At 44.9% G+C, this 144179-nt stretch overlaps 2 protein-coding genes and 1 long non-coding RNA gene across 3 annotated transcripts; 1 reads left to right on the top strand and 2 right to left on the bottom strand.

Annotated features, from left to right (window-relative positions):
• Nucleotides 1–51384: 51384 nt before the first annotated feature.
• On the bottom strand, nt 51385–57269 carry DPH3 (diphthamide biosynthesis 3). Its single transcript, XM_040425010.1, has 3 exons — nt 57094–57269; nt 55223–55297; nt 51385–51765 (listed from the first exon to the last, which is right to left on the bottom strand). Exons 1-3 carry the CDS (start codon nt 57199–57201, stop codon nt 51697–51699), a joined length of 252 nt encoding a protein of 83 aa, XP_040280944.1. The 5' UTR covers nt 57202–57269; the 3' UTR covers nt 51385–51696.
• Nucleotides 57270–70754: 13485 nt separating this feature from the next.
• Nucleotides 70755–91020, top strand: LOC120995659. The gene is made up of 3 exons (XR_005777643.1): nt 70755–70873; nt 73835–73838; nt 91011–91020. It is a non-coding gene; the product is annotated as an uncharacterized LOC120995659 (long non-coding RNA).
• On the bottom strand, nt 70871–129625 carry SEPTIN10 (septin 10). The gene is made up of 11 exons (XM_040425008.1): nt 129486–129625; nt 107418–107489; nt 107203–107317; nt 100853–101048; nt 99581–99767; nt 98039–98200; nt 97725–97821; nt 96372–96540; nt 76353–76485; nt 74232–74416; nt 70871–71356 (listed from the first exon to the last, which is right to left on the bottom strand). The coding sequence occupies exons 1-11, from the start codon at nt 129516–129518 to the stop codon at nt 71347–71349; spliced, it is 1359 nt and encodes a 452-aa protein (XP_040280942.1). The 5' UTR covers nt 129519–129625; the 3' UTR covers nt 70871–71346.
• Nucleotides 129626–144179: the final 14554 nt, after the last annotated feature.

Genomic DNA, 144179 nt, shown 5'->3' with positions numbered 1-144179 from the left:
TTTATTATTCAGTATGTGATTTGTTTGTGTTATCATATATTTAATCTTAGTAAATATATTTATTCACTTAGCATGAATAAGCTTATTCATTCTCAAATCTTTCGAATTCACGTTACAGCATGGTATATTGATTCAATACTATGCATTAACCCGTAGGATAAATGTGTCTAATATCCCAGCGGCGCAGAGCTGCGCCCGCCAGATCAGCAGCAGTGGTCCGGCAGTCACTGATAGCCGGACCCCTGCTGTATGCCCCAGCATCAGTGAAAACACCGATGCCGGTGCATTAACCCTTGATGTGCCGCGGTCAGTGCTGACCGCGGCACGTGCGATGTTCACGTGGGGATCGGGGTGTCCATCAGGTCCCCGCGCTGCTGTGACGGAGACCCGATGGCAGGAAAGGCAGCCATGGCTGCCATCCCTCTTAGCCTGTGAGACCCAGCCCCCTGAATCTCACAGGCAGGAAGCTGTAAGTGTATTACAGTGTGTAATACGCTTACAGCCAATGCATTCACAATACAGAAGTATTGTAATGCATTGTAAAGGGGATCAGACCCCCAAAAGTTGAATTCTCAGAGTGGGACAAAAAATTAAGTGAAAAAAAGTAAAAAAAATTAAGTTTTCAAAAATAAAAAAAGTAATGTTTCAAGTAAAAATAAAAAGTGTCCTTTTCCCAAAATAAATAAAAAAAAATAGTAAAGCAGTAGACATTCTAGGTATCGTCGCGTCTGTATCAACCGGCTTTATGAAAATATCACATGACGTAACCCCTAAGGTGAACACCGTAAAAAAAAAAAAGAAATGGGCTAAAGAAATCATTTTTTTGTCACTTTACATAACTAAAAGTGCAACACCAAGCGATCAAAAAGGCGCATGCCCCCCAAAATAGTACCAATCTAACCGTCACCTCATCCCTCAAAAAATGAGCCCCTACCTAAGGCAATCGCCCCAAAAATAAAAAAAGCTATAGCACTCAGACTATGCAGACACTAAAACATGATTTTTTTGTTTCAAAAATGATATTATTGTGTTAAGCGTAAAAAAAAATAACAATAAGTAGACATATTAGGTATCACCGCGTCCGTAACAACCTGTTCTATAAAAATACCACATGACCTAACCACTCAGGTGAACACTGTAAAAAAAAAGGTGTAAAAAAAGAAATTTTTGGTCACCTTATATCACAAAAAGTGTAATAGCAATCGATCAAAAAGTCATATGCACCCTAAAATAGTGCCAATCTAACGTCACCTCATTCCGCAAAAATGGTACCCTACCTAAGACAATCGCCCAAAAAGTGAAACAACTATACTCTCATACTATGGAGACACTAAAACATGATTTTAGTTTCAAAAATTATATTATTGATATTATTGTGTAAAACTTAAATAAATTAAAAAAAGGTGAAATATTAGGTATCGCCGCATCCGTAACAAACTGCTGTATAAAAATACTGCATGACCTAACCCCATAGGTGAACGCTTTTAAAAAAATAAAATAAAAATGTTGTCAAAAAAGCAATTTTTGTCACCTTACATCACAAAAAGTAATAGCAAGCGATCAAAAAGTCATATGCATCCTAAAATAGTGCCAATCATACCGTCCTCTCATCCCTCAAAAATGGAACCCTACCGAAGACAATCGCCCAAAAACTGAAAAAACTATGGCTCTCAGACTATGGAGACACTAAAACATGATTTTTTTCAAAAATGCTTCAATATGTAAAACTGAAACAAAAAACGAAAAAAGTTGTCATATTTGGTATTATCGCATCCGTAACAACCTGCTCTATAAAAATACCACATGATCTAACCTGTCAGATGAACATTGTAAATAAAAAAAAAATAAAACGGTGCCAAAACAGCTATTTTTTGTTACCTTGCCTTACAAAAAGTGTAATATAGAGCAACCAAAAATCATATGTACCCCAAAAATAGTACCAACAAAACTGCCACCCCATTCCATAGTTTCCAAAATGGGGTCTTTTTTTGGCGTTTCTACTCTAGGGTGCATCAGGGGGGCTTCAAATGAGACATGGTGTCAAAAAAACAGTCCAACAAAATCTGCCTTCAAAAAAACCATATGGTGTTTGTTTCCTTCTGTGCCCTGCCGTGTGCCCGAACAGCAGTTTATGACCACATATGGAGTGTTTCTGTAAACTACAGAATCAGGGCAATAAATATTGAGTATTTGTTAACCCTTGCTTTGTTACTGGAAAAAAATATTAAAATGGAAAATCTGCCAAAAAAGTGAAATTCTGAAACTTCATCTCCATTTTCCATTAATTCTTGTAGATCACCTAAAGGGTTAACAAAGTTTGTAAAATCAGTTTTGAATACCTCGAAGGGTGTAGATTCTAAAATAGGGCCATTTATGGGTGGTTTATATTATGTAAGCCTCACAAAGGGACTTCAGACCTGAACTGGTCCTTAAAAAGTGGGTTTTGGAAATTTTCAGAAAAATTTCAAGATTTGCTTCTAAACTTATAAGCCTTCTAATGTCCCAAAAAAAAAAATGTAATTTACAAAATGATCCAAACATGAAGTAGACATATGGGAAATGTAAAGTAATAACTATTTTAGGAGGTATCACTAACAGTTTTTTGTAAATTTGGTATTTTATTTATAAATAAAAATGAAATATTTTGACTCAAATTAACCACTGTCATGATGTACAATGTGTCACGAGAAAACAATCTCAGAATCGCCTGGATAAGTAAAAGTGTTCCAAAGTTATTACCACTTAAAGTGACATGTCAGATTTGCAAAAATCGGCCTGGGATTTAAGATCAAAAGTGGCCCGTTACTGAAAGGGTTAATTAAAAATGCATGGTTTACAATGTATTAAGTAAAACTGAACTTTTAACTTTTAAACTGCTCATAATACAATGCATTGAATAAAGCGTCATATTAATGTAGTACAATGCATTAACTAGGGTGGGCCATTTATATGGATACACCTTAATAAAATGGGAATGGTTGGTGATATTAACTTCCTGTTTGTGGCACATTAGTATATGTGAGGGGGGGAAACTTTTCAAGATGGGTGGTGACCATGGCGGCCATTTTGAAGTCGGACATTTTGAATCCAACTTTTGTTTTTTCAATAGGAAGTTGTTTCTTCATTAGAGACAGATTTCATGCGTCCACATTTTGGCAAATCCAACACTGAACCAGTTTCACGAAACTTAGCAAGCAGTTTGCTAACTGTAGCATGGGAGATGGGTGGTCTCGTAGGGTGTCTTGCATTGAAATCTGCTGCAATGACCCAGTTACTGCATTCACCAGACATCAACACAATTTCTATCCGCTCCTCACGTGTTAACCTCGGCGACATGTCAATGGCTGTAAACAAAGAGAAACTTGTAAATAACTCATGAAAGAATAAAGTTACGTTAAAACCAAGCACACCATTGTTTTTCTTGTGAAATTCCCAATAAGTTTGATGTGTCACATGACCCTCTTCCTATTGAAAAAACAAAAGTTGGATTCAAAATGGCCGACTTCAAAATGGCCACCATGGTCACCACCCCTCTTGAAAAGTTTCCCCCCTCACATGTACTAATGTGCCACAAACAGGAAGTTAATATCACCAACCATTCCTATTTTATTAAGGTGTATCCATATAAATGGCCCACCCTGTACAATACCATCACACCCATCCTTAGAAAAAAACTTTCATTGACCCATCCTCTTTGCCTAGCTATTGTCCCATATCACTACTTCTTATTGCCTCAAAACTACTTGAACAACATTTCCACTTTGAACTGTCTTCCCACCTCTCTTCCTACTCTCTCTTTGACCAACTGTAATCTGCTTTCTGACCCCACCACTCAAATCAAAGTCGCCAACCATCTGCTAACTGTCAAAGTCAAACAACATTACTCTGTACTCCTGAAGTGTGAATATGTCCTGTCCTCCTCCTTCACCTGTCTTCTGCTTTGACACAGTTGACCACTCCCTTCTGTTACAAACGTTCATCCCTTGGAATCACAGGCTAGGCCCTCTCCTGGATCACCTCATACTGTACCTCACAGACCAGACATTTAGTGTCTCCCACAAACACACCACCCCCTTGTCACACCCCCCTCTTTGTTGGTGTCCCTTAAGGCTCTGTTCTTGGCCCCCTGCTCTTCTCAATTTACACATGTGGGACTGCTCATAGAGTCCCATGGCTTTCAGTACAACTTCAATGCTGATGCAAATTTACCTCTCTGGCCCAGAAGCCACCTCCCTACTATCCAGAATCCCACAATGTCTATCTGTTATATCCTCTTTCTTCTCCTTTCACTTTCTAAAACTTAACATGGAGAAAACAGAATTTATTGTCTTCTCCCCATCTCACTTAGCCCCGCCAACAGACCTGTCTATAACAGTAAACGGCTTCATGCTCTCCCCAGTCTCACAAGTCTGCTGCCTTGAGTTAACCTTCGATTTTCCCCTGTCCTTCAAACCACACATTCAAGCCTTCTTCACCTCCTGCTGCCTCCAACTCAAAAATATCTCTCAGATCTGTGCATTCCTTGACCATTAATCCACAAAAATGCTTGCACATGCCCTCATCATCTTCCATCTACGGCAACATCTTCCACCGTGGGTCCAAAACAAAAGAGATCCAAAGCATGGCACTCACCATAAAAATCTTTCTTCATTTAATCCAGCGTGCACACACATCAAGGACGGAAGGGTAATGCAGGAGAGCAGTCAACCTCTCATCTAACTCTGTGGCCTCTCATCTAACACTCTAGTGCCTCTCCAGTCCATTCTCAACTCTGCTTTCCAGCTAATCCACTTCTCTCCCCATTACTTCTCTGCCTCCTCTCTCCCTTCCCTGGCTCCCTATTTCCCAGAGAATACAGTACAAAACATTAACTTAGAAATACAAGGCTGTCCACAACCTGTCCCCTCCATCCATCTGTGACTTGATCTTTTGGTGCCTACTGAATCTCTGATCTTCATAAGATCCCCTTCTCTACTCATCTCTTATCTTCTCCTCCCATAATCACCTGCAGGATTTCTCTTGTGCATCCCCCCATACTCTAGAACTCTCTACCCCAACATGTTTCACTGTCACCTGCCTTAGAAACCTTAAAGAAAACACCTGAAAACCCACCTTTTCAGACAAGCATACAACCTACAATAACTCTGCTGCTACTATACTGCCATGAGAGCAGCTTCTACCCTTACCTACTGTATCCTTCCACTATCCCTTGTAGACTGTAAGCCTCACGGTCATGTCCTCTCTCCTTCTGTACCAGTTTGTAACTCATACTGTTCATGCCTATTGTACTCGTTTTTGTATTATGTATGTACACCTTTTTCATATGTACAGTGTCCTGGAATAAATGAGGCTTTAATAATAATGAACTGTACAATTCTGTGTTATTAGCTTAGTTATATTCCATTTGTCTATTATCGTGAGATAACAATCAGACCACATTTTATTTGTATTCTATGCAGAAATCAAGGTATTCTAAAGGTTTTTTGCAACTGTAGACTGCTTACAATTATATAAATGGCAATGCTGTCATAGATTTTACATTGCAGGAATGTAAATTTTTTACAGTACTATACAAAGAGACTAGTAATCTAATCTTAGGTGATTATTTTCCATCAAGTCAATTAAAAGGGAAAATGTAATAATGCAAGAACACAAATAGCTCCTGGAAGCATATGTGGCTATGTGGCTCTATATCATACAAATAATAAATTACCTTAGGAATCTGGCAGTCTGTCAGCACAGGCTTCTGTTTGATGATACCTTCCAGAAGACTTTTATAGAGAAGATATTTATAAGCAGGTCATAAACATGCGGATTGTTAATATACTGTACTAAATAACGTTGTGGCAAAACTTCCCAGAAAATCTGGCTATAGACAGAGATGAGTGGAACAGCTAAGCTACTGTGAAATTTAGTATTTATCAGATTAATTTATTTTTTGGTAATTAAAGGGTTTTCCCGTCTAAATGATTATTGAACCATTTTCTAATAAATTGTTGTTTATTAAAACAATATCAGGGCCTGTTGTTCATCACAAACATTTAGAGATCAGCTTTCATTTATTAAAATTTTCTGAAAATATCCCCACCAAAAATTTATGAAACAACCTCCATATGTATAATCAAAAAAATTACATCTTTATTAGTTAAACAGCATAACAGCAAATACATAAAATAGCAGCAGAGAAACCCCAAGTGAGACTAAGAGGGAAGCTGCAGAGTCACACAGCCATCAAGGGTACCAGAAACCATAAATCAATGTAACCCAAAGAAAAAAATCAAAATGACAAAAGGCAAGAATTGCCATTAGAGATGGCCTTGCGGTTCGCCCGGTGGTCGTTTTGCGGCGAACTTTGCTCGTTCGCAGTTCGCCGAACGGGCGAACATATGGCGATGTCCACCGGCGCCATATTCTTTTACATTGTGAAGAATTTTGACCCATGACACATCCATCAGGTGGTACAGGACAGCCTATTGAGACATTTCAGCACATGGACATACCCCCTACCTTATAAATAAACCGGATCTGGCTGCCATTTTACATTCAGGCTTTTGCCAGTGTAGGGAGAGGTTGCTGTGTGGAGCAGGGACAGGCTGTTAGGGACTCCAAACGCTAGCTAATAGGGCCACAAAAGTCCTTTTAAGGACTGGTATAGGTGTGCTATCGATAGGTGTGACATACTGAGGGGTGTGATATACTTATAATATAATTTCTAACATAGAAAGTATATTATAGTGCATTTGTATTGTGCAGCAGTTGTGTGCAGTTCTGCTGCGTTACCTCAGTTACACAGAGTGACAAACACTATTGGAACAAATCATTTCTATTGGTGTGATTTACCTGTTGCCCCCCAAAAAAGTGATTGAAGCAGGGGTGTTATATACCAATTATATACTTTCTATATGGTGCATTTAGGTAGTGCAGCATTTGTTTGCGGTTTTGCGGTTAAGCTTCATTACCTCAGCTACAGATAGTGACAAACGCCATTGGAACAAAAAATTTCTACTGGTGTGATATACCAGTTGGCTCCCAAAAAACTGATTGAAGCAGCGGTGTTATATACCAATAATATACTTTCTATACAGTGCATTTGGGTAGTGCAGCATTTGTTTGCAGTTTAGCTGCATTACCTCAGCTACACAGAGTGACAAACGCCATTGGAACAAATTATTTCTACTGGTGAGATATACCAGTTGCCTTCCCCCCCAAAAAAAACCTGATTGAAGCAGGGGTGTTATATACCAATTATATACTTTCTATATAGTGCATTTAGGTAGTGCAGCATTAGTTTGCGGTTTTGCTGCGTTACCTCAGCTACAGATAGTGACAAACGACATTGGAACAATGTAATCCCGTGGTCTAAAATAAAAAAATTCTAAGCTCCAACAGGACACATTTCAGAGAATTTCCCTTCAAGACGCATAAAAATGGCCCCTGATTAAGATACATATTTTTTGTTGGAATTTTTGTCATTGATCCACCTCTGGTATGTTATTGTCCATGTTGTGGGACTATTTGTACACTTCTACTAAGTATTTGGTGGCTGCAAATATGAGCTGAAGGTTTTTCAAGTTCGCCTACCATTAAATTGAATGGGGCCCGAACATTTGATCGCGTTCGTGAACCGTCCCGGCCGATGTTCGTCCATCACTAATTGCAATTTAAAAAATAATAACAAAAAAGGAACAATGGGCACAAATAAAAAAAATTGCCATACCGATGATCGCACACTGACTCCGCAGCCTACCAAAGTCCACATGTTTTCCACCTCTTAATATGTATCCTAACATATATACATTTGTACAGTTGGTTTCATAGGAATTCCAAAAAATTGAGGATACTAAGAAACCAAATTTGACATGTGTACAGAGGAAAGCAATCTTTGAATTGAGAAATATGAGGGATATTGTATTTAAACCTGCCGATAAGGGTGGAAACGTGGTAGCTTAACCCCTTAAGGACCCTGCCATTTTTCGCCTTAAGAACCAGGCCATTTTTTTGCAATTCTGACATGTGTCACTTTATGTGGTGATAACTTTAAAACACTTTTAAAGTTAGTGAAATTTGAGTGAAAATATTTAATTTTTATTTATAAAAAAATACCAAATTTACCAAAAATAGTTAGTGATACCTCCTAAAATAGTTATTACTTTACATTTCCCATATGTCTCTTTCATGCTTGGATAATTTTGTAAATTACATTTTCTTTTTTTTTGGGATGTTAGAAGGCTTAGAAGTTTAGAAGCAAATCTTGAAGTTTTTCAAAAAATTTCCAAAACCCACTTTTTAAGGACCAGTTCAGGTCTGAAGTCACTTTGTAAAGGCTTACATAATAGAAACCACCCATAAATGGCCCCCTCAAGGTATTCAAAACTGATTTTTACAAACTTTCTCAACTCTTTAGGTGTTCCACAAGAATTCAAGGAAAATGTAGATGAAATTTCAGAATTTCCCTTTTTTGGCAGATTTTCAATTTTAATCCTTTTTTTCCAGTAACAAAGCAAGGGTTAACAGCCAAAAAAACCTCAATATTTATTGCCCTGATTCTGTAATTTACAGAAACACCCCATATGTGGTCGTAAACTGCTGTACGGGCATACGGCAGGGTGCAGAAGGAAAGGAACACCATATGGTTTTTGGAGGGCAGATTTCACTGGCATAATTTTAAGTTGCCATATCATATTTGAAGACCCCCTGATGCACTTTTTGTGATGTAAGGTGACCAAAAAATGGCTTTTTTGACACATTTTATATATTTTTTTTTTTACAGTGTTCACCTGAGGGTTTAGGTCATATGATATTTTTATAGAGCAGGTTCTTACAGACGTGGCAATACCAAATATGTATACTTTTTTTTGAAGTTTTACACAATAACAGCATTATTGAAACAAAAAAAATCCTGTTTTAGTGTCTCCATATTCTGAGAGCCATAGTTTTGATCGCTTGGTATTACACTTTTTGTGATGTAAGGTGAAAAAAAATGGCTTTTTTAACACCGTTTTTATTTTATTTTTTACAGTGTTCACCCGAGGGGTTAGTTCATGTGATATTTTTATACAGAAGGTTCTTACGGACGTGGCAATACCTAATATGTATACTTCTTTTATCTATTTAAGTTTTACACAATAACAGCATTTTTTAAAGAAAAAAAATCATGTTTTAGTGTCTCCATATTCTGAGAGCCATAGTTTTTTTAATTTTTTGGGCGATTGTCTTAGGTAGGATCTCATTTGTTACAGGATGAGATGACGGCTTGATTGGTATGATTTTGGGGTGCGTATGACTTTTTGATCGCTTAGTATTACACTTTATGTGAGGTGACAAAATAATTGCTTTTTTGACACCGTTTTTATTTTATTTTATTTACAGTGTTCACCTGAGGGGTTAGGTCATGTGATATTTTTATAGAGCAGGTCGTTACGGACGTGGAAATACCTAATATGTCTACTTTTTTTAAGTTTTGCACAATAATATTTTTGAAACAAACAAAAAAAAAATCATGTTTTAGTGTCTCCATACTCTGAGAGCCATAATTTTTTTTATTTTTTGGGCGATTGTCTTAGGTAGGGTATAATTTTTGCGGGATGAGATGACAGTTTGAGTGCCACTATTTTGGGGTGCTTATGAATTTTTGATCGCTTGGTATTACATTTTTTGTGATGTAAGATGCCAAAAATGGCTTTTTTGGCACAGTTTTTATTTTCATTTTTTTACGGGGTTAGGTCATGTGATATTTTTATAGAGCCGGTCGATAAGGATGAGTCAATACCTAATATGTCTATTTTTTTCCCCCCTATTTATTACAATTTTATTTTACTTTATTTTGGGAAAAGGATGCTTTTTTTTTTTCTACTTGAAACTTTTAATTTTTTTGTAAAACTTTTTTTTTTTTTTGCTAAAGGGATTTTTGGATTTTGCTAAAATGATTTTTTAAGAGCTTAAATTTTTTTTGCTGGCCACTTTTTTGTTTTTTCACTTAATTTTTTGTTCCACTATGGGGCTGAATCTCCTGGGCTTCCGTAGCTGGCAGTCCCGATGCCTGTTCAAGGCATAGGGGCTGCCATAGCAACCATCGGGTCCCCGTCACCGCAGCAGAGGGACCTGATGGGGATGTACAAGCTGCCGCAAACCCTCTGTATGCCGCGGTCAGCGTGACTGCGGCATACAGGGGGTTAATCCGCCGGCATCAGTATTTTCACCGATGCTGGCAGATACAGCAGGGGCCTGGCTAACCGTATTAGCTGGGCCCCTGCTGCTGATCGCGGCAGCGTGTACGGGGCAGCGGGTTAACCCGAGAATTCTTGTCCTAAGGCGTTAAGTACCGGCCAGTTAGGACGAGCATTCACGTCCAGGGTCGTTAAGGTGTTAAAAACAACACCCCTTAACGTATTAAAAACATTTAGAAAGTTTGTTAACCCTTAAATTTACGCCAGGAAGGGAGCTGCTGAAAATTTAAGTCTGTCGCACAGCCTGCTAGAGAAAGCGCCTGCATCTCTACATAACTTTGGCACTTCCTCCAGCAGCGCAGAGGGACTTAAGACCGACATGATAAACGCCAGTCTTAATAAATGTCCCCCTTAATTTTTAATTTCAGATTTTCTGTTTTAATCCGTTTTATAACAGACGTGCAAACAGCAGGTGCTAACAAAAAAACTAAACTCTATTTATTATCCCAATTCTGCAGCTGTTGTAAACATCCCATATGTTATTCTAGTGTGACTCAAATACTGGCCTCGATAATGAAGGCACACCTTGTGGATTTTGGGGCTTCATTTTTTAGGATGTTTTTCAGGCATGATCTCAGGTTTGTCAAAACCCCCAAAAAAGACACCTGGAAACGACACCTCTCAAAGAATTGATCTACGGTTGTACTGAGCATCTTGGTGTTTCAAGAATTTATTAGAATTGGGCTGTGAAAAAATTACGTTTCCACAAATATGTAGCATCAGCTCCAAATTTTTTATTTTCGCAAGGGTTAACAGGAGAAAAAACACTCCAGACAGTGCTACACAATTTTTCCCAAGTAAGGCAATATGCCATATGTGGTCATAAACAGCTGTTTGGGTCCCATTTGGTGTTTGAAGAACAGATTTTGCTGGAATTGTAGCAGTTCCGTGAAAACTCCCCATTTTGGAAACTACACCTCCCAAAGAATTCAGCTACGGATGTAGTGATAGTTTTAGCTCCACAGTTGTTTCATAGGCGTGATTAACATTGGACATGAAAATGAAAAATTATATTTATTCTAAAATGCAGTCCTGATCAAAAGTTTAAGACCACTTGAAAAATGGCAAAAAATCTTATTTTACATTGTTGGATCTTAACAAGGTTCCAAGTAGAGCTTCAACATGCAACAAGAAGAAATGGGAGTGAGACAAAACATTTTTTGAGCATTCAATTAATTGAAAATAACGATTAAACTGAAACAGGCTGTTTTTCAGCTGATCCAAATTTTAGGACCACATGTCTTTAAAAGGCCAAATTTGTGCAAAGATGTGGATTCATTGTCATTTTCTGTCAGGTAGTCACACGTTGTGATGGCAAAGGCAAAAAAACTTTTTTCCTTTTTTAACGTGGTCGGGTTGTTGAACTGCATAAGCAGGGTCTCTCACAGCTGCTGAGGTGGGACGCATCCTGAGGGTTATGGAACAAAAAAGTCAAGTGGAAGACCCAAAAGAATTTCACCAGCACTGAGACGGAGGATCCAATTGGCTGTCCGTCAAGACAGTGGACGATGCTCGACCCAAATTAAGGCCCTTACTGGTGCTGACTGCAGCCCCATAACCATCAGACGGCATCTGAGACTGAAGGGCTTCAAAAACAAAAAACGTCTCCTTGAACGCCACAGAACTGCTCGTTTGGACTTTGCAAGATAGCACCAAACATGGGACATTCAAAGGTGGAAGAAAGTTTTATTCTCTGATGAGAAAAAATTTAACCTTGATGGTCCTGATGGTTACTGGCATGACAAGCAGATCCCACCTGAGATGTTTTCTACGCGCCACAGTAGAGGGGGCGCCATAATGGTCTGGGGTGCTTTTTCCTTCAGTGGAACAATGGAGCTTCAGGAAGTGCAGGGGCGTCAAACGGCCGCTGGCTATGTCCAGATGTTGCAGAGAGCATTCCTCATGACAGGACAACGCTACAGTACACAATGCCCGCAGGACAAGGGACTTCTTCCAGGAGAATAACATCACTCTTTTGGCCCATCCTGCATGTTCCCCTGATCTAAATCCAATTGAGAACCTTTGGGGATGGATGGCAAGGAAAGTTTACAAAAATGGACAACAGTTCCAGACAGTAGATGGCCTTCGTGCGGCCGTCTTCACCACTTGGAGAAATGTTCCCACTCACCTTATGGAAACGCTTGCATCAAGCATGCCGAAACAAATTTTTGAAGTGATCAACAAGAACAGGGGAGCTACTCATTACTGAGTTCATGTTTGGAAGTTGGATTTCTGTTTTGGGGGGGTTTATTTTTTTTTGGAGGTGTGGTCCTAAACTTTTGATCAGCTGAAAAACAGCCTGTTTCAGTTTATTCGTTGTTTTCATTAAATTGAATGCTCAAAAAATGTTTTGTCTCGCTCCCATTTCTTCTTGTTGCATGTTGAAGCTCTACTTGGAACCTTGTTAAGATCCAGCCATGCTAAATATTATTTTTTGCCATTTTTCAAGTGGTCTTAAACTTTTGATCAGGACTGTAGCACGTTGCTTTAGCCACATTTTTTTTCATTTTCACAAGGGTTATGCAATTTCTCCTAGAATAATACCCCATTGGATTTTGGAACATGGATTTTGCTAAAATGATTTTTTAAGAGCTATAATTTTTTTTGCTGGCCACTTTTTTGTTATGGTTTTTACTTTTACCATTTTGGGGTACATATCTCTTTTCGATAATTTTTTTATATCATTTTTTGGGAGATGAGGTGGCCAGAAAATTGCAATTTTGTCAGTGTTTTTTTATATGGGGTTTACTGTATGGTATAAATAACATGATAACTTTATTCTGTGGGTTGATATGATAACAGTAATACCAAATATGTTTTCATATTTTTTTTTTACTTTTGCACCATAAAATCACCATATTGTAAGACCCATAGCATAGTATTTATTTTTCCATTGAGGCAACTGTATGAGGGCTTGTTTTTTGTAGGAAAAAACACCTATTCTGTCAATGTTTATTTTTATTATAATGGAGTTCACCATGCAGTATAAATAAAAAATTTATTCTGTGTGATACCAAACTTATACAGTTTTTTTTTTTGTTTTACTGTATTTAACATCCAGTAGAAGACTAGGAACTTAAAGTGTCTCTGGAAAAAAAAAAAGTGGCACAATGCTGTAGGCGGGTAAAAAATTGACAAAAGGCAGAACAAACACAAATAAACCCCAGCTGAACAAAATAGGCCCCAGCGGATCCAAATACCACAATGTAGCACAAAATACAGCAACACAAAATACAGTTCATTGAGAAAGTCTTCAGACTCTTTCACTTTTTGTTATTTGGCTGCGTTCTTCCAAAATAAATAAAATTTTGTTTTCCCCATCATTCTGCACTCAATACCCCATATTAAGAAAGTGAAAACAAAATGTTAGAAATCTTTGCTAATTTATTAAAAAAAACACTGCATTGACATAAAATATTCAGACCCTTTATTCTGTACTTAGTTGAAGCACCAATGGCAATGATCACAGCCTCCAATCTTCTTGGGTATGATGCCACAGGGTTTGCACGCCTGAATTTGGGGATATTCTGCCATTCTTCTCTGCAGATCCTTTCAAGTTCTGTCAGGTTGGATGGGGACCGTTGGTGGACAGCCATTTTCAGGTCTCTCCTGAAATGTTGGATTGAGTTCAAGTTGGAGCTCTGAATTGGCCACTCAAGAACATTCACAGAATTGTCCCTAAATCACTCCTGTGTTGTCCTGGCTGTATGCTTATGTTCATAATTGTCTTGTTGGAAGGTAAACCTTAGCCCAGTCTGAAGCCCAGACCACTCTGGATAAGGTTGTTGCTGTCTTCGTACACTTTCACACAGTGTGCAGTCTAATATACAGCATAAACCTTTCTGTCTTCCAAATAACTTGTTTATTGGTGAACAGGTTGTATATATGTGATTGGTAAAACTGCAGAAGAAGAAAAAAAGGTGAACCTTTGGATGGCGCTGTCAGCAGGAGTAAGGAGCCGGTATGTATTGGTAACACAATACTTTTTTTTATTTTTAGTCAACGCGTTTCAGGGGCGGAGAGCCCCCTTCATCAGGACAGTATACAACCTTTTATGTTGTATACTGTCCTGATGAAGGGGGCTCTCCGCCCCTGAAACGCGTTGACTAAAAATAAAAAAAAGTATTGTGTTACCAATACATACCGGCTCCTTACTCCTGCTGACAGCGCCATCCAAAGGTTCACCTTTTTTTCTTCTTCTGCAACGTACTTCTCCCCGACGAATGCTTCCAAGGCACGGGGCTGGAACCTAGGCAGCAGCGCAGGCACCCCGCACGCTGATCGGGAAAATCAGCACAAGCTTCATATAGATGTTGTGACTCTTCACAACATCTTGTGGTAAGAGTTTTCACTTTACCTTTTTGTACCTATCATTAGACTACACCACACATGAGGCGCTGCCTCCTATCTCTCTTTTATCTTGATTGGTAAAACTACAAGAATACAAATAGCATGTACAGTTACAAGAAAAAGTATGTGAACCCTATGGAATGATATGGATTTCTGCACAAAGGGTTCACATACTTTTTCCACCTGCACTGTGAATGTTTACATGGTGTGTTCAATAAAAACATGGTAACATTTAATTCCTTGTGTGTTATTAGTTTAAGCAGACTGTGATTGACTATTGTTGTGACTTAGATGAAGATCAGATCACATTTTATGACCAATTTGTGCAGAAATCCATATCATTACAAGGGTTCACATACTTTTTCTTGCAACTGTATATTAATCAGAAAAGGGGGAACAACCCCAGGGGTGCCAAAAGGGGAAGAGGAGGCCCGTGCTCACCCAATATACCCACAGTGACGCCCCAGAGAAATAACTCGACACAAGCTCCCGAGTACAATATCAGAACGGCAGAAAAAATTGAGCTAGGAGTGCCAGATAATCAAGTTATAAATATTTTATTGTGGCATAACAAAACATAAAAATTACATACAAAAGATGCAGTAAGGCAAGGAATAAAAAAGGGGCAGGGAGAGGGAAGAACGGCGCCACCCTGTATAGGGTCAGCGGGATGTGTGTATAGATGATGATAATAAACTACCCGCAGATCAACAGTGTATACATGATGAAAAGGTGAGTTACAAAATAACTGCAGAGCCCAACGCGGACATAGACATAAGCACCCGGCCATACAAGGAGGAAGCCTAGCAATGAGTAGACATCCGGATGGAGGGAAACCGGGGAGTGAACTAGCAGATAGGACTCACCAAACAACAGACCAGGAGTGGAGCAACCAGGATGGCGCTACCCCAACGCGCGTTTCGGCGTACCTTCGTCAACTGTATATTAATTATGGAATAGCATGTACTATAACATTTACATTAACATTGAAGGCATATGGTAAAATGGCTGCCTATACATAGGATTACATGCCTATCTAACAGTCACAACAACTCCCTGAGTAACAGTTACACACTGACTGAACAGCTCTGCATAACATCATGTCCCTGAAACAGAGGTAGATCTCTTACCAGATATTATTTTGCAAGGATAGTGGAGTTTGAGAAGGAGACATGCATAAGACAGCTCTGATGATGTGTCCTGGAGACTTCTCTTTCCCAGGATGCTTTGCACTAACCCACAACCCAGTAGTCCTTGTAACAAGAAAACAAATTGTAATGCAATTTAATACCGCTAGATGGTGCTATAACCACACTGAACACTCTGAAATACCATGAGTGTGCCAAGTAAACTGTAATGATTTTCTAACCCTGCTAGGCAGAACACTCCCCACCTGGCATCAACAGACGCCACTACTAGATCCTTCAGGTGAAAACAACAAAACAAGTTCCGCTATTGGCCTGAGGAATAGTTTGTACTCACCAAGATTCCACACTTTGACCTCGGCCTTGCGTAGATTCCCATCCTTGCTTGGGAATGTGTTGGTGATGATGCCCAGTGGCCACTCATTCCGGTGCGACTGGCTGCCTTTCATGACCACGACATTCCCAGGTCTAATGTTTTGCTTGTTAATTTGCCACTTCCTTCTTGATTGTAAGGTAGAGATATACTGCTTCCTCCACCTATCCCAGAAGGCATTAGAAAAACTTTAGAGGTCTTTGTCATTAAATTCTCCAAGAGGAACACTCGGAGTGCTAGTTTTCTGCGTGAGTAACATGGCAGGAGTGAGGATAGTCAAATATTCAGGGTCGCGGGGAAGGGTAGTGTCACGGACGTACCGAGACGTATGGACGTTCCCGCGACAGGTGGCAGGAGATCTGTGAGACTGGCAACACGTGGTTTGATCTGACATGTCTTCCTTTTGGCTGAAATGACATTTGTGTTGCTTCTGGTGCTTGCCACACCTTCTTTTCCCAGGTGTGGCTATTGTGGTCATTTTACCTTATCTATTGTTGTTTCTCCCACTATGTCGTTTATAGCTTCCACCAGGCCATTTTTTGCAAATCTGACTAGTGTCACTTTAAGTGGTGATAACTTTAAAACACTTTATCCAGGCCATTCTGAGATAGTTTTTTCGTCACATATTGTACTTCATGACACTGGTAAAATGGAGTCAAAAAAATTCATTTTTATTTATAAAAAATACCAAATTTGCCAAAAAATTTTAAAAAAATGAGCAAATTTCCAAGTTTCAATTTCTCTACTTCTATAATACCGTATTTTTGGCCCTATAAGACGCACCGGCCCATAAGACGCACCTAGGTTTTTGGGGAGGAAAATAAGGAAAAAAATATTTTTAACCAAAAGGTGTGCTTTTGGTGGGTTTGGAACTAAAGGTGGTCTGTGGATGGCACTATTACTGGGGATCTGTGGATGGCACTGTTATGGGGGATCTGTGAAGGACACTGTTATGAGAGATCTGGGGATGGCACTGATATGGGGGATCTGGGGATGACGCACTGTTATGGGGGGATCTGGGGATGACGCACTGTTATGGGGGATCTGTGGATGACGCACTGTTATGGGGGATCTGTGGATGACGCACTGTTATGGGGATCTGTGGATGACGCACTGTTATGGGGGATCTGTGGATGACGCACTGTTATGGGGGGATCTGTGACGGACACTGTTATGGGGGGGGATCTGTGGCTGACACTGTTACAGGGGGATCTGTGGCTGGCACTGTTACAGGGGGATCTGTGGATGGCACTGTTACAGGGGGATCTGTGGGTGGCACTGTTATGGGGGATCTGTGGGTGGCACTGTTATGGGGGATCTGTGGGTGGCACTGTTATATATGTGCCATCCACAGACCCCCCACCCCATAACAGTGCCATCCACAGACCCCCCCAGTCCATAACAGTGCCATCCACAGACCCCCCACCCCTTAACAGTGCCATCCACAGATGTTCCCCATAAAACTGTCATCCACAGATCCTCCCCCCACCGCTCCAGTGTTGCAGTATACAAATATAAAATGTCTCATTCAATTAAAAGTGATTACACATGCCCCCTCACTCCTAATATTACCGTACATCTTAACAGCTTCTGTACAACGCAGGCAGGCCGGGCGGCGCGTCACTCACTGATGTCACTTGCCTGCGCCATTCATAAAGTAGGCGGCGCAGACACGTGACATCAGGGAGTTACGCTGCCGCCCGCCCGGCCTGCCTGCATTCTACAGAAGCTGTTAGGATGTACGGTAATATTAGGAGTGGGGGGGCGTGTGTAATCACTTTTAATTGAATGAGACATTTGTATAGTGCAGCACTGGAGCTGCCGCAATTGCTGGCCCCCAGCTCCTCCTCCCAGTCCCTCCCCGCTCTCGCATACATCGCAGCCAGCGATGTAAAAATTTCAGCATTCGCCCCATAAGATGCAGGGGCATTTTCCCCCCATTTTGGGGGGGGGGGAGCGTCTTATGGGGCGAAAAATACGGTACATAGTAATACCTACAAAAATAGTTATTACTTTACATTCCCCATATGTCTACTTCATGTTTGGATCATTTTGGGATTGACATTTTATTTTTGGGGATGTTACAAGGCTTAGAAGTTTAGAAGCAAATCTTGAAATTTTTCTGAAATTTTCAAAAATCCACTTTTCAAGGACCAGTTCAGATCTGGAGTCACTTTGTGAAGCTTACATAATAGAAACCACCCAAAAATGACCCCATTCTACAAACTACACCCCTCAAGGTATTCAAAACTGATTTTACAAACTTTGTTAACCCTTTAGGTGTTCCACAAGAATTTATGGAAAATAGAGATACAATTTAAAAATTTCATTTTTTGGCAGATTTTCCATTTTTATATTTTTTTTGTAGTTACAAAGCAAGGGTTAACAGCCAAACCAAACTCAATATTTATGGCTCTGATTCTGTAATTTACAAAAACACCCCATATGTGGTTGTAAACCGCTGTACGGGCACACGGCGGGGCGCAGAAGGAAAGGAATGCCATACGGTTTTTGGAAGGCAGATTTTGCTGGACTGGTTTCTTGACACCATGTCCCCTGATGCACCCCTATAGTACAAACTCCAAAAAAGTGACCCCATTCTAGAAGCTACACCCCTCAAGGTATTCAAAACTGATTTTACAAACTGTGTTAACCCTTTAGGTGTTCCACAAGAATTAATAGAAAATAGAGGTACAATTTCCAAATTTCACTTTTTTGGCAGATTTTCCATTTTAATAATTTTTTTCCAGTTACAAAGCAAGGGTTAACAGCCAAACCAAACTCAATATTTATGGCTCTGATTCTGTAGTTTACAGAAACACCCCATATGTGGTCGTAAACCGCTGTACGGGCACACGGCAGGGCGCAGAAGGAAAGAAATGCCATACGGTTTTTGGAGGGCAGATTTTGCTGGACTGTTTCTTTGACACCATGTCCCATTTGAAGCCCCCCTGATGCACCTCTAGAGTAGAAACTCCAAAAAAGTGACCCAATTTTAGAAACTACGGGATAGGGTGGCAGTTTTGTTGGTACTATTTTAGGGTACATCTGATTTTTGGTTGCTCTAAATTACACTTTTTGTGAGGCAAGGTAACAAGAAATAGCTGTTTTGGCACCGTTTTAATTTTTTGTTATTTACAACATTAATCTGACAGGTTAGATCATTTGGTATTTTTATAGACCAGGTTGTCACGGGCGCGGCGATACCTAATATGTATACTTTTTATTTATTTATGTAAGCTTTACACAATGATTTCATTTTTGAAACAAAAAAAATCATGTTTTAGTGTTTTCATAGTCTAAGAGCCATAGTTTTTTCAGTTTTTGAGCGATTATCTTGGGTAGGGTATGATTTTTGCGGGATGAGATGACGGTTTGATTGGCACTATTTTGGGGTGCGTATGACTTTGATCGCTTGCTATTACACTTTTGTGATGTAAGGTGACAAAAAATTGCTTTTTTTGACACCGTTTTTTTAATTTTTATTTTTTTACGGTATTCACCTGAGGGGTTAGGTCATGTGATATTTTTATAGAGCAACTTATTACGGACGCGGCGATACCTAATATGTATACTTTTTTTAAGTTATGTAAGTTTTACACAATAATATCATTTTTGAAACAAAAAAAAATCATGTTTTTGTGTCTCCATATTCTGAGAGCCATAGTTTTTTTAGTTTTTAGGCGATTATCTTAGGTAGGGTCTCATTTTTTGCAGGATGAGATGATGGTTTGATTGGCACTATTTTGGGGTGCATATGACTTTTTGATCGCTTGCTATTACACTTTTTGTGATGTAAGGTGACAATAAATTATTTATTTAGCACAGTTTTTAATTTTTATTTTTTACGGTGTTCACCTTAAAGGGTCAGGTCATGTGATATTTTTATAGAGCCGGTCAATACGGACGTGGCGATACCTAATATGTATGCTTTTTTTTTTGTTATGTAAGTTTTACACAATAATATCATTTTTGAAACAAAAAAAAATCATGTTTTTGTGTCTCCATATTCTGAGAGCCATAGTGTTTTCAGTTTTTAGGCGATTATCTTAGGTGGGGTCTCACTTTTTGCGGGATGAGATGATGGTTTGATTGGCACTATTTTGGGGTGCATATGACTTTTTGATCGCTTGCTATTACACTTTTTGTGATGTAAGGTGACAAAAAATGGTTTATTTAGCACAGTTTTTATTTTTTACAGTGTTCATCTGAGGGGTTAGGTCATGTGATATTTTTATAGAGCCGGTCGATACGGACACGACGATACATAATATGTATACTTTTTTAAAATTTATGTAAGTTTTACACAATAACAGCTTTATTAAAACAAAAAAAAAACGATGTTTTAGTGTCTCCATATTCTGACCCATAGTTTTTTTTATTTTTTTGGGCGATTGTCTCAGGTAGCGGCTCATTTTTTGCGGGATGAGGTGACGGTTAGATTGGTACTATTTTGGTGGGCGTACGCCTTTTTGATTGCTTGCTGTTGTACTTTTTGTGATGTAAGGTGACCCCCCCCCCCCCCCCTGCGCATTTAGCCAAGGTGCCTGCTCAATGATTTGAGCAGGAACCTTGTTCCGATCACCGCCCGCCACGCGGCGGTGATCGGAAATACACAGGACATATCTGTAAGCCCTATGTCCGGAAGAGGTTAAGGTGAAAATGAGCCCGGTCCCTAAGGGGTTAATAAATCAATTCACTTGCGTGCGACGGTGCGAGTACTCCGAGTCCGAATAGTTCTTGCACTGCAGCGCCGCTGGGAGCCAGCCGCAGCCACGCTGTGTGCGTGTGTGCGGCCCCGGGGGCAGCTCACTCACAGAGCAGCACGTGAGTGAGCACGGCCGGTTACGGGGTCAGCGGATGTGACGAGTGGCACGGCGGCGGGCAGCAGCAGGGACTGGAGGGAGCTGGTGGTGACTCATGTTGTGAGTCTGTGAGTCACACACAGCCAGACTTCCAACTGGAGTGGTAGGTGAGCGCCAGTGGCAGTGCCATGGGGGGAATGATGTGCCATGGGGGGGATGATGTGACACAATAGGGGTCATGTGGGTGATGTAAAAAGGAGGGGGTTATGTGCCATAGAGGGGGAAAAATGGGACATGGGGGGGAGAAATGGGACATAGGGGGGGTGATTTGACATGAAGGGGGAGAAATGTGACATGGGGCTTATGGCTGACATGGGGGGCTTATGGCTGACATGGGGGGCTTATGGCTGACATGGGGGGCTGATGGCTGACATGGGGGGCTGATGGCTGACATGGGGGCATGATGGCTGACATGGGGGCATGATGGCTTACATGGGGGCATGATGGCTGTTATGGGGGCTGATGGATGGGGGGCTGATAGCTGACATAGGGGGCTGATCTGAGGCACTGGGGGTCTGATCTGAGGTCTGATTAACATTGGGGGTCTGATTGGGGCTATCAGCTGAGGTCTGATTAACATTGGGGTCTGATTGCTGGTCTGACCTGAGGTGTAATGGAAAATATTTTTTTCTTATTATCCTCCTCTAAAACCTAGGTGCATCTTAGTCCTCAAACCAGCGATTGTCTGAAGCAGAGAGAAGATACCAGGACCACACACAGGAGAAGCCAGCTGCTGCAGATGGGACCAGGGCCAGGTTAGCTGCAAGGGAAGGGGGCGCCAAAATGTAGCTTCACTTGTGTTGGCAATCCTTGCACAGGCCCTGCGTACAATGATGTTCCTCCAACACGTTGTGACACAATTCCGGTGGCACAAATAGAGGGGACACGAGTCCGGTACGTCTCCCTGAGCCTCTAACACCTGCACCTCAAGGTCAGGGTAGAGGGTGGATATCACCACCCCTTTAGACAGTATGGGACTCAGGTTTTCAAAATCACCACCTCCTAAATTTGGAATAATAGATCTCCGCCGAATGCTCTCCCTGACGCAGGCCGCATAATTTAGTCTCGGCCAGGGAGGTTCGGTCCGGGTCATCATAGATGAGACTTAAAGCTCCGAAAAATGCATCTACTGATCGGAGAGACTGTGATCCGATTGGCAGAGAAAGTACCATTTGCACGCTTCCCTGAACCGAATAAAATTATCACTCCCCGAGAATCTAGGTTCAGGACAGGTCAGGTAACCACTATTAGGATCAGCCAACAGTGGTCTCTAGATCTGTGAGACAGTTGTGCGGAGGTCATCCACCTCCAGAGACAGCCCCTGTAGCTGTCTGGTTTATAATGTCACGATTATAAAAAAAAAACTCCACACTAAACACAGGAGGGAAGGGGAACAGTAACTGGGCCTGGAAACTAAGGAAGAAACAGGTCACCTCCTAAACAACCCTAATCCGAGCCCTAACTACCTATCAATATGAATAGACCTTGAAGATAGGAATATTCATATGCTGTATACCTAGGCCCTTATATCCCTATAAGGCCCTGGAATGAGGTTAGGACCAGAGACAACCCATCCTCCCCAGATGGACGAATGGAAGTCTTTGTATCAGGCCCAGATACAAACAACAGGGAAAATAACAAACACAAAACAATAAGAACAGACAAGACTTTTCTGAAAGAAGAAAACTGGCAACTCTAGAAGCACCACAGAGTACAACCGACCAGCTAGTTATTTGTCAGGAAGAAAATCTATAAAGCACACCTCCAAGAGTGAGAAGCTGCTACTTATGGAAAAGGTAGTTTACCAACAAGCAACACCTGAAGCAAGGGGTGTGGCATTCACCAAAACACAGACACAATAGTATCCACAGTGAACTTGTCAATTTAACCCACGAGTTGCCAGTCTCCGATCTCCTGGTACCTGCCACGGGAACGTCCGTGACACCTTCTTTCCCCATGTGTGGCTATTGTGGTCATTTTACCTTCTCTATTGTTGTTTCTCCCACTGTGCTATGCCGTTTATAGCTTCTGTTGGACTTGTGGTTAGCTTGTGTTTGGTTTTTGGCTGAGTTCCTGGTACTACCAAAGCTTAATTGAAGATAAGTGTTTACTTTCCCTTTTGTATTTTGTTTATATATATGTGTGTGTGTGTTGCCTCTCCCTGTTGTTTGCCATTAGGCCAGAGGGAGACTACTGTTCGTCCTTCCCTTTGGAGGAATGGGTAGACTCGGTCCTGACATTAGTTCCAGGGTCCAACAGTGAGATAGAATTCTAGGTATACGGTGTATGAACGTGCCTACCTTTGGGGCCTGTTCATACTAGTAGTCTGTCAGGATTGGAGTTAGGGTTTTCTTTAGGAGGTGTCAATTTTTCTTTCCTAGTTTCCAGGCCTTATTCCGGTATCCCCTTTTCCCTCCTATGCTCGGTGTCCTGTTTTCCCCCCACACACGAGCGTGACAGGTAGTCAACGGTCTAGCATTCATGATAGCTGAAACTTCTGAAAAGAATGTGGTCAAACCTTCATGTGTGAGTCTTGTACTCCCCACTTGCAAGAATCCAATATTTTTGGCACTATCCCTATAATCCTTTCCCAGACGTCTACCATGTGAGAAGAATGCGGTGGATTAAAGGTGCAGGTGCATCCTTGCTCGTTTAAGTATCTTTCCACATTGGTAGTGTCTAAGTTGGAAGAAATTTGAAGTTCTTTCACTGTCCCAACAAAATTTGTGCCTCTGTCCGAACGAATATGCTTGACAGGCCCTCTAATGGCGATAAACCGTCGAAGTGCATTTATGAAACTTGAAGTGTCGATGGATTCGATCACTTCTATATGGACAGCTCTGTTGGACACACAAGTGAACATGACCGCCCAGCGCTTTGCACTGGCGTGAATACCTCTAGTGTGCCATGTACCCACTGACCAAGGACCAAATACATCCAGACCAATGTTGGTGAAAGGAGGATCTGTACTGAGTCTCTCAGCTGGGACACTGGCCATCTTCGGGTTCTAGAACATGCCATGAAGTTTGCAACAAGTAATGCAGTTGAAAATGAGCTTGCTCACACACCTCTTTGCTTCAACTATCTATAGTCCGGCAGCTCGTAGATTCCCTTTGGTAAACAATCGACCCTGGTGTTTCACATGAATGTGGTGATGTCGCACGAGCAGGGTAGTTACGTGATGATGTCTGGGAATTATTACAGGATGTTTCTTCACAAATTCCACCTTGGCTTCTTGAAGACGGCCTCCTACTCTTAGCAACCCATTTTGGTCAATGATTGGATCGAGCTTTTTCAAAACGCTATCCTTGGAGACTGTTTGGCCTTTGCTGAGGTAGTCTATTTCCTTAGCATAACATTCACATTGTGTAAAATATAAGAGTGAAACTGGATCGCACATCCTCAATACTATGCTTTTATCTAATAACTCCTTCTCAGCATAATTAACATCGCTTCTGAGGATGTGCGATCCAGTTTCACTCTTATATTTTACACGTTTTGTAGAATCTATGCTTTTTCCCCCTCTGGTATCAGCACTCTCCCCCATTCGGCCCAGGAGTCTGGATAAGGGTGTATAAATTTCTTAATTATGCTGAGAAGCAGTTATTAGATAAAACAAAGCTTAGTATTGAGGATGTGCGATCCAGTTTCACTCTTATATTTTAACATTCACGTTGTAAAGTGCGAATTATTATCTTCGTGGACTTTTCCAGATTAGGAGCGGTAAAAGCGTGTTTGCAGTGATGCCAACCTTTGCAGGGCTTCTGGCTCACAGGTAATGTTGACTTGTAAGACTGAGCTATATGAACTAGACAGGCTATAACACGAAAGAGCGACATCCAGGTGGACAACCTGTTGAAACAATGGGATTTGAATTGGTGGTCCGAAGTCACCGTACGTAGAACAGAAACTTCAGATCGGATTTCTTCATCGGCATCTGGGTCTACCAATTCAAACGAGTTAGATCCGATACTGCAAGACGTTGAACGGGACAGGAATGCAGGACCTGTAAACCATACGGTATCTTTATGGTGGCTCGCTGCAACAGATCTAGTCGCATGGTCCATAGGATTATGGTGTGTGGGAACATAGTGACACTGTTTAGGACAAGTGGATCTCCTGATCCTTAGCACCCGATTGATGACATAGAAGTAAAAGCGTCTGGTTTTGTTGCAAATATATCCTAGGACTACCTTGCTGTCTGTGTAAAACTCGACTTGTTAAATTTTCAGGTTTATTCCTGATTTTATAAGTTCAGCCAGCTCCACTGCAAGCACAGCAGTGCAGAGCTCAAGTCTGGGTATCATGTTTTTGGGGAGTGGCGCCAGTTTGGTCCTGCTCATGACAAACCCTATATGGCACTGTTCTTTGACGTCTATAGTCCTTAGGTATGCTACGGGTGCAATCGCCTAGACTGAAGCATCACAGAAGATATACAGTCTTTGCATTTTGACTTCAGTTGATGGCACAGAAGCATACGGTTGTGCCACATGAAGGCTGGACAAAGCTTTAAGAGACTTCCTCCAACCTGTCCACAGGTCTTTTTTCTCCATGGGAAGCGGATCATCCCAATCAGACTTCTCTGTGGTGGCCTCTTAACATCATTTTACCTTGGATCAGGGGTGTTGCTAGGGTCTCAAAAGATCGGGGCCCAAGCCCTAATGAATATTGCCCAATTCTTGAAGTCAACCAATCGCCCTCCCCAACCCCTCCCCCTGCAAACACTAGCCCTGAAGACATTTTACTGTACTTGCTATACAGCAGCACATACCTTTCACATCAAGTGTATCCCAGGTGACGTCTCCTCTGATGTAGATCTTCTCTGTCATCATCTTCTCCATTCGATCCTGACAACTTCTCTCAGCCACGCCTCGTCTCTGCAGAGCGTTAAACACAGACATCTTAGCTTCCTCACTTTTCTCTACCCCCAAATACTATCCTGAAGTGTCCCCAACAGTGATAGTGCTCCCCAAGAGGGCCTCCATTAGTAGAAGAGCCCTCCAGTATTAATAATGTCCTTACAGAGCCCCTAGTAGAAATAAGGCCCCCCTATTGTTATCCCAGTGGTAATAAAGCTCTCTACAGACCCCTCAGTAGTAATAAGGCCCCCCATAATGCTCTTAATAGAAATAATGTGGATCTATAAGTCCCTCCTATAGAGCCCCCAGTAGTAATAAGAACGCTTAATGTCCCCTGGATTTGAAATGTCCCCACAGTGCCCCCAGTATTTATAATACTCTCTACTGTTATAATGCCCACCCTGAAGTGCCCCAGAATTTATATCGCCCCCTACTGTTATAATGCCCACACAGTGCCCCCAGTATTTATATTGCCCCCTACTGTTGTAATGCTCGCATTGAAGCACCACCAGTATTTATAATGCCCCCTGCAGTGTCCCCTTTAGTTATATTCCTCAGTTTACTGTCATCAGAAATTATAATTCCTTAGCCCCTCCACCATACAGTCCCATGTAAATAATATTATTTCCCTCCTCCGCCATAGAGTCCCATGTAAATACCATCACACCATCTCTCCAGCCCCCTCCAAAATACAGTCCCATGTAAATAACATCACCCACTCCCCAGCCACCTTCAACATACAGTCCCATACAGTAAATAATATCACCCCTCATAATTCAGTCCCATGTAAATAACATCACTCCACCACACTGTCCCACGTAAATAACTTCAGCCCTAACATACAGTCCAAGTTAAATAACTACAACTCCCAACATTGCTCTGCCTCTCATACTGAGTAATCTACCCCTTCACTTACCTCTCCTCATGTAGCAGACCTCACCACAGGTTCTTCCCAGGACTTTTCTTCACTGCTGAGCCGTCCTCTCCTGCACTGGTCACATGATGGTGACATCATTGCAGGTCCTTTTCAGCTACAGCATTTACAACTGATCACATCGACTCTGATGTCATCATAGGTCCTTCAGCTCTTGCAAGGCATTAGATTCAATTGTATTGCCGTCCTGAGGATGGCAATACAGTTGGATCTATCTGGCAGGCAGTACATTCAGGGCCTGGGACAAAACATCAGGAGCCCAGGCCCGAATGTTTTAACCTAGCAACGCCCCTGCCTTGGATGGTAACAGGTGATACGAATCCTAGAGGATCATATAAGCTGTTTATAGTGGACAGGACTCCTCTGTGTGTGAAGGGCTTTTCTTCCTTGCTGACTTGGAAGGTGAATGTTAGTGATACTCATACACTAACACGTTAATATCACACAGAATGTTCATTATCCAAAAGAAAAAAAGTATCCCAAGCCACCATTTTTGTCCATTCAACTTCAGATCTATCTGGTCTTTTGTTTTCACTTAAACATTTCAGTTCCTGGATGATTATTATAAATTTCCTGAGACTGAATCTGAGGCCCCATGCGTGCTGCCATATCAGATTTTTGCTTGCAAAAACAGATCCTTGAAAAATAAATAGACCACGTTTGCATTACCTCTTTTTTACTTGCATTAATAGAAAGGGCTATTCTCATCCACAAAACTGCCAAGAAAAGGACATGCTGTAAGATTTTCGGATCAGAAACGCAGATCCGTGAAGAAAAAGCAAAATACATACAGTTCTGTAAATGCACTCTAATAGCAGTGTCATAAGTTTTAACATATTTGACATTGATTCATTTTTAGTAGAGGTGGGACGAATCCAAATTTTTTTCGAATCTGAATCCGAAAAGGTTCTCGAATATATCGAATCTTTCGAATCTCGAATCCTACGAATCCTGTACATAATTGTGTGAACGCACGGTGTAAGAAACAAAGTCAGACCGCGTCAGTTTGTCTGAACCTCCACCTCCCAGTCACGGTCGCACCCTATATGACCGCGATGACCCCTGCTCCTATCACTACAGAACATACAGGGTAATACAGCCACATACCTCTTACATCCAGTGACATCTCTTGTAGATGTTCTCTTTCCTCATCTTCTCCTTTCAGACCTTCAGACCAGACCACCAGTTTTCAGCCATTTTTCGTCTCTGCAGCTTGACAAAAAAGAAAAAATCTTAGTTTACTACTTTTCCATCATCCTCCCATCTTCTGGACAAATCATCCTAACACCCCCAATACTGTGCCGCTGTGCTCCCCAATACTATACTGCAGAAACAGATAATACCCCTGATAATACTAGTACCACACAGAGCCCCCCATATAAAATACCCCTTCTTTGTGGCCTCAGTAGATGCCCCCATAGTGCCCCCCAATAATGTGCCAATAAGAAGTGGCCCCACAGTGCCACCCAATAATGTGCTAGTAAGTGTCCCCATAGATGCCCCCCTAATCATGTGCCAGTATCAAGTGCGGAGTGCCTCTCTCCTCACCCCCCATGTGCCGGTATCATAGTGCCATCTCCCCCCCAATGTGCCCGTATCATAGTGCCACCTCCCCCCATAATGTGCCCGTATCATAGTGCCACCTCCCCCCATAATGTGCCCGTATCATAGTGCCATCTCCCCCCATAATGTGCCCATATCATAGTGCCATCTCCCCCCATAATGTGCCCGTATCATAGTGCCATCTCCCCCCATAATGTGCCCGTATCATAGTGCCATCTCCCCCCATAATGTGCCCGTATCATAGTGCCTCCCCCCAATGTGCCAGTAGTATCATAGTGCCACCTCCCCCATAATGTGACCGTATCATAGTGCCATCTCCCCCCATAATGTGCCCATATCATAGTGCCATCTCCCCCCATAATGTGCCCGTATCATAGTGCCATCTCCCCCCATAATGTGCCCGTATCATAGTGCCATCTCCCCCCATAATGTGCCTGTATCATAGTGCCTCCCCCAATGTGCCAGTAGTATCATAGTGCCTCTCACCTCTCCCCCTGGCATTCACAGATCCTCCCACCCCATAACAGTGCCATCCACAGACCCCCCCCACCCCATAACAGTGCCATCCACAGACCCCCCCACCCCATAACAGTGCCATCCACAGACCCCCCCATCCTATAACAGTGCCATCCACAGACCCCCCACCCCATAACAGTGCCATCCACAGACCCCCCCACCCCATAACAGTGCCATCCACAGACCCCCCCACCCCATAACAGTGCCATTCACAGACCCCCCCATCCTATAACAGTGCCATCCACAGACCCCCCCACCCCATAACAGTGTCATTCACAGACCCCCCCACCCCATAACAGTGCCATCCACAGACCCCCCCACCCCATAACAGTGCCATCCACAGACCCCCCCACCCCATAACAGTGCCATCCACAGACCCCCCCACCCCATAACAGTGCCATCCACAGACCCCCCCATCCTATAACAGTGCCATCCACAGACCCCCCCATCCTATAACAGTGCCATCCACAGACCCCCCCACCCTATAACAGTGCCATCCACAGACCCCCCCACCCATAACAGTGCCATCCACAGACCCCCCCCCCCCACCCTATAACAGTGCCATCCACAGACCCCCCCCACCCCATAACAGTGCCATCCACAGACCCCCCTACCCTATAACAGTGCCATCCACAGACCCCCCCACCCTATAACAGTGCCATCCTCTGACCCTCCCACCCTATAACAGTGCCATCCACAGACCCCCCCACCCCATAACAGTGCCATCCACAGACCCCCCCACCCTATAACAGTGCCATCCACAGACCCCCCCCATCCTATAACAGTGCCATCCACAGACCCCCCACCCCATAACAGTGCCATCCACAGACCCCCCCCCCCCACCCTATAACAGTGCCATCCACAGACCCCCCCCACCCTATAACAGTGTCATCCACAGACCCCCCACCCTATAACAGTGCCATCCACAGACCCACCCCCCACCCCTTAACAGTGCCATCCACAGACCCCCCCACCCTATAACAGTGCCATCCACAGACCCCCCCACCCCATAACAGTGCCATCCACAGACCCCCCCCCCACCCTATAACAGTGCCATCCACAGACCCCCCCCACCCCATAACAGTGCCATCCACAGACCCCCCCCCACCCTATAACAGTGCCATCCACAGACCCCCCCACCCTATAACAGTGCCTTCCACAGACCCACCCCCCACCCCTTAACAGTGTCATCCACAGACCCCCCCCCATTGCCGCTCCAGTAGTTATAAAATGTGTAATTGTGATTAATAATCATGCTGCCCCCTCTGTCTGTAGTATTACATGATTCAATAAATCTTACTTACAGGGCTACTGCTATCGTAACAGGCCGGCCGGGCAGACGAGCGGCAGCGTCACTGACTGACGTCACCTGCTTGGGCCGCCTGCTTTATGAATGAAGCAGGCGGCTCAGGCAGGTGACGTCAGTCAGTGACGCTGCCGCTCGTCTGCCCGGCCGGCCTGTTACGATAGCAGTAGCCCTGTAAGTAAGATTTATTGAATCATGTAATACTACAGACAGAGGGGGCAGCATGATTATTAATCACAATTACACATTTTATAACTACTGGAGCGGAGGGGCCGGAGCACAGTGAACGCACCGGCCCCCAGCTCCGCCTCCCAGTCCCTCCCACCGGATTCGTCGGATTTGTTTCAGGCAAATTACGTCGGGATTCGAGTCCACGAATCCAGCAAGATTCGAGGGATTCGACGAATCCCCCGTCCCATCTCAAATTTTTAGGATATACAGTGCTGCTTACAAATTTGTGAACCCCTCAGAACTTTCTGTATTTTTGCATACATTTGACCTAAAACTACATCAGATTTTCACAAAAGTCCTAAAAGTAGATAAAGATAACCAAATCAAACAAATGAGTCAAAAATATTACACTTGGTCACTTAATTATTGAGGAAAATTATCCAATATCACATATCAGTCAGTGGCAAAAGTATGTGAAATTTTGTTTTTAGTATCTGGTGTGACTCCATTGTGCAGCAATAACTGCAACTAATTGTTTCTGGTAATTGCTGATTAGTCCTGAACCAGTGGCGTAACTACCAGGGATTGGGAAGCAGGAGAAGCAGCTGCTTCGGGGCCCGGGCTGACAAGGGGCCCGGAGCAGTAGTAAACAGTCAGACTGGCCACACCCCCTCTACACTCACTTCACTGCTGCTTTAGAACGTCCTCGGAGCAGAGCAGGGAGCTAAGCCCCGCCCATCAGCACGGACCATTAATAGAGGAGCCTGGCTGCTTAATAGTGCAGCCAGTGCTCAGTACAGTGTGCTACAGGGAGATCCTGTCTCCCCTCCCTCTCCTAACTATTAGTACAGCCCAGCTTCTGCTACAGAGACTGCTCTGTAGTCGGCAGTAACAGGAGGGAGAGGGGAGACAGGAAGTGCTGCAGAAAGAAGATGCTCTGCCTGTCACTATCAGGAGCCCATACATTCCAGGCTTATCCTTGCCAAACCCTAGCTGTCCTGCATCTCATGTAGCCCCCCCCCCCCCCCCAGCTGCATTCATCTGCTGTCCTTTGCCCCCCCCCCCCCCAGCTGCATTCATCTGCTGTCCTTTGCCCCCCCCCCCCAGCTGCATTCATCTGCTGTCCTTTGCCCCCCCCCCCCAGCTGCATTCATCTGCTGTCCTTTGCCCCCCCCCAGCTGCATTCATCTGCTGTCCTTTGCCCCCCCCCAGCTGCATTCATCTGCTGTCCTTTGCCCCCCCAGCTGCATTCATCTGCTGTCCTTTGCCCCCCCCCCAGCTGCATTCATCTGCTGTCCTTTGCCCCCCCAGCTGCATTCATCTGCTGTCCTTTGCCCCCCCCCCAGCTGCATTCATCTGCTGTCCTTTGCCCCCCCCCCCCCAGCTGCATTCATCTGCTGTCCTTTGCCCCCCCAGCTGCATTCATCTGCTGTCCTTTGCCCCCCCCCCCAGCTGCATTCATCTGCTGTCCTTTGCCCCCCCAGCTGCATTCATCTGCTGTCCTTTCAGAAGCCCCCCCCTGTCCTGTGGGCACCCTACTTATCTGATGCCCTGCCCTCTAGGCCCCCTATCCATCTGATGCCACACTCCTCTGGGCGCCCATGTGCAGCTTGGGGACACCAGTATGAGGCCAGAATGGGGACTGGAAGATCACGGAGCGGCGGGGAGCAGGCGAGTATGGTTTTTTCAACAACTGTACAATGCACAGCTAGTTCACATCACATTTTTGTCCCACATTTAAGGCTGGGTTCACATCACGTTTTTCCCATCGGTTTAACGTATACAAAAAAAACGTATTCGGATGCCTCATACTGATGCCATGACAGGGACGTTCACCATAGGGTTTCATTGTAAAAAAAAAAAAAAAGTATCCATTTTTTTTACCGGATTGTGCAGGATACAAGAACGTGGAGTACTACATTTTTGTATCGTGTACATCATAGTCCAGTAAAAACACATGTATGTTAAAGAATCAGATGCCACTGTATGACGCCTGCCTGCCCGTTTAAAAATTAGCTGTGGGGCCCAGTCATTTCTAGCTGCTCCACTGGTTACCAGGGGCTCAGACCATGGGGACAGACTACAGTCGGTGTCAGCCCTGCAGCAATACATAGAATGGGCGCCTAATCCTACAGCAGGGGTCATCCTGTGCTGTACATACAGTGTAGTGTGATGTCATGTTCACCTCTCCGGGTATATTACCCAGGAAAGCACAATTCTGCAAAAAGGACATGTTCTATCTTTCGGTGGAACAGAAGTGCGGAATGGAACCCCACGGAAGCACTGCGTAGTGCTTACGTAGTGTTCCGTGATTCCGTTTCGCACCCTTCCGCATCTCCGGATTTGCAGACCCATTGAAGTGAATGGGTCCACATCCGTGATGCGGAATGCACACGGAAGGGTGCCCATTTATTGCTGATCCGCATATGCAGTCCGCAATACGGGAATGGCTGGCCCCTTTCACATGAACGATACGGGTTGGCTCCAGATGCGTTCAGGGTGCGTTCAGTGAAACTCGCACCATTTTTCAAGCAAGTTCAGTCAGTTTTGTCTACGATTGCGTTCAGTTTTTTCTGCGCGGGTGCAATGCGTTTTGATGTGTTTTTCATGCACGTGATAAAAAACTAAAAGTTTACAAACAACATCTCCTAGCAACCTGGTGGTGAGCGTGGTGACGTCGGCGCAGGTCCTGATGAATGAAGATAGAAGATTTCTATCTTCATTCAGCAGGACCTGCTCCGACATCACCACGCTCACCACGTTGTGAGCGCGGTGACGTCATCAAAGGTACTTTTCCTTCCAGGTCCTGAAAGAAGACGAGCCGGGCTGTGCGATCAAGTGGATGAGGTGAATAATTAAATTTTTTATTATTTTTTAACCCCTCAAGCCACATGTTACTTAGCATTCTGTATTAAGAATGCTATTATTTTCCCTTATAACCATGTTATAAGGGAAAATAATAAAGTTCGGGTCCCTATCATCTCCTAGCAACCATCCGTGAAAATCGCATTGCATCTGCAATGCTTGCGGATGCAATGCGATTTTCAAGCAGCCCCATTCACTTCTGTGGGGGGTGCGCTACGTGAAAAACGCTGAATATAGACCATGCTGCGATTTTTACGCAACGCACAAGTGATGCGTGAAAATCACTGATCATGTACACAGCCCCATTGAAGTGAATGTGTCCGGATTCAGTGCGGGTGCAATGTGTTCACATCACGCATTGCACCCCCGCGGAAAAGTCGCCCGTGTCAAAGGGGCCTAAGACTTTGACACGGCCCCCACAACAGTATGATAGAATGACACTACATGACAGATAGGGTGTGTGTGTATGTATATAATATATATAATAGGAAAAGGATGGCGTGGCAGCCTGGTCTGGTCTAGATCGTAACTAGCCAAAGGAGCGGGGTTTACACGTCCATCCACAAAACATTGTTCCAATAGCCTTCTGGCTTGTCCAGGCGATCTTTAGCAAACTGCAGATGGGCAGCAATGTTCTTCTTGGAGAGCAGCGGCTTTCTCCTTGCAATCCTGCCATGCAAACCATTGTTGTTCAGTGTCCTCCTGATGGTGATCTTATGAACATTAACATTTGTTAATGTGAGAAAGGTCTTTAGTTACTTAGAGATTACCTTGGGTTCCTTTGTGACCTTTTACACATCTTGCTCTTGGTGTGATTTTTATTTTATTTTGGTCGTCTACCCCTAGGGAGGGTAATAATGGTCTTGAATTTCCTTCCTTTGTACGCATTCTGTCTGACTGTGGATTAGTGAATTCAAAACTCTTTACAGATGGTTTTGTAACTTTATACAGCCTGATGAGCATCAACAACTCTTCTAAGGTCCTCAGAAATCTCTTTTGTTCATGCCATGATACACTTCCACAAACATGTTGTGAAGATCAGACTTTGATAGATCTCTGTACGTTAAATAAAATAGGTCACCCACTCACATCTGATTGCCATCCCATCGATTGTAAAAACACGACTCTAATTTCACCTTCCAATTACCTGCTTATCCTAAAGGTTCACATACATTTGCCACTCACAGACATGTGATATTGGATTATTTTCCTCAATAAATAAATGACCAAGTCTATTATATTTGACTAATTTTTTTGATTTGGTTATCTTTATCTTTAGGACTTGTGTGAAAATCTGATGTAGTTTTAGGGCAAATTTATGCAAAAATATAGAAAATAATAAAGGGTCCAAAAACCTTCAAGTACTGCTGTATATTAAAGATGAATAATTAAATTTAACATGCCATGTCAATCACTTGGCACCACTGCATCCTATAATATGTTCGATAATTTTATAGAATGGAAAAGAGGGAAATAGAAAACAAACAAAAAATGTCACTTTACTGCCACCTAGTGTTCAATTTATCTTCTGCAAGCATGAGATTTAGACACCAGCTCTCATCAACTGCAATGCATTGAATGCTATATTTTATCAAGTTCTTTGTATTAAATATACATTTCAGTACTGACAAGAACAGTAACAGATCAGGGTGGTGGGTGGCATCTGTCACCGTTTAACATTCTAAACAACAGACCACAAAAAAATATCACAGGTTCCTGTGACCCATTTAATATAACATTCATGTTGGTGGCCTTGAGTTTGTATATATTGTATGATGGTATGCCAGCAATTCCAGAACACACTGTGCTTCAGATACAACATACCACAGACTATGTATACAGCAGAGAACATCTAGCAATAGCAGCGACTGCATATAATATATACCATATTTCTATCACAGAAATATTACAATCATACATTAATCAGAATCGCTGTTTTCATGATACAGTAATTTAATAAGCAGCATAGAATGTATAATATATAATATGTTCCCCAACTAAATAAAAAAAAGAGGTAGGAAACTGTAGTACCAGAGTTGCGCTGGAATTTACAGCATCAAAGATCACTATGCTGCAGTGATTTATACAGCCATGGTTGGACTGGAAAATGAATACACTGTGCTACCAATAAAGAACACCAGCGTTTTGAATTTACCCTGCCTCTGTTCGGCACTGATTGAGAAGTCCTTCTTTTACACATCCCTAATTTATCAAGAGGGGTGCCTTATTAAACTAGACATGTCCCTCCAGCACACAGAAGATCTAGAATAGACAGTCTTAATAAACCTCCCCCTTAATGCTTTTTAACTCACAGTAACCCCTAACATACGTTAAAAAAAAGCATTCATCCATGTGAAAGGTGTTTATAGCCTTTCATAAGGATCTGCATCCAAATAGCATACTCAGCGTTTCCTAGGACCCATGCACACAAGCATATTACACCTCCGTAATATGCCTACACCTCTGATTTGTGTGGAGCAGTAATATGGCAACCATAGAAGACATTGTATTCTATGAGAATTCGAAATTCTCAATGCACACAATGCAAATTTTGACCTGCGATCCACAGCATGTCAATTTATTTTATTTTTCCTGGCTGGATTTCATGCAGATTTTCTCCATTCACTTCCATGGGGAGAGTAAAATCTGCATGATGCAGGCACACAATGCGGATTTTGATGCGGATCCATATCAAAAACCGCATGTATGACATAGGAAGGGGAAATGATGTCATAAGGGTAGGAGAAACTGCTACCATTTTCTCTCATCATAAAGGCAGCAACCGACCTAACAGCTCTGACAGGAGCAGTCACCCCAGTGGCTGAGAAAATTTGGTATGCAAAATGGATATGCCACATTGGTACCAAGGCGTGAGCCTCAATGTACCCAGGCTAATTGTACAGATTGAGTGTGTGCATGGATGTTTGCATGGCGTTTGCCTGTTTTTGTGCATGTATGTATGGCTGCTTACATGTTTGGGTGTAGGTATGTTGGCATGTTTGTGTGTACTTTGCATGTTGTGGTGCGTTTGCATGTTTGTGTGCACATATGATTTCCAGGTGTTTGCCTGTTATGTTGTGTGTGAATATTAGTTTTAAAAAAAATTATTATTTCTATTATCATTTTATCATGTCCAGGTGGAGTCTCAACCTGTGTTATGTAGTGCTACTGAAGGGGGTTATTGTGATAGGCACCAAACCAAAGATCAGTGGCGTGCCTAGAAATGACTGGGCCTCATAGCATATTTTTTAATGGGGCCCCCTCCCCCAGTAATTTTTTCGCAACCCCTTCCTTTCATGCCGCCCCCATTCCTGTGGCTGGTAAAGATCGCTCTCTCAGACCAGGCCCAGCAGCTGTTCCATCCGTTTTCTACACTGTCTATACTGTCACTGTATATCATTTCATTGTGTAATACTGTTGAGGGGGCCCTGACCAAATCTTTTAGTCCTCCTCCTCCTGGATGGGACCCCTTCTGGGTCAGAGCCCCAAAGCAGCCGCTTCCCCTGCTTCCCTTATAGCTACGCCCCTGCTTGGACCCATGTATGCAGAAATCTGTACTCTCAGTGGGATTCCCCCACAATCAATGAACAAGATGTCATCCGTAAGTACTATTCTATTTTCCACTTAAAATGTTATTCTATTTTAAAGTGTTAATTAAAAAAAAACATATTTCTGCACTCTAGTTAAGGATGTGAAAAGTCGGCAGACTGTCAGAGACCGTTTTAAGAAATGTCTTAAAAAGCATGAGCAGAGTGGGTCATCACCTAGCAATAAGAGCCCATACTATGACGAATTGCAGTTTCTGCTTACTAGTCATGAACTTAGAGCGTAAGTAAGATTTAGTTTTTTAACATGTTTGCACTGGCTAAAAATGTGCCCCTGGAGGAATCCTAATGTTTGAACCTTATTATAATATAGGTCTGAAGGAAACATTTTGCTTGCTAGGCAGACGTCTTCAGAGGAATGTGAAGGGACATTGGCGGATATGGACATCCAAGATTCTGTCTACTTGAAACTAGTGATGACCAGGCCGGTCCGTCCACATCTGACTCTGCAACACAGGCTGCATCACAATCTCAGGAAGGCAATACATCAACCACTCAGGTGGCAAAAGAATCTCTACTGAGTCATCGGTTGAGATTGAGGCTCTAACAATGATTCAGAGGGTGGAGAAGGAGGATTAATTTGACCACATTGGTGTTTCACTGGCAAACCGTATTCGCAGCTTACCAAAGCAAAGGCAACCATAATTTATGTCATGTATACCCTGTTAGATGCCTATGAGAACCCCTCTCCATTAGCTAGTGTGTCTGCAATTGTATCTGCGATTCAACAGTATTCTCGTCCTCCTCCACTTACTGAATACTCTTCTGTCCATCATTCAAATCCCGCTTCTCCTCCTAACCCACCCAGTCAACCATATGGTATAACTCAACATGCTCATGGGCATTCTACAACTTATACCTCAGCTCCTTGTCTACATACTTTTGAATAAAGTATTTGGGGGGCCTGTTGGATATTGAAATTTGCACTAATGTGTTTGTATTGAAACGTTCCAGTTTTAAATTTTTGTTTTCTAACTTTACGATGTAAAGTGAAAAAATGTTTTTATACTTTTTTAAGGATTTAGAAAATTTCTAAAAATATTTGCACTGTGTCTAGACATGAAATTTTTGTTCACATGTTATTGTGAAAGCACTTCTTTACAGCAATACTTTGGTTTTGTATTGGAAATTTTTGGCACACAAAGTTTAAGTGAAAAACTCCAAAAATGTGTCTTCAATTAAATTTTTAATAAATCATTGATGTAAATAATATTATAGCCTTCCTAGCAGAGTTCCGGAGGGCGTCTCTCAAGGCAGCTAATGCACATGCTGCCTTGAGAAAGGCTCTCAGAGAGTATGATGAACCTTGCTTTTGCATTTGAAAATAATCACAGAATCAATTGTGGCTGGGTCTAATTGAATGGCCGTGGTAAAGATCCTCCACTGACTGACCATGATTCCGAAGGTGCATTCCACGAGTCTTCGTGCCCGACTAAGCAGAAAATTAAAAATCCTCTTCCGGGCATTAAGTCCTCTTCATGGGTATGGGCACAGCAGGTTTGGCAATATAGGAAAAGCCTCATCCGATACCATCACAAATGGGACTGGATGCATGGTTCCCGGAAGTGGTTGAGGGGCTGGGAGCGAAACACATTCTCGAAGAATTTGCAGTCCAATCTGTGAAGTCCGCAGCACCTTAGAGTCCCCAGTGCTGCCGTTGGCGCCAACATCAATGCAACTAATTTATAGTGTGCATCTGCCACCGCCATCAACACCACAGAAAAATACCTATTGTAATTAAAGAAGCGTGATCCTGAGTGTGGTGGCTGCTGCACATGTAAGTGTTTACCATCAACTGCGCCTATGCAGTTGGGGAAGTTGGCAACAGCTTGAAAGCCTGCTGCGACCTGACGCCATGTCTCTTCGGTAGGTGGAGGCATCACTTTGGGCTGCAGTTTCTGCCAGACAGCATTGCATGTGCACCTCACAATTTGGGAAATGGTTGAGTGGCCAACCCAAAATTGGAGATGCAGGGATGCAAAGCTTTCTCCTGTGGCCAAATATCGGAAAGATAAAAGAAAAAACTAAATTAGTGTATTTACAGCATACACTTTGGTCAGCTTTGGTGCCAATAGATGCTTATAATCAATTCAAAGGAAGAGACCCCCGGCAATCTGGTGTTCTGCTTTTTACTACACAGTTCAAGGAGTTGCAAGACATTTTCTAAATGCACTGTGGAGTGGCCAAACAGCATTGCAGTAGCAGTCTTCTGCAACTACACAGGGCACAGAACCAAGATTTATAAAAATCTGAGGATGGTTCATCAGCATCACAATTGGCACAGAAGGTGGCCAAAGAAACCACACATAATAAAGGGTAGGCATACATTGCAATTTTGGCTGCATCTTTTGTCATGCATCCAAATATCACTGTGCTGTTTGGCAACTCCATCTCTCATTTGTGATTGGAGGTCACCATGCTATTTAATTCACTTACACAAGGGCCCCACCACTTGCTTGTTTGCCAAAAGATGCGGTGTGGCCCCAGCCTAAAATCAATTATTAACTTACCGCAAGGTGATGAGCAGCCTTTCCTCTGCAGAGATTGCCTTCCTCATAACAGTAACAGTATTTTGAAACGGCAATGCAGGTTTTACAATGGACAACAAGCGATCAAATCTGTCAATTGGTAAGCGACAAAATTAAATAAATTTCTCAGGGTATCTAAAAAAGATTTCCAAAACAAAAATAAAAAATAAGGGGTATATCATTACTATCATATCATTCAGGCCATGTTTAACTTTTGCCTCCTTGAAGAAAGTACGGAGTTCTTGCAAAGAGATTTGGTTATTGAGATGATAATATACATACCTTCATATATCTCTTTACAGCACACAGAAGTGTCCTTTCTCTTCATACTGAATAAGGAGTGGATGGAACCACATTCTTCGCCTCTGTCTGGCTTGATGCAGATGAAAGTTGAAGAAATGAATGACCACATTAATTTATCACATCCATACATTTCATTAATAATAGTTTTACTAACTTCTATCGGGCGACTTCGTCTCACAATAGCGATTATTGTCTGGATGAAGAGTTGCATATATGGTTTGCGTAGTCGAACAGTAGCATTTGTATCCATTTTTCACTCTGGCAATGTGACAAGTGGTAGGCAATTAAGAGTGCCGCATTTGTGTGAGGGGAGGCGGGGCGTTCACTATTTAAACCTGGCCCTCCTCCCCCCACTTGTCGGTTCGAACGATTTCGAATCGGCTTGTGGGTTGGTGCCAGAGAAGGGCATGCGTCACTGGAGGATCGGGGGATCGGCTGCGCCGAGCTCGTCGCTACGGTGATTAGGTAGGCAGGGTGGCTTGCACACCCGTCTCGCTATGTATAACATGTGGGGCTGCCGAGCGTGCCGCCGGTCCCCAGCTGCGCTGGAGACTGCCCGCACTCTCGATCGCTTCCGGCACCCCGAGACAGGCACCCCGATCCGCTCCAGGCCCTGCGCTAAGCACCCCCGCTCCCACATGCAGCGTCCCCCAGGCAGGCACCCCTCACCTGTGGCTCAGCAGCGACGGGTCACGACGTCCGCTCGCATACCCTGAGCATCGGTCACGCCGGCTCCACGACGCAGCGTTATATATCACTCACTCCCGTATCAGAACGTTCCGCCGTAGAGGAAAACGCCGTCCGCTCACACAGGGATCTATTCATTAGCTGCAATCAGTAAGCGGAGGTCCAGCTGCAGGATCAGGGGACGGAAGCCGAAACCTATAGGCGATTAATACGCCGCGGCTTTCCCTGTACAAATAGTCGATAGCGGTGGGCACGGGATGCAATGTTCCACATGGCGGAGCGCAAATCCCTCGCAGCCGATCCTGATGCACGTTCTCCTGGTAATTACAATTAGCGAGGCTGTGAAGGTGGACATGCTTATGTGACTTTCAGTCATGTCTAGGAATCCGCTGCAGAATAAACTCGTCTTCTTTACTGCGCCAAACTCAGGCAAGACGAGATAAGCAGATACTCAGACATGTGCACTGTATAACAAGTTATGATTTCAATGGTTAATTCTAACCTAGAAGGGAATCACTGGCTTGCTGCGCTCCAGCAGGTCCTGGCTTGAGAGAGGGCGGGGGATGGTCGACACCTACAGGCCCATACTGGTACTGCAGTCCAGGTGCAGGGCTCCTCTGCTCAGGCACAGTGGCTAGGTACTAAGGCAGGAGTATAAAAAAAAAAAATATATATATATTTAAATAAAATTTGGAATATGTTCAAGGATCAAATATAAAGAGGGCTTCAAGGAGGGGGGCTGGCCACGTCACTTTGCGCACGCAGCCGGGCCGCCCGTAAGCCCATACGGTCAGTCAGGGGGTTGGTTCGGGCGCAGTCACAATAATCCGGTGGTTAGCTAGGGAGCGGTGGCATGAGTGAAGTGTCGCCCAGCTGGCGTGCGCTCACTCACACGTCTGTTCTTGGTTGTTCAGGTCCACAGGTGGTGGGCTAACTTACGATACTGTGGGGTTCGTGGCTGTCATGGCCGCCAGGTGAGTCAGGGGTGGTGCATGCGGGGGCCAACCCCCTCTTTTCTCCTGCATAGGCTTGGGGGACGGGGGATGGTGGACTATTATGTCCAGGCCTCTGGCGCATCTCTTACAGGGTGGCGCCTACAGTCGTGGCCTTTGGTGGGGGGGAAAAGAAAAAAAAGAAAAAAAAATAATAATGGTATAGATAGGAATGTTGCTTTGCCAGGTCTGTCACGACTACAGACTCATTATAAAGCCCTGCCACGATTGCAGGCATCAGTCTGTCACGACTACAGACCCGCTCTAAAGCCCTGCCACGACTGCAGGCAACAGTCTGTCACGACTACAGACCCGTTATAAAGCCCTGCCACGACTGCAGGCATCAGTCTGTCACGACTACAGACTCGTTATAAAGTCCTGCCACGACTGCAGGCATCAGTCTGTCACGACTACAGACCCGTTATAAAGCCCTGCCACGACTGCAGGCATCAGTCTGTCACGACTACAGACTCGTTATAAAGTCCTGCACGACTGCAGGCATCAGTCTGTCATGACTACAGACCCGCTCTAAAGCCCTGCCACGACTGCAGGCACAAATCCGTTACGACTACAGACTCATTATTAAGACCGGCCACGACTGCAGGCATTAGTCTCATGTCAACAGACTCATGAGGTAATACTACCACGTCTACAGGCGATGGTCCGTTACCGCTACTCTCGATGTAGGGTCCCCTCACGACTACAGGGGCTAGTCGGTCACATCCACAGACTCGGTCGCACTCCCGTTAACTACAGGCACTGGGTGGGCATCTACGGGTAGTTGCGTCACGACTACGCACGTGGGTCAGCCACGGCCTGGGAGGTCAGCCTTCACGGTCACAGGTAGGTCCAGTTAGGCTTCAGTCTCCCAGCGGGTTCCAGTCACATCAACCAGCCCCTAGGTGAGGGGGGGCACTCCCGCACCGGCACACAATGCCAGGGAGCTGTGCGGCTCCTCACGCAGCACACGGTTCAAACCAGCGGGGGCCGGGGCCCACGGTAAAGGAAGGGCTCCCTCTGATCCGGTGCACATTGCCAGGGAGTGGCGCTGCTCCCCACGCGGTACGAGTGTCCAGCCGGCGGTGGGTCGGCCCTAGCTGAGGAGGGGGGCTCCCCCGCACTGGTGCATTCTGCCAGGGAGCAGCGTGAGCTCCCCACGCGGCTGGGGGGTAAGGCTCCTCATCTTCAATAAAGTCTGGCACGGGCCGCCGTGCCGTTAGGTAGGCAGGGATCAGGGGAAGGAGTACTAGGCTCGGTCAGGGGGAGCAGATCATAGGCGGTGGCTGGCTTCCTGCTGCCGGCCGTACATTAGGTTCCAAGGGGGTTATTTAGGCACAGGATGTTAGTTAGTCCGTGCAGGTGATCTGCGTTATACCATGCTCTTCATGCTCATACTCAGAGCTGTGCCCATACGAGAGCTGCTTAAGTGGTTGATAGTGAAAAAAAAAATTAATAAATAAATAAAAAAAAATACATTTTTGAGTCTCTCATGCATGGCTTCTCCGTTTTAGGTTTACACATATGACTCCGCCATCTGAGTCTCTCACGCATGGCTTCTCCGTGTTAGTTTTACACATACGGATCTGCCATTAGAGTCTCTCACGCATGGCTTCTCCGTTTTAGGTTTACACTTATGACTCCGCCATTAGAGTCTCTCACGCATGGCTTCTCCGTTTTAGGTTACACATATGACTCCGCCATTAGAGTCTCTCACGCATGGCTTCCCCGTTTTAGGTTACACATATGACTCCGCCATTAGAGTCTCTCACGCATGGCTTCTCCGTTTTAGGTTACACATATGACTCAGCCATTAGAGTCTCTCACGCATGGCTTCCCCGTTTTAGGTTACGCATATGACTCCGCCATTAGAGTCTCTCACGCATGGCTTCTCCATGTGAGTTTTACACATACGACTCCGCCATTAGTCTCTCACGCCTGGCTTCTCCGTTTTAGGTTGGCACATATGACTCCGCCATTAGAGTCTCTCACGCATGGCTTCTCCGTTTAGGTTCACACATATGACTCCGCCATCTGAGTCTCACGCATGGCTTCTCCGTTTTAGGTTTACACATATGACTCCGCCATTAGAGTCTCTCACGCATGGCTTCTCCGTTTTAGGTTACACATATGACTCCGCCATTAGAGTCTCTCACGCATGGCTTCTCAATGTGAGTTTTACACATACGAGTCCGCCATTAGTCTCTCACGCCTGGCTTCTCCGTTTTAGGTTACACATATGACTCCACCATTAGTCTCTCACGCCTGGCTTCTCCGTTTTAGGTTGGCACATGTGACTCCGTCATTAGAATCTCTCACGCATGGCTTCTCCGTTTTAGGTTTACACATATGACTCCGCCATTAGAGTCTCTCATGCATGGCTTCTCCGTTTTAGGTTACACAAATGACTCCGCCATCTGAGTCTCTCACGCATGGCTTCTCCGTTTTAGTTTTACACATATGACTCCGCCATTAGAGTCCCTCACGCAGAGCTTCTCCGTTTTAGTTTTACACATATGACTCCGCCATTAGAGTCCCTCACGCAGAGCTTCTCCATTTTAGTTTTACACATATGACTCCGCCATTAGTCTCTCACGCATGGCTCCGCCATTAGTCTCTCACGCATGGCTTCTCCGCTTTAGGTTTACACATAGGACTCCGCCATTAGAGTCTCTCACGCATGGAGATTAAAAAAAAAAAAAAGGGGGCCTATCACTCACCTATTGGGCTTTGTCAGGGTTTTTGCCACTCTCAATTAAACTTGTCCTATAGCATTGTTAACTATACATGGCAGGTATTCAGCACCATTGGTACAGGCTACATCCGGACCTACCGTCACTCTTCTCCGCCCACCCGATCAAAGCGGCGTTGAAGGGTTTGCGCAAGATGTCTGTTGTGAAACGACATGGGCGTCAGCCGTTTACCGGTAGCTTGTTCAGGCCGTGACAGGCAAACTGCAGGGGCAAACCGTTCGGGCCACAGGTTAGCGCTCTGGTAGAAACAGCCTTGTACCTGGCCTTCCATGGATTCCTCAGGTCAGGCGAGCTCATGGGCACCAATACGCTGGCTGGGTGCCTGCGGAAAGGTCAGCTCATCCGGCGCGGGTCCATCTATGTCCTCACCTTGGCCTCGTCCAAGACGTCACGGCCGGGGCAACCAGTGGCGGTCAGATACTTTCCCACGGACAGCAGATGGTGTTCCGGTGCAGGCCTTGGAGGCTTGGCTGCGTAGTATTTAGTCCAAGCGGCATGTTCTCCCGTACTCGAACTAGGCAATGCCCGGCTAACCACCGCGGCCTTTCTTACGTACATTCAGGTTAGTTGACAGGTTCAGGGGTCGGTCCTCGCTGGATCACAGGACATTCCTTCCGCATGGGCGCGGCAGCAACGGCGTCCATGCATTAGGTGCCAGTACATGTCATCAAACGGTTGGGTCGTCGCAGTTCCGCGTGTTCCATGCGTAATATCCCGGATCCTTATACGAAATATCATTGGCTTTCGAGTTTTGGTCTGTAGTTTCTGTTATCAAGTTTTCTAACTTCTATGCATGGTTCTTTTGGCCCCTTTAGGCTACCCTTCGATAAGCAGTACCGGCATAACTCTGCTGCTTCTAGGTTGGGGGGGTGGAGTATAGGCTTAGGTAGGGTACCCTCTCAGCATGAGCCGATCCGAGCACAAGTGGTAGGCAATTAAGAGTGCCGCATTTGTGTGAGGGGAGGCGGGGCGTTTACTATTTAAACCTGGCCCTCCTCCCCCCACTTGTCGGTTCGAACGATTTCAACCCACCCAGGAGCCCTCCCTTCTTTCAGGTCTCATCATTGGGGTAGCCCCCTTTAGGCTACCCTTCGATAAGCAGTACCGGCATAACTCTGCTGCTTCTAGGTTGGGGGGGGGGGTGGAGGATAGGCTTAGGTAGGGTACCCTCTCAGCATGAGCCGATCCGAGCACAATGTGCTTTTTAATGGTACTCAAAAGGGAGTATGGAGAAGAAGAAGGGTGGGACAAGATTATGTCACAGGAAATGATGTAAAAGAGGGTGTTTCTTGTATATAGACCTATGGTGGGGGGGGGGGAGAACAAAATAATCTGTATGCAAATCCACACCAATTGATGCGGATTGAGAGCATGGATTTGCCTGCGAACACCTGCGGACTTCAGTGCGGATTTTGGGCACATGAATCCTGAATGTGTACATGTACCCTAAATGGGGTTGTGAAAGAATGTTTGTTTTTGGCAAATATGGCCCCCCACATTCTGCAGGTCCTGCAAAGGGAAGATGACTTAACTGCACCGGCTCCCCACTCCTTCTTCTCCTGACCTGCGATGCTCCTCTGGGCTCTAGCAATGTCAACAACCGGTTTAGAATCTATGGCATATCACAGCCGCAGCCTGTGATTGGCTGCATTGATGTCAAACCGAATGTTTACATCAATGGAGCCCAGAGGAGCATCGCAGGTCAGGAGAAGAATAAAAAAAAAATAATTAACTCACCTCATCCACTTGTTTGCGCAGCCCGGCTTGTCTTATTTCTTCTTCTTTGAGGACCTGGGAGAAAAGGACCTTGGGTGACGTCACTGCGCTCATCACATGATCCATCATCATGGTGATGGATCATGTGATGGACCATGTGATGAGCGTGGAGCCATCACATGGCCCATCACCATTGTGATGGACAATGTGATGAGCACAGTGATGCCACCAAAGGTCCTTTTCCTCCCAGGTCCTCAAAGAAGAAGAATGAAGACGAGCCGGGCTTCGGAAACAAGTGCATGAGGTGAGTTTAATTTTTATTTTATTTTTAACCCCTCCATCCCTAATTTACTTTGCATTCTGTATTAAGAATGCTATTATTTTCCCTTATAACCATGTTATAAGGGAAAATAATAAAATTTACACAACACCGATCCCAAACCCGAACTTCTATGAAGAAGTCCTGGTTCGGGTCTGGGTACCAAACATGCCGATTTTTCTCACATTAAAACGCTTTGCACTCGCGGGGAAAAATCGCGCATTTTCCCACAATGCACCCACACGTAACCTGCAACTCTGTGTGAAAGAGGCATAAGGCCATCTGCACATGTTGCAGAAAACATGTGTGGATTCCTGTGCAGAAAAACCGCAGCGTGCCTCCTTAACCGTGCCTCCTTAAAATGAGACTTCCACAGCAGCCCACCCCCTTAACTTTGACCTTCACAGCAGCCTGCCCCTTTAACAGTGAGTTCCACAGTACCCCACCCCCTTGACAGTGACCTCCACAGGGGCCCGCCCTCTTAACAATGACCTCTACAACACCTGCCCCTTAACACTGACCATAGGTTACAGTCCCCTTAACTGTGACCTCCACCATTCCTGGCCCCCTCAACAGAGACCTCCACAGTGACTGCCCCTTTAACAGTGACTGCCACTGTACCCCGCTCCCTTAACAGTGACATCACAGTACCCCGCTGTCCCTTTAATAGTGGCCTCCACAGTACCCTCCTCTCTTAACAGTGACCACAGCGGCCTGCCCCCTTAACAGTAACTTCCACAGGGCCCTACCCTTTAACAGTGACCTCCACAGCGTCCGTCCCTTTATTAGTGACCTACACAGTACCCAGTCTCCTTAACAGTGATTTGCACAATAACTCGCCCCCTTAACAGGGACCTCCACAGCAGCTGCCCCTTTAATAGTGACTTTAACAGTCCCCTGCCCCCTTAACAGTAACCTCCATAGTGCCCGCCCCTTAACCAGTGACCTCCACAGCGTCCGGCCCTTTTTTTTGTGACCTCCACAGTACCCCGTCTCGTTAACAGTGATTTCCACAATAACCCGCCCCCTTAACAGTGACTTCTACAGCACCCCGCCCCTTAACACTGACCTCCATAGTGGACCATCCCCTTAACTATAACCTCCACTGTTCCCTGCCCCCTTAAAGTTAATGGGTCTGCAAAAAATGCGGATGCAACATGGATGGTATCTGTATTCTGCGGATCTGCGATTTACAGACTGCAAAACTGACACTGACTTGTGCATGGGGCCTAAAGAGACAAGGTCTCCAGATCATTTTCCATGGTATTGATGCATTTTAAATATATGACTCACAACAGAATAATGATGTTTTTATCTAATGTTAGCCAGGGGTGCTGGGGCTATTCCCATAATGCAGACTGATTCAAAGAACGTCAAAGGCGGGTCTCTCCTTGCAATGTCCCTCCAGCTGGATGCACAGCACACGGCCCTACCTAGAAATAAAGCATTGGCCAAGGAATTAGGACCATAAGAGTGGCTGCACACGGTGCAGATTTATGTGCAGAAAATCTGCATGAAATCCACAACAAAACTGTAAAAAAAAACCTCTCCACTATTTATCAAGTTATTGTGTTTTATGCCGTTTTTGGTGTGGATTTGATGCAGATCTCAACTTTCCATTAAAAATTGTGAAATCCACAACAATAATTCATATGCTGCAGATTTCTAAATCTCCACAGCAGGTCAATTTCCACACCTAATAATTGTCTGTATTCCGCTTTGGTTTTTCCGCACAGAAATCAGCGCGGACAAAACACGTGTAATGCGCACTGTATGCAGGCACTTGTTTTGCTGATAAGAGAAAGACTTCAGATTCGGATACTCTTTAAAGAGAGACTCTTAACTGAACTACAGCTACACTTCAAAGGAAAGTTTATAATAGGATAAAATATAAGTGTTATATATATATATATATATATATATATATATACACACTGCCTGTCCAAAAAAAAAGTCGCCACCAAATATATATATATATATACAGTATATACACTGCCTGTCCAAAAAAAAGTCACCACCAAAAAAAAAAAAAGGTCACACACTCTAATATTTAGCTTTGATTACGGCACACATTCGCTGTGGCATTGTTTCGATAAGCTTCTGCAATGTCACAAGATTTATTTCCATCCAGTGTTGCATTCATTTTTCACCAAGATCTTGCATTGATGATGGTAGAGTCTGACTGCTGCACAAAGCCTTCTCCAGCACATCCCAAAGATTCTCAATGGGGTTAAGGTCGAGACCCTGTGGTGGCCAATCCATGTGTGAAAATGATGTCTCATGCTCACTGAACCACTCTTTCACAATTTGAGCCCGATGAATCCTGGCATTGTAATCTTGGAATATGCCCATGCCATCAGGGAAGAAAAAATCCATTGATGGAATGTCCTGGTCATTCAGTATGTCCAGGTAGTCATCTGACCTCATTCTTGGAGCACATACTGTTGCTGAACCTAGACCTGACCAACTGCAGCAACCCCAGATCATAGCACTGCCCCCACAGGCTTGTACAGTAGGCACTAGGCATGATGGGTGCATCACTTCATCTGCCTCTCTTCTTACCCTGATGCGCCCATCACTCTAGAACAGGGTAAATCTGGACTCATCAGACCACATGACCTTCTTCCATTGCTCCAGAGTCCAATCTTTATGCTCCCTAGCAAATTAAAACCTTTTTTTTCTGGTTTGCCTCACTGATTAGTGGTTTTCTTACGGCTACACAGCTGTTCAGTCCCAATCCCTTGAGTTCCCTTCACATTGTGCATGTGGAAATGCTCTTACTTTCACTATTAAACATAGCCCTGAGTTCTACTGTTGTTTTTCTTCGATTTGATTTCACCAAACGTTTAAGTGATCGCCGATCATTCAGGATTTTTTCCCCGCCACATTTCTTCCTCGAATACGATGGGTCCCCACTATCCTTCCAGTTTTTAATAATGCGTTGGAGAGTTCTTAACCAAATTTTAGTAGTTTCTGCAATCTCCTTAGATGTTTTCTCTGCTTGATGCATGCCAATGATTTGACCCTTCTCAAACAGACTAACATCTTTTCCACGACCACGAGATGTGTCTTTCGACATGGTTGTTTAAGAAATGAGAAGCAACTCATTGCACCAGTTGGGGTTAAATAACTTATTGCCAGCTGAAAGATAATCGCCCATGGAGTAATTATCCAATAGGAGGCTCATAAGTACTTGCTTAGTTAAATCCAGGTGGCGACTTTTTTTTTGGACAGGCAGTGTGTATATATATATATATATATATATATATATATATATATATATAGTGTGATATAATGTCCTTCTTTTGCACTTATCTATATACAAAGGAAAAAGAACATAATACACAATTACATCAACTGGAGTTCTGACTACATTCAGAATGAAGGAACGTACATCACCGATGGAGTTATCATCTGACAGAGACATCAGCTGGGAAGCCCTTTCAGCGAAAGCAGTCAGATTCTCAATCGGGAAAACACTGATTAGGTCCCTACATATAGCATCTCCCCATAAGATCTTCTGACTTGATTAGGTTACAGCTTTAGGGCTCATGCACACGACTGTATTAATTTTGCGGTCCGCAAAACACACGCATGAAGTCTGTGTGCATTCCGTATTTTGCGGAACAGAACAGCTGGCCCCTAATAGAACAGTACTATCCTTGTCCGTAATGCGGACAAGAATAGGACATGTTTTATTTTTTTGAGGAAGGGAAATACGGAAACGGAATGCACACGGACGGCTGTCCGTTCTGGTTTTTTTTTGCGGACCCATTGAAATGAATGGTTCCGTTACAAAAAAAAAAAAAAACGGACATGGAAAGAAAATACATTCGTGTGCCCTTATACTGTTTAAACAAAAAGCTTCATTCACTAGTGTAATGTATCCAGGACATGTGCAGTATAAAGGGCCGTGCGCGTTGTTCATCTGCCATCACCCCAGACCTTGGAGTGGCCAATTCCCAGCTCTGCAGGGAGTCAAAATTCCCAAAACAGCCTTTAAAATATATTCACACGAAGTATAACTCTCTTCCACAAACTATTCCAAAACTAATCTTCAGTTCATTCACAGGCCACAATGGCTCTAACCGAAACAATATGGATAGATACAAAACTGAATCTTCACACTTTAGCACCCTAATGCATAATGCACACAGCAGTGTCCATATTTCAGTCCACAAACAAGGGATCCCCAAAATGTAGTTACCTTCAGTGTGCATTCTGTATTTTTCTCACTCCCATGAATAGAAAGGGCCATTATCATCCGCAGTAGCGACAAGAATAGAACATGTTCTATAATTTGCAGAATGGCCACTTGGTTCCCCCCCCCCCCCCCCAAAAAAAAAAAAAAAAAAACTATGAATGTGTGCATGACTCCATAAAAACGATTTGTTCAGTGTGCTAGCCAAAAAAAAAAAAAAAAACTCAAGAGACCAGATGCATGAAAAAAAACTGTCTAAAGGGCTCATTCAGATGGCGGTATGTTCTGTTTCGCATTTTTGTTGAACGGGGGCAGAACCATTAATTTCATTGGGGCCGCAAAAGATGCGGACAGCACACCGAGTGCTGTCCGCATCCGTTGTTCCATTCCGCCCGCCCCGCAAAAAATATAGAGCATGACCTATTCTTGTCCGCAATTGCAGACAAGAATAGGCATTTTCTATGTGAATGACAGCCATGTGCGGTGCGCAAATTGCGGAACGCACACGGGCAGATATCCAAATTTTGCGGATCCGCAAAAAACACAGCCGTCTGAACGAGCCCTTACTGGGATTTCACAGGACTTTCGATCCAGGTATGCTCAAGTATGACCACTGCCAGTATCGCTGTCCACACCTATGTTTGGTGGATGCACCGGAAAAACTCCTGCTGCATATTCTGAATGTAGGGCCCAGGCTTTTGGCATATTTTGGGGTGATACATATTGGTGTACCTTTTTTTCAACTATATTGCAAAGTGTATTCTGCTGCATTTTCCTATATGGAGGCGTCCACTAGAAAATAAATAACCTAGCAGGCATACGTTTCTTTCCCCACAATGGGAGCCTATTAACAGTGTAATGCTATCCTGCGTTATAGACTGCAGCCTGCCACCCGAGACAGGAAATACTCCTGGTGAATATCTGACAGACCGCAAAGACTTGTCACGGAAATTTCTGCAACTTAAGATCAGTTCCATGGATTTATACAAACCCCAATTAGATGGAACAGTTGCAGAAGTTTCTGGAACAAATCTGACATGTGTGAATTCACCCCGATTACTTGTGCGCTGTGCAAACAAAAACAAAAAACACAAATTAATTTAACTCCGATACCATAAAAATATATTTTTATTAAAATAAATATAAACAGGTTGCATTTAATATCAGTATATATGGAAATCCAAACCAAGCAGATGAAACCTCAGATAAGGTCCTCATGCAGTGTATCGGTCTTCAGGCATTGGCCCACCGGTATACAAGTCTTATGCCTCTGGGCATTTCAATAAGTCCAATGCACGTAAGCGACTTAAAGTTCAGGGTTTGTTAAAAAGAAAAAAAAAAAAAAAAAAGCACCCACGCCTTCAATAAAAGCTGGACCCCTTCTGAAGCGGTGGTCTGGCGTCCGGTAGAAACGGATAGGAGTCAGCACTTTAAGAGCTCGGTTGTGCGGGACGCAGGTTCAGGGACTACCTCTCCTTTCATAAACTCATCCTGTAATAAAAGAAAATAACAAACGTTCTATAAAATAAAAATAAAATAAAGATTTTCCCATTTTATGTCATTAAAGGGGTTGTCTCACAAGCACAGCCACTGCTGATGGATTGCAGGGTGGTCGTAACCATGGAAACGAGCAGTGTATAATGTGAAGGAAAAATACATCCAGCAAGTAAAGGAAGCAATATAGATGCTATGCTATTTGCTGAAGTGACACAACCCCTTTAAGGCCTGTCTGACATGTGCGTTTAAGCCGATCTGGCAGGCTGTTCCTGCCGGGTGCAACCGTGCTGCTAGAATTCTTTCCGGCCCCATTCACTATAATGGGGACAGGCAGATCCCCAACTGCTGCTCCCCAACATATTTGCCTGTTTGCGGCTAGATGTGAAGCAAGCCTTAGGAAACATGCCTGCTTTCTTCTAGGACAAAGCACCAGCCGTTCCCACACTGTTATAAATGTATGGCAGAAGCATCGGAGCAGTAAGCCATGTAGCACACATTTACAGCCGCAGGCGTCAGCTGGGATCTTAAAGAAGAGCACACACTAAAATGTTTTATTCTGTCGCCTGTTAAAAAGATATATAATAAAAGTTTTTTTTTTTATTATTTGTGCTTTATCCAATCCCTTGTGGTCCTGGTGACCGACACAGCGTCTTATGTGTGAACAGGAAGTCATTTTCTCTATTCATTCCTAAGGGTACTTTCACACTTGCGTATTTCTTTTCCGGCATAGAGTTCCGTCACAGGGGCTCAATACCGGAAAAGAACTGATCAGGCATATCCCCATGCATTCTGAATGGAGAGCAATCCGATCAGGATGTCTTCAGTTCAGTCATTTTGACTGATCAGGCAAAAGATAAAACCGTAGCATGCTCCGGTTTTATCTCCGGCGAAAAAAACTAAAGACTTGCCTGAATGCCCAATCCGGCATTTTTTCCCCATAGGAATGTATTAGTGCCATTTAAAATACCGTAATGCCGGATCTGGCCTTCCAGTCTGCGCATGCGCAGACCGGTAAAAATGTGAAAAAACATACAAGATGGATCCGTCTGTCCGCATGACAAGCAGAGAGACGGATCAGTTCTTGCAATGCATTTGTGAGACGGATCCGCATCCGGATTCATCTCACAAATGCTTTTTAGTCACATCTAGATCGGCAGATCTGGTAGGCGGTTCCGACGACTGAACTGCTTGCCGGATCACACTGCCACAAGTGTGAAAATAGCGTAAGACACTGACATCTATTCTCCCATAGGAATGAATGGAGGAACTGACTTCCTGTCCACACAAGACGCAGTGTCAGTCGGAGAGTCAGTGTTGGTCACATGACACAGAGGACGAAAACCACGGGTAACATTACCTTCAGTTTACAAAATGTACCTTTCTAACGGACCGGAGAATAAAAAAAATGCTGTGGGAGTGCTTGATAGTTTGGATCCTGGCTACCCCTTAGATGCTGCATCACCTAAGTGGAATGACCTAAGGGCTGTTTCACACGAGCGAGTCTATTGCGGGAATCACGCTCCGTGTGGGTGTGATATCCTCCGTTCTGGACTTGCAGGAGCGCACGGCATTATCATGATTTATAATGCTGTGTGTCTCTGCTAGACCTTATTTCTACAGAATCATACTGACAGCTTTATGTCACTATGATTGCAGAGACACACAGCATTATAAATCATGATAATGCCGTGCGCTCCTGCAAGTCCAGAGCGGAGGATCACACACACGGAGCGTGATTCCCGCAATGGACTCGCTCGTGTGAAACAGCCCTTAGTCTTTAAGAGTCTAGCTAAGATATGATGTGGAGTCACAGGGTGTAGAAGTGCCTGCCTCAGACATCGAACGCCATACTGCAAACTAATAGGAAATACAATGAAATCCCATTACAAGGGTTTTCCAGGAGTACAACATTAATGCTGTCCTCAGGATAGGTCACCAATATCTTATCAGAGGGTTCCAATATCTGACACCCCCCTGATCATCTGTTTTAAAGAGGCCACTGCGCTCCAGGATACCAGGCACAGTGCAGAACATCGTAAGGGTCCATTCACACGACCTACGGATCCACAAAACACGGATACCAGGACACGTCTCCGCACATTCTGCCCTACGTTAGAAATGCCTATCCTCGTTCTGCAAAAATAACATGTTCCATCTTTTTTGCGGAGCTGCGGAAAAGACATACAGATGCGTACAGCGCGCGGTGTGCTGTCTGTATGCAGATCGGATGCGGACCAAAAATACAGTCCTGTGAGGGGACCCTTATAGTGGTTGTGTTAGGCATCTTTTACTTGAATGCGATTCAGCTGCAAGGCAGACCATTGTGATGGGCGAAAGTGACATCACTGGCCTAAGATCACGTGACCTCCTCAAACAGCTGCTGATTGGTGGGAATCGGACTTCCACTGAGCAGATATTGATGACCTACCTGGAGGATCGGTCGTCATATTCTACTTCTGGAAAACCCCTTTAAACAGGGTTCTCTGCTAGTAGTATTGATCTGTATTGGTAGGATGTGAACAGTGCTTGGCCATCTGTTGGGACCCCCACCAACCACAAGGGCGAAGGTGCCACCACCAAGTTACAAGAATCCTCCATTGTGATACTGCAGCATTTCCATTGTCCCAGAACCTCTTTAATCCAGCAATAGAGAGTTGTTGATCAGGAATCCTATTAAAGGGAGTCTTTCACCTAAAATCACCATTATAGAACACTAACATCAGGATCTCCATTACATTCCCCATACTAGAATGCTACCTTCCATACCTTCCAGGTTCTTCTGATTACGTCCTCCTTTTAGTGAGAAATCCAGCGCCTGCGCACTTTATTCCCTATTATGGGCAGAAGAGCGTTAATGCGCATGTGCCGCCTGTACATCCCGATAGCCGGCCTCGTGCCTCTGCCCATATGGGGAATGAAGTGCGCAGGCGCTGGATTTCTCACTAAAAGGAGGACGTAATCAGAAGACCTAGGGGCGGGCCAGAGGGGGTTTCGTATGAAGAGCACCGAGGGGCCTGGGCAATTGCCGCATTAACACCCGCCCCTGGGCACCTTCAGAAGCTAATTAACATTGTATGAAAGTGTTTTTTCTGAGAAAATCGGCGATGGACGGCAATATGGAAGGTAGCATTCTAATATGGGGAATGTATTGGAGATCCTGATGTTAGTGTTCTATAATGGTGATTTAGGTGAAAAAAAAACCTTTAAGGGTGTTTTGACAAGGCCATGCCCATTTTTGCAGACCTCAAACCGCGTATCTACAAAATATGGACACTGGCCGCCGTGCACGCCTAATTGCAATGCAGACCCACTGACTTCCTATCTCTGCCTGCAACATGCGGGGTTGCAGACTCATTTAATTAAACAGATCTGCACTGCGAAGTGGAGCGCACATGGCTGGTGCACGTGATAAAAGGTAGACGCAATATGGCGACATGTCACCAATCCTCACCTTGTCATAGATTACTCTCACAAGTAATGAACAGCTCGGGCAAGTCGCAACTTCTTCTCCATTTTCCAGGTCTTCCTAAAACACATGATGCAATAGATACAAATGTCACCAATACTGTAACCTGCACAATGTAATGCAATAAAAGACAACTGGCAGGACTGCTCGTGACCGATAACAGGGGCTTCTCTGGTATACATGCAGGCAACGGACTTATCACACCCAGGGCACTGGCCCGAAAGCACCTTTGAGGAAACATCCCTCAGACATGTCAAAATCGCAAGGTAATGCGGGTGGTCCGTCGGCTTCTCCTTGCCCTTGGTGGTCACCATCATACTCTCCTGTAGCACAGTCTAGCTGCTGGTCGGTCCCCACCACCAGTGTGTCTGCTCTGGTCCCACACTGTCTCCTACCTGCTACATCCTGCTTCCCTAGGGTGTGCGGGCGGCTAAATTTGTTCCCAACCAATGGCTTTTTAAGAGTTCCCTGGTAGAGTGTCTGAGCAATAGGTCTAATGTGAGGGTGCGTTGTTTTCCCGTGGCTTGATCTCTGCCTGTTTACCAGATTCAACCCTGTGCTGCCTGACCTGACCACTGCCTGACTCCCGTACTGACCCTGTGCTGCCTGACCTCTGCCTGACTCCCGTACTGACCCTGTGCTGCCTGACCTCTGCCTGACTCCCGTACTGACCCTGTGCTGCCTGACCTGACCACTGCCTGACTCCCGTACTGACCCTGTGCTGCCTGACCTGACCACTGCCTGACTCCCGTACTGACCCTGTGCTGCCTGACCACTGCCTGACTCCCATACTGACCCTGTGCTGCCTGACCTCTGCCTGACTCCCGTACTGACCCTGTGCTGCCTGACCTGACCACTGCCTGACTCCCGTACTGACCCTGTGCTGGCTTACTGCTTGAATATCTAATTGAACAAACTCTGCCTGCCCTGACCATGGCTGGTCCGCTGGCTACACTCTAGCCTGTCCCCATGGTGCCACTGAACAGATACTACTTCAAGAGGTAGAGGTGTGGTGGTTTCCCCGCAGAAAAGTCCAGATCCTGGTATAGGGATTAAAGGGTGAAGAGCCCAGGGACATTTAGAGAACGCCCTTAGGCTAGTTTCACACAAGCCTATTCCAGGTGGCAATTGTATTTCCTGGACTGGACACTGCTACTATGAAGTGAACTCGCAGTACCACGATTCCGTCGCACATTATGCGACTACAGTTCAGCAGACCTGCCGTCAAGAAGGAGCATACAGCAGCATAAATCATTAAGATGCTGCAAGTTCACTTCAGAGGGCCAGTGCTCCGTCCAGGAAACACAGCTGCCACATGGAGCACGCTTCCCCAGACTGAATACACTTGTGTGAACTGGCCATAGTGACAACGTCACGGCGCGGTCACGTGCAACATCGTCGACAGTCACGGCGCGGTCACATGCGACATCGTCGCCATTCACGTGTGACCATGGTCACATCCACGGTGCGGTCACGTGTGACATGGTCCCATCCACGGTGCGGTCACGTGTGACATCGTCCCATCCACGGTGCGGTCACGTGTGACATCGTCCCATCCACGGTGCGGTCACGTGTGACATCGTCCCATCCACGGTGCGGTCACGTGTGACATCGTCCCATCCACGGCGCGGTCACGTGTGACATGGTCCCATCCACGGTGCGGTCACGTGTGACATGGTCCCATCCACGGCGCGGTCACGTGTGACATGCTGACATCACTGCACTGTGGTTAGCACACAAGATACCACCAACTAAACAAGTATTCCGATTGTGATCAGGAAAGCCCTGATCCATAAGACTCTTTCCGTGGGCTAACGATGGGCCGACCCTGAGTCACAGGGTAACCGCTGCTGTACCTTGGTGACGGCGAATCTATCTCCACACGGACAGGGGTAATAATACGTTTCCGTGTCCTCGTCGTACTCGAAGTCCTCGATCTCCACCTCGTCGTGGTACACCGCCATCCCGGCGCTGGCAAGAGAACACCCTGTCACACCCGGCACCGAGCGTGGTCTGCTCCGGATCTACACGTCCACCGCCCTGTCGCGAATTAATACGTCATTCCCAACAATACAGTCGGCCATTTTTAGTTCTGGCGGCCATGCGCTATACCCCTGGATTACAGCTAGGCGGCGCCTGTCCCCGCCATAGAATAGAGCTGTACTTTAGAGCCCAGTAACCAGACAAGCATTCAATGTCCTGTTCACAATATGGTCTTGGTTTTTAGGTCATATTTCCTTAAAGGGGAAGATAAGGAAAAATCTTTTGCCGCTTGGACAATTACCACACAACAAATACCACAAATATTTTTGTGAAAACACCCATTATGAGTAGACAAAGCCTTTAACCCTTTCACTACCAGAGGTTGTTTTTTCTTTCGTTTTTGCGTTTTCCTATTTCTTCCCTATACCCCTTGTGCATAACTTTGTAATATTTCCAGTCCACATAGCTGTACGAGGGCTTATTTTTTGCGGGACAAGCTGTTCTTTCTAATGCCCACCATTATTTATGGCATGTAATGCATTTTTTCTGTTATGCTGTTAACTGTATGGAATAAATATTTAAAAATTTTAATAGTACAGGCTTTTTGGGACATTGCAATGCTAATGATATTTATTTTTTATATTTTAATAGGGAGAAAGGAGGGTAATATTAATTTTTATATTAAAAAAATAAAAAATAAATTCACTTTTCTTTTATGTCCGTAGGGGACTTTAAGGCTCCATTCACACATCCGCAATTCGTTCCGCATTTTGCGAACGGAATCGCGGACCAATTCATTTCTATGGGGCCGCACGATGTGCGGCCCCGATCCGGAATTGCGGACCCTCACTTCCGGGTCCGCAATTCCGGTCCTGAAAAAAATAGAACATGTCCTATTCTTGTCCGCAATAGCGGACAAGAATAGGCATATTCTCTTAGTGCCGGCAATGTGCGGTCCACAACATGCGGAACGCACATTGCCGCTGTCCGTGTTTTGCTGATCCATGGATCCGCAAAACACACACGGATGTGTGAATGGACCCTAAAGAGGACCTTGCATGGGTCCAGACATTATAAACTAAGTATCAGGATATGTAGGGCATAGTACAGGGATCTAACAGCACTTATTATTTTTTCTGGGTGCCGCTCTGTTCGCCCGCTGTGGCCCCCGTTGTATTCTCCTGCCTGGGCGTCTCCTTCTCCCTGGCTGTAGCGCTGTCCAATCGCAGCAGAGAGCGTCACAGCCAAGGAGAAAAAAAGCTCACCTTCTCCCTGGCTATAAAAATTCACAGTCGTCGGCACTCAGACCCAGTAGACGCCAGCATGGGAAGGAGAAAATCCACCATATGTTGAAAGCATTCCCAGCGAGCGTTCGTATGCTTCAATAAAATGCTCGTTATTTATCTATACATCAGAACATATAACATATGGACGCGTTTCTGCCCGTCTAGCCTTTATCAGCTGATGAGCTGAAACGCGTCCATTGTTACATGTTCTGATGTATAGATAAAATAACGAGCATTTGATTGAAGCATACGAACGCTCGCTGGGAATGCTTTCAACTTCTCCCTGGCTGTGACGCTCTCTGCTGCGATTGGACAGCGCTACAGCCAGGGAGAAGGAGACGTCCACGAGAAAGACTCAGTCTCCTCCTCATTGGTCCAGTGCTAAAATTAGCATACTGGGAGAATACAACGGGGGCCACAGCAGGCGAACAGAGCGGCGCCCAGAAAAAATAGTAAGTGCAGTTAGATCCCTGCTCTATGCCCTACATATCCTGATACTTAGTTTATAATGTCTGGACCCATAAAAGGTCCTCTTTAACATGCAATCGTTAGAACACTTCTCCCATAGACTGCAATGATTTAACATTGCATCCTATGGGAAATTCACTGTGTTCCTAAGGCTACACACAGGCCTCAATAGGAACATTGCTGTGGCAGGCTTCAGAGCCATCAGAAGACTCGAGGCTGCCACAGCAACTGAATGTCTTCCTCAATAATGGCCCCAGGAGTGCAGTGTGCCTGGGATTTCACGGCTCAGATGCGCAGTTAGAAGTCTGTGATTGCCGTTATCGCTGATCACAGACAATGTCTTCGGGGGCCTGATGTGGGGGCAGTGATAGAGGAGTGTCTATGTAAGTCGCTGGGTGGGAGGAGCTATAAACTAGCTGGGTGTTTTTAGGGGCAGTGATAGAGGAGTGTCTATGTAAGTCGCTGGGGTGGGAGGAGCTATAAACTAGCTGGTGTTTTTAGGGGCAGTGATAGGGGAGTGTCTATGTAACTAGCTGGTGGGAGGAGCTATAAACTAGCTGGGTGTTGATAGGGAAGTGTCTATGTAAGTCACTGGGTGGGAGGAGCTATAAACTAGCTGGGTGTTAGGGGCAGTGATAGGGGAGTGTCTATGTGTGACGGACTGAACCGTCACTGGGGCTGCTGGAGAAGCCTGAGGGCCAGCCTCCTTCCTACAGACTATGGACCGAAAACTATGGAGACCCCTAAGACCTTTTGGGGTTACAAGGAACTATGAACCCTGATTTATTTGTGTAATTTATATGCCACATATTTCCTATTGCCCATTAAAAAGGCATGGTGTGGAGTCAGCAACACAAAAAGGGTTAACTCTGCACTGAGACTCCCACTGATTGGGTTAGTGATGGGATTAAGATAGTTGATTATAATAGCAGCCGACTCTAGATGAGAGATCCACCCTATGATACACTCAGGAGATAATCCCATCACATGTGTCTCCTCTCTTTCTATTCATTCATTATGGAGGGGGTAAAGATGTCTGTTTGCATGTTGTTCATTGTTGATTGCTCACAGACAATGCCATTGTGTTTGTTGAATAGGGTTAGTTTTTGTGTTATAAACTGTAAAGGATTGGCTGCTATGTCATGTCCTCAGTTGCCAACCAGGTCAACGGGGGTGGTACCCTTGTTGAAAAATGTGTATATACGTCAATGCTTGTGTGTTCAATAAGGAGTTCCTGTTTTACCGTTCATCATGTTGTGCGCTGGTGTTTGGGTAACTGATCGACACTAGGGATTGCTATACGCTGAAGATTTGCTATACTCCCCTGGCTATAACTACTAGCTCTTGTAAGAGCTGTCCTGCTCTCTGGATTTAGGAGAGGTTCACCCACTGGAGCCTTGTCGTAGGTCCAGGGTGGGTAGAAGACCGGCGAGTACCTCAACCAAGCTTCGGCGGTTCGTGGGGTCTGCAGTGCTTACGGTGTAGAGCGGAGTGCTTGGAGTCCTCGGGAAGCGCATAGGAGCATCCATCGACGGAGGTTACCCGGTCGGGGTGCCAGGAGATCGTTACAACTATGTAACTAGCTGGTGGGAGGAGCTTTAAACTAGCGGGTGTTGTTAGGGACAGTGATAGGGAGTGTCTATGTAACTAGCTGGTGGGAGGAGCTATAAAACTAGCTGGGTGTTGTTAGGGACAGTGATAGGGGCGTGTCTATGTAACTAGCTGGTGGGAGGAGCTATAAACTAGCTGGGTGTTGTTAGGGACAGTGATAGGGGAGTGTCTATGTAACTAGCTGGTGGGAGGAGCTATAAACTAGCTGGGTGTTGTTAGGGACAGTGATAGGGGAGTGTCTATGTAACTAGCTGGTGGGAGGAGCTATAAACTAGCTGGGTGTTGTTAGGGACAGTGATAGGGGAGTGTCTATGTAACTAGCTGGTGGGAGGAGCTATAAACTAGCTGGGTGTTGTTAGGGACAGTGATAGGGGAGTGTCTATGTAACTAGCTGGGTGGAGGAGCATAAACTAGCTGGGTGTTTTAGGGACAGTGATAGGGAGTGTCTATGTAACTAGCTGTGGGAGGAGCTATAAACTAGCTGGTGTTGTTAGGACAGTGATAAGTGTCTATTAACTACTGGTGAGCTAGTTGGTAGGGACAGTGAAGGTGTCTAGTAACTAGCTGGTGGAGAGCTATAAACTAGCTGGTGTTTTAGGGACAGTGAATAGGGGAGTGTCTATGTAACTAGCTGGTGGGAGGGGGCAAAGATAGGGGAGTTACAAAAGAACAGCAGCTCTCCCCAAACACTCCCAAAAGATAAGGTGCTCACTCCAAGGATCCACCCAATCCAGAAAGAGAAGTGCAAAATATAAACAATAGGAGGGCACATCAATTATCTGTGACCACCATATGAGGTGACAATAACCACATTAATGTATATCTAATATAAAACTAGCATAAAACTATACATCCATAGAATAGTACGAATGTGCCCATTGGGCATAAAAGCCTGAATGAGCGCAACAGTGTGATGACCGGCAAGTGCAAAGTATGGACTTGATCCCAGGTGGGCAATCCGAGTCCAAGTGTATACCCTAAGGAATATGAAATGATGTTGTCATATGAGCTGGACCGCACTCAGTTACCATGCAAAACGTTGTAATGGTATGTAGGGAGTATAGCCCCGTGGGGCAGAGTAACGTTACCCCTCTTCTCGTGCTGGATAGTTAGAGAAATGCCCTTACTTCGCCGCTCGGGACTCACATCGGCGTCCCGCGTGGTCTCTAGGTCTGGTACGCGTCGTCCCACGTGACCCGGCGGCACACCACTGATCCACATGGCACGTTTGGAGAAAAAATCAGCTGATGGTGTGTTGGGTCCTAAAGACCCGGACCGTGCAGTGTCAATAATCCACAACTCCAATCAGCGAGGGTCCAGGGGGCTGCCTTAGGGTGTCGGCACCTCAGGGACTTGAGCGGATACTTTGGCTGTCTTAAACTGGACGCGTTTCAGGGAGCATAGTCAGCGGCTACAGCAGGTATGTACTGAGGTTCTCCAAGTGCCTTTCTGCTCAAAGGACACACCGGGATTTATTATTAGGGATAGCTATATAAACTTGGAAAATGAGGATGCAGCACACTGAAGGATGCGGGTGCAAATCAAGCCAATGTGAATCGGCACCTGGGTCCAATCCAATATATAAGATGAAAGAGGCAGCAGCACACCACGGAATTCAGCAGAATAACGTGAAGTTTATTCACCTAGTGTCAGCAGAGACGTTTCAACAGCTTGTTGCTGTCTTTCTCAAGATGGCTAGATAGATAAAAGGATATACAATAGAGATAGATATAATTTAAATAGATGGATAGATAATAGATAGACATAGATGCACTTTATTACAGTCGCCCATCTGGTACTAATAGCTGGTCTCTTTTCACATTGCATCCACAGGTTTCAATGGGTAGAAGTCGTCAGTCCAGGGCAATTAAAAGGTTGTCCACAGTAAAACAGCAGTTTGGCAGCTGCATATGAAATTAGCACATGACATCCCAGCATGCAATGATCACAATGATGGCCCTTGCATAAGAACACTAGACACTAATGGAGCTGCTCATTCCTTGCAGAAGGGCGACCAGATGTTAGAGGCTACAGAAGTATACAAGATTCTCCAGATTCCTCTATTCACAGGACACACTGGGGACATTCATTATTGAGGAGAGATAAACAATAGAGCTAAATATAAAATAAACAGCTAGATAGGAGATAGAAAGATTGAGATAGATATGTAATAGATAAATATGAAATGCACTGTACTGCCAGTTTATTACAGATGCCCATGTAGTACTGATAGATGAACTTGGCTGTTTTAACATTACGTCTAGGGATGAGCGAATCGACGTCGGATGAAACATCCGAAGCCATCCACATAAAACTTTGTTTCAATACTGTACGGAGCGAGCACTCTGTACAGTATTAGAATGTATTGGCTCTAATTATGCTGATTTTTACTTCGCATAACTTCATAAATTGATTTCTTCTGTAAAAAAACATTCGCGAACTCGGGTTCCGGTTTAAGATGATTTACTCATCCCTAATTTACGTCCACGAGGATCTAATAGATGGGGAAGCTTTCATCTGGGAGGCAATTGAGAGGGTTTTCCACAGTGTAAGGGGCTCATACACATGACCGTATGCATTTTGGCGGTCCGCAAAAACGGATCCGCGAAAAATACAGATGTACGTCCATGTGCATTCTGTATTTTGCCAGAACGAACAGCTGGCCCCTAATAGAACAGTACTTTCCTTGTCCGTAATACGGACAATAACAGGACATATTCTATTGTTTTGCGGAACGGACATACCAAAACGGAATGCACACGGAGTAACTTCCGTTTTATTTGCAGACCCATTGAATGATTGTTCCACATATGGTCCGCAAAAAAAACCGAACGGACACAGAAAGAAAATACGTTTCGTATCCATGAGCCCTAAGAGGCATCAGATTAGCAGTTGCATGTGCAGATGAGCATATGACATCACAGGAGTCCATGACATCACAATAATGGCCCAAATGCTCATTCCATCGGGTGAAAGCATCGCTGATGAGGTCACTTAAGTGATTGCTTTTGGGCAGCAGATTGTCCCTATCTAAAACGCGATCTGCTGTCCAGAAACAAGTATTGTCTGTAGGGACGAGCCATTGCAGTAGCAATCCCTTGTCCCCATACAGCGGAGATGATTGCTGCATGTAAATGCAGGCAATTATTGGAAACAAATAGATTGTTCCAAATACGTGTCTGATGTGTCACCCTGTGTACTGAATGATCTTCTATTTTTCTGCGTCTCTAAAATACTGCTTTAGTTTATGTGTATTTTAACCAAATAAAAAGTGTAAGAAAACTTGCTACCGTATTTTGCACTTTTGAATGTTCTATTATATTGGATTACCATAATTCTATACACTGTATCTGGACAGTCCAAGTGCAAAAACTGTTTTCAGAGGAGTCTATATACCTGTGCTTTCATTGTAATCTTAACCTGCATGTTTATACACTGCTCAAAAAAAATAAAGGGAACACAAAAATAACACATCCTAGATCTGAGTTAATTAAATATTCTTCTGAAATACTTTGTTCTTTACATAGTTGAATGTGCTGACAACAAAATCACACAAAAAATTAAAAAAATGGAAATCAAATTTTTTCAACCCATGGAGGTCTGGATTTGGAGTCACACTCAAAATTAAGTGAAAAAACACACTACAGGCTGATCCACTTTGATGTAATGTCCTTAAAACAAGTCAAAATGAGGCTCAGTAGTGTGTGTGGCCTCCACGTGCCTGTATGACCTCCCTACAACGCCTGTGCAGCTCCTGATGAGTGGCGGACGGTCTCCTGAGGGATCTCCTCCCAGACCTGGACTAAAGCATCTGCCAACACCTGGACAGTCTGTGGTGCAACGTGACGTTGGTGGATAATAGCGAGACATGATGTCCCAGTAGTGCTCAATTGGATTCCAGGTCTGGGGATACGGGCGGGCCAGTCCATAGCATCTATGCCTTGTCTTGCAGGAAACTGCCTAGCATACACTCCAGCCACTTGAGGTCTAGCAGTGTCTTGCATTAGGAGGAACCCTGGGCCATCCGCACCTGCATATGACTCTCAAGGGATCTGAGGATCTCATCTCGGTACCCAATGGCAAGTCAGGGCTACCTCCGGCGAGCTCCTGGAGGGCTGTGCGGCCCTCCAAAGAAATTGCCACCCCACACCATTACTGACCCAATGCCAAAACCGGTCATGCTGGAGGATGTTGCAGGCAGCAGAACGTTCTCCACGGCGTCTCCAGACTCTGTCACATGTACTCAGTGTGAACCTGCTTTCATCGTGAAGAGCACAGGCGCCAGTGGCGAATTTGCCAATCTTGTGTTCTCTGCAAATACCAAACGTCCTGCACGGTGTTGGGCTGTAAGCACAAACCCCACCTGTGGACGTCGGCCCTCATATCACCCTCATGGAGTCTGTTTCTGACCGTTTGAGCAGACACATGCACATTTGTGGCCTGCTGGAGGTCATTTTGCAGGCTCTGGCAGTGCTCCTCCTGTTCCTCCTTGCACATAGGCGGAGGTAGAGTCCTGGCTGCTGGGTTGTTGCCCTCCTACGGCCTCCTCCACGTCTCCTGATGTCTGGCCTGTCTCCTGGTAGCGCCTCCATGCTCTAGACACTACGCTGACAGACACAGCAAACCTTCTTGCCACAGCTCGCATTGATGTGCCATCCTGGATAAGCTGCACTACCTGAGCCACTTTTGTGGGGTAGACTCCGTCTCATGCTACCACTAGAGTGAAAGCACCGCCAGCATTCAAAAGTGACCAAAACATCAGCCAGGAAGCATAGGAACTGAGACGTGCGGGTTACCACCTGCAGAACCACTCCTTTATTTGGGTGTCTTGCTAATTGCCTATAATTTCCACCTGTTGTCTATCCCATTTGCACAACAGCATGTGAAATTGATTGTCACTCAGTGTTGCTTCCTAAGTGGACAGTTTGATTTCACAGAAGTGTGATTGACTTGGAGTTACATTGTGTTGTTTAAGTGTCCCCTTTATTTTTTTGAGCAGTGTATAAGGCAAGGCACTGCCACAGTTGAGTATGTAGACAGAGAACTGGCATTTTTTATATAGTAATACATTTTGGCTGTTACTGCCACTGTCTGTACCTGTGTTTTAAAGATCACTAAATCACTTAATTTATATGCCACCTGAAAAAAAGCTGTAAAGTCATGGTCTCACTTCCACCTAATTTGCACTCCACTGCATGTAGACAGCAAGATCCGTCCCTAGTAACAGATACACAGAAGAAAGGAAGTGGGGGTGTGGTGTCAGAGCTAGCTGAGATCCCAGCCTGATAAAAGAACTGCTGTATTCTACAGGATGTCACAGCAGTATAGTGCTGGCAGATTCCACAAAGGGAGACACCCCCTCCTTGTGACAGAAATGCATCTAGTTCTGCAGCTGAAGAGGGAATAATTAGCTGAGGAAGACATTAGGAAAGGCCAAAAATACCTTTTCCTTCACAGTTATACTTCAAAGTACTAACAAATACATACAAGGCCGTCCATAACCTGTCCCCCTCCCGTACATCTCTGAGCTACTTTCCAGATACATCCCCACATCGCACTCTTCGATCCTCACAAGACCTCCTTCTCCTCCTCTCCTCTTATGGCCTCTTCCCACAATCGACTCCAAGATTTCTATCTCCCGTGCATCCCCCATACACTGGAACTTCGCTACCCCAACATATCAGTACTCTCACCTACATTGGAATCCTTCAAAAGAAACCTGAAAACCCACCTCTTCAGACAAGCCTACAACCAGTGACCCCGCTGCCTCTATACCGCCATGACCAACTTAACCCGCACCTACTGTGTCCTTCTCCCATACCATGTAGATTGTAAGCCCTCACGGGCAGGGCCCTCTCTCCTTCTGTACCAGTTTGTAACTTGTCTTGTTTATGATTAGTGCAATTGTCTGTATTATGTATGTGCACCGCTCATCATATGTACAGCGCTATGGAATGAATGGCGCTTTAATAATAAATAATAATAATAATAATAATACAAAGAAGCACAGCCATTATGCAAACTTTTTTTTTAAACTCAGGTACTCATTAAGTATTATTTCAGCCACATCATTTCTCGCATTTTTTATCAATGTATTGTAAATGGATGTTTAATAAAGGATTAATTGATTATAATTACTTGTGTGGTAGCTTTCTGAGCGTTATAGGTGATATATCATTTCTCGTAGGGATCGACCGATATTGATTTTTTTAACGGCCGATAACGATAATTTGTGAACTTTCAGGCCGATAGCCGATAATTATACCGATATTCTGGAATTTTCTTTTTTTTTTTAAATAAAAATTTCCTACACAAATCTAATGAAAATTAATGTTTATTGTTAACGTGCTTTTTATTTTTTAAATCTTTCTTTCATTTATACTTAATATTTTTTTTTTTATTTTTTTTATTTTTCTTACTAACTTTTAGCCCCCTTAGGGACTAGAACCCTTGTCCTATTCACCCTGATAGAGCTCTATCAGGGTAATAGGAGCTCACAACTGTCCCTGCTGTTCTTTGTGCACACTGCAGCATGGAGCTTACCATGGGCAGCCAGGGCCTTCAATAGCGTCCTGGCTGCCATGGTAACCGATCGGAGCCCCAGGATTACACTGCTGGGGCTCCGATCGGAGGAGCAGGGGAGAGGGGACCCTGTGTCCACTGCCACCAATATTAATACTGTGGGGGGGCGCACTGCGCCACCAATGTTTATAATAATGGATGGGGGGGGGGGGCGCACTGCGCCACCAATGATTAATGCTTGGGGGGGGGGCGCACTGCGCCACCAATGATTAATACTGGGGGGCTTGGGGGGGGCGCACTGCGCCACCAATGAAGAGAAATCTCTCATTAATTCATATACAGAGTGGGAACTGGCTGCAGAATCACATACCGGCTCCCGACCTCTATGAGCGTACTGGCATCCGCGGCACCTGAGGGTTAACTACCGCAGATCGCAGCTACTGGTCATAGAGGTCGGAGCCGCTATGTGATTCTGCAGCCAGCTCCGCCTCCTGTATATGAATTAATGATAGATTTCTCTCATTGGTGGAGCAGTGGCCACAGCCCCGCCCCTTCTCTTTTCCGCTCTCCTCTCATTGGGGGCAGCGGCAGCTACAGGGGGGAGGGAGACACTGCTTCCTTCTCCTCCTGTGCTGCTGAGCGAACGCAGAGAGCGCTGTCAGCAGCGCAATCCTTGTTCCCCATGCGTTATCGAAGTTTCGGCAAAATAGATGCCGATACCGATAACAATGTCAAAATGTCAAAATCTTGATATCGGTCCGGATAATATCGGTAAAAAACCGATAATCGTCGATTCCCCCAATTGTCTCGCACCACATTTATTAATGCATCTTTTTGAAAATACCCGGATAAGTGGTGGGCATGCTTAATCTGTTCATAAAATGGTCGATTATGAAGGCATTGCTCTATTAAGTTTGGTGCAAAGTAATGGTGTAAATCAGCTATCCAAGAAGTGGCATAAAGAAACAGAAAAGGGACTATTTGGGGGCAGAGTCTAGCCTTTGCCGGGAATTATATGTTTTAGTGATATTGCTTCAAGTGACTTACAACATACAAACCCGCACTAATTCAGTTTCCTGACATCCATCCAGACAAATTACTTCCGTCCGTGGTTCCGCAAAAAATAGAACATGTCCTATTCTTGTCTGCACCACGTACAAGAAAAGGCATTTCTATTATAGTGCATGCCATTTGCGGTCCGCAAAATGCGGAACGCACATGGCTGGAGTCCGTGTTTTGCGGATCCGCAATTTGCGGACCGCAATACAGTTGTGTGAGTGGACCCTTATTGGTATCTAGAGGACATGTTGTAACAGGTCGCAGTCCACATGGGAGCCCGACATAAAGTTCCCTGCTCCTGCACTCTTTGTGGCCACATACCCATCAGGCTTCAGGACAGCTACATGTGCCGGTTCATCTACATGTGCCACACAGTGATAAATCTGGCACATCTTCTGCCTGCCTTCTACATTTACACAGTCTACAATTACGACAATATTCTTACAATGTCTTACCTGATAATATGTATAGTATCTCTTTTCACTCCCATGTTACCAAGCAGCACTGAATGCACACCATGAGCCACAGAGGAGGCAGTAGGGGCAGCGGGCGTCCTGCATACAAAAGGTGTCAGTGTTGCCAATAGCAACCAACCAGATCCTTCCTAACTTAATTATGCTTTGGAAAAGTGAAATCTGATTGCTAGAGGTAAGACAGACACTTTTTATAACTGTGAAAAGGATGATAGCTCCAGAACTGTAAACAGAAAATTAAAGGGGTTGTCCTGATTCTAGATAATGATGACCTATCATGAGGGATAGGTTATCAATATCAGATTGTAGGGGCCAAACAACCCCCTCCGATTAACTGTTCTCAGCAGCCGCCAGCACCAGAAATAAACCTGCTGCTGGAAACTGATAAGATATATTCAAAAAATGTCATGTATGTAGATGTACTCCTAATCCAAGCCCAAATATATACATACACCTTTAAGATTATAGTTTGGAATGCACACAAAAGTATTAGGGCTAGTGTCACATAACATTTTAGCTCCCTCCACTGGGATATCTATGAGGCGTAGTACATTGAATACCCAAAAGTGGTATTCAAACGCTGCTCTTGATCGAGTCAGATTGAGTCCAATGGATGCTATATCATTTCATTGATAGAACTAGCACAGTCTACCACTTTTTTCTGTCTGGCAGTAAAGCCAGAAATAAACGGAAAGCATGTAAAACGAGTCCAAAAATGAACCTTTTCTGCTTTGTCTTCCTCATTCAGTGAATGTACCCATTGCGGTATACGTTTGAATACTGCTTTCGGGTGTTCAAATGTATACCCCAACGGAAAGCCCAGCAGGGGGCTAAACATGATGTGAAACTAGCCTTATTTTTCAGCATCAAAAAGATAGTACTGAACAGAATGACAATCCGTGACTTAGCTACGTTCACACTTGCGGCAGGGAGATCCCAGCAAGCAGTTCCGTCGCCGGAACTGCCTCCGGATCAGGCAAAACGTATGCTAACTGATGGCATTAGTAAGACTGATCAGGATCCTGATCAGTCTTAAAAATGCCTGATCATTCGAAAAAATGCATTGAAATGCCGATCCGTCTTTTCCGGTGTCATCCGGCAAAAATGGATCCGCATTTATTTTTTCAACCTTTTTTTCAGTCTGCGCATGCGCATACCGGAAGGACGGATCCGGCATTCCGGTATTCTGATGCCGGATCCGCACTAATACATTCCTATGGGAAAAAATGCCGATCCGGCATTCTGGCAAGTCTTCAGTTTTTTAGCCGGAGATAAAACCGTAGCATGCCGGCGTTTTCTCTTTTGCCTGATCAGTCAAAACGACTGAACTGAAGACATCCTGATGCAAACTGAACGATTACTCTCCATTCAGAATGCATGGGGATAAAACTAATCAGTTCTTTTCCGTATAGAGCCCCTGTGACGGAACTCTATGCCGGAAAAGAAAAACGCAAGTGTGAAAGTACCCTATAGGCTACTTTCACACTAGCGTTTTTACTGGATCTGTCAGGGTTCAGCAAAAACGCTTCTGTTACTGATAATACAACTGTCTGCATCCGTTATGAACATTGCCAAGAAAGATCAGTCATAAACTCCATTGAAAGTCAATGGGGGACGGATCCGTTTTCTGCGGTTTGCTCTCCGGTATGAGAACGGGACGGAATGCATTTTGGAGCACTCCGTTCTGTTCAGTTACGTTTTGTCCCCATTGACAATGAATAAGGACAAAACTGAAGCGTTTTTTTTTCCGTATTGAGACCCTATGACGGATCTCAATACCGGAAAATATTAGCCTTAGTTCTTAAAAATGACACAGCGGGAAACTATACAAGAAATTACAAATTACCAAATATTATCACTTTATGTTGTTCAACGTAACAGCAATTCTTAAAAAAAAAAAAAAAAAAAAAAAGCAATAAACATGTGAACACAAAATAAATGCACTAATGTAATTGTAGGAAGGGTTACCAAGAGGATAGGAAATTGTTTTATACATGTGCACATAATAAACCTCTCACTGATATGAACAGTTAGGGCCATTTACATTTCTTAATGGGAATTATAAAATCAAACAAACAGATCCAAATAGGACAGAAATAAGGGGCTCTAGGCTTGTGTGATTGCAGTTTGGGGCACTAGATCCGGCTATCTCCTCAGAGTGGCTTTTAACTTGAGTTCAACATAAAACATCTACTCTCTGAACAGAACATCCCGTAGGCTTCCCAGACTGCACAGTCCCTCTAATAACATGCAACTGATCCATTAGAACACAAATGAGCTAACAACAGTCTTGTAAGGGTGGTACCATACAGGGTTTTTTTGTGACATTTTTTGAACCAAAGCCAGAAGTGGATCCAGAAGGAAGGAGAAGCCTAAGTTCTCATTCCCTTCCAACCCACTTCTAGCTTTGGGCTCAAAAAACTGCATCAAAAACTGCTACAAAAAGCTACACTGAGAAAGTTGCCATCAAACTCTCTTGTATTTTCCTTTGTATGAATGATCTCCAGAATTGTAAAGAGCCCAGTGGTCTGCTGGCAGGGTTACCACGCATTTGGGTTAGTGATTGTCCATTTCTTGCTGCAGTGCTTGTTGTTTCTTGTACTTTGCTTTAAGTAGTCTGGATTTCAGGAACACATTTTGTGTTGTAAAAAAAATTATGAAAAGACGCAGATCTAATTGTGTAGTATCATAGACCAGTGTCATCCAATCACATGAAACTGCAAAGGAAAGAACCAAAAAATGGAATGTAAAAAGAGACAAAGCATTATCATATACATTGTGTCATCATTTACATTCTATGCTGTCATTTTCATTGCTGCGGACATAAACGGGGTCTGTAACCAGAAAATTCAGTGTTAAACCATGGACAGTGCCTTGTAGAGCCCACTCAGCTGAATGTAATAATACCTTATCAGAGGGATCAGGAGGAGTAAGGGTGCACAGAGTGGCTTGCAGATTATAATTGGGGCGTTTGGGGGGCCCAACGCCGACCCAAACGCCCACAAACTACGGCGGGGCACGGGAGCGCATAGTTCCCTGTCCCGCCACCGTCCGCCGATCACCGCCATAGGCTTCAAGCCTATGCAGTAGTAAAATTCTGGCGTAGGCGGGCGTGAGGACATCATCGCGCCTGTGCCCAGACGCCTGCACCATCGACGAGTGAGCGCCGACTGGGACATAGGTAAGGATTAGCTTTTATTTTTATTTATTTTTTGTGTGCCAACTTTGGGGGATATTACTGGGGGGGCACAGGAAAATATCACTGAAGGGACAGTGGGGGGCAAACTACTACAATTAATTGAAGGGACAATTAATACTGTGGGGGCAAATTACTACCATGGGGGGAATTAATACTATGGGGGCAGTGTGGAGAAATTACTTAATGGATGGCAGTGTAAGGGCAAATTATCTAATGGGGACAGTGTGTGGGGTTATTACTTGATGGGGGCAGTGTGGGGGGCAAATTACTTTGTGGGGGGAATTACTACATGGAAGCCAGTGTGGAAGAAATTACTGTATGGGGGCAGTGCGGGGGAAATTACTATATGGGGCAGTGTGGGGGAAATTACTATATGGGGACAGTGTGGTGGAAATTACTATATGGGGCAATGTGGGGGAAATTACTATATGGGGCAATGTGGGGGAAATTACTATATGGGGCAGCGTGGGGGAAATTACTATAGGGGCAGCGTGGGGGGAAATTACTATATGGGGCAGTGTGGGGGAAATTACTATATGTGGCAGTGTGGGGGAAATCTCTATAGGGGCAGCGTGGGGGAAATTACTATAGGGGCAGTGTGGGGGAAATCTCTATAGGGGCAGCGTGGGGGAAATTACTATAGGGGCAGTGTGGGGGAAATTACTATATGTGGCAGCGTGGGGGAAATTACTATAGGGGCAGCGTGTGGGAAATTACTATATGGGGCAGCGTGGGGGAAATTACTATATGGGGCAGTGTGGGGGAAATTACTATATGGGGCAGTGTGGGGGAAATTACTATATGGGGCAGTGTGGGGGAAATTACTATGTGGGGGCAGTGTGGGGAAAATTACTATGTTGGGACAGAGTGGGGGAAATTACTATGTGGGGACAGAGTGGGGGAAATTACTATGTGGGGACAGAGTGGGGGAAATTACTATGTGGGGACAGAGTGGGGGAAATTACTATGTGGGGACAGAGTGGGGGAAATTACTATGTGGGGACAGAGTGGGGGAAATTACTATGTGGGGACAGAGTGGGGGAAATTACTATGTGGGGACAGAGTGGGGGAAATTCCTATATGGGGCAGTGTGGAAGAAATTCCTATATGGGGCAGTGTGGGGGGAAATTACTATATGGGGCAGTGTGGGGGAAATTACTATATGGGGCAGTGTGGGGGAAATTACTATATGGGGCAGTGTGGGGGAAATTACTGTATGGGGGCAGTGTGGGGGAAATTACTATATGGGGCAGTGTGGGGGAAATTACTATATGTGGCAGTGTGGGGGAAATGACTATATGGGGGCAGTGTGGGGGAAATGACTATATGGGGGCAGTGTGGGGGAAATTACTATATGGGGGCAGTGTGGGGGCGTTTCTTTTAGGGGACATTATTTTTGGGGACACTATACAGGCATTATTACCTGGAGCTCAATATAGGGTGTTATTATTACTGGGGGAACTCTAGGGGACATTATAATTGCTGCAGACACTATAGGGACCTTTGGGGTAATTTATCAAACTGGTGTAAAGTAGAACTGGGTTAGTTACCCATTGCAACAGATTCCACCTTTCATTTTTGACAGCACCTTTGGAAAATGAAAGGTGAAGTCTGATTGGTTGCTATGGGCACCAAAGCCAGTTGTACTTTACACCAGTTTGACAAATGACCCCAATTATGAGAAATCTAACATGTCTGTGTAACAATCTCTGTAGAGACGAGATGCGGCTAAAAGAATTTGTCATGGTGGTCTGAGTCAAACGGAGGAGAAGAGGAAAGAGAAGATCTACATGAACTTCCTGGTGACAGATACCCTTTAAATAAGTTAATACAAGATTTAAACATTCCTTAACCACAGGATAGGGTTTGATTTGTTGGGGTCTAACCACTAGGACCCCAGCTCATCACAAGAATGGGGGTCCTGTGTCTCCTTTATGAATCGAGCTGTCCCACTGCTGCTCCACTCAATTTTATGGGACTGCCGGAGATAGCCCAGTGCTGTACCATAGAGACCAATAGAGCATCAGCGCACATGCTTGACCACTGCCCAATTCATATGGGGGACACAGAACCCCTGTTCAGTGGTCTGACCTCTACCGATCAGACACTTATGTCCTATCCTGTGGATAGAGGATAAGTTTAAATCTTGGGACAACCCCTTTACATTCATAATCCACTTTTGACTTGCATTGGCTACGTGTCAGCAGACACAAAATATTTGTTATTGGTTATTTATTTAGTAATTATTTTCCTATGAGGATTAGAAGCTTTAATGTCCTTGATGAGGATCTACCATTCACCAGTAGAAACAGTTTTACCCTTTAAATTTTCAGATACAGGTTTTCCTTTAGTAGTGGGCACAGACAGGTAATATTCTGGAAGAATGAACTTACGTTTTGCGGTCCTTTTTTAAGCTGGTGTTGGCAACACTTCCAAATGCTTGTCCTTGTAGGAGCTCTGCTGCTGCTTTACGTTTATGAAATGCATTGATTTCCTCCTGTAACTCTTTCCGTTTGTCTTCTAGATTTGTCCTTTCATCATGATGAAGCCTCTTCAGCTGCTCAAATCTATTCTGAAGCTGTATAAATCACATGTGTTATTAATGAGGGCGCAACATTCAATAAAGTATACCTTTGTAAAAAAAAAAAAAAAAAAAAAATTATCTCATAGAGGCTATGAACACTGTTCTAAATGGTCTTCACTAAAAACATCCTACCATTTTTTATCTAGATGGCTTCCCTGCTGAATCTGACATAGCTCCAATAACACACTGCTCCTGTTTCTGACTGCTCTCCCCCTCCCTTCTCTCAGAGTTAGCAGCAAGAAGAGCTAGTAGTAGTAAATGGCAGATCAGAGTGCAGAGAGGAGGAAAAGACTCCAAGGAGAGAAGCTCACACTGCCTATAGATAAGGAGGACAGAACACACAAGGCGGTCTAAAGACAGAGGGGTAGAATCACATATGCTCTGTATGATTATAGACAGAGGAGAGAACCCACCACAGACTCTGCAGAAAGAGGGAATCACACACTCATCAGCATCCGTGTCAGTCAGAACAGGGGAGAAGAGATCCTTCCTGAACTACAGAAGAGGAAATCAGTCTAGGAATTAAGCTGTGCTGATATACAGTATGACACCTATTGAAGGCAGCAGCATCCTGCACTCACATGACTCACATAACCATTACCCCATTCCCCACCCAATGTAATTATGAATTACTGAATACAAGGAAAGGTCCTTTTTCATGTTGAAGTATATTTGCACTGGCAATTTAGGGTCCTTCTGTAGTTCTCAGTACAAAGATATAAAACTCCTATATATATATATATATATATATATATATAGTTAATCCATTGTCAGTTTACTGCTGCTGTGAGGTGAAGATGGTGTCTGTTAGTATAATAATAGTAGGTGTAGAATTGGGACAACAGTAAGACCTCTCTATTGTCTTCTTGATAGTCTAGATCAGAGATGGCCAACCTGCGGCCCTCCAGCTGTTGTAAAACTACAATTCCCACCATGCCCTGCAGTAAGCTGATAGGTGTAGGCAGTCTGGGCATGCTGGGAGTTGTAGTTTTGCAACAGCTGGAGAGCCACAGGTTGGCCATCCCTGGTCTAGATTAAGATGTCCACAGAAGATGACTACATTAATTAGAGTAATGTGTGATGTTCTACTTGAGTCACTACATGGGAGGAGGGCTCTCTCTGGTTGGAGTGATGGTCTGACTGAGAAAGTCAGTTGCTTATGTACACGGGAAGCTGATTCTGTTTCGTTTCAAACTATTTGCCTTTATGTGTTTATTCACACATGGCTGATCTGTTGTAGAAATCTCTGAATGGGACTTGCACCTGAAATCCATGCACCTGATGCAGAAACAATTCCATTCTCATGTGTGAAATGGATTTTCTAGTTGCAGAAATTTCTGTTGTGTGTCAATTTACTCTAAATACCCTCCTGGATGCTCAGCTCTCTCTGCAATAGATGCACCCTCTGCACTTTGATTGGCAGCAGTTGCAGAGCAGAGCCTCTAGGAGTAACGGAAATGCCCCCATTGCTCCTAAAGGCTAATTTGCATATAATAAAACAAATTTTTTTTCAAACTTTTTTAAACTGATGATCTATCCTCTGGATAGATCATCAGCATCTGATTAGCGGAGGTCCGACACCCGGGACCCCTGCTGATCAGCTGTTTGAGAAGGCAGCGGCGCTGCCAGTAGCGGTCTTCTCGCTGTTTACCGCAGGACCAGTGATGTCCCGACTAGTATCACTGGCCTGGGCGGGGCTAAGCTCCATTCAAGTGAACAGAGCTTAGCCCCGCCCAGGCCATTGATACTGGTCGTGATGTCACTGGGCCTGCGCTAAACAGTGAGAAGGCCGCTACTGCCAGTGCTGCTCAAATAGTGGCCACATTTTTCTGTGCTAATCCTGCAGGTATAAGTGACCATCACACTTGTTTTCTTTTGGGTCTAGCACTATTATGTGAAGGATAGAAAGGGACAGAAATGGATGTAATACCTCTCTTTCAGCTTCTTTCAACACGGTCTCCTTTTCTCTTACTCTCTGCACAAAGGTCTGTCTCATCTCTTCCTCCTTCCTCTGCAAATCCTCGAAGAACTCTTGTCGCTTTGCTTCATACGTTTCTTGCACACTGAAGTACAAACAAACCATAGTGTGATTCTTTTGAGCCAAAAAATTATATACGGTAGTCCCCAGTACTGTAGTTCGTATTATTCCTTCAACATTTTGGGAGTGAAGTACCATATTGAGTATAGACTATACGTAGGTCAGAACACCTCGGTAATATGACATGCAATGTAATATACTACTGTTTTGTTTCTCATGGATTGTGTATGAATTGAAGGCACACAGCTGTACAGTATAAGACCATAGCAGCCCATGGGTACTGTATTACAGATTCAATACAGGTCTGTACAAGCCCTAGACTAAAGTTATGATCTATGATTGTACAATTCAAAACTACATTTCCTTCAACAGTTACTAGGACCACTCACATGCAATCAGTGGATTTCACAATACATACAGTTAGGTCCATATATATTTAGACAGAGAAAACATTTTTCTAATTTTTGTTCTGTACATTACCACAATGGACTTTGAACAAAACAATTCAGATGCAGTTGAAGTTCAGACTTTAAGCTTTAATTCAGTGGGTTGAACAAAATGATTGCATAAAAATGTGAGGAACTAAAGCATTTTTGAAACTTAATTTCAGGGGCTCAAAGGTAATTGTACAAATGAAATGATTGTAAATAAAATGTTCATTTCTAATACTTGGTTGAAAACCCTTTGTTGGCAATGACTGCCTGAAGTCTTGAACTCATGGTCATCACCAGACGCTGTGTTTCCTCCATGTTAATGCTCTGCCAGGCTTTACTGCAGCAGTTTTCAGTTGTTACTTGTTTGTGGGCCTTTCTGTCTGAAGTTCAGTCTATTGGGTTCAGATCAGGTGACTAACTCGGCCATTTAAGAATATTCTATTTCTTTGCTTTAATAAACTCTTGGGTTGCTTTTGGTTTTATGTTTTGGGTCATTCTCCATCTGTATTATGAAACACCGACCAATCAGTTTGGCTACTTTTGGCTGGATTTGAGCACACAGTATGTCTATGAAAACCCCAGAATTCATCTGGCTGCTTCTGTCTTGTGTCACATCATCAATAAACACTAGGGACCCAGTGTCCCTGGCAGCAATGTATGCACAAGCCATCACACTGCCTCCGCCATGTTTTACAGATGATGTGGTATGCTTTGGATCATGAGCTATACCATGCCTTCGCCATACTTTATTTCCATCATTCTGGTAGAGGTTGATCTTGGTTTCATCTGTCCAAAGAATGTTCTTCCACAATTGTGCTGGTTTTTTAAGATGTTTTTTTTAGCAAAGTCCAATCTAGCCTTCTTATTCTTGAGGCCTATGAGTGGCTTGCACCGTGCAGTGAACCCTCTGTATTTACTTTCATGCAGTCTTCTCTTTATGGTAGATTTGGATATGATATGCCTATATTCTGGAGCGTGTTGTTCACTTGGTTGGCTGTTGTGAAGGGGTTTCTCTTCACCATGGTAATTATTCTGCGATCATCCACCACAGTTGTCTTCCGTGGGCGTCCAGGTCTTTTGCATTGTTGAGGTCACTAGTGCTTTCTTTCTTTCTCAGGATGTACCAAACTGTAGATTTTGCCACTCCTAATAGTGTAGCAATTTCTCAAAATAGTTTTTTTCTGTTTTCGCAGATGAAGGATGGATTGTTTCACCTGATTGACAGCTCTTTTGACTGCATGTTTACTTCTCAGCAAAATCTTCAAAATGCAAGCACCACACCTCAAATCAACTCCAGGCCTTTTATGTGCTTAATTGAGAATGAAATAATGAAGTAATTGCCCACACCTGCCCATGAAACAGCCTTTGAGTCAATTCTCTAATTACTTTTAGTCCCTTTAAAAACAGGGTGCCACATGAAAAGGAGCTGAAACTCCTAAACCCTTCATCAAATTTTAATGTTGCTACCCTCAAATGAAAGCTAAAAGTCTGGACTTTATGTCCATGTCCATTATATAACTATAACTTGAATATATTTTAGTAAACAGGTAATAAAAACAAAAGTTGTGTCAGTGTCCAAATATTCATGGACCTAACTGTATATTTCGCATTGTATAGTGGCTGTACTTGGTATCGCTCGGGCTGAGAACGATACCAAGCATAGCCACTATACAATGTACGGCGCTGTGCTTACAGGAGCGCTAATGCCTTCTAAAAAACAGCTGATCGGCGGGGGTCCCGGGTGTCAGACCCCCAACCATCAGATACTGAAGACCTACTATGAGGATAGGTCATCAGTAATAAACTCCCAGAAAAGCCCTTTAAGTATTGAACCTCCAGGGGCTCAGATTACGGCAAACTAATATAAAAAGGTACAGTATACTGATCCTGGACAAGAGCTTCTCACTGTTTGCAGATGATTTACTTCTGATCTTATCCAACCCTGCCGTTTCTCTCACCAACTTACATCACACTCCCAATCACTACAGTCACTTGTCAGGATTACAATGTAAATTATGCCAGAACGGAAGCACTGCCAATTATTTTGTGCCCACCAGCGGTCAGTGCTTTGCAGCACACTTTCCGCTCTATGCTTTGCAGGAGAAATCTTTAAGGTACTTTATAGGTACCTATTATCTCTTCCTATTCTGGCCTTTTCCAGGCAAATTTTCCACCTTTACTTAAAGATATGCGTTCTCTGCATATCGCTTCTAGGACATATTGCAGTGATTAAGATATCCATTCTAACTAGATTTCTTTAACTCTTCAAAATCTTGCCAGTACGTATAGCAACTTCTATGCTGCACACAGCGGTTTTACTATGCAGTAAAGCCTCACTGCAGAGCCGTTCTGGGTTTGACAAGACCCAGCAGCTCATGCAGACACACATCCCCCAGTGACTGCACTAGGACCGAAGCAGGAAGCCGCTGCATTGCTGCCTCGTGATCTGTATTGAACGCTGGTCATAAAGTGATGGAGAAGGCCAAAATGATTTAAAAAAGTCCCTTCCTTCTCTATGGGGAGCATGGCTGTAACTGACAGCACGCTCCCCGCTCCCACAGCTGCATGATTAGAATGCAGCTGCAATCTCGCCAAGGTCATTCAGGAATATTTTTGCAGAGATAAGCACGGACCGCCCAGGCGTATATAGTTAACAGGCAGTCTGAAATCGGTCAATCTTCTCCAGAAATACAGAGCAGCAAAAGATGACATACATCTTCTTGAACACTAGATGGCAGCAAAAATACAGTAGCAGAATTACAGTTTCCTAAAAGTGGCCACTAGAGATGAGCGAATTTCATGTTATGAAATTTTTTCACACTTCGTTTGGTGGTAAAAGCAGAATTGCATTATGGATTCCGTTACCACGGACAATAAAGCAATTCTATGACGGAATGCCTTTAGAGGCAATTCCGTTATTCATTCCGTCATAATAGAAGTCTATGGCCTGCATAACGGATCCGTCTCATTTCGGTCATGCAGGAGAGGACTCCCCTGCATAACGAAAAAGGGACGGATCCGTTTTGCAACCCATAGACTTGTATTATGATGGAATAAATAACGGAATGCCTCTAAAGGCATTCCGTTATAGAATTGCGTTATGGTCCGTGGTAACGGAATCCATAGCGCAATTCTGCTTTTACCACCAAACGAAGCGTGAACGAATTTCAAAATATGAAATTCGCTCATCTCTAGTGGCCACGTGTATTAAGCTGGCCATACACAGTAGATAGATGTGGTTGAAGGTTGAACAAACAAACATCTGGTCTATCATCGATCAGCTCGGTTACATTTCAACCAATGAATGTTCATTTTGGTTGAAATCGTCTGTTTTGGTCAACTTTAGACCAATATGCATGGCCAATTTTTCACCAAAGGATTGTGAATGATCATTACACAATGCAGCCATACTTATTTTAGACCACACTGGCCATTGTAGTCATCTAAACTGGCCTTACATGATTAATAACACTGGGTACATGATGAGACAATGATGTCATCAGTCAGACAGGATTGCTCTTTGTCAAGTTTTACCCATTGAACAACTGTTTTGCTTAAAATGATCAATTTTAATCAACTTTAGTAAAATTTGTATGGTCTCTTTTACATTAGGTTACTTTCACACTAGCGTAATTCTTTTCCGGTATTGAGTTCCGTCCTAGGGGCTCAATACCGGATGAAAAATGCTTCAGTTTTACCCTAATGCATTCTGAATGGGGAGCAATCCGTTCAGTATGCATCAGGACGTCTTTAGTTCAGTCACTCTTACAGTATTTGCTGCGGTACTTTCTCCGGCCAAAATTCTGGAACACTTGCCGGCATTATTTTCCATTAAAATGCATTAAACAGGCACCAAGTGTTACGGCAAAACGGATCCGGTTTCCCGGTCTGCGCATGCGCAGACCTTTAAAAGTGTGAAAATTTTTTATATTGGATCCGTTTTTCCTGATGACACCAGAGAGACTGGTCTGGTATTGCAATGCATTTGTGAGACGGATCCGCATCCGTCTACAAATGCTATCCGTTTGCGCATGGATTTCCGGATCCGGCAGGCAGTTCCGGCAACGGAACTGCCTGCCGGATCCTCACAACGCAAGTGTAAAAGTACCCTTTACTCTGCTACTGCTATCTCCCTTTTGAATATATGCAATGCCAGCAAGTGTTATCACTACTAACTCCAATATGATATGCAGTGTTTCATATTTTTACATAATGGACAACAGATAAGGGCAATAATAGGCGAAAGTATAGTCCTATGCAATTCTCAACTGCAATCCAAGCAGTTTCCTACTGAAAATATGCCAGTAACTAAGAGTATTGTGCTGCTATTCATGCAACTACAAAAGCATTACTGAATGCGTGATTTTCAGGGAAAACCAATAGCCGGAGGCTGCATCCAATGTTAACCCGTCACCCTATTAACCAGCGTACATTGTACATTTAGCCCCTTGTGCTGGACAGCATAAATACGTATTCTATATGCTGAAACCGCTGCTAAGTAACATATATAGAGTTCTGTAAATTACCAGAGATCATATAGGCATGGCTAGAATATTCCCTCTAATCATCTCCAATATTCAACTTCTCTAAGTACATCGAGTGTCGCCTGCATAACCCTCCAAAAACTGTAATTGGTAATACACCAAGTTTGGTTTGTCATAATTTGTAGATAACTCTTCACTTCCATATACTGTCAATACAGCTGTGGTTTTCAATCTGTGATCAGAGCTACCACAGAAGACTGCAGAAAGAGTCACTTTTAGGCCTCCTGCACACGAACCTATCCATTTTTGCGGTCCACAAAACATGGATACCGGCCGTGTGTGTTCCGCATTTTGCGGATCGGCGTGTCCTGCCCTCTGTTAGAAATGCCTATTCTTGTCCGCAAAATAGACAAGAATAGGACATGTTCTATTTTTTTTTTTTTTTTGCCGGGCCGCAGAACGGACATATGGATGCGGACAGCACAAAAAATGCGGATCATATGCAGACCACATTTACGGTCGTGTGCATGAGGCCTAATAGATGGGATTTCAGCCGGCATTGGGCAGGCAATGTCTTCATCCTAATCTCTGCTGGAATATAGTATGCTTTTTCTGGTCTACAAGACCCTGTGAGGTAAAAATGCGAGTAGGGGGGTATGCAGGAATATAAACCTTTTTCAGGGGTTCCCCATGGTATTGGAGTTTGGAATCACTAATGTAGAGTAGAGACTCATCTGAACAAGCTCATCTCAGTTCCCTTTAGTCTAACTCTTCCTGGGATCCAATAGACAGAGCTAAGATTCCCTAATCCCTACCCTAATACACAAAGGTCACTGTCCTAGCTGCTGTTAATATTGGTAATGTCAGCGCTGGTCACCGATACAGCTGGAGGCAGGGGATATGACAGGGCTTCAGTTGTCCTGCTTCTAAAAAGCTCTTCAGTGTCACATTACACCATGTATTACTGGCACAAAAGCTGCATACATTTCTGTCTTATTTGCATTACCTAATCTGTACTACTAAATAAGGAACACAATATTTACCACTCTTATTATACATCATATATGATACAATTAGGAGGTAATATTTCTCAAACTGAGAAATGCAAGAGAAATGAAAATGTTACATCAAAAACATTTTCCTTTTTGTTTTTGGTTGCTAGTAGACAATGGCAATGAGAACAAGCAATGCGGCATGTAGTGCTGCCGTAGCTCTTCTCCAGGCCTATCAGCCGATGCTGTCTGAAAGAGATCTGGTGAAGAAGAGAGGGCACCAAATGCGTAACTAGAGACATCAAGAGTTTAAAAGTACAGTTAAGAGGATTCCAATCCATGGGAATTGGGATATGTGAAGGTACCGGGTAGGCTCTGAATCTGTATAGTGGCATCATTATCATCATTGTGCTCCACTAGCCCCCTTCTTACCCCGGACTAGGGATCGACCGATATTGATTTTTTAGGGCCGATAATTTGTGAACTTTCAGGCCGATAGCCCATAATTTATACCGATATTCTGTGAAATGTCATTTTAAAAAAAAATAAATTCCTACACAAATCTGCTGAAAATGAATGTTTTTATTGTTAATGTGTAGTTTTTTTTTCTTTTGTAAATCTTTCTTTTTTATTTATACTTAATATTTTAGTGGTTTTTTTTACTAACTTTTAGCCCCCTTAGGGACTAGAACCCTTGTCCTATTCACCCTGATAGATCTCTATCAGGGTGAATAGGAGCTCACACTGTCCCTGCTGCCCTGTGCTCTGTGCACACAGCAGCATGGAGCTTACCATGGCAGCCAGGGCTTCAATAGCGTCCTGGCAGCCATGGTAACCGATCGGAGCCCCAGGCTTACACTGCTGGGGCTCCGATCGGAGGGGAGAGGGGACCCTGTGGTCACTGCCACCAATGATTAAAACTAGGGGGGCGCACTGTGCCACCAATGTTTTTAATACGGGGGTGGGGGGGCGCACTGCGCCACCAACGATTAATACTGGGGGGCTTGGGGGGGTGCACTGCGCCACCAATGAAGATAAATCCCTCATTTATTCATATACAGGAGGCGGGAGCTGGCTGCAGAATCACATAGCCGGCTCCCGACCTCTATGAGCGGTAGCTGCGATCCGCGGCACCTGAGGGGTTAACTACCGCGGATCGCAGCTACCGCTCATAGAGGCCGGGAGCCGGCTATGTGATTCTGCAGCCAGCTCCCGCCTCCTGTTCAATTTGAATGAATGAGTAAATTAATATCATTGGTGGCGCAGTGGCCACAGCAACCTCTCCTCCTCTTCTCATCTGTCTCTTCATTGGCGGCAGTGGCAGCAGCAGCACAGGGGGGAGGAGACACTGCTTCCTTCTCCCCTGTGCTGCTGAGGGAACACAGAGAGAGCTGAGAGCAGCGCGATCTGTGTTCCCAATACGTTATCGGAATATAGGCAAAATAGATGCCGATATCGATAACTGTCAAAATCCTGAATATCGGCCGATAATATCGGTAAAACCGATAATCGGTCGATTCCTACCCCGGACCACCAGGAACATAACATATTGAACCTTCTAGTGCTGCTGTTTGTAGAAATGTTTGTGGTGTTCTATGTAGTAACTGGTGTGAACACTTGTTATTTCTCTTTTCCTATTATTATACAGACACATGCATCTCTCAGTCAGGAAAAAACAACAAAACACAAATTTAATACAGGACAAAAATGTACCACTAGATGCATCTCTAAGATGCAGAAATGATGCAGACTTCCTGACGGTTCACATTTGATCACAGCGCAGGTCCAGATCCATCGTATGGCGGTATCGCTTCCGGATATATTTACAAACTTCCAGTAATCATATTTGAAAAAGAACAGTCTCTCGCCTAAATTACAGTTAGGGCTCATGCACACAAACATATTCTTTTTCCGTTTTTTGTGGCCCGTATGTGGAACCATTCACTTTGGGGTCCATTCACATGTCCGTAGTGTATTGCGGATCCGCAATACACCCGGCCGGCACCCCCATAGAACTGCCTAGTCTTGTCTGCAATTGCGTACTATGTGCTCTCCGCATCAATTCCTGCCTCATTGAGAATGAATGGGTCCGCACCTGTTCCAGGTATTGCAGAACGGATGCGGATCCATTCCACGGACGTGTGAATGAACCCTTAATGGGGCTGCAAAAAAACCACAAAAGACCTTGTGTGCATTCCGTGTTCATATGTCGTTCCACCAAAAAAGAGAACATGTCCTACTATTGTCCGCATTACGGAAAAGGATAGTATCCCTGTTTTGTGGATCCACAATTTGCGGACCGCAAAACATCCAATGATCATGTGCATGAGCCCTTAATATGTTGATGTCAACGATGGCACCTGATTTTTTGGCAACCTTCTGACGAAGCTAAGGCGAAATGCTCGTCGAAGTGTGTTTTGGATCCTCTCCCCTTTCAAACACTTCCACAGGTTGGTTATTTTCCTGACCGTTATGTTTTTTGTTACATTTACTGGGGTCTCCTCCTCCTTGCCTTTTCTGGTCCTACAGGGACTTAGGAGTGAGGTAACTTTTTATGTGGGGATCTTACTTCATCCCCTCCACAGAGTTAGGCTACATGCACACGACCGTGCTGTTTTTTGCGGTCCGCAAACTGCGGATCAGCAAAAAAACGGAAGCCGCCCATGTGCCTTCCGCAATTTGCGAAACGGAACGGGCGGCCCATTGTAGACATGCCTATTCTTGTCCGCAAAACGGACAAGAATAGGACATGTTATATTTTATTTGCTGGGCCACGGAACGGTGCAACGGATGCGGACAGCACACGGAGTGCTGTCCGCATCTTTTGCGGCCCTATTGAAGTGAATGAGTCCGTATCCAAGCCGCAAAAACGGCGGCTCGGATGCGGACCCAAACAACGGCCGTGTGCATGAGGCCTTAGGGTTATTATGCTGATTTTTGACCCCAGCCCCCAGCTTTTGGGATTATTATATGGATTGGTATAGGTTTGTTAACCCTTGTGTTATCTACATATATTTGAATCTCTTGTGGGAGCGGTGAGGAGGAGTGGAGCGTTTGTGGAGTTTGTTCCATAATCTGATGCTCTATCCTCATTTTCTATGATTAGTTTATATACATGAATTTACTGTATGTTGCAATAAAAAGATATACCGTACAAAATTTTTATATATGGTTGATTGTACTGCTTCTTATTTTTCCTGTTATGGGGTTTATATATAGGTTTTGTTTTTTTGCCAATAAGCCTGCTCACTTTTTAGAGTGGCAAACAAACAAAAATCTCAAAAATTGCAACTTTTTCACACCAGAAAACTAGCACAAATGGATAAATTCTCACCCCATTTGCACCATTTTTGTGATTGGCACGTGTATTAATATGTCTTCACTACAAAGCTATTGATGAACTTAGTATGAACTTATGTTTAATAGTGTTTTTAATCTTCTAAATGCTATGAACACTTTCTATACTAGGATGCTTTTCTTTACTTGCTCTGTGTTATGGGTATATTGGGATGATCTCCCCTATGTCATCTAATGACCTGAATAGATAAAATGTGTTTTCAGTTGTCAGAACCTATCCCATCCAGTGCTACTATGGTACAAGATGCTTTGTAGGGTACGCGTGACAGAGGCTGCAAATGAAAAATGGCTAAACCTCTGTTCGTGTGGATACAATCAGTGGTTTACCCACCCTGTGAGATACCTTGATAAGCAACATATAAGGAGCATGCTACACTACATTTGATAAAGGACACCGGTGGTTTCTTTCTGAGCTGGCTGGTTGGACAGCCATAGTCAATACAAAATATGAAATAATATGGCCGATGTGTCTATAAGACCTGGACATCTGGGGATGGATTCATTCATGGATATTCACACAGGCAATTATGGCTGCAGTCATTTCCAGGACAGTAATGTTAATAAACAGCCGTGTAGAGTGATCTGTTGCTGGACAGCTATGTCAGGAATGCTGCAAGAGTCTGGTGGGTGCAGAGGTCACAGCCATAAATCACTGGAAACCTTAGCAGGTCTAATGCAGATATTAGACATATCAGAGAAGAAAACTCCAGCTCCCCTGGTCCAAGGAAATTAGTCGAGCTCGGACAGGTCTGATCCAACTGGGAACGAAGAAGTCCAGCACTGATTTGTAAAATCCACGGATCCTTTATTGAATTCACAATGACACAAAATACAATGGGGACGTACCCTCCGATGCTCCCGTTAACGCGTTTTGGACATTAGATGTCCTTAGTCAAAATAACTAAGGACATCTAACGTACAAGACGTGTTAACAGGAGCACCGGGGGGGGGGGGGTCACGTCCCCATTGTATTTTGTGTCATTGGGATTTCAATAAAGGCTCGGTGGATTTTACAAATCAGTGCTGGACTTTTTAACAATGTACGTGTTGTTTTATGCTTAATTTCAGCTGATTTAAAATGACCTCGTTCCATTAATGGCTCAGTTCGTGACAAGTAAAATATCAGACCCATTTATTAGACTCAGCCTCCTGTCATTACTGCTGTCTAGTCAAGTGATTTATGCCTAGGACAGAAAGGTACTTCATGAATGATGGATGGAAGGTTTATGAATATTACAAAGTAGCCCGAGGATCGAACCTTCATATAATACATTTTGCAGTTGTCGTAAAAGATGTTAAAATGTAAGTGGAGGAAACCATCTGAGAGATACACATCAAAGAACAATAAACAACCCCAAGCATGAAGCAAATGAAGTAGAAAAAAAAACCAGAAGAAAAGGAGGTAGCTAGTGCTGAGAGTGTGTACCACGGGACCATGTCCGGCTGGTGGACAAAAGGCTGCACTGTACGAGGCTGCAGTGTGAAATCGGGCTGGCGCAGAATAAACAGGATGTACGACCCATACACACATCCTGAGAACTTTACTTCACTGCCCTGTGAAAATGCTTGGGAAGCAGATTGCTTGCAAAATAACCCAAAACCTACTTCCTAAAGCAATGCACTGCAGTTTAAATCATTTCCTGGAGAAAAAAAAAAAAGTTGGCATCATTTTCTTTTCTGAAGTAAGGGTCTTTTTCCACAATAACTGCCCGTGACTGACTACAGCGATATGTCGACTAGTGCTCTTTTAGTACATTTAAATGGAGCTCAGGCAAACAATTCTTAGTACAATCATCTGTCCCCATACCGTGTTCATACTGTTCACAACACATCCTGTTTACACGTGATGTGGGGTCCACAATCATATTTACATCCACTGAAATGACAAATCAGCATTTGCTCTTTTGTTGGCTAATTGCCGGGACTTTGATCAGGAGAGAGCCAGCACACATCCCAATCTTCACCACCCGATGGCTGGAAACCGTTTTAAGGCACCTTTCCCTGTAGGAAGGGACCTGAGAAAAAAGGTCCCTAGCTTGCTAGTACCTTGTAAAGGTGTTGTTACTGTTGTCTGCCTGTTGTCTGCCTGACCAGACCTGTGTCTGATTTACTGGACTGACCTCGATAACTGATAACTGCTTGCCCTGACCTCGTTTCTACTGCATGTATTCACAACCTGATCTCAACCTGTTACTAACTACCAGTTTTGACTGTCCCTTCAGTGCTAAGTACCGGTGTTTCTTGACTCCTGTGGGTCAGCAGCCAACCATACAGAGACTAATCCAACAGGTAGCTGCCTGCTGTGTTCCCTGCAACAAGATCCAGATCCGTCTATATGGGTTAAAGCGGTTATCCCATGATTATTGTAAAAAATGAAAATGAGACATCATATAGTACATGACATGCTCTTTCTAACAAAGCTAGAACCAGCCCTGTACCTCACATGGAACCAGAGATCTCCCCATTCATTGCTCTGCTAGATTTATATCAATCTGACAGCTCTAGGGGAGGGTCTGTTCTGCTGCAGCTAAAGAGGACCTTTCATCTGTTTTACTTATAGGAGCTAAATACCTGTACTTGCAGCTGATGCTGCCACCCGTTTTTTTTTTAACATCGGTCCTCTTTAAGGGTTGTGTCAATGCTCTCCCTATCACAGCTCAGGGGGCAGTTGAAGGATAACACAGAGCATGTGCGGCTTTCTCAGTGAGCAGGTCAAAGAAATAAGAAAAGAAACAAACAGCAGGTGGCGCTATACAGATACATTTCATTTGATTTGATTTGTGGCTATACTAAATTTTTAATTACATGCAATTACAAAAGTATTCAGATCCAAGTGCTGGTTTGAAAACCGTAGACTAATTCTCATGGGACAACCCTTTTAAAGGGTGAATACCAGGGAATTGCCAGGATAATGCCCTTAGGTTTAACCCTGAGTCAAATCAATTGGTTGGCAATGTCTTTCCACGCCGATGGCCATAACGGTCTGTATTAAAAGGGCCTCAACACATACTGAAGGAAAAAAGTATTATTTTAGAAACAAATATACAATATATTAAAATATAGTTAATATGGTTGAAAAAAGACATAAGTTCATGAAGTTGAAATAGATGACTTAACTGATGACTAAACTGATGACTAAACTAATATTCCTGTTTCTCCTAAAACCAAATTCTACTTACATCCTATGATAAAAGGGTATTTGTCTGGTTTCCTCAAGAAAAGCCATCTATATCAGATTGTCGGTGCTCCAGCACTGGGCACTTCCATGTATCCGCTCTTTATTGTTTATATTGGGTCAACTACCGACACAATGTCTACTTAGTAGTGGTGCAGGAGATTGCTACTTCACTGCAATGTGTTTATACTGTGTGCAGGTAACTGGCCCCATGTAAACAATGAAGAGGCCCACAAGAACCGTGGCCCCTTCCCACAGCTGGGTGGAGATAATCATATCCACCAACTACCTCATTTCAGTTCAGACAATTTCAAGGAGTTATACCAAGATTTAAGCATCTTCCCTATTCTCAATCATGAGAGTGTGGGTTGTGTGTGTCCCTATATGATGGAGTGGCGGTTGATCATGTGCACTGCTGCTGCATTCATTTCCAAAAGGAAACATGCCCAACTACTGCTCCATTCATACAGGTGGATAAGGGACACCCATTCTTGTGCTTATACACCTTATTACTTATCCTGGACAGGGTGTAAGATTAAATATTGGGACAACCCCTTTAAAAGGTTTAGTTCATAGTGCATCTGTCACCAGAGACCAACATTTTAAACAGACATCTAAGAGAGTTCAAACAGTACTGAGAGCTGCACACTCACTAATCCAGGTACTAGGGAATCTAACACCAAAACAGTAAAGCAGTGAGGTCCCTATCGACAAATGTGACTGCTGGCTTTCAGAGAGCAGGGTGAAGGACGAGTATACCCACATACTGCACTACCTAGTCAAACAACCCCCCCCCCCCCCCCCCCCATGGTGGCACTCTGTGCCCACCACTGTCCCACTATCCAGGGTGGCACAGATGCAGCATCACTAACCAAGTTTCTGTCCAGCCGCCAGATTTCTATGTCCCAGGCTGCAAGGACTATTCCTGTGCCTATTAGAGAGACTTTTCCCTGCAGCACTGTAAGGGTTAATTCCCTTTGTGATCCTGTGCTCCGCTACTTCACTGATGAGCTATTCATCTCTCCTATATAGCTGTGCTGCTGATCTCACTTGCTTGCCTGCAAAATTGGTCTCTACAGATCTCACTAGGTTTTCTTAGGTTGCTGGAGCCTGTGAAAGAGCTATGATCTGTTTGTCTGTCCTATTCTTGATTCCTGACCTGGGCTTGTTCACCATACTGATCCTGTGCTGCGTGCCCTGACCTTCGGATTGTTTCATGGATTTCCACAAACTCTGCCAGGCCTGACTTCTGCCTGTTTCCTATGTGTATTGCCTGATCCCTCAGAGCCACTTACCAGAGCCGGTGTCTCCCACACCCGGACTATACTAAGAGGTAGCCGCCTGGTAGCTCCACTGCAGGGAAGGTTAGATCCCTATATAGAAGATAAAGGGTTAATACCAGGGGACCGCCAGAATCCCTAGTCATCACTAGCCCAAAATGAAACAGGTTGGTTGGCACAGTGTCCAGCATGTATGTAGGGGAGACATGCCATTGCCAGACATTGGTTAGTGATTTACAAAGCCAGGACCGAGGCCTACATGGAAAGATTTGCATAGGTTCTCTGCTTTTGACCTGCTCCTGGTTTTGGATAATAATCACTCATGCAAAACATTGAGGTGTGAATAAGACATAAGGATCAGTCATGCCCACCCCCATGATCCCCAGCATCTGCCATCATGGTACATAACGATACACTGATAGAATAATCAGCACAGAATGCTGGACCTGACATGATAATGAAGGATGGATGGCACCAGTGAGGTAGGCTTGTATGCACCAAATCAACACATTGGAAGGAAACACGACAAAAGACCACACAAGTGCAGCATTGCTATGATGGCGAGAGAATGGTAAATGTGTATAGAGTTCTATTTATACTAGTAAAAATGACTAGTATAAATAAACTCATACAAAGGCAATTTGTGCCAAGCAGGCAATGCATGCGACATAAGACGATAAGAAAGATAGATTCTACTAATCTACCATGTAAAAACATGATCGACGCGTTTATGGCCCGAATCTGGCTGCAGCGGGATTTATTGTCTCTCCCAGAATAGGAGTGATGAGTAATGTTCTCAGAGTATTCGGCATGATGCATGTTTCTTAGATTCTTGCTTCCCAAGCGCCGAGATTCAATTCATCAAACCATTCTATTAGAAGCCGCCGGGTTTGGAGATAAGATGAGAGACTTGGTTTACTATGCTAGAAAACATTTCACGACCGAGATGATTTGTAATGTTTCAGTGAAATAGTTCATCGTTACTGGCACAATCCATAAAGGAGTTCTCTGTGCCAAACACAAGCTGCCTTATACAGAAGAGGTATCATTTATGTACAGGGAGGGAACACATACATCTTCAGAATACAAAGCATTTACAGACTCAATCATAATAACAATGCTACTATACACACCTAGCCAAAACACAGGGACAGGAAGTTGTGGCCATATTGAAAATTAAAGGGAATCTGTCACCCCGATTTTGGACTATACTGTAGTAATACATGAGTAGTACTGCACATAAGGAGTCCGGATCGACATTTTTCATTTTCCTACTGCTCCGCAGTTCTCCTGCTGTCAGCACTCGAAGCTGTGCTGAAATACACAGGACTACTGTGCCGTGCAAACATAATGGAGAGGACTCCTGTGCGCATGCACAGCAATCTTGATCATGTATATCAGTGCAGCTTTAAACACCAACAGCAAGGGAACAGGGGGCAGTGGGAAAATAAAAAATCGGTATCTGGACTACTTATCTGCAGACTGCAGTATTACTCATGTCCAATTTCGTGGTGATAGATGCCCTTTAAGAAATGTTTTATTGTGACTGTCATGTATTCTCAGTGTTACTCTATGGGGAAAACAGCTGTACAACAAGCGCAATAAATCTGACTGCAAATTTTGCCACCACCGACAGTAATGCTACATGCACACGACCATGTTGTTTTTTGCGGTCTGCAAACCGCGGATCCGCAAAAAACGGAAGCCGCTCGTGTGCCTTCTGCAATTTGCGGAACGGAAAGGACGGCCCATTGTAGACATACCTATTCTTGTCCGCAAAACAGACAAGAATAGGACATGTTATATTTTTTTTGCGGGTCCACGGAACGGTGCAACGGATGCAGACAGCACACGGAGTGCTGTCTGCATCTTTTGCGGCCCCATTGAAGTGAATGGGTCCGCATCCGAGCCGCCAAAACTGCGGCTCGGATGCGGACCCAAACAACAGTCCTGTGCATGAGGCCTAACCCTGATTTTAACATGACAATCACCCAAAGAAAAGTTGCAGTGGAGTTCTAGCCTAAGGGTGCTTTTACACAAGCAGGATTCTGCCCGCTATCGAGCAGCAGCTGACACTCGGCTTAAAAGATTGTCTGCTGATTAGTGAGCCTTATACACAAACCAATTATTAGAACCGCACACTCCTTTGGGTCGTGTAAAAGAAGGCTCTTTATTGTGAAAAAAAACATAATAAAAACAAAACTGAATAGGACACGCTACACAGCATATATGAAAAATTGTGAACACGGGTTTCTGATTGGGGAACCCCCTCTATAAGCCAGAAAGGATAGCCTGAACAGAAATGTCAGAATAAATTGATAACTGGGTGGTACCATTCCTCTTGTCAATATGAAGTGTCCCCACACAGTCTGATAGATGCTAATTGGACAATACCAGATTAGGCAGGGACATGCCTTACTGACAAGAAAATGGTAGCACCATGTTGTCAATTTATACTTTTCAGGAGGAATAACAGAGGAACTGCAAAATGCAGAGTTCTAAATAAAAGATACTCCAGAATTGTTATTTTCTGGGGAATACAAGTATGAAAGTGTAAAACACATGTCAGAAGAACTAGGCCCTCTTTCAGGCTCCTCTAAAGCCAAGCCACTGATCCTCTACCTCTTCTGGAATAAGCATCACTTTTTAAAAAAAAAATCCAAACAACTTTATTTGCTTATTGAAATTTATACATGTTTCCGTTTTTTGTGGATCCGCAAAAAACGGATGACATACGGATGACATACAGAAACATTTTCAGGAACAACGGATCCGCAAAAAACGGACCGAAATTCGGGATATAGAAAAATACTGACGTGTGAATGTAGCCTAAGGTTGTGGGATAAGGTAAGGCAGTCAATCACCTTACTGCCCACTTTCCTGCAGAGTAATGAACTCCAGTTCAGGTCCACCACAACCCACAGTCTGACTACCTGAATCCTACAGGATCTGCTGTGACAGCTGGAAGTAAGTCCGCATTGGATCCGCATTTTTTGCAGATCCGATGCGGACCTGTTCACTTCAAAGGGGCCGCAAAAAGATGCGTACAGCACATCTGTGAGCTGTCCCCATCCGTATGTCTGTTTCGGGGCCCCACCAAAAAATAGAACATGTCCTATTCTTGTCCATTTTACGGACAAGGCTGTACTGTTAGGGAGCTGGCCATTCCGCAGAATGCACGCGCCAGTATCCGTGGATCGCAACGGCCATGTGCAGGAGGGACTGATTTCAGATGCTGTAGGACTTGGCTAGTCAGACTGTGGGTCACATGATGTAACGGTGGATCCGAACCGGAGCTCCTTATTCTTCAGTAAAGTAACTGACAAGAATACCCTATCCCTCGTGTAGTTTACAAACAGGGGCACCATAAAGAAAAACTGGAGAACTCCTAAAAAAGCTCAATGTCATATCTTCAGATAAATGAGGAAATAAAACAAGGAAAGGCCACCAAAGTGCATTTAATAGGCATCTAACACCTGAGACCAGTCTGCAAAACGAAGGCTATGGCACCCCAGTAAGTGCCAGTCTCTTCACTGGTTACCCAGGCACAGTGCTGTGTGTACATGCAGATTTAGCTCCTACCAGAGTCAAGTTACGGCTACCGGAGGGGCTCTCCAGTGTACATATACCAGAATAGTCTTTTTTTTGTCCTTTTAATCTTAGTATGTGTATCATGGATTATCTCATTTGTGCATCTTTTTTCTTTATTTATTTTAATATCTGCTTCCTTTTTTCTTTTCTTTCCTCATTGATTCAAGCTAAGTGCCAGGGTAATTTGTCCTTTAATCTGTTTGCATTTGTCCCTCTCTTTAGTTAGAGACATCAGCAGATTTTTTGCATTCCTCCATTCCTGCCAGGGCTGATACAACTGAACACTGTAAGAAACAGCTGTGCGGGCAACAGGTGCAGGGCGAGGGCTCGAAATATAGCTCCAATAGGAAACGCTAACAGATTGGATGTGGCCTTCAGATTTTCCATAACATGGTATTTGGCCCTCAAATAAACTTCAGTCTGGAGGGGCTTTCCTACCAAAAGCACAGGTAGTATTCTAATTATCTATGAAATCAATATCTGATTAGTGGTGTCTGATCACAAGAATGAGAAAGCCTTTATGAAAAGATGTCACTCTCCATCCACTGCTGTCTTGTGAATGTTGTTGGGTTGCAGTTTGCACACAATGCTGGGTTGAGAGTTACGATGTTTCAGACTATCTGCAATACTTGCAGACTACAGACTGCTGTAAATCTCAGAATTCAGCTTGCCTTAAGCTGACCATACACATTAAACGGTCCGACCATCTTATGAGTATGCGGGGGTCTCCTGTCTATTTTCTGATGGCAGATATGGGAAGAGATGAGGATGGGACTGTTGGATTTCAGCATGCTTGATCTTTTTCATCAGAGTAGTCTGGCGGCAGCTTATTCCTCCTCTTCCTGTTCAGAACACATGCACGCTCGGTAGGTGAGATAGCTGTCGACTGAAAGAGCGTTCGGCCGACAGGTATCTTATGTGGCCATACACATTTAATAATCAGCTATTTCTCCCTAGTTTCTACCATACACATACACGTCCAGCTCTGTTGAACGTGTAGTCTATGAAGAGAGCAGACTAAGACGCTGCCAGTCACTTCTGGGGGAAGCTTATCTCCCAGGAGAACAAAAGGATGGGGTGAAAACAATCATTTGGCCCCATCCTTTTCTCCCTGTAGAGGCAGAGTTGGGACCTTTCCACACACATTAGAGTGTTGGCCAAACCCACCATTCTCGGTGAGTTCGGCTGATGTGTATATGTATATGGGGGCCTTTACTCAGCCCACAGATGCCAAGCTGTATTCTTGGATCACCCCAGCAATTTCCTAATAGTATTAGTATTTTATGTAAAATACAACCAACCCAAAGGTATACAATGCCAGTCCAGATAAGATTAGAGGAAGGTATATAGCCAACCATGGACATGTCAATGTGTCGGCTTAACAAGGGGTTAAGTTACATTTACATGATCCAATAATCGTCCAGATTATCCAGACAATCTGCCCGTGTAAATGTGCCGTCGATCACCCGATGAAAGAACAAAACGCTTGTTTATCGGGTGACCCTGTCGTTCATGCAGGCACCACCGATCATAGTTTCTGGGCAGCAGATCATGTGGTCTAAACAGTGATCTGCTCAGAAACCATGATTCTGTATGAGGACAAGGGATCGCAATAGCAATCCCTCATCCTCATACTGTGGAGGAGATCGCCTCCTTCACTGATCGAGCAGCCGACTGTCAGGAAGGAACACTTCCTTCCCGACGATCGTCTGCAGAATAGTCCCGTCAAAATCCACCATTAGCCACTGTGCAGAATGTGGAGATGTAATTATTAACGTGCTGACTGCCCCCTCAGGCTCCACAAAAGCAATCCAAGAACACTGAAGATAACTCCGCAGATAACTAGGCAGACTGCCATTAGGCATTTAGTGCATTTATTTCTGACATGCTCAATCATGAACTGCATAAACTGAATTTTATTACCTTTTTTACCTGTATTACAAGGTTTGGGAGTGTTCTTGTCATACATAGTACACCTTCTTAATAAAAGGTCCGTGTCACAGTAATCCTTGCGAGTGATGTTTCAAGTATAAAAGTGGAACACTTTGGCTCTTTTTATTTTTGATGATTTGTTAAAAACAGGATGAATGCTGGCTTTATATCACATATTACCAAACCAGAAAACAAAGCAATAGAACTACTAAAGTTAAGCTTATATTAGACCTGCAGATAATACTGAAGATCATCGCTAACGAGTGTTCACTGGAACGCTCGTTAGCGATGATCTGGCAGTGTAACACTGCCGCCAATTTCCCAATGAACAAGCAAACTCTCGTTCATCAGGTAATTGTAATCTTTTAGGAAGTTTAAAATTATTGTTTGCCGGTGACAGAAGGTGCTGTGCAATCACATCTTCTGCCGGCAAACAGTGATTCAGTATGGGGATGAACGATGGCATTAGTGATCGCTCCTCCTCATACTGAAAAGGAGATCGCTGCATGTAATAGCAGTGGTCTCCTCCTCTAACAAGCAGGTGACTGTCGGGAAGGAACGCTTCCCTCCCGACAGTCACCTACAAAATCTGCAGGTGTAATATAAGCTTAAGAGGCATGACCACAACAGAATTTCATAGTAAAACATTTTAAATCAAACACCTACCTTACTGGCTTATCTCCGGGACCCATGTCTTGAAATCCCATTTCCTCCAACTTGCAGCGGCGATACAGTTCATAATGCTTGCTGTGAGTCTGTTCCCTCAAGTCCTCCATATTAGTGCAAATCAACATTTCACGCAACTTTACAAAATCACAGTGGTTCTCGTTTTCCACTAGCGAGAAAATTACAGACAAAATTATCAGCCAGATGAATTCACTACACTTTTTTGCAGAAAGCCATGCACATGCTGCAGAAACATCTCCATTCAGTAAGATCAATGAAACTGATTTTCACAAATCTGCCCTGTGTGAATATAGCCCCCAGAGAATGTATACTGTATATGTTGCATTTCAGTGGCAGATTATGGCCACACTATATTAAAAGCAGAAGGCATTCCTCATCTGTTAAATATCAATGAAGGCAAGACTTACTGCACTTGATATCAGTGGTAAATGTGTTGCTAGGCTGTTTACCTTGCATAACCTTCCTAAGGACATCGGGGCACATTTATTAAGACCAGCGTTTTAGACGCTGGTCTTAATAAAGCCCCACAGCTGAAGGAGGATGCACTAAAGTTATGAAGAGGTGCAGGCCTCTCCATAACTTCGGCGAGTCAAGCGCCAGTTCTAAATGTAAGACAACTAGGAAGCTGTCTTACATTTAGACCTTTTTCTACGCCTAAAACAGGTGTGAGCGGGGCAAAGTGGCAGATAGCGGCGCCATCTGTGCCTGAAATACGCCTAATTTAGGCATATTTCAGTATAAGAAATGACCCCCATTGTGTTGCTAGGAAAGTCATTTGTTTGCTGCAGACATTTAATTATACAAGATATTTAATGGGTTTTAGGGAGGTATTACGCTGCTTGATCTTCGGGCATGTGTGAGCGCCTATGTAAAATAACACATCCGTCGGCACTCATTTGCATCGGCCTGATTACACAGGCTAATAAATACTGAATGTGGGAGGAACGCTTGCTACCATAGCCATTCCTCCCTTATTCTGTTCTATTCATTATGAGCAGCACCACATCCCTGATTACACAACGAGATGATCAGCCGACAAAATACTGCTTGCTCATTCATTGGCAGCTCAATTATACAAGCCAATTATCGGAAACAAGCATTCGTATTCCCAATAATTGGCCTGAAATTGTGGTTTACTCTGCAAACTGAAACCAGTTACACTCAATCTATGGAACATTTTGCCCTAGGTAAAAGCATGCTCATTATAACAGCAGCAAAGCAGGGTGCACTGGTATCCCCAACTATACAATGTAATTCAGTGTCATCCAAACTGATACAAAACCCAACCTTTATTTTATATCTATGAAACATAAAGAAGGTGGATTTCTTTACCTTGCACAATACCCCACGGATACTGCCGAGCCTTTACCATTTTGTTTCCAATCTTAACTTCCTCCATGCTCCCCACCACTGCAAAAGGAAGCTGTGTCTGGAGTAAGCAGAAATACATAATCGGCAAATGAACATACATGTGAAGCCATCTCAAGTTCTCATGCATCCAGTCTCTGCATCTTACAGAACAATAGCAGAGAAAAGTTCTGCTTGTTCAGGTATGCTAAAGGATGAGATCCTGAGACTTGTTCTTACACATACCATACAGCCAAAGACTGGAGAAAAAGTCAAAACGACATGACAGAGGGTCTTACATTCATTGAGGCATTCAGCTTGCTGATGGTCTCATCATCAGTTGGAAACTGGTAAATCTGCACACCATTGCTGACCAACTCGCTCATCAGCTTGGCTTTGAATTTCTGTAGTTCCGACTTTGAGATCACGTCTGCTTTAGCAATAACAGGTATGATGTTCACCTGAGAAAGAGCACATTCCACATGTGAGATAAAAGACGCTCACGTAGACACCTGGACGGAGATTCAGTGTAAAGAATGCAACACCTCCCTGCTTTGCTCCATAGGAAGATGGACTCTCTGTTTTCACTGACAGATGTGTGACCACAAAGTTCTAGAAGCTGCACTGCATGACAGGTGAAACTCGAAAAATTTGAATATCGTGCAAAGTTCATTTATTTCAGTAATGCAACTTAAAAGAAGAAACTAATATATGAGATAGACTCATTACATGCAAAGCGAGATATTTCAAGCCTTTATTTGTTATAATTTGGATGGTTACGGCTTACAGCTTATGAAACCCCAAAGTCACAATTTTGAGGTACCCTTTGCTCAGGGGGTATGGATTAATTAGCTGACTAGAGTGTGACACTTTCAGCCTAGAATATTGAACCTTTTCGCAATATTCAAATTTTAAGTTGCATTACTGAAATAAATGAATTTTTGCACGATATTGAAATTTTTCGAGTTTCAACTGTATGTAAAGGGAAGCTGTCATCAGGTGTATGCTGTCCTCTCTGAGGCCCTGATTATAGCTGTGTGTCACTTACTGTAGTTTTCATATAATCACTGTTTTTCCTAAGCCATAGCCCAGTAGTGATCTGTAGTTCTTGAGATTCATGAGCTGACGGCACCCCCTTGCTGCTGATAGGCAGCTTTCTTCCTATGCACAGTATAGGGAGAAAGCTGTTCATCAGCAGAGGGTGGGCAGAGTGAGACATCAGCGCATGAATATTGAGGGTTAACATGACCGATTCTTCAGTGGAATCAGACAGGGAACTGGCAAGATCCTCTGGCACCACATATCTCTGAATCTATCAAATTGCTTCAAATGAAAAATTCTATCCTGTCAGATCCTCAAACCCCAATGGCAGCCCTTGGCTAAGGGTTTACGAGGTCCAGTTGGAGGTGCCTGTCTAAATCAGTGGGATTCTCCAACAAAATGCCTGGCTTCCCACTTTTATTACAAATATATTTATCGGTCAATGAAGTATTAGATCAGACTCAGACGAGCGAGTTCAATGGAAGAAACACTTCTGACCTCTGCTTCTTTGACAGGATCGCACGGCATTACAATGCTTTATAATGCTGTGTGTTCCTGCCAAGCCTCAAATCTATTGAATTGTTCTGACATAATGCTGTCAGTGTAATTCAGCAGATATAGCTCTGACAGGTACACACAGCATTATAAATTATTATAATGCCATATGATCCCGTCAGAGAAGCAGAGGTCAGAATGGGAAATCATGCTTACACACGCAGCGTGTTTCTTCCATTGAACTCGTTCGTCTGTGTCTGGCCTAAGCCTCAATATTCCAGGTGATAAACATCAAGTAATAGTACCTTGCTGTCCAGCTTCCTCATGGTTATAAGATCCAGAGATTTGAGGGAATGGCCAGTGGGAGAGATGAAGTAAAGGCACACATGAATTCGGCTGTCATGGTATCTGTATAATAGTCTCTTTATCTTTAACTCTTCTTGTAAATAGGCTTCAAACTGTGTGTCAATATAGTCGACGATGGGCATGTAGCTGGAAAAAAATAAAAAAAATTATACAATACAATGCAGTAGAAAAGGCTACCTCAAAAGATGACTAAAGAGGCCCCAGTCTGCCCAATGGGTGCTGCTATCTGCATCTATTCACCATACAACTGACTGTAGAATAGAGAAGGATGTGCAGGTTCATTTGGGGGCATAATAAGCCTTTCCCGACCAAAACATCTGTCAGACCCCCACCGATCAGATATTGATGGCCTATCCTACCTGAAAACCTCCTTAAAGGGGTTTTCCAGGTTCTTAATATTGATGACCTATCCTCAGGATAGGTCATCAATATCAGATCGGCGGGCGTCTGACACCCGACACCTCCGCCAATCAGATGTATGAAGAGAAGGCACGCGCCATGCACGTGTGCCGTCTCCTGTCTCTCTTCTTGCTTGCCGCTTCTATGTCAACAGCGAGCAGGAAGCGAGAAGGGAGACGGCAAGTGCGCAGAGCGCATGCCTTCTCTTAATAAAGGCTGATCGGCAGGGGTTCCAGGTGTCAGACCCCCGCCGATCTGATATTGATGACCTATCCTGAGGATCAGAAAGTTAAAAACATTATACAATGATAAGACCAAAAAACTATTCAAAAAGGACCTGTCTGCTCTTCTATAATTCCGCTCAACTGTGTTTTAGTAAATGTTATCTTCACCATGAAAAAACAATGCTGGTGCATCTTTTTTTAGAACTCTACCTTGTGTTTTTCCTCTAAATTGATGACTGCGTGTAACACAATGAAGTGTGTTCTAGGAGTACGGTCCTACGCTGCTGAAAGTTGTGCAACTGACAATCTGTCCCATAAATCTGAATGAGGTTGTTTCAGCAGCAAGCACATGGATTTTTGGGATCCCCATTCAGACAAATAGGACAGTCAGAGAAATGTCTGTAACCGATCTGCCGTGTGTGACTATACCAGTGTAGTGACATGCCCCATGGTTACATGCAGGAATGGCATAATGAAAAACAGAGATGATGCTCCAACATTGCTATTTCATAGGCATGCATGTATTCAGATCTGAGTTCATGCCATTTTCCCACTATGAGTATACAAGGCAAGTAATGCTCCACAAACCTGTCTTCTTTATTTATCTGGTCCCCGAAGCCCACTGTATTCACAATCGTCAGCTTCAAGCGCACATTGCTCTCTAGAAGGTCATACGTTTGTGCTTTTAATTTTACGGAAGGCTCATAATGACTGAATTCATTTTCTTCAAAATTAGTATTGAACAGGGTGTTTATCAGTGTGGATTTGCCTATTCCAGTCTCCCCTAAAATAAAACACAGCAGATCAATAGTACAGTGAGTATGTAATAATCCTAAATATCAAGACTGGATCTCCGTGGGACTAGGGATCTGATCATTTATATATTTACTGAAATGCAGGCTTTTAATGGGAACCTCTCATCAGGTTCATGTTGCCTGAGTCAGCGACAGCATTTGTTCCAGGATTTTGATACTGACAGACTATCCTCAGAATACGCCATCAGTAGCAGATCAGTGGCAAACATCTTGCACCGCCATCAATCAGATGTTTAGTTGTAGCGCTGCGCCAAAAGATGGTGCTAGAAGTACACAGCTCTGTCCATTGTGTACAGGACCGATCTGGTAGCTTCCATTCACTTCAATGAGAGCAGCCCTGCAGTTCCCACTACACAATGGACATAGCTATATAGTTCCAGCACCGACGTCTGCTGAGTGGAAGGAATGTGAAATGTCAGACCCCCCCTCCACCGATCTGATATTAATGGATTATCCTGAGGACAGGCCATCAATATCAAAATCCGAGAACGCCCCTTTAAATATCCCATAGAGTGCTATCTGAAATGCTGCGGCCTTTGTAAACCAGGGACGGGGAAAAGAGTTCAGGCACATCTTGGCTTCACTGATAAGTCTCTACCTGTTTGCGTATAAGGAGAATCCTGCACTGAAAACTGGACTGGTGCTCCCTTGTGTACAGCAGGCAGTTTTTACACGTGATTTAAGGCTGAATTCACACGTCCGTGAGATACCGGACTGGCATCCTGCTTAGTGCAGGAGCGCACAGCGTCATTGGTTGCTATGACGCCGTGCTCTTTGTGCCGCCCCTGCAGTACAGTAATACACTCGTATGATCTATACCAGTGACGCACTAAGCAGGATGCCAGTCCGGTATCTCACGGACCGTGTTTCACGGACGTGTGAATTCAGCCTAAGGGCTCATGCACACGACTGTTGTTGTTTTGCGGTCCGTTTTTCACTGATTCCGTATCTGAGGTTTTTTCTCTCTGATTTAAGTCCTCTTTCGTTCTGTTATTGCACAAAACATACCCGTATGGTTTCCATATTTGATCCGTTTTTTGCGCATCGTATACAGAAACAGTAACTTATTAATCACCAAACACATGAGCAATATGGGCTGGGCATAGCATTTCTACAGTATGGATCTGCAAAATACGGATGACATACGGATGTGTTCCGTGTGCGTTCCGGATTTTTTGCGGACCCATTGACTTGAATGGGGCCTCGGACTGCGATTTGCGGACAATAATAGGACATGCACTACTTTTTTGCGGAACGGGCATGCGGACAAACGGAAACGGAATGCACACGGAGTAACTTCTGTATTTTCTACAGCCCCATTGAAGTGAATGGTTCCACATACGGTCTGCAAAAAAAACCGGAACGGAAGCGGAAATAAAATACGTTTGTGTGCATGAGCCCTAATGCTATGGTTTTTCCCCGTCAAAATCAATGACCAACTGCAACGATTACAGCATGCTGCAGCTAAAAGTAAGAAACATAGTAAACCCTATAAAAGCCTGCTATGTTTAACGTAAACTGTGAATTGTATTTTCAAAAATAAAGTCATTTACATGGGGCATCTAGAAATTACTTTTTTTTTCCCTAGTGTGTGAACAAGGCCTTGTGGGGAACAATAGAAAATATTTTAGTGTTCTTTTTGTAGATTCTATTGTAGTAAAATATCTTTTGTTATTGCTGGATCCCAGCATAAAGTGCTAAAATAAACCTAGCTTAATGGGCATATTTAAAGAGGTTTTCTGAAACAGCCTGCACTTTATGGTTGCTGTGTAGCCTATATGTCAGCATGGGATCATCCGGGGAGTATATTCTTCAGCAGTGATATTTTGTGGTAGTCAAGTACTTCTAGAAATGTACTTCTTTTCTGAATGTTAGGTTACTTTCACACTTGCGTTGTGAGGAACTGCCTGCCGGATCCGGAAATCCGTATGCAAACGGATATCATTTGTAGACGGATCCGGATCCGTCTGACAAATGCATTGAAAAACTGGATCCGTCTCTCCGGTGTCATCGGGGAAAAACGGATCCAGTATTTATTATTTTCACATTTTTAAAGGTCTGCGCATGCGCAGACTGGAAGACCGGATCCGTCAATACGGCAATTTTAATGCCGGATCCGGCACTAATACATTTCAATGGAAATTAATGCCGGATCTGGCATTACGGAAAGTGTTCCGGAGTTTTGGATGGAGAAAATACCGCAGCATGCTGATGCATACTGAACGGATTGCTCTCCATTCAGAATGCATTAGGATAAAACTGATCAGTTTATTTCTGGTATTGAGCCCCTAGGACGGAACTTAATACCGGAAAAGAATAACGCTAGTGTGAAAGGACCCTTAGGCCCCTTTCACACGGGCGAGTATTCCGCGCGGGTGCAATGCGTGAGTTGAACGCATTGCACCCGCACTGAATCCCGACCCATTCATTTCTATGGGGCTGTGCACACAAGCGATGATTTTCTCGCATCACTTGTGCGTTGCGTGAAAATAGCAGCATGCTCTATATTCTGCGTTTTTCACGCAACGCAGGCCCCATAGAAGTGAATGGGGCCGCGTGAAAATCGCAAGCATCCGCAAGCAAGTGCGGATGCGGTGCGATTTTCACGCATCGTTGCTAGGTGACGAACGGGCTGGGGACCCGATCTGTATTATTTTCCCTTATAACATGGTTATAAGGGAAAATAATAGCATTCTTAATACAGAATGCAAAGTAAAAAAGTGATGTAGGGGTTAAAAAAAAAATATAATTAACTCAACAAGTCCACTTGATCGCGTAGTTGCGGATCTCTGTCTTCTTCTGTAATGTTGAGCTGCCGGCTAAGGACCTGTGGTGACGTCACATCACATGATCCAATCACATGGTCCCTCACCATGGTGATGAACCATGTGATGAGCACAGTGACGTCATCAAAGGTCCTATTCCTGTGCACAGCAAAGAAGAAGACAGAAGAGAAGCCGGGCTGCGCGATCAAGTGGATTAAGATGAGCTACATTTTATTTTTTTAACCCCTCCAGCCTTATTGTACTATGCATTCTGTATTCAGAATGCTATTATTTTCCCTTATAACCATGTTATAAGGGAAAATAATACAATCTACAGAACACCTAACCCAAACCCGAACTTCTGTGAAGAAGTTCGGGTTTGGGTACCAAACATGCCGATTTTTCTCACGAGCGTGCAAAACGCATTACAAGGTTTTGCACTCGCGCGGAAAAATCACGCATTTTCCCGCAACGCACCCGCACCTTATCTGGGCAAAAAACATGACGCTCGTGTGAATGAGGCCTTAGAGTCACAAAAAAGGCAAGATGGGAATTGGGGTCAGGCTGACAAGATGGAACATCTTGTGTTTTGTGCTGTCAGTGTTTCAACATTTACATGTGAAAAGAAACTTGGCCAAAAAAACATCTCACTTCACAGGTGTTGGTGACTTCTTCCTGTACACAATTCACTGCAAAAAAAATGCACCAAAATGATACGCAACTGACAATACTAGCTCATTCCTCAGGCCGATGTTAAAAGCTGAGAACTTTGCCAATATACTCCAGTCAGGAACATATCGGAGCCCATATCGGAATTGCTCCCCCGGTTATAGACGCGCTACAGTGTCCGGGTTTGGAGCATTTCTACCCGTTTAGGCCACTTTTTTCAGTGAGTTTTTGTCCTTTATTGTAGGTTGCGTATCATTTTGGTGCATTTTTTGCAGTGATTTTTGTATTTATATATTTTCTCATCTGCACAATGTATCATTTTGTGTAAGATGTTCTTGTGGTGCATGCGGTCCGCCCCGGCATCCTCCAATGTACGCATTTTTTGCTGGGGATTGCCGTTATCTGCGGACCGCATGCGGAGGAATTGCTTCCCCGGTTATAGACACGCTACAGTGTCTGGGTTTGGAGCATTTTCCCCCGTTTAGGCCACTTTTTTCAGTGAGTTTTTGACTTCTTCCTGTTTACAAGGCGGCAATGGCTTTATAGAATGTCTCCATAACCCCTACTATATACTGGCTGGAGAAGGGTTCAGCTAATTTTTTTTCACAGAACATTAAATATTGTTTCACTTAGTTGCTTTTCCTTCTTGATGTCCTTATCTTGACTTGAAGTAAGACAAATGATGTTAATATTGGTGCCAAGCAATGTAGATGCCTTCATTAGGTAAATGTTTTCCTTTTCTATTGGTTGGTTCCACTACACAGGCACTGTATGGGTCTGGGGGGGTTGCCCTCATTAATACTCAGGTATATTGGCATATATCCCTGTGGAAGCTAGCTTGACCACCAATGGTATGGTGTGGGTCCCTGGCCTACAGACCATTCATTCCATGGATTTAGTATCGGAATAGTTCTTAGATGTACTGGATGTCACATTCAGTTTTTTACCCTTTATTCCAATTTTTGGTATATAATATACATTAGATATCTATGACATGCTATGTGATGTTTTATGTATTATTACATCTTTAGTGGGAAAAAATTTATTATTTGCTATGATCTAGGCCATATGTATTAATGAAGGGAATCCCTGCACTAGTTAATGGTGGTTATTTTGAACTTCACCACAGTGTTTCTGTATGCAAAATTTTGAAGGGATTCTGCAAGACCTCAAACCCGTTTTCATATGTGTAGACACAGTGCAAGGGTTAAAGGGGTTGTCCGGGTTTTTTTCTATTCATATCAGATCGTTGGGGGTCCAACACCCGTAAGCATGACTGCTGCAACCACTGACCCCTTGACGCATGACTGCTGCAACCGCTGACTTATTGGCCTGCGGCGGTGATGTATGTGTAGACAGCACACACTTCCTGTCTAGTGTGAACCAGAAATGAAGGAGAAGGGAGCTTGGCAGTGGAATCAAAGCTCAAGCGATAGGGGAGTCTATTTTTTTTTTACCCCTGCACCCTGCCTGCCCATATGTAAAGGGGTTTCCGATCTCAGAGAACCCTGTTAATTTTTCTTTTTTTTTGCAACAATAAAAATGTACAGTTTTTACAATTCTGGAAGTGTGACTGCTTATATAGTTATCTTTTTGTCTTTTTGGTGTTTAATTGGGTAAATAGAGCAGAGTTAATGTGTCCATATAACTTCAGTAGCTGTCAACCAACATGCCTCGGTCAAGCGTGTATGTGTTCTCAATGGGGGGAGAGAATTAAGATGCTGCCAGGCACTTCTGCACAGAAGCTTACCTACTTTGAAAATAAAGGACTGGTCATGTTTAAATTAAAGAGGACCTTTCACCAGAATAAAACATCTAAACTAACTATACAGACATGTAGAGAGGCGCCCAGGGATCTCCCTGCACTTACTGTTATACCTGGGCGCCGCTCCGTTCGCCCGGTATAGCCTCCGGTATCTTCATATGTTCGGCTCCACCCAGTGGAACCTGCCGGCCTCTCTTTCTCCTATGCTGTAGCGCTGGCCAATCGCAGCGCTCAGCTCATAGCCTGAGAGGTTTTTTTCTCTCTCAGGCCAGCGCTACAGCATGGGAGAAAGAGACGCCGTCAGGTTCCACTGGGTGGAGCCTAACTATGAAGATACCGGCGGCTATAACAGGAGAACGGAGCGGCACCCGGGGATAACAGTAAGTGCAGGGGGATCCCTCGGCGCCGCTCTACATGTCTGTATAGTTAGTTTAGATGTTTTATTCTGGTGAAAGGTCCTCTTTAAAGGGAACCTGTTACCCGGATTTTGTGTATAGAGCTGAGGACATGGGTTGCTAGATGGCCGCTAGCACATCCGCAATACCCAGTCCCCATAGCTCTGTGTGCTTTTATTGTGTAAAAAAAAATATTTGATACATATGCAAATTAACCTGAGATGAGTCCTGTCCCTGACTCATCTCAGGTTAATTTGCATATGCATCAAATCGGTTTTTTTTACACAATAAAAGCACACAGAGCTATGGGGAATCGATATTGCGGATGTGCTAGCGGCCACCTAGCAACCCATGTCCTCAGCTCTATACTCAAAATCCCGGTGACAGGTTCCCTTTAACATAACCGATCCTTTTTTCCTCCATCATCTATTGAAAGAATGTTAGCTGATCAGGTAAGACACATTACATGGTAGCCGCTCCAGGGTTTGGTTGACTTTAGTCTAATGTGTAGATGGATAGATAGACTTACCTATACATAGAATATTGAAGCAAAAGCCTTGATGGACTGATCTATTAACTAGCTGATCTGGTAGACTGTCAAACCCCACATGACCAGACAGAGCTAATGAACGGACATTTTCACTCTGCTCCAAAAACAAATGTTTCATGATTATACAGAAATCAATACATATACGGTAAATAAAATGGTCTTAATATTGAGAAATGTATCTATAGAGAACTTACATTTCTTCCCTCTCGGGGATAGTCATTTGAGGGGCTTTGCGGGGTCCTCATTCCAAAACTGGATTGGTGAACCTATAGTAAAAACATAATTATTAAACATTACGTACATATTTCAAAGCTAAAAATATTTCAAGTTAAAGGGTACTGCATACGGCACGGATGGTTGCAATTGGCCAAGCCAAGCCCACCACAGCAACCCATGGTTTACCATAAAACGGTGAGATCATTGGCTGCTAGGTGGTTTTGACTTGCCGACGTGCAGTCAGCTGCTCTATGAGGCCATACCTTTTATATTTTATAGTTTTCCTGTCATTTTTCATATGTAATATGTCTACAAAAATAGCAAAAAGGCAGACACAAGCGTCACTTCTGGAGCAAATAGGGAATAAGGTTTTCAATGCATTTGTAAATGTCATGAGTGAGATTTTATGAATGATGTGTATAGTGATAAAGTCTATAGAGTCTGCATGCTGGGATGGGGAGACCAGAGGCCTGATTTCAATTAAACAGTTTGTCCCATGAAAAATATTCTACAGTTTTCAAACCAGGCCCTGGATCTGAATACTTGTGTAATTGCATGTAATTAAAATTTTTGCATAGCCACTGAGCTATTCAATAAAATGTATCTGTGTAGCGCCACCTGCAGTTAATTTTTTTAAATTTCTTTGACCTTCTAGAGAGAACATGGACACGCCCCCTGAGCTGCAGCAGAACAGACCCTCCCCTAGAGCTGTCAGCTTGATATAAATCTAGCAGAGCAATGAATGGGGAGATCTCTGGATCCATGTGAGGTACAGGGCTGGTTCTAGCTTTGTTACAAAGAGGTTGTCATGTCCTATATGATGTCTCATTTTTAACATCAGTCATGGGATAACCCCTTTAAATCTTCCAATGACCTAATGTCTTCTTGTGGGGGAAACAAAAGACTATCCAGTTGAACTTCTACCTTTTCTAAAGTAAATGATGTAAAGCTAACTCAACTATACTTGGATTCCATGGACTTTAGAGATGCAAATGTCGTAGTTTTATTCCATCCGCCTCTGTGCTCTTGCTGTGCTGCCGCCGGACCTCCGGCCCGCCCCCATTATAGCCAATGGGGCCGGAGCAGACCTCCGGCGGCACGTGTGCACTAGCGGCAGCACGGATCCGGCAGGCTGTTCACCCGCTGGAACAGCCTGCCGGAAAAGGCTGCCGCTAATGTGAAAGTAGCATAAATTGGATAATACAAATTTTGCTTTATCTATGAGGAAAAAAAACATACAAAGTACTGAAATCCAGTCCGCTAAAACAAAGCTCTCAGTGACTCATGGGCAGGAAACAAGATGGGAAGGGAAGAGCTTCTGCGATGATTTACCATCACTATCATAGGAAGCCAGTGGCTCCTGAGGAAAGATCTCACACACCTAGGAGCTTCACTAACACAAAGACGTCTGTTTGTTCCTGGTGAATAAGGCTTCCAGCTACTCTTCATTCCAACAGAGACTGAAACAGTAACGTCTTTAGCAAGCCTGACAGGAAATACATTCATGCCACTGACCTTCTTCTTCACAGCTCCGGGAACAAATCTGCATTCCACAGAGTGCGAACAATGACAACCTGAAATGTCTATAGACAGTCACCATGAACTAGAAATCCCAAACCATTTATATAGATATATATAGATACTGTGTGACTGACAAGCCTACAAAGCTCCCACAACCCACTGTAAGATACAATGATTACCCAATACTCCCAGCTCCACCTCTAGAGACCAGCACCATCTCAATGTAATTGGTGCCACTAAAGCTCAACGCTGCCTATCCATTGGAAATAATTTATACATAGACATGATAAATCAAAGGAATGCAATGTCTATGGTTCCTGCAGTGGTCTGACAGACGTCTAAGGCAGGGCTCGACAAATTCCAGGCGCCATGGCGATCAGGAATTTGGTCCTGGCGCTTGGGTATTTGTCAGCCTGTTTTCAAAGGTGCAGGGGCGAGGGGTGCGGAGCGGGGCCCGTTCTGTCCGGAGGCAGCAGTGGAGATGAGCGCCTCCATTGTGGAAGCGCTCATCTCCATATTCATCTGTATCGCCGTCCTCAGGACAGCGATACAGATGAATGGTGCGGAGGAGCAGGGAAGAGGCGTCTCCCTTGCCCGTTTCTCTGATAGGCTACAGGCGGCGCGATGACATCATCTCCTGAGCCGTACAGTGCGGGACACAGGCCGGAAGAGGCCTGCATCACATCACTGACAGCAGCATAAGGTAAGTATATGAGTTTATTGTTTTTAATATTTATAGTATACTGTGGCAAGAAGGGGGGTGGGGGCCCTATATACTGGCACAATATGGAGGGGTACTATGTAGAAGAGGGGAAGTACTATGGGGCCCTATATACTGGCACAATATGGGGGGGCACTGTGAAGAGGGAAAGCACTATGGGGGCCTTATATACTGACACATTATGGGGGGCACTATGGGGGCCCTATATACTGGCACATTATGGGGGGCACTATGGAGAAGAGGGGAAGGAGCACTATGGGGGCATCTACTGGGGGCCCTATGTAATGGCATGCATTATTGGGGGGCTCTATGGAGAAGTGGGGGGAGGGGAGCACTATAGGGGCATCTACTGGGGGCTTTATGACGCGGCTCCGCCTGGCTCCTAACTTTTTTAGCTGGCTCCTAGATTCCAAGAAAATTTGTCAAGCCCTGGTCTAAGGTCTACAATACTCAGCATGGTGGCTCGGTGGTTGGCACTAGTGCCTTGCAGCGCTGGGGTCCTGGATTTGAATCCGACCAGACACAACATCTGCATACACACTCCAAAAATATACAAACAGGAAAGCTGACCCTAGTGTGTGTTGAGGGTCAGCACCTATATAGCAGCCACTGACTTTCCAGGGAGTCTCCACTATCCCTGCACTATGAGTCCCTGTGAGAAAAGTGTAGGACAAATGTTTGTCATTATTGTAGAATATATGGAATAGGTCCTTATAGGGCCAGATTTATCATTAACTCAAGGCAAAATAATGGAGTGAAAAAGTCCAAAATTTTTGCGCAATCGCTAAAACTGCGCAGAAAATGTGTGACTTTTATTGGCTCTGCGCTATGCTTGCCAGTTTTCTGAAAGTGGGCGGGTTTTCTTATGTAAATGAATCTCTAGACAGATTTACTATTGCAACAATTTAAAAAGTCGCAAAAAATGGCGCAATTTCACTCCAGTGAAGACTATGCTTATCTTATGCAACTTTTTAATAGAACATGCAACTTTTTCGACTTTTGTAAAGCCGCTTACTAAAGGATAAACTGCTACCGTCAAACCACATTTATCACAGTATTAAAGGACCATTAATAAATCTGACTTTGGACATATGTAAAAGTGGAGTAAGATGTAAGTGTAATGATAAATCTGGCCCTGCGACTTTCTATAAGCAGCATCCCTAATAGAAAATATTCTGGCCACAGTCTGTAGCTGCAATAAAGCACTCTACCGTGTAAAAATACTGTCTATATACAATAAACAGGACGTTTTACCTTTTTCTTTCAAGCATTCCCTCTGGTATCACATTATTAATGGTAGAAGTGTACAATTCTTTCACTATAATGTAACATAAAGTACAAACTAAAAGTTTTCCCAGCAGCCACCCCTTTTGTGCGGTGTAGCAAGGAAGCTGGGAAGTATGGAACAGCCCACATTCTTATGTCACTAAGTTCAGGACTGGGAATGGCACATATGGAAAGCATTACTGTAAGGAAGGAATTCCACATATAAGGAGTGGCTCTGGAACTAAGAAGAGCCGGATGAAACTCCCCCCCCCCCCCCCCCCCTTCTGAGATTTTACAGACACTACAATGACAGAGATCCATACAGAACGACGTCATATCACTCTAGCTGAGTCTCCTGCAGCACTTATCCCAAATCCTCAAACCCAGAGAATACTGCCAGGCATCGGCCATTTGCACTTTTTTTTGTCAGTGAGATATATGCTGCTGTGTCATGAATCCTTACCTCATAAGTTGCAGGCTACATATTGAACTATAGCTTTTACAGTAAATAGTCTAGTATTATTACACCAGGCATCCTTACACAAGGAAATTTTACAAAAATCCTAATCTATGTCAAATTTGTAAACTGAAATGTGTCCACTAAATCTGACCAAAGATTTCAGCTAGACATTAAACCTCCAAATGAAGGAATCTTTAAAACTCCAACTGAAGCAATGCCTGCTTCTTAGAAGGTTCTCTTGACAATAAACGGATCAAAAGCTTGCCCTCTTGCTGAGACCCCAGCAATCACCTGTAATCATTGGCAGTTCGATTTCCCTGCAGTGCCACCAGAGGGGAAATGCAGTATTACATAGTTCCCATTCATACAAATGGACTGTCTGTGTTATGGAGGACAGGGAAAGTCTTCCAGAGCAAGAAAAGCTGTTTGTAGCCCCTCCACTATGGCCAAGAGAAGAGGTCCCCAGTAGGAGACCTTCTCTGTTAACTAGTTTGAATAGACAACTCTGACAAATTACTGGAGAACCAATGGATCTTCTGTAGACATTAGGTTGTCCATAGATCTCATCATAAAAGCCATGGTTTGAAAATACTAATTTTAAATAGTAGAAGAAGGCAAATTACATGGTCATTCAACCCTTTATTCATAAACTAAAAGGGGTTGTGCCAAGTTTTCAAATATTCCCCAATCCACAGGATAGTTAAGAGCTAACTGATTGGTGGGGTCCGACTGCTGAGACCCCTGCAGATCCCGAAAACCCAGTCCTGATAAAGCAGCAGGTTGAGCATGCACCCTGTCATTCCATTCATTCTCTATGGGACCGCCAGAAATAGCCAAACAATGTACTTGGCTATCTCCAACAGTCCCATAGGGAATGAATGAAGCTGCAGGGCCTATGGTCGACCTGCTGCTCCATCAGGATGGGGAAACTGGACTCTCGTCTGCAGAATTGGTAGGGGTCCCAGCTATCAGTTGGTTATCTTATCCTATCTTGTGCAGCACTATCAGACCTGTATAACACCTGCATGCAGTCTGTGCATCTTTTCACTTGTGGCAGTTTTCAGACATTCCTGCAGCAACCCCCCCCCCCCCCCCCCCCCCCCCCCCCCGCTTACAGGAAATGCATGGAGAGGTAAGCTGGCTTCCTGTGAAAATGCCTCTATCACGTTAGAGTGTGTGTCCCGTTACTGCATCTACAGCTTCTGCTGTCACCAGGGGTGTAGCTAAAAGCTCATGGGCCCTGGTGCAATAGTTCAGCTTGGGCCCCCGTCCATGAGTGCTTGTTGGAAAGGGGCAGGGGAGCCCATATCCTTCCTGCTGCCTGAGGCAAACATTGAAAGGGCACCCCCTCATGCCAAATTCTTAACCTAACCCCTTCCCTCCAGCCAGAGGTGTAAATTGACCAGCATGCACTTTCTATAATGCCAGTGTCTTATGTGGCACAAAGGTTTTTGGGCCCGGGAGAGACTGCTAGCTCTGCACCCCCTATAGCTACGCCCCTGGCTGTCACATACTTTGCGCTGAACAGATCTTATTTTATATAATCCTGCTTCTTATCTTCACAGTTTTATCCCAGTTTCACCTACTGACTTTGTGATCAGCTATTATTGCCTGGGAAAACAGCTGGATGGTCATAATTAGAGTTGAGCAAAGTGAGGATGATTAATCCGAAGTCGCTTCGTTCAAAACTTTGGAATAATACTGTTCGGAGATCGGTCTACGCACAGTATTAGAATGTATGGGCTCCGATGAGCCGAAGAAAGTTATTCACAAAGTCGCTCAAGAATTCCTTGAATAACTTCGGTAGTTGATTTTTAAAGTGGAAAACCACTTTAACACTTGAAACCGAATTCGGGTACCTCGGAACCGAATCAGAGTTCAGTCTCAAGTGTTAAAGTGGTTTTCCACTTTAAAAATGAACTACTGATGTTATTCAACGAAGTCATGAGCGACTTCGTGAAACACTAACTTCGGCTCATCGGAGCCCATACATTGCAATACTGTACCCTAGTATCGTGGGCACTTCAGATATGAAAACTAGATTGTCCCGCTGTTGTGCTGTTGAATGGACCGATCAGCTATAACATCAATGAGAATCTGAGTGACTGTGACAAGAGACAGATTCTGATGGCAAAATGACAGGTCTTGTGGGGTGTTCCCATTGTGCAGTGGTTAGTGCCCACCAAAAACAGTCCAAAGAAGGACAACCAGTGAACCAGGGGGGAGGGTTTTAATGTTATGGCTGATCGGCGTACAGTGTATTTGGAAAGTCTTTAGACCCTTTCACTTTTTTCACATTTTCTAATGTTGTAGCGAACATAAAAAAACTCAAGTTTTCTCTCATCATCCTGCATTAAATAATCCCTAATTAAGGGTCCATTCACACGTCCATATGTGATTTGCAGATCCGCAAAACACGGACACCGGCAATGTGCTTTCCACATTTTGCGGACCGCAGATCGCCGGCACTCTCATAGAAAATGCCTTTTCTTGTCCGCAATTGCGGACAAGAATAGGACATGTTCATTTTTTGGCGGAACGGAAGTGCGGATCCGCAAATGCGGACAGCACATTCCGTCCCCATTGAAAATGAATGGGTCCGCACCTGTTCCGCAAAATTGCGGAACGGATGCGGACCCATTTTGCAGACGTGAATGGACCCTAAGAAAGTGAAAACGGAATGTTAGAAATTTTTGTTAAGTTATTAAAAAGGAAAAACTATACATAAAGTATTCAGACCTTTTGTTCACTACTTAGTTGAAGCACCTTTGGCAGCGATTACAGCCTCCAGTCTACTTGAGTATGATGCCACTAAGTTTGCACACTTGTATTTGGGGATTTTCTGCCATCCTTCTCTACAGATGCTCTCAAGCTCTGTCAGGTTTGATGGGACCGTTGGTGGACAGCCATTTTTAGGTCTCTCCAGAGATGTTAGATTAGGTTCAGGTCAGGACTCTGGCTGGGCCCCTAAAGGACATTCATAGAGTTGTCCCCATGCCACTCCTATGTTGTCTTGGCAGTGTGCTTAGGGTCATTGTCTTTTTGAAAGGTGAACCTTTGGCCCAGTCTGAGTTTCAGGGCACTCTGGATTTTCATTAAGAATATTTCTGTACATTGCTCCATTCAGGTTTCCCTCAACCCTGACCAGTCTCCCTGTCTCCACCACCGTGCTTCACTGTAAGGACGGTATTGGGCAGGTGATAAGTAGTGTCTGATTTCCTCTAGACATGATGCCTAGAATTGAGATCACAAAGTTCCATCTTGGTTTCATCAGACCAGAGAATCTTCTTTCTCAGTCTGAGAGTCCTTTAGGTGATTTTTTGTAAACTCCAGGTAGGCTTTCATGTGTCTTTTACTAAGCCACTGGCCACCCTGCCATAAAGCCCAGATTGGTGGACTGCTGCAGTGATGGTTGCCCTTCTGGAAGTTTCTCCCATCTGCACACAGGATCTTTGGAGCTCAGCCAGAGTGACCATTGGGTTCTTGGTTACCTCCAGAGGTCGCAATAACACCTGTACAAGAGTCATAGACGACTGTTCAGGCCATTTTACTCCCTGGAAAAAGTCTAAGGCGTACCAATACACCTTAGACTTTCCCCTGCCATTCATCAGCGCAGTAAGCGCTGTGAACGGCAAGGGCAGCGCACCGATGCTGCTGCTGCTGCTTGAAACAACCAATAACAAAGCTCCTTACAGTAAGGAGCTTAGTGATTGGTCAGTTTGAGCGGGCTGCCGAAGCTTATGGCACACTGCTCTGAAGTAAGGAAGCAGGCGCACGATCCTCGCTGGCGGGGTAAGTGGCCTTGCTGTGTAGTGAAACTTAGTGGGGGTCCCGGATCTAAGCGCCTGGTTTTTCCCTATAGTGATGAGTCTGCAGCGCTCACCCGAGCGCCGTCTCTCCTCCCTGCTGAGTGCGGTACTGAAGACGGCCTCAATAGAAGGTCTAGGGGACCGTCTTCACTAGTGAGGAAAAATGGCTGAGCGCTTCAGATTCCTGCTTATAGAAGTCAGCGAGGGTCTCAGCGCTAGACACGCCAACAGGAGACCAGCAGCAAGCAACACCAACCTCAGACTTGGGTCTGACCGCCAGCTGCAAGACAGCGAGGACACGGGAGGGAGACCCTCAGGGCAGGTCATTCTATTGTCCCATAGCCATAAAAATAAAGGAGGAGCAGCTTATAGGTGCAGCAGACTGTGATGTGCCTGTGTACCCGGTGCGGGGCCCAGCACATGCCTCCTGGCTGATACACAGATGTCACAGCATGTCTGACTTACAGATACCCCTACTCTCATTGCCAATGCAAGTCCTGGAAATAACAGGGGAGAAGAGAGGAGGCTGCAAGCACCATGGAACAGGAGGCTGCATGAGCGTTAGTGTCGGGTTCACACACAGACAGTAGTGACCAAGGAAAAGCATCACTGTCCCACTATATACCGTACACTATTAAACAATGTGCACTATAGTCCATGACACTATCACACTATATACCGTATACTGTATCACTATGTACACTATAACAGTATATACAGTACATTATCACACTATGTACACTATCCTATATAATAAAATCTCTGTGCGTGCGCGACGATTTGTTAAGTGCACATGCGCGGCGCGCTGGCCAATCGGCACGCACGTACGGACACCGCCTGCAGCGCCCATACATGTGCGTCCGGGGGCAGTCTCTGTGAGTGGAGGTGAAAGGCCACATCGATCCCTATGTGCCGTCCCCTGTCATCCCGAGCTGCAGGCAGCTGACGCAGGGAAACTTCCCTGCCCCCTTCCTCCCCCTATTACTCTGACTACATCTGTACACTCCGGCCATGACATTAGAGAGAGTTAGGGAGGGGGCTACAGGGAATATATTGTAGAGATAGAGGGGGATACAGGAGGAAATACATTGTACTGTATACATATTACACTCCAACCTCCATCATATTATACTCCAACCCCCATCATTGTACACATATTACACTCCAACCCCCATCATTACACTACAGCCCTCATTGGAGTGTAATATGTGTGTAATGATGGGGGTTGGAGTGTATAATGATGGGGGTATAATGATGCTGATGGGTCCCTCACACAGGGATTTTATGTGATGGGGGCTGGAGTGTAATCCTACATAATAAAATCCCTGTGTGAGTGCCCTGTGTCCGTGTGTGTGTGCCGTTTGTTATACTGGGCATGCGTGGCACGGGGACCTATCAGCACACAGCGATCCACACACCGCCCGTGACTCCTCCTCCCCCTCCAGCTTCATCTGCAGACGCCTTACATCCCAGGATCCCCATCATTACACACATATTACACTCCAACCCCCATCATTACACACATATTACACTCCAACCCCCATCATTACACACATATTACACTCCAACCCCCATCATTACACACATTACACTCCAATGAGGGCTGTAGTGTAATGATGGGGGTTGGAGTGTAATACGTGTGTAATGCTCTCTGCCTGTGATAGCTTCCCTCACTTGCTACTGTGCGGCCATTTCCTGACTTTGGTGGGCGGGGTTAGGGTGAGATAGGAGCGAGTAGGATGCGGCCGCTGCGGGGACTAACATGTGCCCCCTGTGCTGACAGATACCCGGGGTCCAGAATCGGAGGTCCCCATCCCCAGTGCTCCCATCTTTGTCCTCCCAGGCTCTTTGGGAGTTCTATGAACTCCAGGATGCAATGCTGCAGCAGGTACGGGCCACTCTCTGCCTGGTGCGCAGGTGTGGGCAGTGCGTAAGGGTGTCGGTGTAGAATACGTTGTGGCAGGCGGCGGTTGTTTGGCCCAGATCCCGGGGTGTCAGTCAGCTGCAGAGGAAGCCGGAGGGGTTGGAAGAGGCACGGTGGAGCTGGGCACAGCAGCGGGCCGATGCGCAGGGGTGGGCGGTGCGTGCGGAGTGCCGTGTGTTGATTGGCCGCCGCGCATGCGCACTTAACTAATCGTCACACACGCACGGTCGCACACGCACACAGGGACTTTATTATAGAGGATACATATCTACTATAATAAAAGCCCTGTGTGCATGCTCACGGCTGCGTGTCTGTGCGTGTGTTGCGATAATTGAACTGTGCACGTGCCGCCCAATCACCGCCGCCCCACACGCAACCGCGCCGCCCACACCAGCACGCACAGCGCAGCGACCAATCATCATACGACGCTCCGCACGCCGCCTGCACCTGCGTGACGGCCAGGCTAATCGCCGCCGTTCGCAGGTTATGGTGTGTTCTCCACATCGGAGCGCCGCCATTACTGTTCGTGCATCACACAGCCACACAGTCCCAGCACTCTCAGCAACAGACAGCAGCCGCTGCCAGCAGTCTCAGCCATCAGTCAGTGCCACCAGCCACAGTCTCCAGTCACAGTACCAGCCATCAGTCACAGTGCCATCAGTCACAGTGCCAGCAGTCTCAGCCACCAGTCAGCGCCAGCCGTCTCAGCCATCAGTCAGAGCCACCAGTCACAGTGCCACCAGCCACCAGTCACAGTGCCAGCAGTCTCAGCCACCAGTCAGTGCCTGCTGTTTCAGCCATCAGTCAGTGCCACCAGCCACATCATCAGTCTCAGCCATCAGTCAGTGCCACAGCAACCAGTAACAGTGCCAGCAGTCTCATCCACCAGTTAGGTCCAGCAGTCTCAGCCACCAGTCAGTGCCAGCCGTCTCAGCCATCAGTCAGTGCCACCAGCCTCATCACCAGTCACAGTGCCAGCAGTCTCAGCCACCAGTTAGTGCCAGCAGTCTCAGTCACCAGTTAGTGCCAGCAGTCTCAGCCCCCAGTTAGTGCCAGCAGTCTCAGCCACCAGTTAATGCCAGCAGTCTCAGCCACCAGTCGCTGCTAGCAGTCTAAGCCACCAGTCGCTGCTAGCAGTCTCAGCCACCAGTTGCTGCCAGCAGTCTTAGCACCACCAGTCAGTGCCAGCCGTCTCAGCCACCAGTCAGTGCCATTTAAGGCCTCTTTCACAAGACCGTATGGCTTTTTCAGTATTTTGCGGTCCGTTTTTCACGGATCCGTTGTTCCATTTTTTTTGTTTTCGTTGCGTTTCTGGTCTGTTTTTCCGTATGGCATATACAGTATACAGTAATTACATTGAAAAAATTGGGCTGGGCATAACATTTTCAATGCATGGTTCCGCAAAAATATACGGATACAGAACACATACGAAGTACATTCCGTATGTGTTCCGGTTTTTTTGCGGACCCATTGACTTGAATGGAGCCACGGAACGTGATTTGCGGGCAATAATAGGACATGTTCTATGTTTCAACGGAACAGAAAAACGGAAATACAGAATGCATACGGAGTACATTCCGTTTTTTTTGCGGAACCATTGGAATGAATGACCGTATACGGAACGCAAAAAACGTCCCGCAAATGGAAAAAAAATAAACGGTTGTGTGAAATAGGCCTAATATAGACTGTGCCCTGTGCTACCCTAAGCCTACATAGCCTCATACTGTGCCAACCTGAGCCTGCAGAGCTCTCTGTGCCACACTAAGCCTACATAGCCTCATACTGTGCCAACCTGACCCTGCAGAGCTCTCTGTGCCACCCTAAGCCTACATAGCCTCATACTGTGCCAACCTGACTCTGCAGAGCTCTCTGTGCCACCCTAAGACTACGTAGCATTAGCATCCAATCGGAGACCACTATTAACTGCCTGAATAAGGTACGTTAAAAACAACTTTATTGTGTTTTTATTTTAAAAAATCGGTTCTCCACCAAATCTGGCGATCAGGCTAGTAGTGTGAACTGGTGTATAAAGGATATTTATAAATACTCACTCTGGTGTGAGTTGAGGAGGAAGTATTTATAAATATCCTTTATACACCAGTTCACACTACTAGCCTGATCGCCAGATTTGGTGGAGAACCATTTATTTTTATAAAAGAACACAATAAAGTTATTTTTAACGTACCTTATTCAGGCAGTTAATAGTTTTCAATAGCAGTATGTCCATTTTCTATCAAAAAGCAGTTAACTACAATCTGAGACCACTGCAGAGGGGGAAGCTCTCATGTAACAGTGTCCCCAGCTTTAGGCGTTGGAGGAATGACTGTAATAAGGAGTCTACTGTTCGCGTCTATACCAGCAAAAACTGGTGGCACTGTTTAGGTGGCAGTGGTCTTATGTTTAGTATATGATGTCCGCTAAATTTAAAATTGTCAAAATTTGCTATTTATGCATGGACGACAGTTCTAGAATACTAGTAATGGTTTCCCTGCATAAATAGCAAACCCTTAAAGGGGTTCTGCACCCGGGACCCCCGCCGATCAGCTGTTTCAGAAGGCAGCGGTGCTCCAGCAGCGCCGCGGCCTTCTCACTGTTTACGGCCGGGCCGCCGGCCCACTGACGTCACGACTAGTATCAACTAGCGTGGGCGGGGCTAAGCTCCATTCAAGTGAACAGAGCTTAGCCCCGCCCACGCTAGTTGATACTAGTCGTGACGTCAGTGGGCCGGCGGCCCGGCCGTAAACAGTGAGAAGGCCGCGGCGCTGCTGGAGCGCCGCTGCCTTCTGAAACAGCTGATCGGTGGGGGTCCCGGGTGTCGGACCCCCGCCGATCAGAAGCTGATGATCTATCCAGAGGATAGATCATCAGTTAAATGAAAGTGCAGAACCCCTTTAATCTTACGTAGGCCTTCGTATTAACTATTTGAATTACTGTAACTTTCGTACTCCTCATCGGCTAAAAATACTCCTCAAAAATGGTAAGAGGAGTATTTTTACTCTTCCAGAAAAAATGTAGCGCGACCTCTGGTTACCTCTCTTACCAAGGCCCTTCTATCTTGATTATTTATTTGGTTGGGTGGCCCGCTCTAAGAAGAGTTCTAGTTATTCCAAACTTTCTCCATTTAAGAATAATAGAGGTCACTTTGCTTTTAGGAACTTTCAGTGCAACAGAAGTTTATGTACCCTTCTCCAGACCTGTGGCCCCACACAATCCTGTCTTAGAACTCTATAAGCAGTTCTTTCTTCCTGGTGGCTTGGTTTTTTTCTCTGATATGCATTGTCAGCTGTGATACCTTATATTAGACAGGGCTGTGTATTTCCAAATCATGTCCCCAACTGAATTTACCACAGGTGGACTCCAAACAATGTGTAGAAACATCTCAAAAATTATCAATAGAAAAGGGGGGCCCCCAAAATTTCAAGTGACATAGCAAAGGGTCTACTTATGTCCATGCAAAATTTTAGTTTTTTCTGTTTAATACATTTACTAAAATTCTGTTACCCCTTTATCATTATGGGGTATTGAGTGTTTGTTTTTTATTTTAGCACAAGGCTACAACAAAATGTGAAACAATGAAAGGGTCTGAAAATCTTCTGAATGCATTGTATACAAATAACAACTAAAATAAGGCTTCGTTCACATCACTGTTCAGCCTTTCCGTTCTCCTGCTCCGTTGGAGTAAAAGAAGGGAAATGATGGAGAAGGCACATAATGGAGCCTAAGGACCCGATAGACTATAATGGGGTCCGTTAGGTTTCCGCTCAGAAGATGATTTTGAAGTGAGACAAAAGTTGTGCATGCAGGACTTTTGTCTCCGCTCAGAAGATGATTTTGAGCGGAAACATAACGGACCCCATTATACTCTATGGGGTCCTTAGGCTCCGTTCGGCTCAGTTATGTGCCTTCTCCGTCCTTTCCGTTCAGGAGAACGGAAAGGCTGAATGGTGATGTGAACGAAGCCTAAGCATGGTCTACAATAATGATATCATGACATATAGGGGTGCACCGAAATTCCGGCGGCCGAAAATGGGCCTAATCCATTTCGGCCGATATTGGTACATATCGGTAGAAAATATGGGGTTTTAATGCTTGCCGTTTTACATCGCAAGCTGCGATGTAGGAGTGAGTGGGGACTCGGGGAGGGACTGGGAGGAGGATCTGGGGGCTGGCAATAGCGGCGGGGCGGTGCAGTCAGTGTAGTATAGCCCCTCCCCGCCGCTCCGGTATACTAAAATAAGATGTCATATTCATTTATTGGTTATTAAACATGCCCCCTCAGTCCTATTACTACCTTACATCCTAATCGCTTTTGTAGAATTCAGGCAGGCCAGGCGGGCGGCAGCGTAACTCTCGTCATGTGCCTGAATGAAGCCGGCGGCGCAGGCAAGTGACGTCAGTGAGAGACGCGCCGGCCGCCTGGCTTGAGCTGCCTGAATTCTACAGATGCGATTAGGATGTAAGGTAGTAATAGGACTGAGGGGGCATGTTTAATAACCAATAAATGAATATAACATCTTATATTTGTATACTGGCGGCAGCGGGGGCGATCTGTGGATGGCACAGTTATGGGCTGGGGGGGGTCTGTGGATGTCACTGTTATGGGCTGGGGGGGTCTGCGGATGGCACTGTTATGGGCTGGGGGGGGGTCTGCGGATGGCACTGTTATGGGCTGGGGGGGGTCTGCGGATGGCACTGTTATGGGCTGGGGGGGGGTCTGCGGATGGCACTGTTATGGGCTGGAGGGTCTGTGGATGGCACATATATAACAGTGCCAGCCACAGATCCCCCCCCCCTGTAACAGTGCCAGCCACAGATCCCCCTGTAACAGTGTCCGTCATCCACAGATCCCCCCCATAACAGTGTCCGTCATCCACAGATCCCCCCCATAACAGTGTCCGTCATCCACAGATCCCCCCCATAACAGTGTCCGTCATCCACAGATCCCCCCCATAACAGTGTCCGTCATCCACAGATCCCCCCATAACAGTGTCCGTCATCCACAGATCCCCCCATAACAGTGTCCGTCATCCACAGATCCCCCCATAACAGTGTCCGTCATCCACAGATCCCCCCCATAACAGTGTCCGTCATCCACAGATCCCCCCCATAACAGTGTCCGTCATCCACAGATCCCCCCATAACAGTGTCCGTCATCCACAGATCCCCCCATAACAGTGTCCGTCATCCACAGATCCCCCCCATAACAGTGTCCGTCATCCACAGATCCCCCCATAACAGTGTCCGTCATCCACAGATCCCCCCCATAACAGTGTCCGTCATCCACAGATCCACCCCCCATTATGTTATATAATATGATTTATTAAATTCATGAAAAAGAATTATTAATAAAATCATTTAAAAAAAAGTATTTTAAAAGTATTTGGGCAAAAAGGCAGTTTCGGTTTCGGTTTTCGGTCAAGGGCATCCTGAATTTTCGGTTTCGGACCAGAATTTTCATTTCGGTGCACCCCTAATGACATACACTTAATATGAATGATAATTCATCATGTAACATGAACAAGTGGGGTCATTTATCACTGCCCATAGCAACCAATCAGATTACACCTTTCATTTTTGACAACTCCTTTGGCCAGAACTTAAGCCAGTTCTACTTTACACCAGTTTGCTAAATGAACCCAAACATCTTTATTGTTACTCCTATATTTCCAAGCATACAGAGAAACTCCAACAATTCAGACTGTTCTTGTATGGGAGTTTGTGATCATCAGGTTTTCTGGGTAAGGTACTTTGAACCACACATACTTGAGGCGACTGTCCTGTACGACACGCCTTTAGAAATTATGTCAGGGCGCAAAAGTTATGTCACTTTACTAAGATGGGGCTGATAAGATGGTGACAAATGATAAGAAGACTTTTAGAATGTTGCTACCTACTTTCACACCTGCGTTAGGTGTGGATCCGTCTGGTATCTGCACAGACGGATCCGCACCTATAATGCAAACGCTTAGATCCGTTCAGAACGGATCCGTTTGCATTACCATGAAAAAAAAAAAAAATAATTTTTTTATTTTTTTTTGTTCATGATAATGCAAACGGATCCGTTTTGATTTTACATTGAAAGTCAATGGGGGACGGATCCGTTTGAAAATGGAGCCATATTGTGTCAACTTCAAACGGATCCGTCCCCATTGACTTACATTGTAAGTCTGGACGGATCCGTTTGCCTCCGCACGGCCAGGCGGACACCCGAACGCTGCAAGCTGCGTTCAGGGGTCCGCCTGCTGAGCGGAGCGGAGGACAAACGGTGCCAAACTGATGCATTCTGAGCGGATCCGCCTCCACTGAGAATGCATTAGGGCTGGACGGATCCGTTCGGGGCCGCTTGTGAGAGCCTTCAAACGGAGCTCACAAGCGGAGCCCCGAACGCTAGTGTGAAAGTAGCCTTACTTCCAGTCATAGTATGGGGAAGCAGTAGTCTATAGGTACCTCTACACGAGTAGATGATTGGTACGACTGAGCGACGAATGAGTCGTTTCCTGTTTACACGTATGAAATCGTCAATGTCCAATGACAATTTTTGTGCCCACACAAACTATTGAACCAATGAGAAATCTACCGATTGTCGGTTGTCGCTCTGTCGTTCATTGCTTTTACACTGCTCGATAATCGGGCAGTTTCGCTTGATTTAACGAGAATTTACACGATAATTGGCTGTTTTCTGAGACATAACTGATGACCTATCCTCAGGATAGGTCATCATTATCTGATCAGTGGGGACCGACACCCGGGACCCCAGCTGATCAGCTGTTTGAGAAGGCAACAGCGCTTGCAGTAGTGCTGCGACCTTCTCACAGCTTCTTCTATGACACGTTCATAGTGAATGGGGCGCGATACCAAGCAAAGCCGCTATACAATGTACGGCCCTGTGCTTGGTGAGCACGGAGAAGGCCGCGGCGCTCACAGGACCCCTGGTGTCTTCTCAAACAGCTGATTGTCAGGGGTCTCAGGTGTAGGATCAGATACTGCAGGATAGGTCATCAGTAGTAAAATGTCATAAAACCACATAACTAGTAGCGTATAAAATGACACACGTCAGAATGCAATGCACTGCTAATTTTATGCGATTTTGTATTATTTGTCATTATTGTAGCCTGATTAATCTTTTATTTGTTAATTCTTGTAGTCAGTCTATGGAGACCCCTGTAATTAGATGCCAGTAATGGAGCGGATGGGCACAGCTGGTGACGTCGCTCATCGGCATGTGTCTGAAGAAGCCAGAAGAGCCATAGGGGAACAGGGGCTAGATGAGTATATGTTTATTTTCAATGTATTTTTGTAACTTTCCATTTGGCTAATGTATACAGGTTTCAGACTGGGAGGGGGATAATAAAAGGGTCTTTTACACTACACACCCCCTTTACTTACTTTATAGCGAGGCTTCTTAGCCAACTTTCCTCTAAGGCCCATTCAGTCAGTAAAGCAATAAAAGGATACTGGTAGTGGAATCTGGATCAGTCACAGCGGACTTGGAGAAGTGACAAGGGTGCAGCCGTCTCAGCTATGTAGGAGCTGGGCCGCAGCGCACAAACCAAGACAATGAATGAAGAAGGAAAGGCCTTAGGCGAGGGAGCACAGAGAGGACTGTGTCTGGGCAGAATCCGCAGGCTGGGCGGGACGTTTCCCGTATCAGAGCAATGTATAACCAGGGAACAGATAAGATGGAACTCTGTCACCAGATCCACACGAGCGGGTTATGTGCCTGTATGTGACGGTTTATTACTACAGCATACACTGTACTGTGTGTAATTTAGGCTACTTTCACACTCGCGTATTGGGCGGATCCGTCATGGATCTGCAAAAACGGATCCGTTACAATAATACATGCATCCGTCATGAACGGATCCGGATGTATTATGTCTTCTATAGCCATGACGGATCCGTCATGAACACCATTGAAAGTCAATGGAGGACCGATCCGTTTTCTATTGTGCCAGAGAAAACCGATCCATATCGCTCCACATCCCAGGACGGACAGAAAAAAGCTGCAAGCAGCGTTTTGGTGTCCGCCTCCAAAGCGGAATGGAGACTGATCGGAGGAAAACTGAAGCATTCTGAGCCGATCCTTTTCCATTCAGAATGCATTAGGGCAAAACTGATCCATTTTGGACCGCTTGTGAGCAGTGATGGTCAGTTCGCAGTGTTCGCCAGCGAACACATGCGGGCTGCCATCTTTAGTAAGGTAGACTCACCTGTCCGGCGATGCACAGGTAAGCCCTTACCTGTGCCTATGCCGCGAGCCAGTCTGAAATCAAATGCGGTTACCGGGTGCAGGCAGTTCCGAGAACAGCCCGATGAAGGCCCCCGGCGGCTGTTCTCGAAACTGCCTGCTCCCGGTGACCACATTTTATTTCAGACCGGCTCGCGGCACAGGCACAGGTAAGGGATTACCTGTGCATCGCCGGACAGGTGAGTCTACCTTACTAAAGATGGCAGCCCGCATGTGTTCGCTGGCGAACACTGCGAACTGACCATCACTGCTTGTGAGAGCCCTGAACGGATCTCACAAACGGAAAGCCAAAACACCAGTGTGAAGGTAGACTTACATGTTCAGCGTAGGAAAACATAGCAGACTAGGATTTTTGCTCCGTTTTGTCATCCTGATCTCTGATGTAGTGGAAACACGGTGGAACCTTTCCTTTTCACGTCAATCTCGCTGCTCTCGTTTATACTACTTTGACCAGTTCTTACAACCGGACTTTGTGTGCCTTTAAAATGGCGCCCATTAATCATTCCAGGCACTGTCCCAAGACGCTGGTGTCGTATTCTGCATGCAGCACTAACCTAACAACCAGTAAAAGTCCATAACCCTTTGCTGATTGAGATACATCCAGGCTATTTAACATGTAGTAGCTGGAGGGGTATTGTTTCTCAGTGAAGAAACACGGCAGTTAAAGGGGTTATCTGGTTCTGTTATATTGATGACCTGTCCTCAGGATCGGCGGGGGTTTGACCAGCAGTTGTTTGAAGAGGCCACAGCATTCGTGCGAGCGCTGCATCCTCATCAATGTTTATCTGCACGCTATAGACATTGTAGCGGCGGTGCGGTGTAATTACAGCTTTCACTCCTAATAACTTGTGCAACTTGATGACTACAGCCCCGGCAGATCATCAATATCGGCAAACCAGACAACCCCTCTAAAGGGGTTATCCGAGACTAAATCCGAGCTCCAGATGTGGCTGAGCTGCACTGGTGATGTTACCCATCCGGTCCCCGCCGCTGGAACCTGTCTGGGTGGCTCGTGGACCGGCACTTCAGCTCCCCACTGCACTGATATTAACATCCTAGACATAGGGACACGTGACCACTGCAGCCAATCACAAGCCGCAGCGGTGACTTAACAGATCTCTATGGAGATGAGTGGATGCAGAGATCCTTCACCCCTATACAGGGGAGGTGATTGAGCATGTAAATGCAGATGAGCAGGAAATTATCGATTGGTTTATTCCTGATAATTGCCTGCTGTGTCTGCCCGTGTAAACGGACCTTTACCCACCCCCTCCATCGGTCTCTATCTTCATGGTAAGGCCTCGTGCACAGGGCCGTTGGGCGGCCGTAATGCGGCCCGCAAACGGCGGGTCGGCAATGCGCAGCCGCCGGGCGTGTGCACCACGGATGCGGACCCATTCACTTGAATGGGTCTGCAATTCCAGAAATGCGAAACTGAGTCACGGAAGAGAACACCGGAAGCCTTACGGAGTGCTTCCGTGGTGTTTCTTTCCGTTGTTCTGCACCGCAAATAAATATGACATGTCATTTTATTTTTTGCGGTGCGGACAGACCACGGACCCATTCAAGATAAATGGGTCCGGCCCGCTGCACGGATGTTGCCTATGCATTGCACGGAACGGTCGTGTGCATGAGGCCTAACAGTGATAATGCACTGTACCAGCATGTGACCACTGCAGCCAGGCAATGTGGCGCGCAAACTGGCATCACCACTGCATGGTCAAAAATTGCAATGTAGTGCTGCCGGCACTGCAACTAATAAAAGGAAATGGCATCAGGTCGCTGCCCAGAAGTTGCCACGACCATGGCACGGCAGTCATAAGAAATCCAAATTTGCTGAATTTCTTGTGACTATTGCACAACAAGGGTTGCAATGCAGGCAGAACCACACTGCAAGACTTATTCATGTTACATACGTTTTTTAACAGCTGGACATCAAGTTTAATACCAGTGCACAAATAATATTGCCATCCAATAGCAATGATGGAGCTAGGACGTAGATCTGTGATGCCAAGGACAAGCTTTGTATAGGGGGGAGTGGGAGATGACATTGAATATCCCATATTTCTCACTTTTGCCTCAAACAGTCCACAATCCAGTGGGACAGTCCTGTATATTAGTGGCTGTCCTGTGGTGTGTCCCAATCTCCATTGTATCTGCGTCCTCAGGAGGAAGGTCCAGTTGAATGGAATGGTGAAGCAGGAAGCTGGTGAGGTCATTGTGCCTGCTGAGCTGGAGATGAGAGAGCGGACGGGCCAAGGATCACACCCTGGTCAAGCCTGCTGCTAGGGACAGCATGATGTTCTCCATTCATGGGAATGGGGCCAGATGACTATTACTTTTTTAGGCTACTTTCACACTAGTGTTTTTGTTGGATCCGTCAAGGTTCAGCAAAAACGCTCCCGTTACCGATAATACAACCGTCTGCATCCGTTATGTACGGATCCGGTTGTATTATCTTTAACATAGACAAGATGAATCCGTCATGAACTCCACTGAAAGTCAATGGGGACGGATATGTTTTCTTTTGTGGCAGATTGTGGCAGAGAAAACGGATCCGTCCCCATTGACTTACATTGTGGGTCATGACGGATCCGTCTTGCTCCGCATCTCAGGACGGAAAGCATGCTGCGGTTTGCTCTCCGGTATGAGAACGGAATGCCTTTCGGAGCACTCTGTTCAGTTACGTTTTGTCCCCATTGACAATGAATGGGGACAAAACGGAAGCGTTTTTTTTTTTCCAGTATTGAGACCCTAGGACGGATCTCAATACCAGAAAATATTAATGCTAGTGTGAAAGTAGCCTTATTTTATTAACACTAAGGGGGCAAAATTTTTGTAAGGGGGGCACTAAGGGGCAATTTACTGTGTGGGGGCACTATCGGAGCATTTTACTGTGTAGGGACGTGAAGGGGCACTTTAGTGTGTGGGCACTATGCGGTCATTTTACTGTCTGGAGGCACTATTTATTTTACACACGCTGCTATATTCCATAGCACTATACAGATATTATCATCACACTGTCCGCAAAGGAGCTCACAATCCAAGTTCCCTATCACTACGTCTTTGGAGTGTGGGAGGGAACCCACGCAAACATGGAGAACATACAAACTCCATGCTAACCACTGAGCCACGGTGCTGCCCTACTATAGGAGTGGTCTACTGTGTGGGGGCATAACTACTGTGTGAGTGCACTAAAGGGGCATTTTACTTTTTGGGGGCACTAAGATGGCATAACTACTGCGTAGGGGCACTAAGGGGACAAAACTAATGTACAGGGGGCAGTAAGAGGGAATAATTAGGCCTCATGCACACGACCGTATGTATTTTGTGGTCCGCAAAAAATGCGGAAGACGTCCGTGTGCATTCCGTATTTTGCGGAACGGAACAGCTGGCCCCTAATAAAACAGTCCTATCCTTGTCCGTAATGCGGACAATAATAGGATGTGTTCTATTTTTTGGGCGGAACGGAAATATGGAAACGGAATGCACACGGAGTACCTTCCTTTTTTTTTGCGGGCCCATTGAAATGAATGGTTCCGCATACAGTCCGCAAAAAACAAACAAAAAAAAAACGGAACGGACACGGAAAGAAAATATGTTCGTGTCCATGAGGCCTTACTGTGTAGGAGCACTATGGAGGCAATTTACTGTGTGGGGGAACTAAGAGGACACAACTACTGTACTGTGCAGGGGGAATAATGACTGTAGGGGCACACATCAGACTGGCCATGTATGGCACTTTTATACAGTTGGGAGGCATGCTATCATCACTGTACTGGCAGTGATCATATATATCTCTCAGATAGTACAGTAGGAACAGGAAGGCACCCACAGTATAATGCTGTCAGTGAAGAGTAAACTACTACAAGTGACTAAACTACCCACAAGTCCTGTACAGCACCACAGATGTCCCAGCTCCTTCCCCTCACTACCCCCCATGTCCATGGATTCTGGGTGTGTCACGCTGCCCCCTGGCCTGGCACTGCCGCTGGGTGTGCCACACTGAAGTCCACGGCCGGACACTGGGTAAAGTTCAGCAGACATGGCGCTAGTTGGGAGGACCCGGTCTCCGCAGGCTGCGGGCTCACACTTACCAGATGCCGGGAGAGATCAGGCGAAGCGTCCATAACTCGTACAGCCGAGCTGACAGGCCCGCCCCAGTCACACTCCCGGGCACTGGCCAGGCTCTCTAGCGCCGCCCCGAGCCCAACTGTACGCCCCTCCCCCCGCCGTACTGTGCCCGGACAGCCAGGTAGGCAGCTGCCGCTAGCAGCAGGGAGCTCTCTACGTGACTGCCACCGGACGTGCCCATCAGATAACGGTGCCAACCATAGCAGTACCAGCCACACTGTACTCCCTGACCATACCAGACACTGTGCCAGGCTCTCAAGAGTTTCAGCCATAGTGCCACCATAACTCTGCCCGCTACAGAGACCTCATGTCATTGCCAGCCACAACACTATGCCAGTGCCCCCCTTAACAGTGCCAACCCATACCTCCCAGCTTTCCTAAGGAGGGACAATAGCAGTGACGTTCTATGACCAATGTCTTCCTATACATGTCCAGTCCCCTTAGTACCCCCACACAGTAGTTATGCCCTCACTCAATAGTTAGGCCCTCTTATTGCCCCCACACACAGCGGTTCTGCCCCCTTTACAGCAGTGCATAGCTCGTATAATACTGTGCCAGCCACAGTGCAAGTGCCCTCATAACAGTGCTAGTCACAAGGCTCCATACCAGTACCTGACACAGTGCCACCTCCCACCCAGCGGTAGTGCCCTCATAACAGTGCTAGTCACAAGGCTCCATAACAGTACCTGACACAGTGCCACCTCCCACCCAGCGGTAGTGCCCACATAACAGTGCTAGTCACAAGGCTCCATACCAGTACCTAACTCAGTGCCACCTCCCACCCTGCCGTAGTGCCCTCATAACAGTGCCAACCAGCGTGTTCTCATAGCAGTGCTACCAACGTGTTTACATAACAGTGCCAACTGCAGTGTAAAAGTACCAGCCACAGAACCACTACAAGGCAGCACGGTGGCTCAGTGGTTAGCGCTGGGGTCTTAGGATAAAATCCAACCAAGGACAACTTCTGCTTGGAGTTTGTATGTTCTCCCTGTGTTTACGAGGGTTTCCTCCCACACTCCATAGACAAACTGATAGGGAAGTGGAGGACTTCTTTATCTCCGGAGGTGGTGTGTATGCAGGGCCGCTGATAGGCCAGTACAGCTGGCCCAGTTGTACCGGGCCCGGCTGGCAGGGGGGCCCGGGCTGCCGACTCCAGAGCCATTTTAATTTTTTTGCTGTCAGTGGGCTGGCTCCAGTAACAGCAGGCAGTGTGGGGGCGGCGCTCACTCACTGACGTCACACGCCTGCTCCTCCCACTAGGCGGCGCAGGCGCGTGACGTCAGTGAGTGAGCGCTGCCGCCCGCACTTGTTACTGGAGGGTGGAGGGAGGAGGCAGGAGCTGAATGTAAGGTAGTATTTTAGTAAAGAGATGAGCGCTGTGCCTGTGCTAAAATTAAAGTTACTGTCTGCAGCCTGCACGGCTGCACCGATTTATTAATGTATACTACTGTGAGTGGCGGGGGGGGATCTATATGGATGACGTCATGACGGCACTGTTATAGGGAGGGCGGGGGATCCGTGGATGGCACTGTTATGGGGGGGGGGTCTGTCATGTGGATGACACTTATGGGGGGGGGCCGGGGGGTCTGTGGATGACACTTATGGGGGGGATCTGTGGATGGCACCATTATGGAGGGGGATCTGTGGATGACACTGTTATGGGGGGGATCTGTGGATGACACTGTTATGGGGGGATCTGTGGATGACACTGTTATGGGGGGATCTGTGGATGACTGTTATGGGGGGGATCTGTGGATGGCACTGTTATGGAGGGTATCTGTGAATGGCACTGTTATGGAGGGGTATCTGTGGATGACACATAGCATAAGATGCTATATACGGTATGTGTCATCCACAGATCCCCCTCTATAACAGTGCCATCCACAGATCCCCCCATAACAGTGCCATCCACAGATCCCCCCATAACAGTGCCATCCACAGATCCCCTCCATAACAGTGCCATCCACAGATCCTCTCCATAACAGTGCCATCCACAGATCCCCTCCATAACAGTGCCATCCACAGATCCCCTCCATAACAGTGCCATCCACAGATCCCCTCCATAACAGTGCCATCCACAGATCCCCCCATAACAGTGCCATCCACAGATCCTCTCCATAACAGTGCCATCCACAGATCCCCTCCATAACAGTGCCATCCACAGATCCCCTCCATAACAGTGCCATCCACAGATCCCCCCATAACAGTGCCATCCACAGATCCTCTCCATAACAGTGCCATCCACAGATCCCCCCATAACAGTGCCATCCACAGATCCCCCCATAACAGTGCCATCCACAGATCCCCTCCATAACAGTGCCATCCACAGATCCTCTCCATAACAGTGCCATCCACAGATCCCCTCCATAACAGTGCCATCCACAGATCCCCTCCATAACAGTGCCATCCACAGATCCCCTCCATAACAGTGCCATCCACAGATCCCCTCCATAACAGTGCCATCCACAGATCCCCTCCATAACAGTGCCATCCACAGATCCCCTCCATAAAAGTGCCATTCACAGATCCCCTCCATAACAGTGCCATCCACAGATCCCCTCCATAACAGCGCCATTCACAGACGACCCCCCAGCGCCATAAATATCACTTGTAGACAAATCTGCATGTTGTTTCAAGGCGGCGTCTGGGGAGGGGCCAAGGGCGGGGCCAGGGGTGTGGCTGAAGGAGGGATCAGGGGGTGGAGCTGAAGGGGGCCCCGTCATGTATGCTGTACGGGGCCCCATGATTTCTATCAGCGGCCCTGTGTGTATGGCACTATAGTTTCAGTTCTGTGATTTCTCTACGTTTGATTTCAGGTTGATTTGTATCTTGTCTATGCAGCCAACCAAAGATCTTGTTCAGAAAGGCTTGGATACAAAGGTGTGATGTGAACAGAGCCTTACATGAAGTTCCTGGGCACCGATACAAAATCTGCGAGCCAAATGTTTGAAATCTATAACAAAATAGACCCAGCTTTTGGGGTCAATAGCCTTTATTTAAAATGCAGTGTGTTCTAGGAATGTCCCTTTTCTGGCATTCTACCAATAGGCTTATCTATAGAACATCAGAAACCAGGCTAAAGAAACACCAAAAACACATGTGAAAATGGCATTAAAATGCTGGAATTACACATTTTATTATCCATGTATTTTAAAAGGATGAAAACACCATGTGTGAAGGAAGGCTAATGAATTCGGCACTGGCACCTGTAGTTCTGACATCTTGATGGCATTACCTCTAATTGATATCACAGACAAAGAATATCGCCATCTGCTTTGTCCTAGCCCAGGACGCCTATTCCTATACGACATGAAAGAGGGATGCTGTGTTTTACGCTTATCTGACCCCATAAATGACTGCAGTAACTTCTGACTTTACCTGTGATAGAAGATCCGGAGTTGTTCGTTCAGCAGGTGATGTTTTTGTGGACTGCAAACAGGTATTTCCTAAATGAGAACTCCTCAGCCAAAGGCCTCATGCACACGACCGTTTTTCAGGGTCTTCATCCGAGTCGCAGTTTTTGCGGCTTGGGTGCGGATCCATTCACTTCAATGGGGCCGCAAAAGATGCGGACAGCACTCCGTGTGCTGTCCGCATCCTTTGCTCCGTTCCGTGGCCCCGCTAAAAAAAATATAGCATGTTCTATTCTTGTCCGTTTGGCGGACAAGAATATGCATTTCCACAATGGGCCGCCCGTTCCGTTGTGTAAATTGCAGAAGGCACACAGGCGGCTTCCGTTTTTTGCGGATCCGCGGTTTGCGGACCGCAAAAAAACGGAACGGTCGTGTGCATGAGGCCAAATACAGATGAACTTTCCAACTGTAACAGTAATGACTGCTGAGTAGACGGTTTGATGGCTGATCACTTTCAGGCCATCGAACCCCATTGACTATAAAGGGGTCCGTTTGGTTTCTGTTCAGGAAATCTCTTCTTTTTTTTATGAGACCCAGACCAAAAACTTTTTGGTCCACTATTTTTGATAGAATCTGTGATGTAGACCTCGAATGAAGGCTTCGACACAAATGTGAACATAGCCATAAGCGAAAGTATCACCTATATTAGGGTGTTTTTATTTCGTAATGGAAAAAATAAAAATGTTAATTTTTTTGCAGACTTTGCTTACGCCCCGAGTCTCAGTGATGTAAAATATATATATGCCAAATTTAAAGAAGATTGCACACTTTGATCAGTTTTGTAAAAGTAGGTAAAAAATATGATTTTTCAATGTTAATTACGTTTATTGGGAAAACTATAAATCACAAAATTAAAATAATATTAAAACTAGACACTAAGATTAATAGGTAGTATGATACGCAAAACATGTGTTATATTAATCAACTTTGACCGAAGCAATCCCTTCTTGTGTTAGCTCGGTGACGACTTTTCTGTGATACTCGACTACCCTCAACAAGAATTGTTTTTGTTGTGCGTCCCTGACCGATTGGTTAAACTTTTTTATCAGAGCAATTCCTCTTTCTGCGGTATCATTGACCACCTTAAGAGCGTTGACATGGCTTAGAGAATCACTGCAGTATTCTGTCACGTCGTGGATCCCAAACAATTCAAAGAACGTCATTGTTTTATTAGTAACGAAATGGCTCAGGTCTTTTCCTTCAAAAACTAGGTTTTTACCCTCTAATCGTTTAATTTCCTTTTTCTTTGCAGGTTTGGTTTCTAAATTTTTTGTCATATTTTCCTTAACAGCCTGAGTAATACGTTCATCTAAAAAAGCCAATCCTATGTTTGTTTCTGACAGATACCAAAGGTGTCTCTTAGCAACTGTGAGAGCACTTTTTTTGATGTCTGCATCTGGGTAAGTGCTCAGAAGCTGTAGCATATCCAAATCATTCTTTGGAGCCCATCGACCTACAATTTTCTCGTGCAAAAAGCAAACATATACTGTATGAGGCTGACAAAATGTGCAACCCGCTTCATTCCTTTCAATTCTCGTTGAGGAATATTCAACTGTTTAGTCAAGAGGACAATTTTAAGTGCATATATTGCCTTTGCCATCCACCTTGCTTGATGCAGAGCCCCTGGGATCCTGAAACTGAAGTTGTTTTTAGACCAACCTCCTAGGTACAGGAGTGAGAGTAGTAATAAAAGTGATCAATGTGTGCAACCCCTAAATATTATCCAAACTTCTTGAAATTTGGCATATATATCTTTTACATCACTGAGACTCGGGGCGTAAGCAAAGTCATATGAAAATCACATCTTTGGGAAAATGAAACACCCTAACCTATATTTTTTCTAATAGTTAAAGGGGTATTCCGGTTACATTAAGTTATGCCCTATCCACAGGATAGGAGATAACTATTAGTTTCCATGGGAGTTCTGAAGATAGCTGAGTAGAGCGCTCCATTTATTTCATGGGGCTTCAGGGTTTACGGAGCCCCCATGCTTGTGATCGGTGGGGGTCCCTGTGGTAGGACCCTAACCGATCTTATAGTCCTCCCCTATTCTTTGGATAGGTCATCAGTATCTGATCAGTGGGGGTCTGACAGCTGGGCCCCGTCGATCAGCTGTTTGAGAAGGCACTGGTGCTCCTGTGAGCACTGCAGCCTTCTCTATGCTCACCAAGCACAGTGCCGTACATTGTATAGCGACTGTGCTTGGTATGGCAGCTCAGCCCCATTCACTTCTATAAGGCTGAGCTGCACCTGCAACGGGCCCACTAAGGCCACGCCTGGGGCATCCCTTGCCTCTTGGGAGGTTTCTACGAAATATGTCCCTCTTATAGAGCAAGTAAACGTGACACCAGCTGCGGTTAAGCATCGGAAGCTCAAGGCTCCCTTTGTAGATGTTAATGTTGGTACCTAGAGGTAGATTTGCCAGAGTGGTGCAGGGTGGCCTACAGTCTCTGTAGATGTTATGTACACATGTCACGGTGTTCCTACCTTGATATCCGTGGATCCCAGACGTGAAGTGGTCCTAAGCAGTGCAAAAGGTTGTAGTTGAACTTGGATGATGAACAAGTGAAATAAATGGAGTCCAGACTTATAGTAACGTTGAACAGTTGCTTTTACTTGGCATAAATTGGTAATCCAAACAGCTTCCAAACAATATCTTGGTCATCATCAGGTATTGGCTTAATTTTGGCAGGCAAATAGTTCTCTGCAACAATCTCAGTTCTGCTATGCGTTAGCTCTCTCCGCTCTACTATGCGTGGCTGGATAAATAGGAAATTCTTCCTCTTCTGCTGGAACTTAAGTTAGCTGTAATCTGCAGTCTGTCTCTTACTTATAATCTTAGGAACTTCTTGTCCTGGCAATGAGTACCTCAAGCTTCGATTCAGCTTGGGTGGAAGCAATGCAAGCCCAGGAGGAGACAAGCAACCATGTAGACTTCAGCGCCAGGGCCTCTGGGCCTAGCAGGTGCTCTGCTAGCCAGCACACATCCTCTCCCTAAGGAGGGTAGACTAGACACTGACTTCTAGCTAACTAACTCCTCATCCTCCCTCTCTAGAGAGGGCTGGAAAGAAACTAGAAGGTTCCTCTCCAGGGAAGCTAATACTGCCAATGTTGCTGCCATCTGCTGGTAGACTAGGCAATTACATGAACATAACCAGTTTCAGGAATAAATATGCACATTATTAGGAAATACATCAGGAGCTGTACATTAGCACATAAGAGATGGTAGTAAGGTGTAGAAGGAGTGGTAACGGCACTCCAGGATATTACATACCTAGGCCACGGGACCAATGAACGCCCCTGGCCTAGGGAAAGCACAGAGAAGGCCGCAGAGCTCACAGGAGGTTTTTCCGAGACTTTATACGAAAGTTCATCAGTTATAAAGCCTTGGAAAACCCCTTTGATATAACCAGAATACTCCTTTAAAACCAGATAGTGACACCTATCCTTTTTCTAATCTCTTAATTTTCTTATTATAGATTACCGTATATATATTATATATTTTCTTATTATAGATTTTTTTTGTTCTATTTTTCTGGTTGGATTTCTTGATAACTCCTAGGCTAAGCACCTTCTGTACCTCTTCTGTAATGGCTTGTCTCCGGACCTCTGGCACACGGTACGGTTTCACTCGTACCCTTACCCGGGGCTCGGTGACAATGTCATGCTGGACCACCGATGTACAGCCGGGCTTTTCTGAAAGGACATCGGTATTCTGCTGCACTAGCTTACTGACCTCCCGGTTTTATTGTTTTGATAGGGTTTCTGCTATTTTTCCTCCGACGTTGGAGGATCTACACTAGTCCCAACCAGTGCCTCAGTGGCCCACAGGGATTCTCTGTCCTTCCATGCCTTTAGCAAGTTTACGTAATATATTTGTTCTGGTTTTCTCCACCCAGGCTGATATATTTTATAGTTAACTTCGCCCACTTTTTCCAGAACTTCATAGGGCCCTTGCCACTTGGCCAGAAACTTACTCTCAGCTGTGGGTACGAGCACGCGAATTCTATCTCCTGGGGAGAAGGTCCTGACTGTGGCCTTTTTGTTATAACCGCGGCTCTGAGCTGACTGAGCCTCTACTAGATGTTCTCTCACAATGGGCACCACTGATGCAATCCGGTCCTGCATATCTGCAATGTGTTCTATTACACTCCATGTCTCTGGGATGTCTGCCATATAACAGTTCGAACGGGATGGCGAACATCAACTATGGCAGCAACATATACCAGTCCTTTCCATCTTGGTATACTACCCTTTTCAACATACTCTTTAGGGTTTTATTAAACCTTTCCACCAACCCATCTGTTTTGGGGTGGTACACTGATGTGCGTAACTGCTTGATTTGAAGCAGCTTGCACAACTCCTTTGTCACTTTGGAGTAAGTACCTTGATCCGTAAGGATCTCTTTGGGGAACCCAATGCGGCAAAACATGGCAAATAGTTCCCTGGCAATGTTTGGCTGAGGTATGGCGGAGAGGAATGGCCTCCAGATACCGAGTCGCATAGTCCAATACCACTAATATGTGTTGGTGGCCCTGGGCCGTCTTTACTACGGGCCCTACAAGATCCATAGTGATCCGCTCAAAACGTACCTCTATAATAGGAAGAGGTACCAGTGGACTACGGAAATTCGCTGTGGGAGCAGTAATCTGACTCTGGACACGATTTGCAAAACCTCCTAATCTCTTCATAGACACTAGCCCAAAAGAACCGCTGGAGTATATGCTCTAGTGTCTTTTTGACCACACAATGACCTCCCATTACATGTGTGCGAGCCAAGTCTAATACTGCCCGGCGGTAGGGCTGTGGCACTACTAGCTGCTCCACTACCTCCTGTCAGACCTTGTCGACACGGCACAATAAGTCCTGGGAAACAGCCATATGGGGAAACACCGCTTTTGCGCCCGGTTGTTGGGCTACCCCATTTATTACAGTTACTCTCTCTCTGGCCCGTACCAGAGCGAGGTCCTGGAGTTGGGCGGTCCCGAACCTGTCCCGGGACACCTCCAGCTCCGGGATAGATGTGGCCTAACCGGCCATTACCTCTAGGGGAAAACCTATTGGGGTTACACTCTGGCTCTATGATGGGGACCCCTACAGCCGCTACCCCGGAATTGGGGTCTTCGGGTTCAGGATCCGGAGAGTCTCTCTCCACAAGAATATGTGTAAGTCTCTTCCCAAAATAGCCCCGTATGGAAGATTCTTTACCACTCCCACCACGTGCTATACCTCCCTGCTCGGCGTGGCCATGACAACCATCACCGTCAGATACTCTCGGATATCTCCATGGATACAGATAACAAAGACATTTTGTTCAGAGGGATTTTTCTGACAAACCAGTGACCCGTGCACTAGGGTCACTAGACTCCCGGAGTCTAACAGTGCGTTAATCCGGTACCCGTTAATGGACACCTAGCACATGGGAGGTTCACCAGCGCTCAGCAGGGTGTCTGTGGTACAGACAGGCCTGGCATAGAATGAGGACCGGCGTGTAAACCCCAAGTCCATGGGTTCAGTGGTCGAGGGGCAGTTAGCAGACCTATGTCCAGGCCCCTGGCACTGCCAGCATCGGATAAATGTGTCTTCACAATCCCACGGGCACGCTTAAAGGGGTTCTGCAGTTTGTTTAAACTGATCGGCGGGGGTCCCGGGTAGCTGTTTGAGAAGACAGCGGCGCTCCAGGAGCGCCGCGGCCTTCTCACTGTTTACCGCAGGCCCAGTGACGTCACGACTAGTATCAACTTGCCTGGGCGGGGCTAAGCTCTGTTCACTTGAATGGAGCTTAGCCCCGCCCAGGCAAGTTGATACTAGTCGTGACGTCACTGGGGCAGCGGTAAACAGTGAGAAGGCTGCGGCGCTGCTGGAGCGCCGCTGCCTTCTCAAACAGCTGATCGGTGGGGGTCCCGGGTGTCGGACCCCCGCCGATCAGTTTAAACAAACTGCAGAACCCCTTTAATGGGCCTTTGGGTTGCATTGTTCCCTGCTTGGGATCGGGACTATTTCCCAGTCTCTATAAGTGGGGCCGAGGGTCAGGGTGTCACCCGTTTTTGAGAAGTATCCTGAACCAAATCCTGGGTGGCCATGTACTGCTCGACCAGGCTGACCAACTGGTCGAGGTTGCCCGGGTCCCCCTGACCCACCCAGCTCTGAATGGCCACTGGCAGAGTACGCACAAACCCATCCACCACCACCCGCTCTATCATCTGCTCTGGGCCCAAAGACTCAGGCTGGAGTCGTTTCTTCACAAGGTGCAGCAGATCATAAGCGTGCGACCTGGCAGGCCGAGACTCTACAAACGCCCACTGGTACACTCTCTGGACCCGCACATATGTATTGACCCCCATGTGGGCCTGGACCTCACTTTTAAGCCTCCCTTACTTCTGGGCGTCCTCACGGCTGAGGTCAAAGTAGGCCTTCTGTGCATCCCCCACCAGAAATGGAGCCACCACTTCAGCCCACTGGTCGGACGGCAGATTCTCCCGCTCTACTGTTCATTGAAAAACTGTAAGAAAAGCCTTCACGTCATCTTCTGAAGTCAATGCTGGCCAAACTTTACCCCGGGCCGCTGACTGGAGCTGGGTCGCCACTGATGGTGTCTCCATCAGGGCCGCAATCTGCTGTAGCAACAGGCTGTTGGTCTAGTGCTGTTGTGCATAGGCCTGTTGTTGCTGCGCATTGGCCAGCACCAGCTGGTTCAGTATTTCCTCCATCTCGGCTGCTGGCTTAGGTTGGAACTTTGCTGGTTCAATCCCGGACACGGGCGTAACTATAGGGGTCGCAGCGGTTGTGACTGGGCCCCTAAGCCAGGGGGGCCCAGAGAGTGGTACTGTACTTTTCCCTTTTTAAGATGCAATGCATCTTATGAAGGGAACATTAGCGAGCGCTTCCATAATGGAAGCGCTCACTAGTCTGCAGGAGGAGGGGGAGAGAAGCGCTGTCCAGTACTTACGCCTCTTCCTGCTCACTCTTTTCAGGGCCCACTCTGCTGTGTCCTAGCTGCCTGCAGCGTCAGGACGTACAGAGCGCACTCTGACCTGACGCTGCAGGAGGTCAGGTGACTGCAGTGCCGGCCCTGAGAAGAGAAGACAGCTAGGACAGTGAGAGTGGCGGCAGGAGAGGTAAGTTACTTTTTTATTTTACAGTCTGACTGGGGGTCTGGAGAGGTCTAATGGGGGGGTCTGGAGAGGTCTGACCGGGGGTCTGGAGGTCTAATGGGGGTCTGATTGGGGGTCTAGAGGTCTAATGGGGGTCTGGAGGTCTAATGGGGGTCAGATATGGAGGTCTAGTGGGAGTCTGGAGGTCTAATGGGGGTCTAGAAGTCTAATATGGGGGTCTGGAGGTCTAATGGGGGTCTTATCTGAGGTCTGATATTGGGTCGGGGTCTTACATGGAGGTCTAATGGGGGTCTGATCTGAGGTCTAAAACTGGGGTCTTATATGGTGTCTGACATACAGGTCTAATGTTTTCCAAGTATGTCTTTAAAGGGGTTGTCCGCTTTTTTTTTTTTTTGTATGAGTGCTGCCTTCTCTGCTCTGTTTACCTGCTCATAACTGCAAATGCTACGGCAAGCAAGTGAACAGAACAGAGAAAGCAGCTCTCATATGAGTTCTGCCCTCTCTTCAAATAGCTGATCGTCGGGGGTGCCGAAGGAACCCGGCTGATCTGATATTGATGACCTATCCTGAGGATAGATCATCAGTAGTAAAAAGAGGACAACCCCTTTAACAGTAGGACTGGAGGGAAGGGGGAGGGGGCATTTCAATATTTGCCTTGGGCAGCAGAAAAGCTAGGTGCACCAGTGCTGAGTGAAGGGCGGGGGAGCCAGAAATACCTAAATTAAACTGGCTGACATTAACAATGTGCTAATGTCAGCTGAACCTAACTAGCCTATTCCTAGTTTTATCCATGCTCCTGTTACTCCATAAATGTAACTTTTATAATATGTAAATTAGCCTCTATGAGCAGGGGGGGCATTGCTCCTGCTCCTAGAGGCTCCATCCTCCCACCTCTGTCACCTCCCTCCAAGTCTTGATTGACAAGGCCAGGCAGCGTTCGCATCCTCCTGCCGGCTCTGAGTGCATGTTAAATCTCGTGCCTGCTCCGTGCCGTTCAGTATTCAGCGCAGGCGCGAGATTTACCATGCACTCAGGGCCACAGGTGCTCCAGGTCTATCTCTGAGCTACTTTCTTCTCTGCTTCCAGTCCCCTCTGGACTGGAAGTGTGTCACGTCACTGTTGCCAGCCAGTCGATTGCCTTAGCAATGGCAGTGGTCACATACCATGCCTGCAAATGTCACTACTGAGGGCATTGATTGGCCAGCAGTGGGGAGGTGCATGTAGATGGCAGTCACACTTCCAGTCCAGCAGGGGCTAAAGTGGAGAGGGGAACTTGGTGCTGAAACCCTCCCTGCACCCTGTGCAGCTATATGAAAAGAGGTACCTGGTCTCAGAGAACCCCTTTAATAAATTCCCCAATAACATTTCAGTAAACTATAAAATAAAAAATATTTATATTTAACCCCTCACAGGGGTTTCTCCAGGATTTAGCAATGATTTAAGTAATCAATACTAGGATACATCATCAATATCAGATTGGCAGAGGTCTGACCGCTGCAAGTCAGCTAGCCTGCAGTACCTCCAGTGCCTGAAATAGGTGCTGGAACTACACAGCTCAGTCCACTGTGTAGCTGGTTACTGCATTCACTTCCATGGGAGCAGCGCTGCAGCGATTTTTTTATGTGTATATATCAAATGGCCTAATGATTACTTTTTAGAACATAGGTCTGGTTTGAGATTGTAAGGTTTACATGTAACCTACTTGAAAACACCACTGCCATTAGACATACTATTATTCCTCCAATCAGTGTTACTAAGGGTATTCTTCAGGACTAGAGGTTTATTATTTTTTTTTACTTATTTGACACCTTCTTTCAGTTACTCAGATATTGAGAAAATTCAAGATGTTTACATGAGCAAAATCCTTAGGACAAAAGTGAGAATTTGAGGCTATAAACAATTCATACTAGGCTTTGTATTGCCACCTGGTGGTAACATATGATACTACCAGATGATGACTGAATTACGAAACTACTATAGTTATCCTTGCATACTCTTCTATCCTGTTGATACACTTTAACCTCTTCAAGACCCTGCAATTTTCCGGTTTTGCATTACCGTTTTTCACTGCCAACCTTCCCGGGACCATAACTTTTTTATTTTTCCGTTCACATAGCCATATGAGGGCTTGTTTATTATGGAAAAAGTTTTGTTGCACTTTCTAATGGTTCCACTTAATATAGCATACAATGTGGTGGGAAGGTGGAAAAAAAATGCAAAAGGTGTTAAATTGGGAAAAAAAACAATTTCACCACAGTTTTATGGGTTTCGTTTTACAGCGTTCCCTGTGCTGTAAAAATGGCCTGTGACCATCATTCTCCGAGTAAGTACAATTACTGCGATAATATATTTATGTTCTTTTTCTTGGTTTAATACTAAAAAACGTTAAAAAAATAAATTTTCTCTTTACATAATCATATTCTGCCCCAATAACTTTTTTATATTTACATCTAAGGAGCTGTGTGAGGACTTATTTTTTACAAGGCGTGCTGTAGTTTTTATTGATACCATTTTGGAGTGTTTATGGCTTTTTGATCACCTTTTATTCAATCTTTTGTGAGGGGGTGAAACGACAAAAAAAAGGCGACCATATTGATTTTTTTTTCGTTATGTCGATCACCATATGGGATAAATATGTTTATTTTTTAATAGTTTGGCCGTTTTGGGAGGCAGTGGTGATGAGGTTTATTTTTATTGTTTATTTTGAATATGGGGAAAGGAGGTGATTAAAATTTTTATATTTCTTTTTCTTTTTACTTTTTTTGAACTGTTCAGCTTAAACTCAGACTTCTTAAAGGGCCAGTGCGCACCCTTCCAAATCCTTCTCCGGCCTATGGCTGGGGGTCCCTGGGTAATTAAGGCAGCGGGTGCCTGAGCTTTAGGTTCCCTGGTGACCTGCAAAGGTGTTCTTGTGCTATTGCGATTTCCCTATGTTTATCCTGTGTTTGTTCCTATCTGTACCCCAGCTTGTACCTGCCCTGCCTGTGTATTCTAGCACTTCCAGTTTCAGTTCTGTGTGTGTTTTTTAGGTAAAGATTTACTAATCCTAAAGATGGCACAAGTTTAAGGACCTTTTATATGGGCCGATGATGTGTCAGATTATCGGGAACAAAACAGACATTCCCAATAGCAGCATGATCATCAGCAGAGATGAGGGCTGCATTTACATGCAACAATCATCTCTGCTGTATGCAGACAAGCGATCCATACAGTGATTGTTTATCCCCATAGAATGTTATGGGCAGTGGGTGTGGACCCACTGTGCCAACTAACTGGTTTGGTTTTGGGCTAAGCCTAAGGTTCCTGGCAGTCCCCATGTATTCACCCTTTAACCACTATACTGTGATCTGGACTTCGCTGCATGAAACCAACCAGGCTGTTACATCTTGGAGTATTCCGTGTGTAGTTTGCAGCTGACTCACGGTGATCAGTTACACTGGTGCAAGGCACAATGTACGTAATCAAGTGACAGGCCGAGGTCAGGGCAGGCAGCATACTAGCATATTGATGAGACAAGTCAGAGGTAAGGGCAGGTGGTAGTAAGGCAATCCGAGAAACAGGGTAACATCTAGGCAGGCAGCTAGAAGTCAGAGTCTGTGGTCAGGATGAAGTACGGTACAGGGTTAGTCAGACAGGGAATACAACTTTGCTGGTCACTAGAGTCTAGGAAACCTATATCTTGGACACCCTCCTACTGGGTAAGGGGCCTTAAGTACCCAGGGACTGTCAGACATTGGCTGGGGAAGAATTTGTACGTGAACGTCCTAAGGAACACGGCCTGCAGCACTCACAGAAGATGCCGGCGGCTGGATTTGCAAGAAGAAGACAGAGAACAGGCCTGGGCCGCAGGTCAGGATGGAAGCTGGCTGGGTAAGTAGTGTAGTGCCCATGCCAGCAGGAGTGGCAGGGCAGCAGCGTGCACGAGATACCAGCACAAAATAGTAATTCATTGTTCCTTTGCAACGGATCATTGTTTAGAACAATGGTTTTTGGTGGCAGCAGAAGAACACAATCAACCGATGAACAAGCATTTACCTGCACTTTTTACACAGGCCAATCATCGGGAATAAACAATTATACTAACTCTCATCCCAGTGGCGTACATAGAGAAGTAAGGGCCCCATAGCAG

Source organism: Bufo bufo, chromosome 3, assembly GCF_905171765.1.
Source record: "Bufo bufo chromosome 3, aBufBuf1.1, whole genome shotgun sequence".
Classification (NCBI taxonomy): domain Eukaryota; kingdom Metazoa; phylum Chordata; class Amphibia; order Anura; family Bufonidae; genus Bufo; species Bufo bufo.
This window is presented reverse-complemented; position numbering and strand designations above follow the sequence as displayed.

Excerpts from the sequence above, each read along its gene's own strand:
- SEPTIN10 (XM_040425008.1), bottom strand. The coding sequence starts at position 129,518 with ATGGACGCTTCGCCTGATCTCTCCCGGCATCTG. Across the intron at positions 107,318-107,417 it reads ATCCCCGAGAGGGAAGAAAT|AGTGAAAATGTCCGTTCATT; the intron begins GTAAGTTCTCTA and ends TTTTTGGAGCAG. Across the intron at positions 98,201-99,580 it reads TGAGGAAGCTGGACAGCAAG|GTGAACATCATACCTGTTAT; the intron begins GTACTATTACTT and ends GCTCTTTCTCAG.
- DPH3 (XM_040425010.1), bottom strand. The coding sequence starts at position 57,201 with ATGGCGGTGTACCACGACGAGGTGGAGATCGAGGACTTCGAGTACGAC. Across the intron at positions 55,298-57,093 it reads ATAGATTCGCCGTCACCAAG|GAAGACCTGGAAAATGGAGA; the intron begins GTACAGCAGCGG and ends CATGTGTTTTAG. Across the intron at positions 51,766-55,222 it reads TGAGAGTAATCTATGACAAG|GATGAGTTTATGAAAGGAGA; the intron begins GTGAGGATTGGT and ends CTTTTATTACAG.